Source organism: Lycium barbarum, chromosome 9, assembly GCF_019175385.1.
Source record: "Lycium barbarum isolate Lr01 chromosome 9, ASM1917538v2, whole genome shotgun sequence".
Lineage (NCBI taxonomy): Eukaryota > Viridiplantae > Streptophyta > Magnoliopsida > Solanales > Solanaceae > Lycium > Lycium barbarum.
Window position 1 is genome coordinate 10,899,852 of NC_083345.1, and position 144,179 is coordinate 11,044,030.

Consider the following 144,179-nt stretch of genomic DNA (forward strand, 5'->3'; position numbering starts at 1 on the left):
AAATATTCAAGTTTCGGAGTCTCGAAGTATGATTAATATATGACTAAAGTACGTAAAAAAATGTGAAAATGTAAAAAAAAAAATACTTTAAATACTGCGTTAAAGGTACTATTGTACCATATATATTTTTTCTAGGGTATTTTAATTCAAATCCTTTTTTATTTGGTCATTTTGGTTCCGCACTCCCTAAACGATCAAATCAATTTATATGCATCCTCTCCAATAATGTAAAATATGCTTCAAAATAATTGAAAAGTCCAAACATATCTCTACGTGACTTTTACCTATTGGCCAAATCAAACCAATATTTACATGTATGATAGAAAAAGACTATTTGGAGGCCATATTTGAGAACAAAATTAACGGTGGGTTAGAATAAAAAGAGCTTCAAATAATTAATTGTTAATTACAAATACAAATTACATGATTAAATAAATTAGGCCCATTTATTTGTATTAATATTAAGACATTTGAATCTGAATATACATCTGAATGATTAAGATGTCTCTAGATCTGTACATTGAATGATTAAAATTGTTTCTTTTTTCAACATCTGAATAGTTTTTTTTTAATTTTATTTTAAACATAATAAATATATAATTCAAATAAAAAAGTTATTGAATAATAGAAAAAAATATAAACTTAACAAAATAATTGTTTGATAAAAAAATAACATATTTATGTTCGCTATTAATGGTGAAGATGGTTTTGTAGTCATGGTGGTGATGGTTGATATTAGTGACAAGTAATGGTGGTTATGATAGTTGTCATGGTGGAGGTGATTAGGGTTGTAGTGATTGGCCCAATGGTGGTGGTTGGTAATGGTGATAGTTGTAATGGTGGAGTTGGTTGATATTAGTAGTTGAAGATTTTAGTGGTGGTGACTTAAAAATGTCGGGTGGTTGCCGAAGGTGTTGATGTTAGTTGACGGTAGTGCTAGTTGTGATGGTGGAGGTAGTTGGTAGTAGCATTAACCGCAGTGATGGTAGTGGCTGATAGTGATGGCGGAGGTGGCGATGGCGGTGACAGTGAATATAGTTATAATGATAGAGGTGGTAGGTGGGGTAACAACTGAAAGTAGTGATTGACAATCTTGATGCTTGCAAGTGGCAGTTGTGATAGCAGAGGTGGTTGGTGATGGTGGTTGGAGGTGACGATTGGCGATGGTGGTGGCAGTTGTGATGGCAGAGATGGTTAATGGTGGTGGTTAATGGTTGTGGATAGTGGTGATGAAAATTATCCATAGAAAATTACCTCATAATGATATTAAGGCGTTGTTCAAGATCTTAATAATTAAGACCCCAATTCAGATCAAATAAGTGTTTTAAATCTTAATGTAAACAAATGCACTTGGTCTAAATCATTTAGCCTCAAACCTCCCTTAAGTGCAAACAAATAAGGCTTTAATGTCTTTTACTCTTTCACAATTTAAATGTTTTAATTTGACTATGACTCGCTTTATTGAGAATATATGACTGTCATATGTCCAAATAATTAAGTGCTAATTGAAAATACTAATTACAATGACTAACATATTTATTGGTTTATGAAATGTCTTATTTAGATTTTATTTATTACTCTCTCTGTTTCAACTTGTTTGTTTGGTTTTGACATGGTACAGAGTTTAAAAAAGTAAATAATGAATCTCGTGGTCTTAAACTAAAGATATACAGAATCAAGGGGTGTTCAAACGAGACCGAAAAACCGATCCGAACCGATAAACCAAGTCAAACTGATTTAATAAACCGAAAACCGGCTCGGTTTGATTTGGTTTGGTTTTAGATTTTTAAAAACCGATAACATTTGGTTTGGTTTGGTGTTACCCATAAAAAAAAACTGAACTAAACTGAACCGAACCGATAAATATGTACATATTTAAAATATTATATATATTTATATATGTTAATTAAACTTTATCTATTTTTTAACTTCTTCATAATTTAGGACCATTCCAAGAGAAAAGTCATGTTCCCCAAGCCCATTTACGTTTAAAGTAAAATAAAAATTACTTTTTTATTTTATTTAATGCCTACTTAGTGGGTGTTATTTTATTGAACTAAATAATACGACTTACAAAGCAAAAGAAAAGCAGAAAACGTAAAGTACACCAAATGAAATGAAAAGCCACTTTCCTAATCTGCACTTTCCTATTCCTCTTCTACACCACTGAATAGTTAACATAAATATTTTTTTCCCTCGTTAGATTTTTAGTTCCCTCCTCTTATTTCCTCCCAAACCCTACCTCTATTCTGCTCTCACAATAACAATTAAGTACAAGAAGCTTTAATCCCTGTAAGTCTGTAACTTTTTCTTCCCTTTTCTTTTTTGGTTACTTTTTGTATGTTCCCTACTCTTGTTTGTGTAATTATTTTTGAGTCTTTGAAGTTTTACTTGAAGAATTGCTTCTCTAGTCTTTCATCTTGTATGTGTTTTTTATTTTATTTCTCTGTTATTTTAGATTTTCTCCACTGATTTAGGTTTTTTCTGTTATTTTAGATTTTCTCCACTGATTTAGGTTTTTTCTGTTGATTTAGTTTTTATCTAATGATTTTGGATTTCTCTATTTATTTAGATTTTTGGATACTTTTTTTCACAACTACTCAAAAAGAGGTGGAGCCAGTGGAGGTAACCAACAAAGTATCTCCAACTATTTTGCTGGAACCTGAGCTTGACGATGATAAGACTCGTGATATTACTCCCAATCATGCTAAAAAGCGGAAACAAACAACTCTTTGCGACCCTGATCGTAGCCTTGTGAGTAGTGACAGGAGAACATCCGGCGTTTGGAAACACTATTCTGAATATCTTGATAAATGGGGTAAGAAAAGGGCGAAATGTAACTACTGTACTAGTAACTTTGCTTCTGAAAGTACGAATGGGACCTCAACGCTATGGAGACATTTAAATGAGTTTTGTCCTAATTCCCCTCTTAGAATTATTGACAGAAATCAATCAAGAATCAAGGTAGTTAAAAAAGGGGAACAAGCATATAGTACATGTATTGTAGAAAAGGTTGTGATTAACATCAATGAGATTAGGAGAGTCATTGCTGAGTCTATCATTATTGACGAACAACCTTTTAAAGTTGTTGAAGGGGAAGGTTTTAGGAGATTAATGGCAGTTGCTTTGCCTAATTTTCAATTACCTTCTCGCTTGACTGTTGCTAGACAATGTTTGAAAATATATCAAGAGGAGAAACAAAAGCTTAAAAAGCTTATTCATAATCAACGTGTATGTGTTACTAGTGATACGTGGACATCACTTCAAAATCTAACTTATATGGTTGTCACTGCCCATTGGATCGATGATAAGTGGAATCTGAAAAAGAAAATTCTCAACTTTTTCCAAACATCAGATCATAAGGGTGAGACAATTGCTAAGGGGATTGAGGCGTGCTTATTTGATTGGGAAACTTGAGATAGTTGAAAAAGGTAAATTTACACATTTAACTCTTTATGAATATGTCTTTTATGTTTTAAAAAGTTTTAGCACCTACTTTGTTAAACTTTTTTTTTTTTTTTCAGAATATGCTGGCACAACCTTGAGCATTGATTAGTTTGGATGTTGCAATTGAAATTCGTAGTGCAACTGTTTTGCTCTTTATTTTTGAAGTCATTTCCTTCGTGGACCGTAGGAGTTGAACAATCCACCAACTTATGGATTTATTTTGCTGATATCTTGCCCTTTTTAGCGCTTATCATTTTAGCTTATATACTTTACAAGAACATCAGACATAGTTCTAGTCAGGACATATTCAAGTTTGTTATTATTGGAACCATATTTGCTTCTTCTCTTATAGCTCTAGCTTGGGCTTTAGATGGTAACTTATTTAGCTTATAAACTTTTCTTCTGTCCTCACTATCTTTGAACGAGTTCAGGTATCTTTGAAGATTAATGGCAGTTGCTTTGAAATTCTATTGATTTGCAGTATGAAGGTAGTGTATATTTGACATGAGCCTGGATGGAGCGACATGGGTAATGATAAGGATTCATATATCCGATCCCAACATATGAAAATAACAAGTGCAAGTTTGTAAATAAGTTTGTCAATTTTTTTGCATTATAAAATATATTATTACAACCCGGAAAAACCAAACCAAACCGATAAAATCGACAAAACCGATAAAACTGAAACCGATAGAATTTATACTATAATGGTTTGGTTTGGTTTGAATATTAAAAAAAAAACGCCTTAATTGTTTTGGTTTGGTTTTAGCCAAAAACCGAGTCAAACCGGACCATGAACACCTCTAACAGAATGTATCAAATCATTTAATCTTGTGGTCTTAAACATGTCACGTGAAAAGTTGGAATCAAAGAGTTGCCAAAAAGGGAAAAAGCCACTTTCTTAAACGGACTAAAAAAATAAGACAAACAAATTAAAACAGGGAGAGGGTAATTATTTTATAAGAAATCATACTTATTGCGAACAAACTTAATTATTTGGTATTCACATCTGAATTGGAAACGATGTTACTATTATATATAAGGGAGAACAAAAGGACTTTTGTAGTCCTCACAAAACTTTCCCAAAAAATATTAAACTTTTCAATTAATTACTTTTAGGTCCTAATCTTATTTTTTAAAGTCAAATTTATTTTTTGTTCTTATGGTCTACCTTTTAAAAGTTGTCGAACATTCTGCCTTATTTACCTGTTTTCTATCAGGTATCCGGTACCCATTGGAGCTCGCCTAATCCAGATTCGTGTAGCATAGGGCCCAATCGGGGGAGCGCTCTCTACCAAGAATTTTTTCATACCCAGACTCGGCCCCGAAACTCTTAGTTAAGAGAGGAACAACCCCATCTGCTGCACTTTATTTCCCCTGTTGCTTTCTTCTATTGATCTTATCTATTAACCTAAAAAATAGTCATTTCTTCGCTAGATATTCTTGTTGCTCTTTGTTTTCTTCGTTTTCATTTGTTGCTTATTATAGATTTTTACATGTAAGCATTTCTTTTACTTAATATTTATACTTTAATGAGCTCATATGTGTTTACCAAGATTAGTACAAAAATGATTTTCAGATAGTTTTAAAAATTATTAAATGATGCCATATAATGTTAAAATAAAGACAATATTATCAGTTAAGATCGAGTTATAATATTATCAGTTAAGATTGGGTTGTCTTTAAAATCTCTTGTTTGGTTAACTAAAATTAATCTTTTAAACACAAAATGAGTTTGAAGTAGGGCATAATTAGAGTGTCAGCTACCGATTTGATCGGATTCGGTAGCACTTTGGTCCAAATTTTGTATTTGTCTTAAAAGTTCATTAAATATGTACAAATTATTAATTGAGAACTAAATAACTTAAAAAATTAGAATTCGAAACTCATATATTTCAAATTATGGCTCCGCATTAATTTGAAGTAAATAATTGCATCAAAATGAAGGTTAAACTATTAAAAGAGTGAAATGAAAGTTTTGCTTTTATATATTGAAAATATATTATTCGAAGTTTAATTATTACCAACATAAATTATATTTCCTTAATTAAAATATTACTTTTTATATTTAAAGTTGGGCCTGGATTTAGCACGGGCCTGATGAAACTAGTAGTAAATTATATGTATGCAAATTCACATATTTAATGAGAGAGAGAAAAAAAATCATTCCAAAACTACCACACACATTTTCAAAAGAATATAATAATTTTAACGTATACACATTGTACACCATAAAAGTGTACACGGGAGCTTACAGATTTTGCCTAAGATAACTGACGAGATAAATATATAGTAGAATAATCAAGTGGGTAACCATTGAAAACAAATGCGTCAAAAGAAAAAAGTTGAATAGATCGACAACCCTTTCATTTAGGTATTGAACTAAGACTTAATCTGATTAAGCACCTGAATATATAACAACATATTTCTATTTCAGAGTCAAAATTTCATAAAAGTTTATGCACATGTTCTTAGACATCCATTACGCAAATAAGTTAACCACTTAAAGTATGCCATGTATTTTAATTATGCATATAAACCTTAATGGTTAGTAAAACCTCAAGCTTGTTTTAATTGATGTTGATGTGTTTAACTAGAGGATGAAACATATTTTATGTGATTAATTTATTTACGTAATGGGCGCCTGAGAATATACACATAAAGTTTTTAAATTATAAGTCTGAAGTGCCTAATAAAATTAAATCATTACGTTTATATTAGCAATATATGCTCGTGCGATGCACGGGCTGAACGTGTTTATTCGTTTTAATTATCCAGTTTTTAAGGTTTGTATTTTGTAAATAATTTTTAAAAATTTGTCATTGTCATGACACAGAAAGTTGTTCATCAATGTGAAAAAGAAAACTAGTAAAAAGGTGAGGGAAAATTAATATTTTGATCTAAGATTTTTTCTTTAAATTCTTTAATATCTCATATATATACCGACAAGTTAATATCCATCTCAATTAATTAACTGTTCAGATCCAAACATAAGAATCATTGTGTTGTATATATGAATTGTTTAAAAGCAAAACTAATAAAATATTTTTATTAAATTAATTAAAAAATATGTTAATAAGGGGTAAATTAGTTACATTATAATTTTTTTATATTAAAAATTATAGATAAAAAGAATTGTTACAGAGAAATCAAAATTAGAAAGATATATGCTATATTGTAAATCACCAAATTAATTCTTAAATAACATGAAAAGTCAAAAGTAATTGTCTACGCTAACATATCAAGAGAAAGAAATTTTTCTTCTTTTTATTTTACCCTTCACATTAATTGTTGATTTTCAAATCATTTTCTTAGGCTACTGAGACTATACTACACTAATAAATATAGATATTATGATAAAATATATACTTCATTTATTAATTCTTAAAGAACGTGAAAAGTCAAAAGTGAACAAGTAAAAGTGTATGGAGGAAATAAATATGTCGGAGAATTGTTCGTCCTCTCTTGACGTTTAAAGTATAGAGAAAGAAGAAAAACGGGAATAAAAATCGCTCCCTTTATTAGAGAGAGTAGGAATATGGTAGTAAAATACATCTTTTATTTATAATTTTTTAAGGGTCATGTAAAATCAAAAGTGGACAAGTAATATGGGACGAAGGGAGTATATATTTTACCATAATATTCATATTTATTGGTGTATAATGTCAATAGCCTTGAAAAATGATTTGAAAATGAGTAATTAATGTGAAGGGCAAAATTAATAATAAGAAGAAAAATCAACGTGGACAGTAAAAGTGCACGGACAGTGTATACATGTATGTATACATAAGAAGACAACAAATATTCAGTACTATGACATATGTCCATATGGAATTAAAAAGTAGTTGGTTAAAATGTATAATTTATTGCCCACGTGGAATTAAAAGTAGTTGGTTGAAGTGTACAATTTATATAGCTCTTGGTACAAATATTCATTGCGTGTGCAATATGTAAAGCTTGTGGTACAAGCATTTTATGTTGTGTTCGTCAATTCACCACACTTATATATAATAGAAATATGCTCAAATAGAACAAATCATAATTTAAATGTTTAAATAAAATACAACACATCATGTATTGTAAATCACATTGCTTAAAATTGCAAAGTTTCTTGAATTCGTCTGATTTACCAAATCCAATGAATAGCGCAACTTTTTCTTAGATCATGAAATTGAACCAAATAGAGACGAACATAGAGAGCTGGTCTAGTAAATACATTAATATGTGGACATTTATTTAAATTGTTTATTAAAGATAAATTCAAGATTTAAAAACAAAAGAATTTATCATTATATATAAGCAAATTTAAAATTTAATTTTAATAAATTTAACCTTTAAATTTTTATTATTGAACTCAAATAAAATTTTGACTAGTATTTATTATGTCATTTGATAAGAAATTTGTAACTTGTAACATGGCTTGTCTAATATCTAAATATTCAAATTCTAGTTAAAGGTAAATCGATCTAATCTGATCTAGTTACGTAAAATGATTCGATTAAAGAGTCTATTATTTTTTTTTCTTTTTTCTTTTTATTTTTTGGGCTTAAATAACTAGTAAATTGAGATAAAGCAAATAACATTTCTAGTTGAACACAAAACAATGTAGGACAACAAAAGAAAGACTTGGATTAAAAAAAGCAAGTAATTTATATATCATAGAAGATTTTACACATTAGTTCCAGTCATACTTTTTGGAGTAAGATCCAATAGAATTATCACTTGAAAAGTAAAATCCATCATCATGTACTTTCCAAAAACAATCATAATGATTTGTAACTATATCTGTTCTCTTGCAATCATTAGAAATTCTACGGTTGATAACATCAAAAAATTGTTGTTTCGAGCCCCAGTAATAGTGACAATAGAAACGAGTTTCACCCACAATACTCCAATGAAATGAAAAATGAAAATCGTCACCCACCTTAAGGGTTTTGACTCCAAGATCATTATCTTTCGACTGACAGCGAAGAAATAAAGGAACGTCGTTATTTGAGAAGTCATCGATGACATGAATTGTATATCCAGCAGTAAGTGCAGAATTCGTCGTTTGAACGAGAATGGTTAATATGACAAGTGAAAATACAATAAATTTGGTCATGGTAAAATTCTTATAGGTTTGTCTACTGAATCACGGCATGTTTTCAACTAGTTTTTATCATTATATATAGTTGAAATAGACCGTAGTAAGAGGTTAAAAAGTAATATTTATTAAATGATTTTTGCTAATTTAAGATGTGGACTTGATTAATATAGTTGGAATAGACCACACTAAGAAGTTGAAATAAAAAGATTTATTAAATGATTTTTGCTAATTTAAAATGTGGATTTGCTTAATAGACCATAGTAAGAGGTTGTGAAAGAAATATTTATTAGTAAATGATTTTGGCTCATTTAAAATGTGGACTTGCTTAATTAATAGACATAATACATGATATTATGATATTGCTGTTATCTCTATTAATAGTTTACCTTGTCAAAATATAATGGAAAAAAGTTGGAATTTACATTATTTTCTTAATCTTTGAGTAAATACTACATAACTAGATTGAAATTTTATTGACCTAACACTTGTTGGCATTGTTGCAGGATCGAAACCAATCCCTGCATCTTTTTTATTTCCTTCATGAAACTCGTAATAATGATGAATTTTCCCTCATAAATATTAAATACGTAAGTCATAACTATGATATATATATATATATATATATATATATATATATATATATATATATTATTTTTTTTTATTTTTTTTTATTTTTTTTTTTGTTTAACTAATACTTCCTCCGTTTCAATTTATGTGGTACCATTTGACTACGCCCACAGATTTAAAGAAAGGAAGAAATACTTTTGTAATTTGTGATCCAAAACAAGTCTTATATAAATGTGTGACTGTAAATCATCTCATAAAGTTAAATTGTTACTAAATATAGAAAATGACATTCTTTTTGGAGCAGATCAAAAAAAAGTATGCTACATAAATTGGGGTAAATTGGGGTAGAAATAGTTGCAATTCATATCATTGTAATACATCATGATGGAGTTCTCGACATTACCTGGTACGAGTTGGACAAATTTTAATTTTTCCTATGTAGAATTTGAATTTTAATAATACCACCTTGAATATATAAATAAGATTATTTAAATCTTAATTAGAGTTAATTACTGTGAGCTTAATCCCAAAAAAGGTATATAATCTTAATTAGAGTTAATTACTGTGAGAATTGCAAAAATTAAACAAAGTATTTTGGAGGGTGCAAAAGATGAAAAACGATGAAGTCATAATTTAAACGGTGTGAGCTAGTTAAGAGTGAGTTCTAAAATGTATACTTAACTAACTTCATATATATTATTTATTTTTCACACGCACGCGCGCACACACACATATATAAGATTTGATCCAGAACCATTGAATTTTACTGATCCCGTGAACCATTGTTAGGTCTGCTATTGAAAATTAAGAAAAGATGACAACAACAAGACAAGAGAAACTGTATTTATTCATCTCAATTTTAAATAAAAATATACAACAACACAGTGTAATCTTACAAGTGGGGTCTGCGAAGGGTAGGATGTACACATGCCTTATCTCTACATTTACAGGATAGAGAGGCTATTTCCGGTAGATTCTCGACTCAAAAAAGAAAAAGATAAGATCAATAGAAAATATTCAAAATCAGAAGGTAAACATTGACACAAACCATCGATAATATGAGGCACAATTTCAAATAAAAACATGAACACCCTAATTTTTAATTCCATTCGTAGTTGCTTTTAAAATCAGTAAAAATCATCTTCAGCCATAGTTTCACAAAAAATATCAAACTTTTGATGTTTCAAGGCCTGCCAAAAACATTGAAATGAAATGACAATGATATTGCCACATGCAACTCTAGATCATTGTCTTTAGATTTACAATGTTATTGTAATAGGAAATAACCACTATCAAATTTAGTGATAGTTCAAATTTACTTTTGAAGAATTCGATGTTTTTTGTATTTGTCCTTCATTAATCTTTTAACCCATAAAAGCCTTATATTGTCAATTTCATCTCATATTTGCTACTCCCTCTAACAGTTGTTCAATTTGGCTCTCTCATTTGTCATGATGCAGCCACGTAGGTAAATAAAAGATTCAAACTTACCCCTAAACTATCAAATTGATTTATATGTATCCTTTGCAATAATTGTAAAGTTTTCTCCGAAATAATCGAAATGTCCAAATGTATCTCTATGTGGCTTTTGCCTTATCGGCCAAATCAAACCAATATTTCTGCGTACGATAGAAAAAGGATATTTGGAGGGCGTATTTGAGAACAAAATTAACGGTGGATTAGCATAAAAGTAACTTCAAAAAATTAAGTGGTAATTATGAATGTTAATTATATGATTAGCCTAATTAGTGTATTTACTCTTTCCTAATTTAACTATCACTAGCTTTATTGGCAATATCTGATATGTCCAAATAATTTAAGTGCTTGTTGCCCGCAGCAATAGTACTACCCAAAAAGGATTAAAAAGTACTCTATAGCTAAGGAAAAGACAGGGATATTTTCATAGATGATTCCAAAAGTAAATAGTACAGCCCTTATATCATACTCAGCTCACAACAAGCCAAAAAGACTGTAACTAACTCTTACCCAGTGTCCAATATAAATGTGACAGTTGGTGGACTAAAGTGCAAATAGTAAATAAAAAACTTTGAGACTAAACTGTATTTCTGGAAATATAAATATGCAGACCTAACTAACTTAACTAACTTCTTCCTCTCTTATTATTTTGCATCAATCCTTCCCCCGTCGAGGAACAAATAGAGGGAACCTCACCAACAGAGCTTGATAATCCTCCCAAGTTGCTTGATCTTCATTCAATTGATCCCAATGCACCAAAACTTGGGAGACATCCTTATTCCCTTTTTGGATCAATCTCCTATCCAAAATCTTTAAGGGTTGGGGGCAGAAGGGGCTTGAGAGGTCAACAACAGATGGATGTGAAATGCTATCAGGTAGCTTATGGCTTGCCTTAAGCTGGGACACATTGAATGTAGGATGAAGCATTAATGAAGCAGGCAGAGCCAACCTAAAAGCCACATTTCCTGTCTTCTTCAAAACTTGGTAAGGTCCATAGTACTTTGCAGATAATTTGGTGAAGTGATGACCAGACATTGTCACTTGTCTATAGGGTTGGATCTTTAAGTAAACCCAATCTTCTTCATTGAACTTTCTATCTGACCTGTGTTTGTTGGCTTGAGCCATCATCCTTTGTTGAGCCCTTGTAAGATAAAGCTGAAGCAGTTGTAATTTGAATTCTCTTGTAAGAAGCCTTCTGTCCACTTCATCCACACCAGATTCACCAGCAATGTAAGGTAGATGTATGGGTGGGGGCTGTCCATACAAGGCCTCATGAAGGGTTGTTTTGATTGAAGCGTGAAAGGTAGTGTAGTACCACTATTTTGCAGAAGCTAAGTACAAAAACCAATCCTTTTGAGAATCAGAATAAAAACACCTTAAGTATGTTTCCAAGCATCTGTTTACCACTTCAGTCTGCTGATCTGATTGAGGGTGATAGACAGTTGAAGTATTCAGTGTGACTCCCATCATAAAATAACTCTTGCCACATCTTACTAGTGAAAATTGGATCCCTATCACTGGTTATATCTTCAGGTGCCCCATGAAGTTTGTAAATGTGATCCATGAACATCTTGGCAATATCCTTAGCAGTATAAGGATGAGATAGACCAATAAAATGAGCATATTTGGTCAATCTATCCACCACCACCCACATGACAGATTTACCTTTTTAATTTAGGCAACCCTTCAATGAAATTCATACTTATGTTTCCCCAAGCTAATGATGGTACCTCCAAAGGCTGTAGTAATCCTGGATAAGGGGCATTATCATACTTATGCCTTCGACATATGTCACAATTCTTGACATATTGTTAGATCTGTTCTCTCATACCCTTCTGATAAAACAATGCAGCCACTTTCTTATAGGTATTATCCATGCCTGAATGGCCTCCAATGGGTGAATCATGCCACATTTGTATGATATTCTGCCTAAGTTGTACATTAGATCAAATAACCAGCCTACCATTATTTCTCAATTGCTCATGCATGAAGGGATTCCCTTCATTTAGCATGTTCTATCCTTCAACTTCTAAATGAGTTTTTGTGAGCCAGCATCTTGCTCCTAACTCTTAAAGATCATATCCAGCAATTTTGTCCTAATAATAGACAGTGTTAGGGTAACAAATTCCACCGTTGGCATTCTTGACAAAGAATCAATTGCCTTGTTTTTTTTTACCCTTCTTATACTCAATAATAAGGTCATACTGCATCAGCTTTGCTATCCACTTCAATTGTGCACATGTATGTAATTTCTATTCCAAAAGGAACTTTAATGCCTTTTGATCAGTTTTGACTACAAATGGTCTTCCCACCAGGTATTGTGACCACTTATTCACAGCCATGACTAGAGCTAAAAGCTCTTTGTCATACACTGAAAAAGCTTGGTGTTGAATGGACAAACCTTTACTGAGAAATGCTATTGGATGGCCATGTTGCATGAGTACAACTTCAATTCCAAGGTTGCAAGCATTTGTTTCTACCATAAAGGGAAACTTGAGATCTGGTAGAATTAGGACAGGTGTTGAAGTTAAGGCTCCCTTCAGCTTACAGAAAGCTTGCCTAGCCTTTTCACTCCAAATGAAGTTGTCTTTCTTCAACATCTCAGTTAATGCCTTGCTAATGATCCCATAAGTTTTGGATGAACCTTTTGTAATACCCAGCCAATCCCAAAAATTCTCTCAATTGCTTGATTGAGACAAGTTCTGGCCACCTTTACACAACTTCAATTTTCTTGGGATCTATGGCCGCTCCATCAGCTGATATATAATGCCCAAGATACTCCACTTTTGAGGCAGCAAAAACACATTTGCTTTTCTTAGCCAACAAATGATTATGCCCCAATAGTTCACAGGTAATTCTGAGATGTTTCAAGTGATCCTCCAAGCATTTACTATAAATCAAGATATCATCAAAGAAAACAAGTATGAATTTTCTGAGATACTCTTGAAATATGTGGTTCATTAAGCTTTGAAAACTAGAGGGTGCATTGGTTAGCCCAAATGGAATTACCAAATACTCATAGTGTCCAGAATGAGTTTTAAATGCAGTTTTGGGAACATTTGTATCCTTCATCCTTATTTGGTGATATCCTGCCCTCAAGTCTATTTTGGAGTATATCTGGGAACCTCCTAACTCATCCAAGAGTTCTTTAATAATTGGAATTGGGAACTTGTCTTTGAAATTGACTTTATTCAAGGCTCTATAGTCCACCCATAGCCTCCGTGAACCATCTTTTTTTCCAACAAGAACCACAGGAGATGCACAGGGACTGCAGCTATGCTGAATGATTCCCTGATCCAGCATTTTCTTGATCATCTGCTCAATCACATCCTTCTGGATTGGAGAGTCTCTATATGGTCTGGCATTAACTGGTTGACTTCTTTCCATCAATAGGATATGATGATCAAAAACTCCCCTAGAAGGAGGGAGTTGCTTGGGTTCACCAAATAGTACAGAATACTCACTTAGAAAATTAAGTACCTCAACTAGTTCCTCTTCTTCAATCTTGGCTGATTCTCCTTCATTAATTAAGGTCCTGTAATTTTCACCTTGATCATAAAGACTTGTGCATTCTCTTCAGACTTTTTGTTTAGAGAAATAGCATTCACTTTCTTGAAACTAGGCTTAATCCCTTGTAGCTTCACCAGCTTTCCTTGGAAGTTAAGCTCCATGGAAAGTTTGCTGAAATTGAACATCATGTCTCCAAGTTTGCACAACTACATAATTCCAAGTACTATGTCACAATTTCCAATAGGAAAAATGTAAAAGTCATCCTGGAAAGTTGTCCCTTGCATCAACCATTGGAACCTTTTGCACACATATTCAGTTGGAATATCTTCTTCTCCACTAGCCACCTGTACAGCTTGAGCATTAATTTTAGCAAGTTTGCACCCCAATCTCTTGGCTGCTTCTACATCTTATGAAATTTTGGGTGGATCCACAATCCACAAAGATGTACAGGGGTTTCTTTTTTGTAAAACCTTTTACTCTTAGTGTCATGTATCCATTGGTCCCATTCAAAGTCTCTAGTGATATAGCACAATTCTCTACAAGCTCAGTGGTTTGTTCCTTTTCATCTGGTGGCATTACCTCATTATCTTCCAACTCTATTGAGAACAAATACCTCTTTGCCTTACACTTATGTCCTGGGACAAACTTCTCATCACAGAAGTAACATAGTCCTGTGCACTTTTTTCATCCATTTCTGCTAGTGTAAGCCTCTTTTTCCTGTTGGTATTGAATGTAGCAGTGGAAGTTCTTTTGTTGTTACCCCCACTGCTTTTTTGTCCCCTTTGAGAACCACTGCTTGCACTTCCTTTAGATGAAAATGACTGTCCAGTACAACTTACTTTAATGGCTTTGCTTTGAGCAGCAAAGTTAGACTTATGAAGTCTAGCTAAATGGTAAGCTTGAGGCAAATTATAAGGATTATCTATCCTCACTGCATCACTGATTTTAGGTTTAAGGTTATTTAGAAAAATGTTGATAGCATATTTCATAGGCAAGTTGATCTTTGTCATCACGCTATCAAAAGCAGACTGGTAATCTTTAACTAATCCGGTATGTTTAACTCTCATGATTTCAGTCATAGGATCTGTATACTCAGCTCCAAATCTATGCGCTAAAACATAAACATAGTCTTCCTAAGTTGGCAAAGGCAAATGGGATCTATCTCTCAAATACCCTTGATGCCCTTCAAAATGTATAGCAACCAGTTTAAGCCTTCGATGGACAGAAATATCTTCTACAGAGAAGAGTTGTTCCACTTTGTATAACCAAGTTCTTAGATCTTCCCCATTGAACTTAGGAAATTCAATTTTAGTATACTTAGTGAAAGCTGGAATAGGCACAGATGCACTGTTATTGTACTGAGTAGGCATGTTTGAAGCTGGTTGGTTCATGTGATATTAGTTAGGACTGGGTTGAAATGAAAGTGATTTATAAGGCACTTGGTGATATATAGGATGTGGAATATGAATGTGATGGCCATACTGTATTGAAGGGTATTGATTTCCTTAAGGATATGGGATTTGAGAAGGTTGCATACCCATAGAAGAGTTCATGTAAGGAGTTTTCTGATAGTGTGGATTTGGACTAAAAGAAATTTGGGGATTTTGGTTATAAGGAATCTGAAAGTTTTGAGGCTGTCCAAAAGAAGTTTGAACATGATGAATAGGCTGTCCAAAAGAAGTTTGAACAGGATGAGTAGATTGTCCAGAAGAAAGTTGAACAGGATGGTTAGGTTGTCTAGAAGAAGGTTGAATCAGATTAATAGGTTGCTCAATACCAAGGAACTGTGTAGCCTGAGTTGTTCTTTGGCTGAGAGGATTAGAGATCTGGATATTTGGACTGTGAGAAGGAGTAAGATTAAAAGGCGTTTGGTTATTTAGATTTTGAGAATGAGCATAGTTAAAGGGAGTTAACATGAAAGGGGATGTTAAGCTGCCAAAAGAAAAAGGAACACCATAAGGTGAATACAGTTCACCAGTTAATGGAGGAAACTCTTTGAGCCTGTTTGGATGGGCTTATGTCTATAAGTCGCAAACAGCTTATAAGCTAAAAAAAATAAGTTGGGGTAGTCTAACTTATTTTTTTGGCTTATAAGCTGTTTTCGACTTATAAGCTGCTTTAGATAAGCTAAGTCAAATGGGCTCAATTATTTTTTGAGCTTATTTTAAGCACAAAATGACGTTAAGCTGGCCAGCCAAACACTCAAAAAAGCTGAAAACATCTTATAAGCAACTTATAAGTCAATCCAAACGGGCTCTTTATCTCTTTCTAGTCTTACTTCCATTGATAGTTTCTTGCAGCTCATGAAAAGCCTGATCTTGGCTTCGAAAATCCTGCTCATGGTTTGCCTCAAACTGATCTTGCCTGATGCTAAAATTTGTCATTTCCATTGACATTCTCTGCATCATAGCAAGCATTTCTTTCATCTTATTCGACATATTCATAGAGCCAAGAAAGATGCTCTGATACCACTGTTGTCAACAGCAATAGTACTATGCAAAAAGGATTAAAAAGTAGTCTTCAGCTAAGGAAAAGAAAGGGATATTTTCATAGATGATTCCAAAAGTAAATAGTATAGCCCTTATATCATACTCAGCTCACAACAAGCCAAAAATACTGTAACTAACTCTTAGCCAATATCCAATATAAATGTGACAACTGGTAGACTAAAGTGCAAATAGTAAATAAACAACTTAGAGAGTAAACCGTATGTCTAGAAATATAAATATGTAGACCTAACTAACTTAACTAACTTCTTCCTTTCTTATTATTTTTCATTAGTGCTAATTGAAAATACTGATTACAATGGCTAACATAATTAGTGGCTTATTCAATAATTTATTTAAAATTTATTTATTAATTGGTATTCATTGCGAAAAAACTTAATTATTTGATATTTACATTTGGAAACAATATAGTAAATCATGTGTATTAAAATTCACATGTTTTAATGAGAGGAAAATCGAGTGGTCCTTAATTCACCAAACTTCTCCCACGTTCATCCGTGCCCCACACCTTGTCAAAAGAATATAATAATTGTACGTACACCTAGTACACTATAAAGTAGGGGGTGGGCGTTCGGTTCTTCGGTTCGATTTTTTCAAACTTCAGTTCGGCTATTTCGGTTTCGGTGTTTTGAAGGTGGACACCGAACACCGAACCAAACTAGTTCGGTTCGGTTTTTTCGGTTTCGGTTTTTTGAAGTTTGGTTTGGTTTCAGTTTTTTCAATTCGATTTTTTTGATATGCATGATGGATCCTCAAGGTGTGCCGGGTCTTAGCTTAGTCCAGTGGATGAACATGCAAAAAAAACAATTGTATGTTTTGCCCTTTCCTATGAACATTGAATCATAAACAAAAATTCAACGACAATAGTGATTGCAAAAATCCACATAATATTCAAGGCCTTTGTGTCCACATTTTGGTACAGAGAGGGAAGAAAAAGAAGATGATGAAACTCAAGAATAATCTGAATGGAATGTGCAGGAGCTAATTTGACCTATGTCTATTAGAAAAAATTAAGGGAACTGGAATGACCCTCCAATTTCAGTAGCACCAGCAGGGGGGTTGATTGCAACCCACAGAAGCGAAATGGTAATGGCGATAATCCAACTAGGAAATTAGGCTCGAGCATGCTCAAAAGGACATAAACCAGTAGCCATTTTTATGTTTGGTAGCACCAAACCAGTAGCCAAAACTGGCTGGATTACTACTAGCAGGTAGCACCAACAACATATAACTTGATCAACCATACATTTAATTAATTGAAAAAGACGCCTTCAAACACACAAAAGGAGATAAAAAGAACATACACTGTATTCTAATTATCTAAAGATTTAGATTACAAAATCAAATGGTGAAGCATCAAAATGAATTTTTTTTCCACCTCATGAATCTTTCACAACCATTACATTCCATAATAAATAAATCTATTAGAAAGATAAGAGAAAAGAATAAGCAAAACTACAAGGTACGGACTTTAAAAACCCATCTGCAAGGACAATGAAGACATTTACTATTAAAAAAAAAGTACGCAAAAATCAGATCTTTTTATCACCAAAATAATCTTTCAAACAAATTCCCATCAAGGGACAGTCAATTCCCAAATAGACACATAAAATGACTAATAGAACTGCAAAATCAAGACATTTCATCATCAAAATGTATCCCCAAATAAAAAGATTGGAAAGACACATAACAGCACTGGCAACACAACAAGATCCAAAACATTTTACAAAACATCATTAAGAAACTAGAAAAAAAAATGAAGCTTTTTCACACATAAGGATTTACACACCAACACCTCGAAATTCACAGCAACTTAGCCATTTTTATGTTGCTGCTCAAATGAACACTAGCAGTTTAGCAGAGAAGGTAGCAACAACATAAAAACTTGTAGCATCCGCAAAAAAGAACCATTAACAGCAGCAAAATTTAAACCAGTAGAACTAACCAGCAGCAACAAACAACGTACAAGACAAAAACGAGCAACACAAACAACATAAGGTTAAAATGAGCAGCAGCCAAATGGCCAAACAACATGAATGTCCTAAATTTTAACTCCAAATACAAAACATAAGCTGTCACACTAAGTGTTAAAATCCATCGTTTTCATATAACAATCATAATTAAGTCCGAAATTCACCAAATTCAAAACATAAGCTTAAAGTTGAAGGCGAATCTGCCTCTCTTCAAGACATCTCTCAATATGCTTCATTAAGAAAGATGGGCCGTTTGCTCTATGACAATAAAGTATTGCACCACATGTCAAGCACCTTGCTTTACACTCTTCTTCATTGTCTTGAACCACCACAAAATGTTCCCAAACTTGTGAGCGAGCTCTAGAAGGCATGGTTGAACTTGAAAATAACAAAAAACAGATAAAACCAAAAGTTAGAATATAACTTTCAAGATAAAAGAACAAAACTACAAAATAAAGTATTAAACTTACCACTAGTAACAAAGAAGCAAATTGCAATCATACATCAACAATGCAAGGATCTCTTCCACTATTTGCCATCTCTAAAGATAATCTAATCAAATATGTCATACAACATAAAAGAGTATATTATTTTTTCACTAAAACACAAAAAAATACAAATCTTACCAAGTTCAAGTTCAAGTTCCTCAAGATGATCCAAACTTTCATCCACACTAATAGATTTAGTCTCTTTCCTAAGCCAATCTTGAACACAAATAAGAGATTGCACACGTTTAGGAGTCAATGAACTTCTAAACGAATCAAGTATACGACCACCGGTACTAAATGCACACTCCGATGCCACACTAGAAATCGGAATAGGCAATACATCACGTGCCAACTCTGAAAGAACAGGAAATCTAGTAGCATTAACTTTCCACCAACCTGAGATACTAAACTCAACGGAGGTTTTACTTAGGGCTGGGCATAAATACCGAAAACCAAAAAACCGAACCGAAACTTTAACAAACCGAACTAGTTTGGTTCGGTGTTTGGTGTCCATCGTCAAAAAACCGAAACCGAAATAGCCGAACCGAAGTTTGATAAAACCGAACCGAAAAACCGAACGTGCATCGAAATTTGATACATTACCCAAAAAAATTAAAATAGTCCAGGCCCATTAAGTTTAAAGCAAAAAAAAACCCAATTGTAATAAGTCCTCTTTTGCATTTGTATCCCTAATTTTCCACTTCAATTGAAAAAAATCAAATATCCTTAACAAAGAAAGGTAACTAGGATGTCTTTTTAGGATTAATGTATGTCCTTTATGTGTTTTCTTAATTATTCTTACGGTATGTATATAACACATGGTAATCCTATGTCATGATTATAGTTTTCTGTTCTTGTGTATCCTTTTTGTTTGATTTTGATTTCAATTTATCAGTTTTATGTTTTATTGCTTTTGAGAATATGAATTAGTGTCAATGGAATCGCTTATAATATTATATTAAAAAAACGAATTGAAAAAACCGAAACCGAACCGAACCGAACTTTAAAAAACCGAAACTGAAAGAACCAAACCGAACTAGTTTGGTTCGGTGTTTGGTGTCCACCTTCAAAAAACCGAACCCGAAATAGCCAAACCGAAGTTTGATAAAATCCAACCGAAAAACCGAACGCCCACCCCTAGTTTTACTTTTATCTATTGGCTCTTGTTCTTCACCAATGTATTTATCCAACTCGGATTTAGCACACCCACTTCCAGAATCTTCCTCTTGTTTCTTCAAGTGAAGCTTAGTTCCAAAGCATTTGATTTCACACTTGAAGAGGACCCAGAACTAGAAGTTACATCAGATGTATCATAAGATGAAGTAGATACAGAAGGAGACGATTGATGATGAGATGCTCTTGAATAATTTTTTAGATACTCTCCAAACAAAGATTTCATATAATCGTATACTCCTTCGCTTACTTTCTTTCCAACTTCCTCCCCAAATAGCTCTTCAAGCGCAAAGCTAACATACACAAACTTATTGCGAGGATCTAATACGAAGAAATAAAAATCATTTTGTTCATCTTTTCAGGATCACCCCAATACTTCCAAAACTTTTCTCTCATCCGCTCAGCCATTTTACTCAAATTAAGATCTTCACTTGTTACACAGACTTTCAAATATACATCAAGCTCACATATATCCTCAAAATGAACATTAGAAGTAACATAATGTGAACCTGAAGCCTTTACCGTGAGCTCGTAAAATCTTTCAAGAAACTTTATCACATTCCTTATATTCACCCAATCATCACATTCAAGCGTACCTGCAACACTTCCATCTTCACAAACATGAGTAGCAAGTTAAGTTTTAAATTGTCATAAAAAAAATCAAACCTATCAAAGGCCTTCTCAAAATTTTGTGCCGTATTCAACATCGCGTAGGTGAAATTCCACCTAGTAGGCACATCTAGAAGTAATGTTTTAGCAAATCCCACTTTTTGAACTTCACAACATTTCTTAAAGCTTCTTGTTCTTACCGAATATTCTCTAACATACCTTACCATTTGCCTAACACGTTTGACAGGAGCATCAATTTCCTTCAAACCTTCTTGCACAATTAGATTAAGTATGTGAGCCATACACCTCACGTGAAGATGCTTACCGTCCGTTATATTAGTTCCCCACATATTTAACTGTTTAGACAATTCTCTAACTGTAACATCATTTGAAGAAGCATTATCAACAGTAACAGTAAATATCTTGTCCAAGTTCCAATGAAGCAAGCAATTACTAATACTCTCTGCCATGTGCTCACCCTTATGACTAGTGACATGGCAAAAATTCAGTATTCTTTTATGCAACTTCCAATCTCTATCAATAAAGTGAGCAGTCAAACACATATAATTAATTTTTTGCAATGATGTCCATGTGTCTGTGGTAAAGCAAACTTTTGAATGTGCTTCTCTAAAAGACTTCTTCAAATTTTGTCTCAGTTCATTGTAACGTTCATAACAATCCCTTGTTATTGTTCTACGGGAAGGAATTTGAAATAGAGATTGGGCTTGACTCATAAACTTCTTGAAGCCTTCCTTTTTCTACAAAGCTAAATGGTAGTTCATCAATAATTATCATCTCAACTAAAGCCGTCCTAATTAATTGTTGATCAAATTCTCAATGCTCCTCTAGCTCATGCTTATCCTTAGATGGAAAATGTATCTTTTTTCTGAGTGGGAGGTTCAATAAGGGATTTATATGCAACGCACCTCCCTAAATGTTGTCTCAATCCCGTTGTCCCATTTGCAGTTGCAGCAGTAAGATCTTTTTTATAATACTTACACTTTGCTCTATCAATACCCTATACAACAACCTTCTCATAATGATCCCAAACAACATATCTAGATTACATTTCTTTTCTTTTCTTTGTTACCTGGGTGTCAACTGAGTAATCATTGCTATCAGTATCATCTGTATGAGGTATGCTATCAGTTGAATCAGCAACACTTAATTTAGTTTCATCCGCTATCTACGAAAATTAAAGAGAAAATATAAGGCGAAAATATAAGGCATTGTAGGCCAGCACGTTAAAAACCAAAAGCTCAATGAAAAATAACACCACAACCACCAGGTATGATAAAACTCTTTTTCTTTTTTCCATATACATAGAGATCAAATAACTACCCATTTAATTACAGCAAATTCACAACCACCAGATAATTATCATGTTACAACAATCAAAACAGTAGCAAGAAACTCACATCAACAAGATAATAACACAAAACAGTGAAACACCATAAATTCACCATAGACGACATAACAAGCAAAACAAAAGATACCAAAAAGCACCATAAATTCACAACTAAAAGAGCAAAATAATAACGACTCAATTGACAACAAGCAGAGACTTAAATATAACTTGCTAATACATCAAAACCAAAACACAACAGCACAACAAGAAAGAGCAGATGAAGTCGACCTCGAACTAGATGAAGTCGATTAGGAGAAGTGTGAGAGAGAGAGAAGTCGCTGCCAGAAATGAGGACTGATGATTAGGAGAAGTGAGAGAGAGAGAAATACTTACTCTGTTACCGTAAGTGAGAGGATTAGAAGACGAAGTCGTCGCCGGAACTCGGAAGAAATCGCCGCTGTGAAGTGTGAAGTTTGAACTCTCTGAAGTCTGAAAATTAGGGATACGTTCATACAAAAGACTGAAAGAGGGCTTGGGGTTTTTTTTTTGTTTTTTGGGTGGGGCTTAAATTTAATGGGCATAGGCCTGGACTATTTAATATATTTTGGCTAATATATAAAATTTCGATTTAAACCGAACACTAAACCCCGAACACCGAACCGAACACTGAAATTTCTGAAAATTGAAACCGAAAACCCGAATTAATTCGGTTTGATCCGATTTTTTGGTTTTCGATATTTATGTCCAGCCCTACTGTAAAGTGTACACGGGAGTTTACGGTTTTAACCTAAAATAACTAACAAAATATAGTACTATAGATGAATAATCAAGTGCAAAATCATCAAAAGCAAATACGTCAAAAGAAAAAGTCTGAATATGTGGACAACTTGTTAAACTTCAAAGTAAATTTCATCTATATATTTGAACTATCATTTATTCCAATTGAGCACCTGAATATATAATAATATGTTCTTATTAAATATTTTTGAATCAAAATTTTGAAAAAGGTTATGCGCGTGTTTTCAAATGCCCATTACGTAGATAAATTTACCACTTAAAATATGTCACATCTTTTAATTATACATATTAAACTCAATAAACTATAAAACCTCAGGCTTGTTCTAATAAATATTGATGTGTATAATTAAGGGAGTAGTCATATTTTATGTGATTAACTTAGTTACGTAATGGAAGCTTGAGAACACGCGCGTAAACTTTTCCACCATATGAGCCGAAAGTGTCTAATAGGAACACGTTATTATGTGTTCACGTTTTCAATAGGAACATGTCATAGTTTGAATGTCTAAATAAAATTTCAGCACATATTTTTAGCCAAGAAAAATAAAAAGCATTTTTTTTTAAATTTCGAGATTCAAACGATTTTTTACCACCTTTTCATATGTTTTAAAATATCTTGAATTGTTAATTATTGTGACATGTAATATTTACCTAGTTTCCAAACATGTAAATCTCATTTCAATTTTTTTTAAAAAAATTATATCTACACACTCAAAACATAAAGGTTTGACTCTCGAGATCTGAACGGTGCGGTATAAATTGGGACAGATAGAGCGATAATGTTACTATAATATGATATGTTATATTATACTCCCTATATCTCAATTTACGTAATACACTTTACTTTTTAATCTGTCCCAACAAGAATAATACTTTATATTTAGAAATAATTTAACTTGAAATTTTCTTTTTACCTTTAATGAAATAATTTATAGCCGCAGAAATATTTATGAATTATTTTAGACTAAAGTTTCGAACGTCATTTCTATCTTACACTCCATGTCTAGTCAAACTATATCACATAAATTAGGACAAAAGAGCTAGTATATATAAATTATTACTCCCTCTGTCTCAATTTATGCGACACCGTTTTCTTTTTGATCTGTGCCTAAAAGAATATCACATTTCTTCTATATTTAGAAACAATTTAAATTTATGAGATAATTTATAATCAGATATTTATATAAGACTTATTTTGAACCACACGTATCAAAAGTTTTAATTTATTTCTTAAATTTCGTGCACATTCATCATCAAAGTATATCAGATAAACTAGCTTGCTCTTTTACAACCGACTCCCTCGCAAGCAAAACCCAAACCCACCGCCCGCCCAAGCCTATAAACCAACTCTATCTCCCTTTTCATTTTTCATTAATCAAAAATCCAAAACCCTTCCTTTGAGAAATTATTAGTTCAAGATTCTTGATTTTCTAGACACCCTTCTGCTGATATTTTCCAATGACAGAAGCTACAATCTGTGAGTTTTATCACAAAAACAACCCAAAAATTATCACCAGTAGTACTGAAGATGGGTTGCCCTCTTATGGTGATGAAGATGATAAAGGTGAAATCTTTCAAGATGGGTTTGCTGAGAAAATGAAGAAAAAACAGGGAATTTGTGAAACGGGTCAGTTTAAAGATCCATTAGTTGTTGTCGGGTCAGAAGATGGGTTGTCTGGATTGAGCTTTTTTAGTAATGAAGATGATAAAAATGGAATCTTTGAAGATGGGTTTGGTGAGAAAATGAAGGAGAAGAAGAAAAAACATAGTATTTGTGAAACGGGTCGGTTTAAAGATCCATTAGTTGTTGTCGGGTCAGAAGATGGGTTATCTGGATTGAACTTTTTTAGTGATGAAGATGATAAAAATGGAATCTTTGAAGATGGGTTTGGTGAGAAAATGAAGAAAAAACAGGGAATTTGTGAAACGGGTCAGTTTAGAGATCCACTAGTTGTTTTCGGGTCAGAATATGGGTTGCCCTTTTCTATTGATGAAGATGATAAAGGTGGAATCTTGGAAAATGGGTTTGCTGAGAAAGTGAAGGAGAAGAAACAGAGAATTCTTGAAACGGGTCAGGTTAGAGATCCACTAGTTGTTTTCGGGTCAGATATTATGTTGTTGATTTTGAGTTGTCTTGACGCACGCAGCGTGGCACTGTCTCTACTTGTTTCTCCTGAATGGCGTGCTGTTGCTTCTTCTGATAAAATTTGGAGCTCCAAGGTTTGAACTTTAATCCTCAAAATTCATTTTGGCAAATTTGTTTCATTTCATGTCAATACTTGTATAATTGTTTGTTTTTAAGATGGGTTAAGAGCTCTATAAAACTAGAAATTCTGCTTTGTTATATGATTTTGTTGGGAAATTTTTCCTCAGTTGCAAATTTGTTATGATTTGTGCCCTATGGAGTGTACATGGTATAAAGTTGTTCTTATCATTTACTAGTTTTTTCAAATTGATGTAGTAAAGTGTGAACTTTTGCTATGTTGTAATTTTAGAGTAGCTAACAATTGGATTATTGTTGGGTTCAATTTTTGGTTGCAGGTCCTCCCAGGCCAGTTCTAGTTGGTTTGTTGGGAAGATGATAAATTGTTGAAGATCTATTGTCTCTTATGTTTCTTGCTCTTAATTGATTTACCAGGTACTGGAACATAATTTCTCCAAGGACTATTCTTAAAATTGAATCTTCTTTTTCAATGTCTGTCTACTTAAGCGGTGGTGGTAGGGATACCCAGGGGCAGATGCAGTAAGAGGCCGGGGTGTTCGGGCGAACACCCCGGACAAAAAATTACAGTGTATATTTAGGGTAAATTTTTTGTGTTCATGTACATATATTAACTTTTGAACACCCTGAACATATATTACAGTTTCTATTTAGGTCTAGTTATTTTTCCGAACACCCTGAGTATCCGCCACTGGGGATACCTTGGCAACCTATACTTGTGGGTTGTGCAGGGTGCACTGTGCACTAGTCTAGGTGAGAGCAGGTTGATCCGGACACTGTTAATGAAAAACAAAATGAAAAAAGAATCATGACTGGGATATAGTATGCTATTTAACCCATGAATCTGAAATCTTCTCATAGAAAATCAGGAGAGGTTAATCCTTCTACCTAATAGTGAGGGAAGTGAGATCTTATGCTAGTCACTGACATTCTATTTCGATGCATCAGTGGTTAGTGCCAATGCTCAATACTCCACCTTGTTGTCCTCTCAAGTCAGAAGATAAGATGACACATAGCTCTTCTCTAGATGACATGAATTTTACAGTTTGCATGTGGGTTTCTACTCTTCTTTTGGGGAGTTCGGTTGCCTGAACTAGTTGTAGTACTTCAGTTGTGGGTTTTAACTAGCGCAGCTTTGCTTCTTGGTATTGTTTCCCATTGCCTTGAGAGTCATGCTTTCAGAATACTGACTGAACATGAAATCTTAGTTTGGAGAGTTTCCATTTGAGAAGTGAAAAAGATATGTTTGAGGAAGAATTAGCACATCGTTTCTTGGAGCCATCAACAGTTCCAGAAAAGTGATATAAGCTTTGCTCAGTATTTGTTGTTTCCTTCACTAGATGTTAATAATTCAGAGTTCATCTTTTGTAAATTGATGTTATCGTCTGCCATCTGCTCTTAGGAAGTAAACAACTGTAAAAACTAAGTAAGAATAAACGAAGTCATGTTCTGCATTTAATTACAAACTCATAGCAGATGAATGATCTTTATATTTTATCTCTTTGTAGTGTGAAGAATTGTGGCATGGCAAAGCACATTTACCTCGGGTAGCAAAAGAGAATGGATTGTCTAAGTTGGCTGCTTACTCATTGTCCGTTATGGATGGTAAAAGGGTGAGTATTATCACACTTTATTTAGCACTTGCATATACAAAATCATTTACTTAATTCTTTGTATCTTTTGATTCGTCTGATGCTGCTGCTACTTTTTCATATATTATTTATATAGAAGCGAGTAAGAAAGGAGGATTTGTGTGATCATGCGTGGGAGTTTCATTTCACCGAGGTATGAGCTGAAGTGCCTTTTTCATATTTATCCTTTCTAAGTCTAACCTGGATTTACTTACTAATTTGAAGTCCATGTCTAGGCATTATCCACCCATAAAAATCATGCATGCTGCAGCTCGCACCAAATTGAGTTAGTAGAACTTGTACGTGCTTGAGAACACTTAAATCAGTTCGATGGAGTTTAAACGTCCAAAATTTTTTGGGGGATCGGTCACTCTGCGTAGCTTTGCAAGTTGTCTGTAAGAATGCAAAATGTCTACCTTCTTTCTTATTCATTACGTTCCACCTTTTGTTTTCATGAATATTTACTGCTTTTATTGATGTCACTGGTTAGTTTCATAGAACTTCTGCCAACTTGAAGCGGTTTGCTTGGTTTTGTATCCTGTAAGCTGCTTCCTTTCTCTAGTTTCCAGTCATAGGATAAGGACATAAACATAATCCTTGTATGAAATGCAACCTATATTTTCTGACAGTGACTCTTCAGGCAGCTCCTGAGTATTGGCGAATGCTCGATCCGTACTGGAATGGAACAGGCCCTCCCCTGCGCCGTTATTTCCTTCCAGATGGAAGTCAGACTGCAGAACCACGTGACAAAATATGGGGTGGTCATGAATCTTGCTTCTCCATAGTAACTAGCTTGCTTGCAGATGGGAAAATGAGACAACACTATGTGAGGATTAACCGTTGGCCCCCGATGTATGTGACAAGGAAGGAAGATTGGAGCTGGGAGATCTCTAACAACCTTTGTACCTACAGGAGCATCCCAGATGCTGATAAAGAAGATGGGACAGGACCTTTCTTTCTACTTTACGAATGCAGTAAACTTTACGAATGCAGTATGTAGTGTGCGATTATTTGAAGCCAAACTATGGAAATGCTTGCTTTGTTTTCTGTAATTTCGATCGAGTTTGTGTTTCTAGATGCATTTTGGAACAATCCAAGGCTTTGAATGGAAGATTACCAGTCCTTTTGTAATGTCTCTGTTTTGGGATCTGTAAACCACATTTTCTTGATATTTAAGTCTTCCAAGTTCTAATTCTTTCTACTTTCTAGAACTGTTCATGACCTTGGGGCCAGCTTAGCGTAATTGTGTTCATGGATAAATTAGATCTGACTACATGTAGTACCCAATGAGCTGAATCTGAAATGAGAAAAAACAAAAGAAAAGGAGAAAATTGGGTAGCAAAGAGCTTGGTAAAAAGAGCCAATGTGCCACGTTTGAATAAGAATGTCAAAAAAATTAATGTATTTGTATAGGAAAAGAACCTGTGTCTTGTGTTTTTAGTTCAGGTCCATCTAACAACGTGTTTACATCCAATCACATCGATTAATTATAAAAATGTATGTGTAAGACGCTTGTCATGTTATCGTTGGTTTGATAGAAATACCGGATGTTGATAAGCTTTTTCCAGTCAGAAAGTTTGCCTAATATTTCGTTCTGACCTATTAAGAATTCACTTTATCAAGTGGCCTTGACTGGGTGTTTATATCGTAGAGTTCTGTTTGGTGATATTGCCATTATCAATAACGGTCTTTATTTATACCCTTAAAACTGGGTAGCTAGTGGTCTCTTTAGTTTGGATTATCAAAAAACAATTTAATTATGTAAAAAGGATATTGGGAACTTAGTCGACTCCATTAATCTTTTTGTTCTTTGTTTGAACAAAAAATTCATCTTTCTTTGTGTTAGTTGAGGTTATTTGCCTCAGATTTCATCACAGGGGTTGCAGAACAAATGTTTTAGTAGGCATAAGGTGTAAAGCAAGATTTCACCTGTGGTATGGCATAGCTTTAAGCCTTATGCTCCATGAGATTATGTAAATTAATCTTACAGCAGTTTACTTTTAAAAAAATGAAAAAGAATTTAAAAAAAATTAAAGCAATAGTAATTAGGAAAACAATCTCTAGTGTAGGTCAATACAACAACAACAACAACAACCCAGTGAAATCCCACATCGTGGGGTCTGGAGAGGGTAAAGTGTACGCAGACCTTACTCCTACCAAGGTAGGACTGCTGTTTCCGAAAGACTCTCAGCTCAATAAAAGCATAAAAAGAAGTCAGATAAGGTTAAGAGAATCAAAGCGACATGAAATGAAATAATGCAAGCGAAATAATGCAAGCGACACAGATAACACAGGATAATCAAAGCACAGGAAATAACAGATGATAGCAAAAATCTGAGCAGAAGAAATTATATTGCGATAATGCGACTACTAATAAGAACGGAAAACGAGACTATCTACTAGCCTTCTACCCTAATTTGGGTCCTCCAAACCCTCCTATTTAAGGTCATGTCCTCGGTAAGCTGTAATTGCACCATGTCGTGTCTAATTACCTCTCCCCAATACTTCTTCGGCCACCCCTACCTCGTCTGAAACCATCCATGGCCAACCTCTCACTTCCAAGCCAGCCTCCTGGGGTGCTTCACTGAACTTACACTCCAAGTACTCTGTCTTGGTCCTACTCAGCTTAAACCCTTTAGACTCCAGAGTATGTCTCCACCTCTCCAGCTTAGCGTTAACTCCGCTACGAGTCTCGTCGATCAGGACTATGTCGTCCGCGAACAACATACACCATGGCACCTCACCTTGAATTTGCCGTGTCAATTCATCCATCACCAAGGCAAATAAAAACGGACTAAGAGCTGATCCTTGATGCAATCCCATCACAACTGGAAAGTGCTCTGAGTCTCCTCCTACTGTCCTTACCCTGATTTTGGCTCCCTCATACATGTCCTTGACTCTAGTGTAGGTCAATATTTATCAGAAACATCTAACAATAACCACTGCTAAATTCGGCTTCTCCCAGTGTTTGAGGCAACTACTGAAGAAAAAAAATTGCTTGAGGGAACTGGAAAAGCTGCTTTCAGGTAAAGAAAGGGTGCTGCTATCAAGGATGTAATTGAAAAATAAAACTTTCAAAATATAGAAGATGATAGAATATTGGAGACAAGATTATTCAGTAAAATGATCTGAACCAACTATTAGAGAAAATGAAACTTGCATTGTCTCTTACAATCCGAAACTCCTATGCAGATAGGAGGGAGAATGCTAACCGCGCTAAAGCAAATCCTTTAACATCATTCTAAACATTTGCACAGATTTTGCAGATACATCTTTATTCCAATTAGGAAAGAAATCCAAAGGAAAGTATGTGCTCAGCTACACTGAAACCAAGCAGTTGTCGTGCTGCACGTCCTGGAAGATTACCAGCATCTTACCAGACATCAGGACGAAGCTCTCCAGTTGCTGGAGGCATCCATTTTCCAGAGTTGTAAACACTTTCACCAACTTTCCAACCGGGAACGTCCTTCATGATTCTCGCCTCTTCTTCAAGATACTTCTTCCACTCTTTAACAAATCTGAATAAGCAAAAAAACAACAGCATAAATAAACAGTTCAGACTACAATAAATAAACAGGAGCATGGAATACAAACAAATTCAAGTGGGCTCACCTTTCATCCTCTTCAGCTTGAAGCATGGGCAGGATAGCCCTTCGGGCAGCATATTTTTCTTCCTTTATCACCCTACATAATGCAAATATTATCAGAACTTTTTCTACAGAAGTTTGAGGATGCCAATGATTTCGGAACCATGGAAGTGTCAACCAGTGCACATCTTTCAAAACATAAGAAGGGAGTTTTAGGAATGTCCTAGTTCAAACAGCTTTTCCAAGTTCCTCCAAGAACCCCGATATCAGAAACTCTGGCTCCTAATTATTCAGAGCAATTAATTAATCATCCCATGAACTTCTAAATTGGTCACGGAAAATGGACCCTGAACCTAACTCAACTCAAAAAACTAGTTTGTTAGAACAGGGATGTCCAGAACCATGTAACGAACACTACCCCCCCCCCCTACCCCCCACCCCCCACCCCACCCCAAAAACCAAAAAAAAAAAAAGCCTAGAAATAAATATTTGGAATATGGATATATCAATGATGCATTTGGCTCTGATATCATTATTTAAAATGAACCTTGGAAGTTGGAACTAACTCAATTGAAAAGTTAGCTCATGAATGGAAAATTATCCACGATTATATAAAGAGACGACCCATACCCTCAACCAATGTCTGCATAAGGTGAGAAGTGATAAAGAAAATATGAAGAGATTAGAGCACAGACCCCCAATCAATGTGGGACAACACAACACGCTCCATCGGGAGCATAGATAAAATAAAATGGGGGTTCAACAATAGGTAACTAAACAAAAGGATAAATTTGGCTCTAAATGCCATGTTGAATTTGTGACCATCTTATCTCAAAACTTAAATTGTTAAAGTGAAGATATTTTTATTTATTTATATTAGGCTTTAACACAAGAAATTGATAGTTAATGCAAATAAACAATACCCACGGTCCCACAGCAGTACCACTTCATCCTTTTATCATGATAGTAACTAGCTTAAACACACAAGTTTTACATATAGAGCAAAAGCTGGCAACACAACATAGATTTTAAAGCATGTACAAGGTATGACATTCATCATGATTTTTAATTAATCACCAACATCCCTTTGATGGAAATATCACAAATTATGATGACACCAGCTAAAGCCACCTCCATAGATCCAATCGGTACTTTTGGTTAACCGGAGGTGTGAATATCCTCGCTGATTATTATTCCTAGGAAAAATTTCTCCCAGCGGGTCATTCTAAGTTCTTGTTTATGGATATGTCCAAACTATACGTGATCTCCAGATAAAAAAGATAGCATGATAAATCCCAAATAAATTTCATGACTCCTCCAAATATAAAAGGAAAAACGATAAATCCTCTTGGAGACACCAAAAAAGACCACACCAGAGAGAATAACACTCTTAAGTGAAACTCAGCAGCATTGCTTCCTATATTAAAGATCCCGAGTCACCCACTCTACCAGTTTAGCTACTAAGAATGCTGCAAGAACTTTGGCTCTACCAAAGCACATATACGGCTTACCATTGACTTCAGAACTAAAGCCTGAACAGTACCCTTTACCTAATATAGCCAAAAGCTGTATGATTGATCTCCTTAAGGATTTTATAATGCTAATCTTCTTCGCATAATTCCAATTTATTCAGGGTTTGTCCTAGTCAAAATATAAGTGTTAAATCAGAGAAGTAAGATTTCAGTGCCTAGGAGGTCATTTTACATGGAAATGATATTCCCTAGGTTGCTCATCCCATTCAGGATATTCCACAATTTTAGTGTCTTTAAAAGGAGGATGACATGTCTACTGCTGGCTATTCTTGCTACATAGACACAAACAGACGACGAAGGATTTAAATACAAGCATAGTCCCCTACAAGGGAAAAAAATAGAGTTGAAGACAGTAAATGGAGAAAACTTAGCTCTTGAAAATTGATCGTAGCTAAAAGCTAAGTTTAACACTGGAAGTATGACGTTATCCTAAGAGATTATCTTTTGCATTTGAAGGAGATTAAGATCATTAATTTACTAATTTCATTCTCACAGTCTCAAAAGAAAAAGGGGGAGCATATAAGAAGATTCACAAGTACAGTACTATGGCTATTGGTCAATGGCAGCAGACTCCTTCCAGGACAATCACTACAGTTAAAGATTTGCAAACTGGTGATACAAAAACACTAGGTGCTTACTTCCCATCTGACCTTTTTTTTTTTTTTTTGATCATGTAAAAGTATTTTCATTCATACACATTGCCACAACGGCTGTGTACAAAGGGTATACCAAAAGATCAAGATTCTACAAACTATGATTCTCTACAAACTCCACCCAATCCACTATACAACTAGGAACTTTCTATTTACACTAAAGTAAATAAGAGAGCAGAGACTACTTACTCCTCAACTGAGAAAAACTCAATTCTACTCCTTCAAAAGCTCTCCTATTTCTCTAATTCCATATGACCCACATTAGCCTTGGTGGATAGAGTTACCCGGTACCTGTTAATGGTGGGAATCCCATGGAACCAGTAGAGGTACTCGCAAGCTAGCCCGAACACCACGGTTATCAAAAAAAGAAGATTTGCAAACTGGTGACACCTACCCCCTCCTACCAAAAAAAGTAGACAGACAAAATCTAAGCAGGTGAAAGAAAGTTGGCATTTTTTAGGAGTCTTTGTTTTCTATTATTCTGGGGACCTAACAATAATCATAATCACTGAGTTTCACAGACCTTGGGCACTGAGCAGTCGCTGTGTATCACTCAAGGAAGTCATAAATTGTGCTAGAGAAGAGTTTACTTGCTTGGCTATGACTTATCCAATTCTAGCATCAAACTCTTCTCTGAGATTGATCTATGCCTCTATGGTGGCACTGTGTTTTGAGTGTTCACCCCTACTACTAGTCTCTTCTTCAATGTCTGAGTTAGCATTCTACATGAGTGAGAAAAACTTTCAGGTTGGGCATGAGAATTCATTTAAGCTCTGGCATTGGACATTGGATTCTTGATGACGACTGTCCAGTCTTTCAAGTCATCAAATTTAAAGGCTTAATCATCTCCATGGGATAAATCTTGATGGTGTAGTCCAATGAATTATAAGAAAGAGATAACTAATGAAGAAAACTTCTAAACTTTCAAGTCATTAAATTTAAAGGCTTTATCATCTCCATGGGATAAATCTTGATGGTGTAGTCCAACGAATTATAAGAAAGAGATAACTAATGAAGAAAACTTCTATTAGGATTATACATTCCCAACATCTCCATCCAAAGGTCCGATGGGCAATATCACATGATCACAGTTCACCACAGCATCAAGACAGTTCGCTATTGGCTAGATCTTAAAATAATATCCTACTCTTTTTCTTCTTCTTTTTTCCTACATCGAAGAAATGTCCTGTGGGCTTCCATCCCGACTATGGTTGGCCAACAGGTTTGAAACCCCAGGGATTATGGGTCCCTATCCCTCTCCTGTCTACCCTCCGACCAACTTTAATATCCTGCTAATTAAACCCCCTCCAAACCCACATTTTCAAGGAAATTTATCATTTAAAAAGACAATTGATCAGATTCCTGACTACCCACAACTGAAAAGGGCCATATGCAATACCTCAACGGCTTTCCATTAGCAGAGGAATCTTCATTGAAATTCATATCTATAAGATCTACAGTCACTGCGCTCCAGGACAATTGCTGGGGTCTATATGCCAGAGAAGACCCCAATCTAGCAAGTAGTTAAGCATGTAGTGTATTTAGTTCGATGATGTAGTATTGCTTACCAAATAAAAATGCGTTAACCGGTAACCCATCTCATGCATCTTTTAAAGCACTTGAATGTGTTAAGGTAATAATACATTATTCTGTTGAACTTAACCCAAACAACAGAAGTTCTGATATCCAGAATGCCCCTTCCAATTGGAGCAAACTTTTTTCTGCCTACAGTGAAGGATCCCGATTTCTAAGATCATTGGGAGTATGAGAGACAATCACAGCCAACTAGTAGCTTTTATATGGTATCAGAAAACCAGCAAACCATAAAACATTCTGGTTTTCCTCTAATGGAAGCAGTTCTGCTGAGAACTTTCTATGAAAGGAAAGTCCCTAGGTGCAAAGAAGCAGCTTTTTTAAGTGGCAGACACTTGCTTCAAGTTACCAATGTTTGATTATCCATGATGAACAAAAATCTTAAAAGTTATCACATCGTAGTTTTGTTGAATTTAATGGAAAGTAATAAACCAAGACCGATTTGTAATAACACGCAAAAGTAGCCTACTCAAACTGTACTTTTTCATGGAAGCATCACATTTCTGTTGGAAGTGTACACCCCCACCAGAGATCAACGGCCTTGCTCATAGACTGGTTTCAAGTCTACCATTTTCCATTCTTAAATTCAAAAACTCGACCTTATTTCAACAGCATCAGCACACGTTTAAGCCTTCTATTTAACCTATTCACTTATCAATTCAGATAAAGTGTTAAATTTCACTACCTTCATCAAATAAACTTAAAGGAAAAGAACAAGAAGCTCGAATTCTTAATCAGCTTAAATCAACCAATACACACATATCCGGTAACATTTGTAGGGTTTTCTAAATATCACAATCAGCTATCAATGCACATTGTCCAAAAAGCAACAAAAAAAGAACCAACTTTTACACAAACAACAAAAATTAAGACATGCCCAGATGGTTTTATTTTCACAAACTAAAAGAATTAGATTCATACCTACGCTTCTTATTTCCTATGCCAACTTGGTACAAACTAAAGGACTTTCAAACTAAAGGACTTTCAACAGCATCAGCACATGTTTAAACCTTCTATTTAATCTATTCACTTACCAATATAGACAAAGTGTCAAATTTCACTACCTTCATCAAAGAACTAGAAGGAAAAGCAAAAAAAATCAACCAATGAAGACAAATTCAAGAACATTTTAGGGTTTTCTAAAAAACACAATGAGCTATCAAAAAAAAGTAACCAACTTTCACTTAAACTGCAAAAATCAAGACATACCCAGATCAAATCAAGCCAAAATAAACATACTCAAATGCTCTTTTTTCCACAAATTTAAAAAAAAAAAAATTGTGGCATACCCAGATGAAGAAAATAAGCATACCCAAATGTTTCATTTTCAAAAACTAAAAAAAAAAAAAGGATTCATACCTACGTTTCTTGTTTCCTATGCCAACTTGGTACATACCCCAAGAGAAAGCACCAAAAGCAGTAAGGAAAATGGCTAAAGCACTTGGACCAGTATTAGGGATCCTACGAGCAAATCTGACAGGTGCAAAACCACCAGGTGGTGGACCGTCTTGCAATAATGGCATGTCTTTTACACTAGCCATTCCAGCTTTCTTCCTTATCAATGACTCTGTCATTTTTTGGTTTTCGATACACTCTGTTTCACACTGATGGGAATTCGAAGAACAATGCGATGTGGATTTAAATGGCTTGAGAGAAAAAGAAGAGACGGTGGTTACTGTGGGGTTCGGGTGGGGGATATTGACCAATGGGAATTTGACACGTTAGCTTGACCCTGCGGGTGATATTGTGAATTTTTACCCATAGCCCATACTTCGTGTATTAACCATCTTTTTATACACTTTATACAAGATTGATACATTATGTATAATGTAGGGATCTTAGTTACTCAGTTGGTTAACTATCTGAACTTTCAACTTGTTGGTGAGGAGTCGATTATAAATTTTTTACCATAAAAGAATTTCGCCTTTCTTTATTTTACAATTATGGATTAAGATCACAAAATTAAAAGGTAATTTGCTACATTATATATATCTTTGGTTTAAGACCAAAAGATTAAAAAATCTTCATACTTTTTTAAATTTTATGACAAATCTAAACCATACAAACAAATTTAAAACGGAGAGAATAGTAGTTTGTGCATACGAAATTATCTAAAAATATTTTTTGAAAATATTATAGCAACAACAAACTCAGTGTACTTGCACAAATGGGGTCTGGGAAGAATAGTGTGTATGCATATCTTACCTACCTTGAGAAGATAGAGAGGTTGTTTCTGATAGACCCTCGGCTTAAAAAGGATGAAAAAGAGACAGTAGCCATAAGCAGAAATAAACAACAATAACAACATACTCAGCGTAATCCACAAGTAGGGTATATGGAAGGTAGGATGTACGCAAATCTTACCTCTATCTTTGCGGGATAGAGAGACTATTTTTATATCAACCCTCAGCTCAAAAGAAACATAGTTAATATAAGATTGCACGAAAAGTAAGACAACAAAATATCAAGATATATACAGGACAAATGCAGCAACACATAATAATACACACATAAAGATAATGATCTACGCGATACCAAAAGAAAACTACTAAGAAAAGGGGAAGATGAGATGGAAAGGTTAGCCCCCCCCCCCCCCACCCCACCCACCCACCTCTCTCACACACATCACGACAAAACTCAACTACCTACTAACCTTCTATCCTAATCACAGACATCAAAATCTTCCTATCTAAGGTCATGTCCTCAGTCAGCTGAAGCTGTGCCATATCCTGTCTAATCATCTCCCCTAGTTCTTCTTCGGCCTAAGGACCTCTTCTAACCCCTGCGACCGCCAATCTCTCACACCTCTTAACCGACGCATCCTCACGCCTCCTCTTCACGCGGTCGAACCATCTCAGTCTCGATTCTCTCATCTCGAGTCTCAATTCTTTCCTCATCCTCATCTTGACCGCCCTCTCCCAGACTTTCATATTGTGGCTTAATTAGCAACTTGATACCCCTATAGTTATTGTAATTCTGAATATGCTCTTGTTTTTGTACAATGTGATCATTGTACTTCACGTCCAATCATTTGGCATCTTAGCTGTCCTAACTATGACATTAAATAACCCAGTCAGCCACTCAATTCCTGCCTCCCTGCGCTTTTCCAAAAGTCTACCAGGCTACTGAAACAACATATAGTAATAGAAATATAAGAATAAGATAATACAAGAATGAAAACTGAGTACTAATACTCTGAGAATGGACAAAAAATGCGCCAGACTATCTACTATCCTTCTACCCTAATTCTCGAAGCTACACCATCTTCATATCAAGGGTCATGACCTCTGTGGGGTGTAGTTGAAAAAATTAGCTAAACACCTGTTTTTCTTTATCTATAAACTAATTGAGAGAAATCTTTGCTACATGTAGTTTTAAATTCGGTATGGAATGCCCAATGATATATTGTGGCCAATTTATTTATTTGGTCTGTTTTAAGAATAACACTGTGGAGAAAGGAAGCCAACTACGAGAAACAATATGATGTATTTAGAAAAATTCAATTTCAAGTTTGTTAAATTGAAAGGGAGGTCCACTACAAAATTCGAAGGTCCTTAAAACGATTTACCTTCTTTTTCCATTTAAACTTTCATTTATAAATTGACGAAAACTGTAACCAACTTTTAAGTTTACAAGCTTGGAGAGGAGTTATTATCTTTAATAAAATAGTATAAAGAGCTAGCATTTTAGAGGGCTGCTGAGGGCAGGCTCCTTAAATTTATTGCTCCTATCAACCAAAATAAGAAAAAAAAAAAAAAAAAAAAAGAAGCAAAATAGGAGAAAAGGCCATAAATAGTCCCTTATTTATGGGAGTAGATCTAAAATGGTCCCTTAACTATACACTTACCAGTTTTAGTCCTTTAACTATTCAAAAACTTATCAAATTTGGTCTCCGTCTATTTTTTATACAAACAGCGTACAAATCCATAAACCTCTATGAGATTAATGTTAAACCATTCCTCAAACCTGTCTCTCTCTCTCTCCCTCCTTTTTTTCCCTCAAACCGTCGGTTTTTTTTTTTTTTTAAATTAAAGAATGAAATGTAGGAACTTGGAATAGAACCCGGGTATGTTCCTTGGCATTAAAGGGCTTTACCACCAGACCACTGATATTCTTTGTTCATATACTTACATTGATTTAATTTATATTATTTTTTCGCCTAAAAATCGACAGAGTTCGACGGTTTTTTTTATAAAAAGATTAAAAAAAAAAAAACGACGGACTCCATCGATTTATTTTAGAAAATAATATAAAAAATAATTATATTTTTTCGCGCATTTTTGCGCAAAAAATAACCGACACAGTCCATCGTTTTTTGCCAATTTTTTAGTAGTGTTTGAGAAGAATGATTATAGAAATTGTGTGCCTGAGTTTGTCTTTTCGAATTTTAGAGACTCGAGAGCGACACCAGTGTCAAAATTTTTTTTTTTTAACAAGAGGAACTTGAGGAAAAAGAAGCGGGGGGAGAGAGAGGTTTGAGGAATGGTTTAACATTAATCTCACGGAGGTTTATGGGTTTGTACGATGTTTGTATAAAAAATAGACGAAGATCAAATTTGATAAGTTTTTAAATAGTTAAAAGATTAAAACCGGTAAGTATATAATTAAGGAACCATTTTACACCAACTCCTATAGTTAAAGGACTATTTATGGCATTCTCTCAGCAAAATAGTGTATCTTTTTATATCAATTTTCTTTTTGGTTGTAATTTATGCTTTCCATTTTACTTTTCTCTTTTTATTAGTACTTTTTATCAGCTTTTCTTGACTTTTCAGATTACTAATCTTTTTACGGAAAAGGGCCTAAAATACCCTTGAACTATTGAAAATGGAGCAAAAATACCCCCATCCACCTTTCAGCCCCAAATATCCTTACCATCCACCTATTGGGTCTAAATTACCCCTATTGCTAACAGAATATTCTGGTCAAACACGTGGCATTTTTTTATTGGTTGGCTTATAAAATTAATTAAACTAATTGACCAGATAACCCAAGTGCCCCCCACCCCCCTACCCCACCCCGACACCCCCCCCCCGTGAATTTTTTTTTTTTGAAAAAAAATTTGACATTTTTTTTGCACCCCACCCCGCAACCTACCCCTCCCCCGCACCCCTACCCCCGACGCAAAAAAAATTAATATTTTTGAAAAAAAAAGTTTTGACGTTTTTTTTGGGTTTTTTTTAGCTGGGAGGGGAGGGGGCGTAGGGGGAGGGTGCGGGGTGGAAAAAAAGTCAACTTGTGTCTTTTAGATTTTTGGGGGTGCGGGGGAGGTGTAGGGTGCGGGGTGGGGTGCAAAAAAAATATTGTAGACTAAACTTGTGCCTTTTAGATTTTTGGTTGAAAATATACCATGTTTTTTAGGGTGAGATATATATATATTTTTTTTGGTAACTCAATTACATTAGACATTTTAATTTATCAAGACATTTCACAATATTTGTGCTTTTTACTAGAAAGTTGAGAAGCGTAACAATATTTTTTTTGCACCCCACCCCGCACCCTCCCCCTCCCCCCACCCCCCAAACCCCGCACCCTACGCCCCCTCCCCTCCCAGCTAAAAAAATCCAAAAAAAAACGTCAAAACTTTTTTTTTCAAAAATATTAATTGTTTTTTGCGTGGGGGGTAGGGGTGCGGGGGAGGGGTAGGGTGCGGGGTGGGGTGCAAAAAAAAATGTCAACTTTTGTTTCAAAAAAAAAAAAATTCACGGGGGGGGAGGGGGGTCGGGTCGGGGGGTGGGGGGCACTATCTGGTCAATATTGCAAAAGTTAATTAGTTTAATTAATTTTATAAGTCAACCAATAGAAAAGTGACACGTGTTTAATGAAAAGATTCTGTTAGTGATAAGGGTATTTTAGACCCAATAGGTGATGATAAGGGTATTTTAGATCCAATATGTGGATGATAAAGGTATTTGGGGGTGAAAGGTGGATGGAGGATATTTTTGCTCAATTTTCAATAGGTCGAGGCTAGTTTAGGCCCTTTTCCGATCTTTTTATGAACTATTAACTGAAGATGATTCAATAGCAGTTTCATATACTGTCACTATGTTAAACTCTTTTTATTTAAAGAATAAAAAGAGTTTAAACCCTCTTTCATATAAACTTTTATTTACAGGATTTATTGTTTTTAAGAATTTGAGATAAAACCCTAAAACCCTAGAAGGTCCTTCTTCTAGACCCTTCTCTTTCCATCTCTCAATATAATAACACCTTTGATACAATGTATTCATTCCACTTCTCTCGTTGCCCTTCACTTCTTCTTCTCTCTTAGCAGCATTTTTCATTAGCAAAATGTATCGTTTTGCAGCAAATCTTGCTTCCAAAGCCAGGTAGTATTCATATTTTATAACTTGGGTTTTTCTGTTAGAAAAATGTAATCTTTATTACTTTTACGAAATACCCATTTTCTTGTTTTTCGTTTTTTGTGTTAGAAAAATGTAATCTTTATTACTTTTAAGAAATACCAATTTTCTTGTTTTTTTTTTTTTTTTTTTGTGTTAGAAAAATGTAATCTTTATTACTTTTAACAAATACCCATTTTCTTGTTTTGTACAGAGTGGCAAGAACCAACACCCGACAAGTGAGTAATATTTTGCAAGATATATTTGTTTTTTTTTGTATAGATCAAGAAGAGCTGTATTTTGGATTGTCTGTTTATAAATGGTTTTTGTTGCAGATTGGTGGAAGGTTAAATTGGAGCAGAAATTATGCTGCAAAGGATATTAGATTTGGTGTTGAAGCTCGAGCTGCAATGCTTCAAGGTATTGAAGAACTTGCTGATGCTGTTAAAGTCACTATGGGTCCAAAGGTGAAATTTTTTCTCAACTCCATTAGTGAATATACTATGTTTGTTCTGTTTTATGTGGCATTATTGCTATGTGACTTATAGTACTTGTTATGTAGATTCCAGATATGTAAAGTTACTGAATTGTCCAAAAGTTGAATTGTTTTGACCCTTGAAGGGAATACTTGTTGCTCAAGATTGTAGCAGAACTCATTTTTTTATCAACCCCATTAGTGAATACACTCTGTTTATTACATAGATTGTTCATATGTTTATATGTAAACAATGTTTAGTATAGAATATTGTGACTTATAGTACTTGTTATGTTATGTAGTTTCCAGATATGTATAGTTCAATTGTTTTAACCCTTGGAGGGAATACCAGTTCTTCAAGATTGTTGCGAAACGCATGCTAAGGATCTGAATTTTGGTGAAATAGTCTTGTTTTTAGCAAATTATAGGCATTTAATTCTTCATGTGTACATTTATGTTGATCTATGGGTTATGATGAGACTGTGTTGTCTTTCCTTTGACTCGGTCATTTGTTGGATCTATGCATCAATTCATACAAAAAATGCAACAATATCAGAGACACAACCTCTTAATTCTGTGAAAATGGAAAACACGAAAGCAGTTATCTAGGCATGTCATTAGATTAGATCAAACCGTAACACAGTGAAAGTACTCATTGTTCTCAGGAGTTCATCATGTTTCTTTTGTGTATGTAACTTGCATCTACTTGATGCCTTCCTAATACAACATCTTATTTCATCAAAAAAACCACACAGTGAAAGTACTCATTGGGGGCATACGCAACCTAAATGGTATTGTGGAGTGATTTGTCCCAACTGAAAATTATGTGAAGATTTTGATAAGCTTCGCTCTCTGGTTGGCCAAACTTCCAATGTTTCGGGCAAACTCGTTCCCATGAAGCAAAAGTGAAATTAGTTGCCTTGTTTTCTTATTACTCCTTGCTTCTGCTACTTGAGCTGGGAGAACACTGAGGCAGCAACACTTTCTTTGCTGACATAATTCTAGGAGTTTAGAATGTTATTCATTATCGCCGTGTCTTCTAGGTTTCTGGTGGTAACATAATCATCATCATCGGTGACAATTGACATTAAATGCTTATGTTGTAGGGACGTAATGTGGTGATTGAACAAAGTTGGGGTGCACCTAAAGTAACAAAAGATGGTGTCACTGTTGCAAAAAGTGTTGAATTCAAGGACAAGATAAAAAATGTTGGTGCTAGCCTTGTAAAACAGGTTGCCAATGCCACAAATGATGTTGCTGGTGATGGTAAGTCTTTAGAAGTCCAATATTGCTTATACATTGTTGAAACAAATTTATGAATTTCCAGCCTAATTTAACGGCTGGTTCTGTCTTTTCTATTTTCAGGCACCACTTGTGCAACAGTCCTCACTCGAGCAATATTTGCTGAAGGATGCAAGTCGGTGGCAGCTGGTATGAATGCAATGGATCTTAGACGGGGTATTACCATGGCTGTAGATTCTGTTGTAACAAACCTGAAAAGCAGAGCACGGATGATCAGCACATCTGAGGAAATTGCACAGGTATCTTGCCAGTTTTAAAACTGTGAAGAGGAACTCAGGGAAGAGATACTAGTAGAAGAGAAAAAGGCAGAAACTAAAAAAATCCCGGGAAAGAAAGATCTAATTATATACTGAAGAGTTCAATTGTAACTTCTGCTTTGCTTAGTGATGCACTTTTTCCCGTAAGATTTTGATATTGTAACTCTTTGATAGGTTGGGACTATCTCTGCAAATGGAGAAAGAGAAATTGGTGAGCTAATTGCAAAGGCTATGGAGAGAGTAGGCAAGGAGGGAGTCATCACTATTCAAGTAAGTAATTCTATTGGCTATCTATGTATGTGAAGATTGTATGAGTCTTTTGGTCACTATGGTCCTAACTTACCTATATGAGCTTTAAAATGTGTGTCCAAACTTAGGTAGCTTCTGATTTCGATATGCTCTTGGGATGTGGTTGGAGTAGATGATATGTTTGCTGACTTTTACTAGTTGAGATCTATTTGAGTTGCTAAATAGGAGAATTTGGGTTAGAAATCGAGCATGTGGAATTTTGATAAATTATTGTTGCTCAGTAATGAAAAACATCTTGTCATAGTCCAATTTGTATTCATTTGGTGTACATTTTGGCTTAAGATGTGTAGCTAACTCATTTCTATCATCACACAGGATGGGAAGACATTGTTCAACGAGTTGGAAGTTGTCGAAGGGATGAAGCTGGATAGGGGTTACATATCACCATACTTCATCACAAATCAGAAGAATCAGAAATGTGTATGTCTTTGGTTTTTCTAATCTTAGTTAAGCTCTCACAAGATTTCTGTGCCAACATTCTTTCTTGTTTAAACTCACTATTCTTCTGATATGTCTGGCAGGAACTGGATGACCCACTAATTCTTATTCATGAGAAAAAGATCTCAAGCGTTAATGCTGTTGTGAAAGCATTAGAGTTGGCTTTGAAGGTAATCCTCTTTCTGAGATTATCAGTTTGGTTTCCATGAGATTGGCCATGTAGCTGTCTGTCTTACTATTACTTCATGCATGCAGAGACAAAGGCCCCTCTTAATTGTGGCTGAAGATGTGGACAGTGAAGCACTTGCCACTCTTATTTTGAACAAGCTTCGTGCTGGAATCAAGGTATGTTTCTGATGTATTTGCTTTTCTGTTTGTTGTTTAACTTCTTCTCAGTTTGGTGTTTACGTATTGTCTGTAAATGTTTACAGGTTTGCGCCATCAAAGCACCAGGCTTTGGTGAAAACAGGAAAGCTAATTTGCAAGATCTTGCTATTTTAACTGGAGGCCAAGTGAGAACTGTTCTACTGTGCTCATTATAAGATAGTTACTGTTTGTCTTACCGATACCTAACCAACTTCTCTTACTCCTGTGTGTGGTAGGTCGTTACAGAAGAGCTTGGACTGAACATTGAAAACATGGACTTTGAGATGCTGGGAACATGTAAAAAGGTATTTTTTCTGCGCCATTTGCCTGTAGTAGGTTCTCCTTTTGTATATCTGTTCTTTTGAATGTGTAAGTGCGTGAGAAAATTGTGCATAATGTGATTTCTGTTTGGCGTTTCTAGTTAGTCTACTCATGCATTCATTTTTCTAGGTGGCTGTCTCCAAGGACGATACTGTCATTCTTGATGGTGCTGGTGAGAAGAAGTCCATAGAGGAACGATGTGAACAGGTTTTATCTTGCTTCCTTTTACACCCATATCTGTACAAGAACTGCGTTTCAGCATGGGGTGTTGAGCATATACTCATGCTCTTTGTATTTGCAGATTAGATCAACCATTGAGCTGAGCACATCTGACTATGACAAGGAGAAGTTGCAGGAAAGACTAGCTAAGATTTCAGGGGGCGTCGCTGTGTTAAAGGTATGCCTTTTGTTTGCAACTTGTGTGAATCAGTACTACAAGAACAACTCTGGACTTTTTCTTTATAAGTGGAAAGAGCTGCAACTGCTAGTTCAATCAACATGCCATTGTACAATGTATGTTAATTTTTGCTGGATTGATTTTTAGATTGGAGGAGCTAGTGAAGCTGAGGTTGGTGAAAAGAAAGATAGAGTCACTGATGCTTTGAATGCTACAAAGGCTGCCGTGGAGGAAGGAATTGTTCCAGGTCATTACTCTTCCGTGTCTCATATTCCCTTGCTAACTGGGAATACCTAAATAGTTGGAGATACGTAATGTTGTTTTTTTTTCTTTGCAGGTGGTGGCGTTGCTCTTCTTTACGCAGCAAAAGAGTTGGATAAATTAACAACATCCAACTTTGACCAGAAGATTGGTGTACAAATCATTCAGAATGCTCTGAAGGTTTGCTATGCTCTTTTAACTCTTGTTAATTAGTCTAAAATATAACCCCTCAGAAATAGAGTAAATCACAAACTTATGCCATGGTTTAACTCATGATTGCAGACACCAGTACATACAATAGCCTCTAATGCAGGAGTAGAGGGTGCTGTCATTGTTGGTAAACTGTTGGAGCAAGAAAACCCTGATCTTGGATATGACGCGGCCAAGGGTGAATACGTAGACATGGTAAAGGCAGGAATCATCGATCCACTGAAAGTGATTAGGACAGCTTTGGTCGATGCTGCCAGGTTAGCCTATAACACACTTTCTGTTTTCTTGTTCTTTCTTCATAGACATTGGCCTCTCACATTCTTGCTAACTTCCCTTCGATATTGTGTTCCATGCAGCGTCTCGTCTCTCTTGACCACAACTGAAGCAGTTGTCGTCGAGCTTCCTAAGGACGAGAAGGAAGCTCCAGCAATGGGCGGCGGCATGGGAGGCATGGGTGGCATGGACTACTAATTGGAAAAGCCAAGAACAGTAATTGCAGCTGCTTGACACAATTGTTTAGAAAAGGAAAATAAATTTAGGTTGCTGCCCATTTTGATTTGATGAGTCTTAATGAGGGGAAAACACCAATTGTACCCATAGTAATTGAGACCATTGTGAATTCATGTTTTTGTAGGTTGAGATTTGTAGTTTTTTCAGCTTTTTGATTGACAAGTTAGTGCGATAGGTCCATTTCAGTCTTACACTCTTGTTTTGGTGACTTCTCTGGTTAAAACTATTATCTTGAGGGGATGAAATTTATACCTCTGGCAGCAATTTATGTATACTTTTGACTAATGTTAGTTGTTCTTGTGTTTTTAGAAAAATATAGGATAGTAATTGATTACTACTTTAGAGTTGGAAAAATCCTAATTTATGTGATGCATACAACTTTCATCTTCAAAACCTTGACTTAGAAAAAGGCATCCTGCTGTTTTAAGGTTTGTTCGATATTGCTTATTCGATATTGTAATACATTTAATTAGAGGAAATCTGAAATTATGATGGATATTGGAAGGCCACGGAAAGGTAGACAAAAATTGTCAGGTAATTTTATTATTTTATGTTTGGTAAAAGTGGATCCTAATGTACATACTGTCTTGACTAAGTATGACGTTAAACATTTGGAGATCGATTAAATGTAAATAAGCTACCCGTTTCACACTTGATATTAATTAGTCACTTATATGGGAATATTCTAAGAACTTAATTATAATTATAATTGTTTTTGTTTTTGTCACAGTATATTTCAAGTATAATTAGAATATTGCCTTTTAATTACTGCAAGTTATTTAAGTTCCCATGTAACAAAATCATGTAGTCATTCTATTGCTATATTAGAATTTGAAGGTCTTTATGGATTTAACTTATGTATAATTTAAAAAAGTTTGTACAATTAATTAATGAATTAACTTGTTGTAGCAAGTTATATGTCATGTGTCATTGTGTTTTAAAGCAGGCCTCATAATATAAAAAGTTCGTCCACACTTTCTTTGTATTGAAGTTAAACTCTTCTTAATCAGAGAATTCGTTCACGCTTCGCGCAGTTTAATAAATATATTAAATTTAATCTTATTATAAATCTATCCAGATAAAAAAATATTTTAATAAAATTTACATACATATAGGAAATAGTTCAATATATTTAATCAAGTCTCAAATTCACAAATATATAATTTTTTTAGAATTTGAGCTCAATGAATTGTGTTCGTTGTCAAAATTTATTTGTAAGAAGAAAAAAAAATTAAGGAAATTTGTACTTTTGTGTGGTGGAGGGTGCATTTGTGATTTTAATATGTGATTCTTAGTTTTAATTATGCGTTTGATTTTTATCCTTTCTCTAAACAGTAATAAAACTTTTAATTTTTCAAATTCTTAAATAAGTAAATATGAATGCAAAGAAAGACTACGCAACAACCATTGAATTATGTTCCAGTCAGTACTTTTTTCTGTTATGTTCCTTTAAAATTATTTCTTTTACTTGTCATCTTTTCCTTGCCTTTTCAATTCCCTAATCTCTCTTACATATTTTCGTTCCTTTTTCTTCATATACATACCTTATAGTTCCTCTATAATTTTTTTCTTGTTTCTTTCCTTTTTCTTTCCTGCTATTGCTCTTTCAATTTTTCCTTAGTATTTTTAATCTTTTAGAATTATTATGAGAAAAAAATTAAAGAGTCATTTGATCTAATTATCATTGTTACTATATATTCACCATAATCAGAAGCGTATCTAGCCATGTCGACAGGAGTGTAATTGAACCCCTAAATTTCGACGCGGAGCATAAATTTATGTGCAAATATTATTAAATTATAATAAGTAGTAGATATGAACACATAACTTTAAAAATATAACGGGTTCAATTTTGAAAGCAAATTGAATAATGGAATACAAACGGGTGTTCAATTTTTTTCAGTTAACAGTGATTTTGAGAGGTTTTATAATATGTTGAAAGCAAGAGAATGAGAGAAGAAAAAACTAAAAAAGAGGAAAAAAAAAGATATATACCTTTCTTGGCCTATGAGATGTGCCACGTCACTATCTTAATGCCTAGTTTTATATTTTATATAAATGTATTTCTATAGTATTTTGTGTTTATATGATAATTTATAATTTCAAGAAGACGAAATATAGTAAAGTCCAAACAATCAACGCAAAAAAAAATTAGAAAGTAGGCTATTCATTCATAAGTAATAAATCATTTTAACACCAAAGAAATTATCACATGTTCTTCAAATTTACAGTTCTACATAATTATCACGACATATTTTTAAAATTATTTATTCTAAAGATACAATAGTTAGAAAAGCATATAATCTTAATATCAATTGACAAATCACCTTTTCCATTCCAATTTCTAAATGCTCATATTACCTACAAGTCTTGTTGTACTTCGATTCCATGACACAACCTGCACAGTGGATAGCTAAAAAAAAATCATAAGATATTTGTTTCAACCATAGTGTGGCAACATCAACTTTAATTTACAAAACTTGTTGGGGAGCCTTCCAAACTATTTCTCACATGTCTAGTAGTAGATGCTCAATCACTCATAGGCACATCTCTATGAGTGCCAACATAGACGGACAAAGCAAGTTACTCCTTTCAAAATGTATTGAGCAATGCAACAATTCCACACCGCAAAATAGACTTAACAATTCACTTGTGAAACGGATTTAAGAATATCTTAAATTCAAAAATAAAATAATCCAAATCCAACAAATTCACATGCCGATCGACCTGCAAAATATAACAAACTTAAATTCAATAAAATATGAAAATAACTAAAAAGAAACACCAGAAAATTAACAATCACATTTAATATTCTAGTTTTCAGTAATTCAATTAGGAAAAACCTCAAACAAAGATCAACAATAGAACATTTCCAACTAAAATTAATGAAAATTTGAAACAAAAATAGAAAAGAGTAATAGCAATTAATATTCTAACGGTAAGTATATCTAGTTGGAAAAGATGTCAAATAAATATATCTAAAATCAAGAAAGTAGAAAAGAAGAAAACAAATTGTAGATTAAGAAGGTTGGAATCTTTTTGAAAGAAAAGCGAAGAATGGAAAAAGGAGAGAGGATTATAGGAGAAGAAGTAGATTTTTGTGTTTCCAGATTAATCTCCCATTAATAGCTATCATTTACTACATATGTTTATTGCCTCCACAAATGCTTCAGTTCTTAGGTAACGTCGACTACTGTCTAGTACATGACTCTTCATTTTTTGTCATTTATTTACTATAATTGTTTATTGTTTATTGTCTTTACATGAGCTATTAAATATGGAGTAGTCAATGGAAAAATATGGAAAAATGTCAAAAAAATGAGATAAAAGATAAATAGGAATGGTGGCCATAGAGAGATGCCACATCACCTTATTTATGCCTAGCTTTATATTATATATAGATTTCTTACATTTTTTTTGCACGGATTGCCCTTCTTTTGGGTTGGTCTTTAAATTTGTTGTCTTTAAATTATGCCCCTCATATTGCTGGTCTTTAATTTTTGCCCTTCGCATTGCAACACTGAGCGTTCACGCAGAAATCATGAGGTTCTGAGTTCGAACCTCCGCTCAAGCATAAATTAAAAAAGAAAACTGCAAGGCGAGGTTTGGGTCGCGTGTATGCCGGACCCGGCATAAACTTATGAAGGAATTACCAAAGTTATGCCGGACCCGGCATACTTATGCCTTATGGGCAGACTTGGCATAAGTATGCCGGGTCCGGCATAACTTTGGTAATTCCTTCATAAGTTTATGCCGGGTCCGGCATAACTTTGAGATCTCATGTCAAGTTTTTACAGATTGTTAGTGACATCAAAATGCTCTATTAAAATTCAAGTGGTTTTTGTGTCAATGTGGCCTAAAGACTTTCTTTGCTACATTTCCTGTATTGGATATATTATAACTGCTCTTGTTAATATATTATGGGGTAGTGTTAGAAAAGAGTAGTTGTCGTGATTTTGTTCCATTATATCTAAGCCTAGTTTTTCATGAGTATTAACACTATGATAATTGTTGACAGCATTTGCATGACGATGAGTGGAAGAGGCCACACACAAAGTTTTTACCATGAAGCCTTTTAGTTCTGTAAAAATATTGGAAGGAGGACAATGAAATTCTTCCTAGGTACCCTCATCCGGTGGAGGCATACTTTTAATGGGCAAACTTTTATGCCGGACCAGGCATAAACTTGTGAAGGAATTACTAAAGTTATGCCGGACCCGATATACTTATGCCAAGTCTGCCCATAAGGCATAAGTATGCCGGGTTCAGCATAACTTTGGTAATTCCTTCACAAGTGTATGCCGGTGGGGGCATAGCGAATTTAAACTCTGCCTTGCGATTTTTTTTTTAAAATTTTGACTGTGTGGGGGTTCGAACCTGGAACCCATGGGGTTTAGCCGAAGGGCAAAATTTAAAGATTTCAAATATGAGGGGTAAAATTTAAAGACCACCCCAAAAGAAGGGCAATTCTGCGAATTGCCCGATTTCTTATATATAAGATGCCAAACTCAAGAAAGTTGAACATTTTCTTGGCATGGATTATTCACAAATCAAGGCTATATTCTTGCTTGCTTTCCACAAGCAAAAGGGAATTTTTTTACTGGACCAAGATGCCATGTTTATGTATGGATTGATTACCTCCCAAATAACTCTCCTATACTATAGGTTCATTGTGCATCTAAAAATGATAATATAGGGTTCCATAATCTTGTTCCAGAAACTAATACGTATCAATTGGTCATTTCATGCCAGTATGTGGTTGAAAACTATGTTTTTCTGTGATTTCTGGTGGAACTCCAAACAAAAAACTTTTGAGGTATTCAATGATCTCCAATACATTTGTCAAGGATACTGGTCAATCATATATTCCACACCTTACGACTGTTTGTGAATGGGTCGTGAAGGAAGATGGTATTTATCTGACCAACGATAAAGGTGTACGTTACAAATATGTCAATTGGTGAAAGACTCATGTGTAATAGACGTTTATGATAAAAAAAAAAAAAGTGATTCATTGTTCAATTTTGTTGATTTTTCAGCATAATGAGCTATTTTGTGCATGTATTGACACTAGAATTTGATTAATTTTGAGTGGTTGCAAGTGTCACTAAGATTCAAGATTTTAATTTCATGAAATTTTTTAACAAAAGTTTTTGCGGCATGAAGTACTAAAAAAAAAAAAACCATTGGGCTATATTTTATACATTTATTTAACAAATAAAAAGGTCAAATACATCAAAGCTCATTTTATTCTTCCTCCGACCACCTCCACCCCTTTCTTCTTCTTTAGAAATGGAAAGTCCCGTAAATTTTGAACGTTTAAGTTGAATTCTTATCCTAAAAAAGATTGATGGAGGCATTGATTTATGTTAAAGAATATAGGTCTCTACAAAAGCAATGCAATGCAATTCTTGATTTTTTTACCCTGCATTAAACGTTAATAATCAATTATAGATTTAAAATCCAGCTAGTTTAATTGTGTTTCCAAATGTGTAAAACTTGTTTCTTTTTAAGCTGATTCTAAAATTTGCAACAAAATAAAGTGTCTCACAAGGACTAGAGAGAAACATATCGTTAAGTTCGTAGATGGCAGTCTTAGGTATTATTTGTAGAAAGTACATTACTCTAATCCATATTCCACACGATCTTGTCGTCATCACGAGTCAAACAAGGGTGAAAACATACTCACACCTAGTATTTAAATCAAACTACTGTATTCATGGTCATAAATATGGTGAAAATTTACATCAATTAACCATAGTTAGGCATAAGACACATGTCAGGATATCATTTCGTGTAAACACCAGATGCAGATAAATATTTACCGTCAAACAAGTAATGGATGATCTCAATATCTATTTTCTTTCCAAGACTGAAAAATTGGAAATATATGAACTAATTACCATTGTGTTGATGATATATACTTATAGATAAGATTGTAATGCATTGATAAAAAATTCTCCTAATCACAACTTATATAATTGGAAAATACATAAAGTTTTTTTTTTTTCCTTTTATATGACCAGGCATGATTATATAGAAGTATAACCAAAATTGAACAATACTTTCTAGGAACCCTATGCCACCTTGGAGGCATGTCCATAATATTGCTCCAAAAATGGGGTTTTTTTGTTCAACTGTGTTCTTTTGTCATTTTTGGTGGATCACTAAGGAAAATGCTCATTCAATGCAACTGCCTGTAATTGGACTGTGAAGGAAGCTGACAGTTATTTAACTAATGGAAACAATGTAGGTTACAAATATGCTATTTGGCGAGAGACAGTAAGTTTGTGCATTCTCTCTTGTGATAGTAGTTCATAATAATCTAGGGATAGATATAGCTATAAATTATGTGTATATTTGTTGAAAAAGTATAACGGAAGGCAAGTAGAGGGGCAAATATGACCCTTTTCCGTTTAAAAACCCTACTGAGTAAAGCTTTTGGCTCTGATATCATTGGTTATGCTTCACTAGAATCCTCTTTTTGTTCTCGGCCTAAGCAAAATCTGTTACATTGACAAGCATTTGTTACCAAAAAGGAAAGATAAGATCTTTTATTATGATTAAGGAACATTTTTTTTGTCATAATTTATGGGAGATTTTATCTATTTCAGAGTCACAAGTTGTTTAGACACACAATGACATTATTTATCAGAATAACAGAAAAAGTTATGAAATCATATAACTTTTCTTTCTTATTCAAGTTGAGCCTGGAATGTAATTACATCGCGACAATAGAAGATATATAACAAGTATCCTTAACGAAAAGCTTTTACCTAATGAATCAAACAATAGACATCAGCGGTGTCAAAAAAAATCACCAATACTCACCATTAATCTTTGAGCTTTTAAGTACTTTCATCCAAAAATTAGAATGCTGCTTGGGTGACTTGTTAATAATGGATGGCTACAGCCTACACATAACAAAAGAACAAAAACAGTATCTACATAAATTTATTCCAGTGCGAAAACATCTACATCAGTATACTGGGTTATTTTCTTCTACTTCTATCATCTGCCTCTCCGCTTCTTTTGCGTTCCTGCACAATCCGCACAAAACCATTTTCCCTTGGGCTGTTCTTTGAGACCAACGCAGCCGTAGTGGAACCACTCTATTTTGCACTGTTAAAGGGAATGATCAAATTTTTAGCAAATGTTCAATCTAATCAAGTTTAAGGAGATAATTGAAAAAACCATAGCTGAGTACATACATTAGGATTGTCGCAAGCAACCATTTCACCATAGCTAACTTGATTGCAGAAACAGTATGTTGGTTCGTTTGGATCAACAGGCAGATCCAAATCCATTCCACTTGGTGTTGCTGCTACTGCTGCAGTAGCTGTAGCTGCTGCTGCTGCTGTAGCAAGACGTGTTCTGCAGAAGAAATTATTCCCCTTAACACAAGTAGAGTCTATACTACGCAAGGACAGATATATACATTCACACGAGAGATTATCATTCAGGCCACACACAAAAAGAACCACAGTGGCCAAGAAATGTGGGAACTTTGGAAAACTAACACCAAAGAGTGAATTAAGCTGGTTCAGTGCCCAATGGAAGCCATTTTGTCCAAACTAATGCATCAAACTATCTTCTGCTTACACTTCATAAATCTGCATCTTTTAGAATGTTTTCCTTTCTAGTTTCTGTAGTAAAAGACCCGATATGATTTTTGTATCAATTTGCTACAATGTGAATACTGCTTTTCCAACTAATTCTCACACTTTGTAGAAACCCAGTAAATAAATAAAAAACCTGGGTACGCCTTTGGGTGCAACACACAAGACATAGCAGTTTGTGATTCGGCTGTAGTGAGATTTGAGAGGGGATTCGCTGGTTTGCGAAAGATGTATTTATTACAGGTCAAAAGGAGGGAAAAACTACGGATTAAGAGCACATTGTCAAGTATCACAACTTATTACATGTCCGCCATGCATGCATTGGCTGCAGTTACTAGAAAGTTTGAGAGACTACAAAGAAACCTTTTACGGGCCACAAGTGAAAAGGATAAAATGCTTGTTTAGTAAATTACACGAAGACTACATTTCCGATAAAGAATCGTAACCTAGGGTAAAAGATTTGGGGGCAAAGGTACAAGGAAAAATAACATGCATACCTCATTATTTACGTTATTGTTTTGCTAATTGTGAAAAAAGAGAAAATACAAAAGAAAAGAGCACTTCACTTGAATCTTTGTAAGTAGAATATTTTTCACTTAGTCAGCTGAGAGGACGTTACAAGCCCAAAGAAATGGACAAAGGAAAGCGGCAGGGTTACGGAGTCTTGGGGTAGAAGATCCTCGAGTTTTCAACAAGGCCCAATTGATATTCGGGATTGAGGAGCATGCTTCATGGAGAAGGTGATAGCAGAAAACTATGGAATTGTTGAAAAGGGACGGAATACTAAGAATATCACACTTCCTTTTGAATGTGGACTTTGGATATTATAAAAGGATGGGAAGATTCCATTAGCAACATAACCTTCAGGGTAAAGGATGAAAGCAAACCAACTTTGGAGTCACAAGTGATGCCTAGCTGACGTTAAGACTCACATCCCCGAATATTTGCAATATCTCGAGCAGAAGGAGATGATAGTACAAGATTCAAAAGTTACAAGAGGGAGAAGTACATAGGAATATAAGGGTCAGGAAGAACCAAAAGGACTAAGAAGTAGTTTGAATTCCCAAGGCACCAAAAAGGGGTTTGTCTTCTTACTGCCCTAGCAGCAAGGAACAATATTAGCTTCATATGCGAGATTTTGAGATGGTTCAGACTGCCATGGGCTATGCAAGGCACAGTGATGGAGGCGGTCTCCAGCTAAAAATTTAGAAGAAGGAGAAGTCGAAGAGTACGGGATGTTGGCTCATTAGCACTCATGCGAATGTGGAAGGAAAGAAATAGGAGAACTTTGGATGGATAGAGAATAGCTATGTAATGTTTGAGTAATAGCTTCTCATTTCTAGTATCTTTTTGGTGCACCTATGAAGTTCCAGCTTGTATAAATGATTGGCTGCTGATAAGTCACATTTACATGTGTATTTATGCCTTTTCTCATGCTTGAATTATTGAGTTTTAAGTATTATATGAAGTAATTCCTCACATATTTGTGTTGTTTTGATGATAGATATATATTGAAGGAGATAAGGAGGAAATATACACGAGTCAAACCAAAAAAAAGATGCAAGCATTGAAGAAAAATTGGTTGAAGTACAACTGGAAATAAAACAGCCCCGACCGTTGCAGCGGTCAAGTTTTGATCACTGTGACGCTCCTTCAGAACTTCTTAAACAGTCCCGACCGTAGCAGCGGTGGAGCTTTGGCCGCTGCGACGGCATGACCCTAAGTGCAAATTTTCAGCTTTTTAATTATTAGGGTTGAGAGGGATATAAAAAGGGACTATTGAGGGACGGCTAGGGGGAGGCCCCACATTGTCAAACACAACTTTTGGGAGAAAAAAGGAGAGAAAAGAAGATCAAACTCAAGATTTTCAAGAAGGATATAAGATATTTAGAGTTACTTCTAAACCTTCTTCTTCTCTTAATCTTGTGTTATGAACATGATGACTCTTAAATTTTCTATGATTGATTTTACTCCGTTTATGGAGTAACTTTCTCGTAGTTGAGTTTTGATGAAACCTAGGGTTTGATTAGTGATTAATTTACCTTTTCATCTCATGTGTTTATGTGATCCTTAAGGAGTTTATTGATTTATTAATCGCAAGAGATATCTCAATTTCTCCACTAATTTGATTGCGTAAATGATGTTCTTTTGTTGAATATTGATTCCATTCGAGAGAAGGGATTAGTACTTAGAACTGTCACATAAATATTTGAAAGAAGTCTATATTTTTCTATCTATAGGAAATCTTTAAACACTACTTTCGCATCTTTATACATATTTTTCTTTCTATTAATTGTATAACCGAAAGGAGTACAGTCATTAGAAAGGATAAGAGGAATTGAATGTATTCACGAGAAGTATTCATACTTTAACTAGGGTTGATGAAAGGTATTGAAATCTCTAGTTATTCTACAGGTGAATTTTTGACTCATTTATCTCCCTGAGTTATAGACATTTGTTCTAATTGTGTTGACTATTAAGTCATTATTAATTTTAAAGATCATCTTTCCAAAACTATCGGATTTCTCATATAGTAATAAAACAATACTAATTAGCATATTAGAAAATAGAAACCCAATCCTCGTGGGATCGACATTAGCTATACTATCTTTGACTAGCGAGGGCTTCACTTTATAGGTGTGTTTTGCGCTCGTCAGTTGCCGTACTTAGAAAGTCATATTAAGTTGTAGATTCTCTACTTTTTGATGCTGCTAGTACAAACAACACCATACCCGGTGTAATCCCACAAGTAGGGTGTGAGGAGGGTAGGATGTATGCAGACCTTAATCCTACCTTTGTGGGGTAGAGAGGTTGTTCCTGATAGACCCTCGGCTTGGTACTGCTAGTACACGAGAGATTATACCATGTTAATAAAATTATTTACCTGATAAAAGAAGTCGAGGGTTCCTTATATAAGAGTTTGGGTTACATGAAATTAAAAAAAAAAAAGGCAAACAAGGAAAGTATAAACTATGGTAAGTTTTCTAAATAAGGAGGTTCACATTGAGGCATCTTTTCTAAATACCATAATTCCTAATTATATCACAACCGTTTAGAATATCTCATTCCATTAATAGATATATTCTAAATATAAGACCAACAATCTCTTGACTTTCAACATGTCTCCTCAAACTCAAGGTGATAAAACAAATCAAAACTGGAAAATCAAGTCAAGTATACCAGACGAAGTTACGGTTGAAGGAATTGTGGTCCGAACAGTATCATCAAATAAAGTCCTCAATGAAAACAAAGCTAGAATTCGTTTCTCCAAAAAGTTGCTGGTAATAGCACGCCAAAAGATGCTTCTTGCAGCATACACAGAAAGGAATGTATTTTCATTAATCAAAGAGGTCTGATGACACAAGACATCATCAGTTTAGCTTAAATTGGCAGCTGAAGGTCTTGGTCACTACCCAGTGTAATCCCACAATAGTGGGGTCTGGGGAGGGTAAGATGTACGCAGCCTTACCCCTACCTGGGTAGGGAGGCTGTTTCCGATTGACCCTCGGCAACCCTCCTCCTTTATCCGGGCTTGGGACCGGCAATGTGAGCGAGCTCACACAGGCAGCTTAAATTGGCAGCTGAAGAGTAACCAAAAATGTGATCAAACAATGATGAAAAATTGCATGTTCGAGGGAGACTCAATATCTAAAATCTAATAACAAGGGAAAAAAGGAGAGACGAGATCTCCCGGTGCAATTGGAATCGAATATTCATATGCGGGCCTCAGTACACAAACTCTGGTACCATGAGAGAAAGAAGAGAAGAATATCTCTACGACAGTGAGTGAAAATTCAATCTTCAAAGGAGGAACTCAATACTCATTCACTTATGCAATTAATAAAATATGAAAAGGAGTTTTGAGGAATATTTTTGCTTGAAAAATTGTTGGAGGAATGGGTAGAATAGTGGTCTTGAGAGATGGTGCCACCAAAAAGACGCATGTAGTCATCAGGAAAAAAAAACAAGAATATCAAACTTATGAAAAGAAGAAAAAGCTTTGGCAAAGCAGGCATCATAATCCGGGTGGCGCCCGCCAGTAGGCCGATGTTACATTGGTCTTTACCAATGTCGTAGAGGCTCTGATACCATATGACAACAAAATAAAAGCTCCTTATAAGGAGTCTAGGTTACACGAAAAAGAAAAATTTAAGCTGAAAAAATAAGGAAAGTTGCAGATAAAGCAAGTTCCCTAAGAAAAGAATGTTAGGTGGTTACTATGATGAGCTTTATATTTCATTAGGTGATTATTCAGAACAATACTTCAGGAAAACGATATAGCACTTACTTCTTACGCCCTCCCTTGCCCTCACCAGACCTTCCAGATTTGACATTGTTTTCAACAGTGGTAGCAGGAGTTCCAGTAACAACAGCAATATCCCGTTCTGCATAAAAGAGAATCCATTAAGTGAAGTTGTTCTATAGAGAATGAGTAAATTTGGCCACTGTTCTTGGTGAAAAGATGAGGAAGCTGATACAGACATACCTCTCCGGAGCTCTTCGTCAAACTTCTTCAAGTACTGATCGAGCTGCTGAATATGAGCGTCTACCTGTTGCAAGAGTTTTCTTACTGATTGCCATCAAGAGTTGATTAATGATAATCAATAAATCCTACTACTCTTACCACACCTCAATTCCAAACCACGCAATGATCACTTCATTTGAAAAAGAATAAAAACAATAGTGCATACCAGAAGTGAAGCACTATGTGTATAAGCAGTCATTTACTCCTTTTCATTGTATCAGTTTGTATTTATGCCGGATACTCATTCATTTAAGACCTGAAAATCTTGTCTTATGGCATATCTTGGAGCATAGTTTCAAAGAAGTTTAGATCTAAGAAATAGTCTTGTAAGGGATTCAGCAACCAAAACTAAGTTCATGCCTGGGTGCTCAGATAAAAGCTTAATAGATGCTCCTTTGATAATAACCTTTGGAATTCATACAACTTAGATTTGGGACATGATTTATGATCACAATCACGATCATTTTTGTGTGTTCTTAAGATCTCAAAATCGGAAAAATTGCTTTCTTAATTACTACTCAGAATGACTGTTGGTTAATGCCGTAATATTCTCTTAGACAAAACTTCATTCTACAGGTCAAAAAAAAGAACAATCTTTTTTTTCAGAGATTAACATACTCGTAAACCATTTCTATATTCTATTAATAAAGCATCAAGTGAATAAGACTAAGTAATTTCACCACTTAATCATCCTTGTCCAAAACTTAAAAGGAAGCTAATAATAGGAGAAACAGTTTCTTTGATGTAGAAAGAAGATACGGTTCCCAAAATACTTACCAGATCATATGCCTGGGCAGCTAATGCAACTTTCTCATCAGCAATCCTGATTGCATGCTTTTGCTCATCCAATGCATCATCAGAGAATTTGATTAGTGAAGAGTCTGGTGTCACATTACCAGCCTTAATACGCTGTATCATATCCTCTATTTCTTTCTCACAACGCTGTTCATTTTGCCTCTGGACTCCTGTTCAGAAAAGAGGGAAAAAACACTTTGTTGGTAACAGTGCCACAATAGGCAATGAAAAAATAGCATACACCACTAACCTACTATGCTTGTGTCTACCAATACAGCAATGTTAATAATACTGAGAATCTTACAAAATCATCCTATTTTCCTTTCTCCAATAAGGAGTATATTTATCATCATCATTTTTTTGCGTTCGCAGAACATGGGCCCATATGACTAATCGCTGAGCCAGTTGAATTCTGGCAATCAGAAGATCAAAACATTACTGTTTTATTCGGCAATTTAGCAGGATATAACAGTGAAGCTTCTACCACACTATGCGATTGCAGTAGTAGACATTGCATTACATATAGTGCAATTGGACTCCATGAAGATCGATTATACACTCCAATAAGCTGCCTATCAGCATGTGCGAAAGATGGCACCTTATTCCACTTAAATACATAATGTATACTTAACAAAGCACATAGCAATGGAAAGTCAGAAAGCAACTAACTTGCATAAGAGAACCTTAATAGTCCAATAATATATAAAATTTGGAATATAAGTAATACCTTGCAAACTTTTATCTAAATCGCGCAGTAAGGCATACTTCCTCCGTAAATGGTTCGGAAGAGCTTCTATATCTGAGACAATGTCATCAATGTAGCAACTTGTTAGAAATCAAAACAGAACTACACATAGGAACTAATTCCTATATAATAAATCAAGCATCACTCTTGCACAGACAATACTGAAAATCATGCTCGAAGCTAGAATAGTGTTGTCAAAGGCTTGCTTGAGGCGTACGTAAACCTCGAACCTGGGTGCAGAATAAGTTCAGTGTTTCGCATCGTTTAAGCAGCGTTCCAATTCAGGGACCAAAACAGTAAAGTGTGCATCTTATTTCTAATGGATTGCACTAAACAATAACTATTTCACTTAATCATAATATTTTTTTCAATAAATATTTATTCTTGAATTAATTTTCAAGTTCTAGAATTTTCTCCATTGTGCCTTTCGTCATTGACGCCAGCCCTATATTTGCGCTATAGTCATAACCTCCAACAGACCTTAGTTTTTTTTTTTTTCTGCTTTTTGCTTTTGATATCACTGAACTATAACAAGTACATACCTTGTAAGCATATATGCTAAAGATTTTCAAGATAAAGCAGCAGAAGAGAGTTAGTAAGCTAACTAAAATTTATCAATCCAAATTATTGTTCTTATGTACACATTAAATTAGAAAATGTTAAATTTCGGAACACGGCGGAAACTACCACCTCACTAAAAATAGATGGTCCAAAATAATTGTCATTTTAGAAAATCAAAATATAATTAACAATTAGTTTTCACCTTTACCCTTACTCAATAATAAATGTATTGAAAAGGAATAAATAAGGATAGTTTAATCAAATTGCCTTTTAGTTAATATTTTCTTAAAAGACGTGTAGACAAAAAAAAAACATGACAAGTAAAATGGACCGGAAGGAGTAAATAGAAACCTATGAATTATTTATAAAACTACACAGCATCCTTTGGATTGTTATGAATTTTACCCCAATTTTAGGCTGTTGAATTCGAAACCAAAATTGCACTTATATTTATTAATCTATAAAACAGAAATTGGAACAGATAACAATTATAAAAAAGTACCAGCATAAAAAATTAAAAAAAAAAATTGAGACTTACTGGCTTGAAATTCTTCAATGAATGACATTTTCCCCAAAATATATTAATTATTAATTTGTTAATTGTATGAGATTAATCTTCCCGCCAGTGGAGGAGTTGTTGATTTTGAGTTTCAAACCCTAATATAGGATCCGATTTGAATTAACCCGACGAGATTTATACCCCTAAAGTTTGTGATAATTTAACTTTAGTCCTCCTTAGACTTAGGGAATTTGTAAATCCGCCCCCTACGGAATTTTTATTTGCAAGTGAAAACAATGTTCCTTTTTAAAATTGGGCATTAATCCCTTGCAGGATTGGAATTTAAAGAAATATTAACAGATATCCTTTAATTGGAAACTTGGCATTTTTCCTCACTTAGTCCTCTTAGCTACCAAGTAATTTTTCCTAATGTATCACCACAAAAGGATGTGGTGCAGTAGATGAGCTACTCCTCTCTTATTCAGAGTCTCGAGTTCGAGCACTGGGCGTGAAAAAAATTCTTGATAGTCAGTCTTTCCTCCAGAAACGAGCCCTAAGCGCATGCGGCATGAATCTAAATTTAATCGGGCTCCAATACGGGTTTCGAAAATTAGATGGAAAATTAAAAAAGAGAATTATACTAATGTATCCATTCTTTTAAATTTTGTCATTTTTTATATTATGTCGTTGTACTAACACAAAGGAAAAAACTATCAATTTATTAATTGTAAAACCTCTTCTCACAACAAAATTAAATCCCACCTTTAAGTATGATGTGTTAAGTGTTAAAGCAAGGAAATAAGTGAACAAATTTTTTTACAATTGAAATAGAAGAAAATAATTCGGTAAAAAATTGTATGTTATTTTAGATAATAATGTTTTTTAGTAGAAATAAATTTATAAAGCTTACACAGTCAATTGACTCAGTGTAAACATCACCCTTCCACAATGAAAGCAATTTTTTTAATAAATAATAGATATACTTTTTTACCATAAAAAAATTATGGATATATTTATATGACTTAGACTTGGACATGGATTGGGTTGGACCTTTAAATAAGTTTAATTTTCAAAATTTTGCTTTTCATTAATGAAACAAAACATTGTTAAGATATAGTAGGGTCAGGATATTCCCGTCCTTCGAACCGAACATGAGGGTCTCCCCTCCCTGGCTGTCTGCATAGGAATATCCACAAACTACTTCCTCTAATGTCTTCTCTTTACCACATCATGGGAGTTTATAGGATATTTACTTTCATTTAAAATGTAAGTTTAAATTTGGACTCTACACACACACACACACACATATATATATATATTTCCATGAAATCATATTAATGTTGTAAAAATGCTTGGATTCAATTTTATAAATTCCGTTCTTTTTTGAGAAGTGACTAAAAAATAGGTTTGTTGTATCCTGAAATAATTTGTCTCTACTTTCAATAGTGTGCTGTTAAAGAAAGTAAATTTCATGCCTCAAAATTTTTCTTATCACTTTGTAGTATTTGATTTTTTGAAAATTTAGGTATTGTTTTTCAAAATCTTGTGAAAGGAGCTGAGGGTCCTCTTTCACTCTTTTACATAACACTTGCATAATGCCTATATTATTCCAGCTAAACTTCAAACAAATCCATTTCACTTGCTCCCAAAAATAAGTACTGACTCAGTCTAAAAGACACAACTAAAACCAATTATATCATACATAACAACTTATCATTACTAAGATCTTATCAATATGTACTAAAAGAACAAAAATAGCAGTTCAAATCATTTTTATGATTATCATTGTCGGTGTTATTGTAAAAAGTAGCATCAAACAAAAACAGAAATTAAACAACATTTGGAAAGGGTAAGTTAGAAGACATTTAAACATATATCATAGTTGTGCACATGGCAAGAATGGATTTGAACTGTGACACCTACTAGCTAATGATAATATTTAATCCCAAATATTTTTAATTAGGGTAAAGAGAAAAGAAAATATCATTTCCATACACATTTTGTCTTGTGGATTAACTAATAGTATATTTATATTTTAAAATTTGAATATTGTTTTATTGGAGGGAGAGACAGAACTAGAATTTTGAGTTACGAATTCTACATTTTGAACAATCAGCATATTGGGTTTTAGATAAATTATTTATACATATTTTATGTGAACATTTTTACCATAAAACCCCCGTAACATAATATATATATACAAATGAACTGCAAACTAGTTCTTAGTAGATAATGTTACATTTGACCTCATCGATTACATAAGAATAACTAAATGAGCTTACATGGTTCTGGTTTATTTCACTTACAGTCCTAAGATTTCGGGTGGAAAACTGAATTTATTTCACGTGATACGACACCAATTAAGCCTGCATGTGAAAGATAATGTTAAAGATATAGTTAAGTAAATTAAAAATATGGTGTAGCTTAAATCAATATAAGCCATGAAAATCATTAAGAGGGACGGGAACCAAAGCTCTAATGAAATGGGATAACACTCTTGTCCCAATGTCTTGCACTTCGTTCTTTATCATGGTTAAGCACATGAAGCTAGTTAGCTAGCTAGCTAATGATGATTTACTTAATGCATAACTAATCAACAGCAATATATGAAAATTAGTAGCCTCGAGCACTGCTCCCTCTGTCCAACGGTTACTAATAATATAATTATAATTCCCCTCAGACGCGTAATTAACATGGACCCCGTTCTTTCCATTAAGAAAGTAGTTTAACTTTTATATACATAAATATAAGAAATTTTTATACTGAAAATTGATAATTTCTGACGGATTTCTTCGAAATTTAGCTTGTCAGTAACGTTTCCGATCGTTTTCACGTCCATAAAAATATCGATTTTTTGATAGTGGTTATCATATAATTTTTACATGTCCTAACAATTAACCTGTTTTATTATTAAAACTCAAAAAGAAAACTTGCATGCCTGTCATAGGTATAGGGTCAACCTGTTTGCACTAACCTATTTGTCATCTTCTGTTCGTCTTGCATGGCACAAAGTCTTTAAAAACAATCAAAATGTCTGCTTTTACAATCCCAGATCCCTCTTTCTTCCTATTCACTCTACTTTTTTCCTTTTGACTAGAAATTTCAAGAATAAGATTAATTGGGGAACGTCTTATGAATTAGCGGTGTATAAAAATGATAAGGGATAAAGAAAAGTACTTTAAGTTTTCTTTTTTCCCTGATTTGGTGTTGAACATCCTGAACACTTTAAAGGACAAATGTAAACACGGTTAAATCAAACATAGGCCATCGCATACACTGCATGCGGAGTATTCTATTTAATTTATAAATTTTATTGGACAGGCAACAACAACAACATACCCATTGACCAGTGTAATCTCACAAGTGGAGTCTGGGAGGTTAGAGCGTACGTAGATCTTACCCCTATCTTGGAATTGCGATAATTGAACTCACACGTATTGTGTGATAGATTCAGTTGACGTATCCAAAAAGTTAAAGACATTGTTGGTTGTGATTAAGTTCGGAGTGTGGGTTCTAAAATGTTTAATCTCCTTCTATCTATACTTACTTTTCGTACACATATATAAGATTCAATTCCGAATAACTATATTTTGTGCAAATACATTGTTGAATCCACTGAACTGCCATCGATACCGTTAGGCTATACACAATGGTTTACTATGGTCTATGGAGTATTATACATGCATTAGGTACAATTTTACTTTTAGGTATATCAACCTAAATCCTAGTATAGTATGATAAAAAGAATGGAGTTACATACAAGACACTTATAGGCAAAATGTTTGAGTAGAGTTGACAACGGGAATATATAAGACAGTTTACCTGTTGCAACACTTAAAATATAACAAAAAATATATGTTATAGCATATAAATTTTACATAGTCCGCGTATATAAATTATATTCAGAAAGACCTCCTAATTGCCAATGTAGTGAAAAAAACTATAGAGATGAAAAGATCAGGAGTCCGGCACCAAAATGGCTTGTTTTTGGAGCTAATAGACAAAAATAGGGTGCATTTTTTTAATACCAAAATGGGTATTTCGTTGGTCATCCAACGAAATACCCAAACAAATATTGTTCTGGTCCGGATAGTGTAGCGAAATGCAACAATTTTTTTTTTTTTTTTGCATTTCATTTACATTCCAACGAAATAGGATTTTTTTTTATATTTCGTTTATATTCCAACGAAATACGATTTTTTTTTTGTATTTCGTTTATATAAAAACGAAATAGGAAAATAATTTTTTTTTTTTTTGTATTTCGTTCATATACCAACGAAATGTGACAAACGAAAAACCCCTTTTTTTTTTTTTAACCGTTTTCTGCCCTCATGCATCCCTTCCGCACCCTATAAATATCATACAGAATAAAAGTTACTTTTTAATGCGACACTTAAACCACAGCGATGTGGAGAGCAGAAAACGGTAAAAAAAAAAAACAAAAAAAAAGAAGGGGTTTTTCGTTTGTCACATTTCGTTGGTATATGAACGAAATAAAAAAAAATATATTTTCCTATTTCGTTTTTATATAAACGAAATACAAAAAAAATAAAATAAAATTATCCTATTTCGTTGGTATATGAATGAAATACAAAAAAAAAATATTTTCTTATTTCGTTTTTATATAAAAGAAAATAAAATAAAAATTATTTTCCTATTTCTTTTTTATATAAATGAAATAAAAAAAAATTATTATCCTATTTCATTTTTATATAAACGAAATACAAAAACAAAAAAAAAAATTCCTATTTCGTTTTTATATAAACGAAATATGCAAAAAAAAAAAAAAAATTGTTGCATTTCGCTACAAGTGTAGCGAAATGCAACAATATCCGGACCGGAATAGTATTTGTTTGGGTATTTCGTTGGATGGCCCACGAAATACCCATTTTGGTATAAAAAAAAATGCACCCTATTTTTATGTATTAGCTCCAAAAACAAGTCATTTTGGCGCCGGACTCGAAAGATCAGCAAGTATAGCAAGAAGTTCTTCTCCATTGGAAGAACATTAGAGAAGGAGATACTTCTAGGTAATAGGATGTGAAATAAATGATACTCAATATATTCAACATTGCTAGCAAAATATTATATTATGTATACTCCATATTTTAAATAGAATATATAATTCCAGCACCTATTCACTCCTATAGTTATAGTCAGGGTACTCTGCATGTGAAAAGTTGGTAGTTGTTATTCATGCTTGAATTATTTAATACAAAGCTCTCTTCTTTATAAAATAAAAACAATCATTCTCAATTGCATTTTTATAATAGTATAAAATTATAAAGAGCCTCATTCTCTCTCACATGCTTTAGAGTGTGTTGCTTACTTGCACTTAAGTCTTTAACTCTCCAGGCTCCAGCTTCAAGAAAAGAAAAGGTTAGTATTTACTTTTTTACTTTGACAGCTTTAAGTAAATGTTTCTTATATTATAATCATTCTCTATTGCTAGTTCTTAAGATGCTTTCTTGTGTGTTTATTTGGCCAAATATATAGGCTTAGTTGCTTGTGTGTTTTGAACAAGCTTACAAGTTTAACCAATTAACTTCTTGCTGCAAAGTCCAATTCTAGTGAAACAATGCAGGTACCTTTTGGCTATAGTGGAATTATTCTTTGTCTAATTTGGCATGAAACCCAACAAGTTAATTATTCTTGGTAGTTACTAGTTGGTAAACAGAAAGAAAACAATTGTTTATCTAGAACTCTTCGTTTTAGCTTATTTTGTTTTCAGTATTGTGAGGATCCATGAAAAATTGGCTAGTTTTACACTGTTCGTCAGCCTACCACCCTCTTTCTTTATCCGAGTGTGGGACACCAGCAATGTGAGCAAGCTCACACAAGCAGAGTTAGGAAAAGTAAATTTTCTCCTTCACAAGTTATGCATATTTAGTTTCTGAAAAGCCTAAGCAATTTGAGTGTTTGACTATAATTGTTGTCCTATGTTGTGCAAGTTATCCAATTTTTACAAATCACAATGTGATTCTTTTATGAAGAATAAGAAATGCATACTAAAAAGATTTTGGCTTTACTTCTAACAGGGGAAGGGTGCCACTGCTTTAAAGGTTGAGGCAAGATGATAGAAGACAAGATAGATGACAATGAGGTAGATCAATTGGAAGAATTCCCTGTAGCATTACAACAGAAGAATATGGAATATTCAATTAAAAGCAAGAGGTCATTGCGAGCTCGTTATTCCTATGGCATTATATTCTTGATCATAAATCTTATAGCTTGGTTCGTCCGTGATTATGGAGATAGGGCTCTTACTCTGCTTCAATGTAAGTCCAAAATTCTTACTGTTCCACATTGTTGACATTGCAATCTTTTTGTCAAGAGGAACAGATTGCATTCAACCGCATTAGCTAGCATTTATTTGGCAAAACTTTCTGCATCTCCTAGCTACTACAGAATGTTGCATGCTAGGCAAATGAAGTAAGCAGGAGATTCCATCACATAGAGGTCAATTCCCATTCTCAACTCATGACCAATATGGCCTGCGGGTGGACGATCAGGGCATGGCCATAACGGTCTTTTATGACATGATCAATAATTCAATTCACTTCCAACTAGACTTACGACTCATTTCCATCACGCATATGACTTAGATTCTGATTTCTCTACAACTGTTTCTAATGATTTCACCGTTACTTGAAAACTACTATATATACTTACCATACTAAACTAGTTAGCGAAATTACCATTTAACTTCTTCTGGTAACTCTAGCACGGACATTGATTTCCTTCCAATTCTCTCTGCAGATTCAAAAGCCTGTGGAAATGCAGGAAGTGCATGTTCTCATACGATGGGGGTTCTTCGCGTGAGTTTAGGTTGCTTTGTATCCTTTTTCTTAAAGTGATACTCCTTTGATTAAAAATAGTATGCTTCTGTTGCTGGACTATGGCCTGATTGCTCACATTGGGATTTCTTCAATGTGATTTGAAACAATTTTCAGAAAGTCGTTCAGTACATATGATTTAATGGTACCATCTTATTTGACAAATAAATGAGAGAAATCTTTTACTCTTGCATCCTTGACATACATTATTAGATTTTCTTTTTAGTAATGTTCCTCACAACATGTTTCACAAGCAAGTTATATGACGTCCGCAATGTATGGCATTCTGGCTGGTGGAGTTTAAAGTTTGTCATGTTGATAACTTTTATGGTGATTCCATTTTTCATCCCCTCAGATTACATCCAGTTATATGGTAAGCTTCTCGAGAGTTAATGCAAGAAAAAAATCTCGAAATTGAACGCTTAAGCTTTCTGATCAAAGCATTTCATTTTAGCTTCATCTGAATTTTTTCATTAAATGCAACTTCCATCTTACTTTTCTCTATAGAATATCTGATTATATTTAGTCACTCATGAAATACCAAAAGTAAACGGGAATCACTATCTTTTCTGCAGGTGAATTTGCTCGAGTGGGCGCAGGGTAATATTCACACCATTTTATGTCTCTTCTAACTTAGATGTTCATAAACAATAGATTATCCTAAGTTTATTTTCCAAATGAGGCATTTGGTGCGCAACCAAAATTTTTTCGTCCTATCTGAACTTAAAAGTAGACATTTGAATGGGATGACTACTATAAAGGTCTGCAAAAATAGTGGCTCAAATTTTTCGAACTGGCCTTATATATATCCCGTAGTGCTAATGTTCTGTTTATGTTTGCATAATCTGAAGCACTTTACAGTTGATACTGGTTTTGTTATGTATTCGCAGAGTCTTTCTTGTCCTCCAGCTAATAAGTGTGATCGAGTTCATCACGTGGTGGAATAACTATTGGATGCCTGATGAAAGAAAGAAGCAAAGGTTTATCATTTTCAGCCTTATTTATATTTTTCCATAGCAAGTGGGCCTTTATAGTCAATCGTCTCAGGGTCTTACTTCTAAGAATTCCTTGCCTGGTGGTATTAGAAAAGTTTCATAGACGGGATGCTATGTGTTCATGCTGTCACGTGTAGGACAAAGATCATTCAACCTGAGCATCATTCCTTACAGCTTGTATAATTCTTCTTTTCATCTTCTGCAATACGTGTACAATTTAAGTAGGTGAACTATCTTAAAAATGAAGTAAATACATCTTAAAGTATTAATTAAATAACTTTATCTTCTGATACTCTTCAATATGGCTTACTTACATTATGTATTTTTTGTAAAAACAGCTGCTCCCTTGGCTTATTCATGTCGACAATATGTTACATCGCTTCCATTTGTGGAATTATGGTGATGTATGTGCTTTATGCCTCCAAAACATCATGCATTCTGAACATATTCTTTATCTCCTGGACTGCAATTTTGCTGCTGGTAATGATGGCCGTATCCTTACACTCTAAGGTAAGTTTTTACAACGAACTAGTTTTCCTTGGGATGTTTGTGCTGTAGTAAAAGAGTTTATACCTCTGAAACCCCAACTATGCTAAATAAATGTAATAATTTCCATGATGGACTTATTTTTCACTATGCTTAAATGCTTTTCTGATGTTTGATCGTCCCATATACTTGATCATCTTTATGATAGCTAACACTGAAAATCCCTTTCTACTAACAAGTGGACATGTTATTAATACATGTTTGGCTTATTTACAGGTAAATAGGGGACTTTTATCTTCAGGGATTATGGCTTCTTATGTTGTCTTTCTCTGTTGGAGTGCTATTCGAAGGTCAGAAACGTTGCTGTTTTGCTTTTGAGTTCCCCCGTTCCTCTTAATTTTTTGTTTAGGCTGTCTATTTTGCACTCGATATCCCCAACGAATGCATGTAAGATGGAAATGAATAGAAAAAGCTTTTCAGAAATTTCAGATTAAATAGTGTGTGAAAATATGCTTTAAACTTACAATTCCTGCCCCTTAACAATGCAGTTTTTTGGTTCTTACTTAAGTGATGAAGTCTATTTGATTACACTTTGTTTTCAGTGAGCCTGCCACTCAGAAATGCAGCCCTCAGCAACAAAACAGTGGGCATGGTGGTTGGACTACTGTAGTTGTAAGGGCCCTTTCTTCTTGTTTTCCTTACACCTAATAATATTTATCAAACTTCTTCATCTAAATTTGTTCATGTAAATGTCATCATCTTCAGTAGCTGGCTAGCGATACTTAGCAGCGACGATAAGGAATTTTAAGAGGATATCAAAGGCAAATCTACTTCTTGTTCCTTTTGTGGCTGTTATAGTTCTGTTCATGAAGTGGATCTTTAAATAGCATCAATTGTGGAATTTTCTGAATGAATAGTGAAACTAGATATACAGTTGTAGACTAGAATATCCATTAAAATGTAGGAAAGAGTGAGCCTTATCCAATGAAGTAAGTAAGTGAGGCTATAATGTTTGATTGCCATGAAACACTATAAATAAAGCATTGGGAAACCAAGAGAACAAAGTAAACATATAGTAGCCTATTGAAGAATAAGTCATGTATTTGAGGCAATTTATGTTTGCACAAGCATGCATCATACTTCCATTTCTCGCTGAGGACAGAGATAAGGTGTTTAATCAGCTCGATTGTCTGTAATTTTACATGTTTGACTAGTTCATCATTATTCTTTTCCCGGTTAATTATAGGGTTTCTTGATTGGTATATGTGCCATCGTCATGGCAACGTTCTCAACTGGCATTGATTCGCAAACATTTCAGGTAAGCTTATACCCCTTCAGATGTCCTTTTATACTCATTGTGGCACTTCCCTTGCGACTGTGAGATTTAGAGGAAAAGTTGGATTTATGTTAGGCTGCAAAATCCAATTAACTCAGTGGTAAAGAATCGAAACTAGATTTTGCCAAATGAAATTGCATGATAGAACTCATTAGCCCCTAACAGACAGGCAGAATGCGCAAAATCCCAAATCATCTTTTTTTGTGTATTTTTTTCCTTTTTTGCTGAGACATGACTACATCTTTCTTCGTGTTATTAGTTTCGCAAGGATAAAGTTCAATCAGACGATGATGTTCCCTATAAGTATGGTTTCTTCCACCTAGTGTTCTCCTTAGGAGCAATGTACTTTGCTATGCTATTCATCAGTTGGAATCTAGATGGTTTGCCTAGAAAGTAAGTATATCAGTAATATTCTTATATACCAGAATATAACATTGAACTTGTGCTATACCAACATTAATTTGATTCAATTTTCTTGTTTGAACAGATGGAGTATTGATGTTGGATGGGCTAGTACATGGGTGAAGATAGTCAATGAGTGGTTTGCTGCTACAATCTATTGTAAGTCAATGTACCCTGCATTCATTTTTCAATAGATGATAACAAAATTTTCTGTTTCCAGGGCAATTGATCAACTGATTGTTAAATGATGTTTTCATTAGATTTTGATAAACATGTATAATTTCCTCTCCACTTGAAAAGAAAAAGAAAGAACAAACTTGTTATGCTTTCAAGGTTTGGAAGTCTGCTATAGATGTGCCCTTTGGGGGAAAAAGTAGGGTCAATTTCATGAATGGTCATCCAACGTTTGCTTTTTTCATCAAAGTCATAAAACTAACTTTTGTTAGGCAAGTAGGTTGTCGCAGGTATAAATTTGTCATGTTAGCAACTCAACATACAGTCTTAGAAAACGCAAATAGTTTGTCACTTGCATAAATTTGTCACATAAGTATAGCAACTCATTTTACATAATATTCATGTGGCACCACTTAGAAACAAAAAAAAAATAAAAAAATTCCAACGTCTTTCACTATGTGGCACATCATGGAGATAAAACTTTTTTCTTTAAAGTTTTATCAAATCGATATTATATAACGCGAGTTGTTGAGGCGGCAGCGCACTTGTGTTTCATGGACATGATTTTGGTATTTTCTAGTGCTTTTAAAGTACTTGTATGTTGTACTCTTTGTTGTTCAAAATTGAAAATTTGATGACCATCCATGAAATTAACCCGGAAAAATTATATAAAATTCATGTATGTCTAACATTATTAACCTCTTATGAATACAGTGTGGAAATTGATATTGCCAGTAGTGAGACAGACAAAAGTGATGGATCATGAAGAGCCAGAACAGGAAATGGATAACTCAACTTCAGTGTGATTTTTGCTGCTAAATAATTAGAGTTGCAGCCAAAAGGTGGTAAAAAGGGGAAAATTAGCAACCAATGGATGACAAAATTTGCAAGATTTCATTGGTTGATAAATGGTTATTTCATGTTACAAATAAAAATGGTTTTTAAGACTCAAAAAAGCCACTTATCACCCTTCAATTACCCATTCTACCACTTGTTTTGTATCATGTGTATGTCCTTTTTAAGATGTACTTTTAGGCCTTGTAGATTCTTATTACCATGGGGAAGTTGAAGAAGAAATCAAATCCCCTATATTTTTTGTTTGTTTTAATCTTGCAGCAAGTTGTTGATTTAGAGAGCTTTCAATTAAGGAGTTGGCAGAATATCTCTAAATGTAGTAATGGGAAGTTTATAATATTCAAAACGGAAAAGGGCCAAATATACACCCCTGTACTATTGAAGGGCCAAATATACCCCTCGTTATACTTTGGGTCTAAATAAACCCTTACTGTTATACTTTGGGCACAAATATACCCCTCCACTATTAAAGTTGTCCACTTTGGACATCCTATCCTACGTGGCAATAATATTTGATGAGATGGACGCCACGTGGCATTGCCACCTCTACACCCCTAACCCATTTTATTTTTTCATCTTCCACCACTAAAATTTCCACCCCTCCACCACCATTATCGCCATATAGTTAGAGCTCTAGATTATTTATTTTTATCCATTTTGGCTAATAGAAAACTATAACAAGATGGTGATACTGATGCTTGATGTTTGTAGCAAACCTATACTACAACAAATTGGAATAAACACACAGATAACAATAGTTAAATCTTCTTGATCTCACAGAACCCCTAAAAGATTTCCAGAATGATAAACTTACCACCTTTGTTAGAACTATGATAAATAATCAAGGGAACTTAGTGAAAATTGCATTTTTGTAATAAAGGATGACCATAATCAACTTATTTGTCCCAGAGTGGCTTGTACTTCTCATTACCAACACAACTCCCTTTTCTATCAATTTGGAATCGACATTCTTGTAACCAAAACCTAAGACATGCCATGATGGAATCAAAGCCTTTGTCAGTCCATAGAAGGTCAGAGAGATGGAAATTTTAGTGGTGGAAGATGGGAGGAATAAAATGGGTTAGGGGCGATCTGGTGGAAATGCCACGTGGCATCCACCTCATCAAATATCATTGCCACGTAGGGTAGGATATCCAAGGTGAACAACTTTAACGGTGGAAGGGTATATTTGTGCCCAAAGTATAACGATAAGGGTATATTTGGACCCAAAGTATAACGAGGGGTATATTTGGCCCTTTTCCGTATTCAAAATTTAACCTTCATTAACAAGTAGAATCGGAACTTATATACACCGTGTAAAAGTATTTTTACACATCAAATCACCTAAAAGATTATTAATTACAGGAAACTACGCGCTCACAATAAGAGATATTAGTTATGCAAAATGAGGCATACGATTACGACTTGCTACAACAAGTTAAATTATATTGGTACTGTAAAAATACTTTAGGAGAGGAAAAAAATAATACTCATCTCAACCTGACTGCTTGTATAATTTTTTGTCGCTTAGTTGGATCACCTTAGACAATTAACAAAACAGAAAATTCATGACAATAGGTGATAAATTGTTTTAACTGTACTGGCAATTCAATTTTATTCAGTTCACAGACAATAAGATCGGTCAAAATCACGCATATACTGTTAATCATGGATTTTGGGTAGGATTTGCAGTAGGTTGTAACTTGTAAATCTATTTATTTATTTTCGGATATACAATTAGAAATTTAAAATGGGTGTAAAGGTGATATGCTACTTATTATATAAAATTCTATCTGTCAAAAAAGGATGGTAAAATAAACTTAGTTTGAGTTTGAACATCAATATTTTAAGTAATTGCTTTAAATTAAAAGTTATATCTTAAAAATTACAAAAATATTATAAATCACAGAGCATTCAGTTTAAACTATTTGAAAATTTGTAATGAACAAAGAAAATGGTTGACATCTTAAATAGTAATGGTATCAATTTCAAAATTTTTATTCCTTGATTGGACCAACTTAACCGGTAATTTCTCACAAGTTACTTTGAATTAACAATCTAACAAAGAGCTAAAATAGTGATTTTTTGTTTCAATTACAAACGACACGCTTTTCCTGCTCCCTCCTTACATCCACTGACGCTTTTGTTAGCCGCATAAGCAGACTTCTATTGCTACTTGCTAGATAATAATAAAACCAAAGTACTTAAAGTGAATTATCCAGCAATTGCAAAAAAGAAAAAAGAGGAAGCTAAAAATGGCAAAAGTGAGAACTAAGATGGATTAGGTTTTACAAGTGGGCTACTATTATCATTATCTTCTCTATAATGGACCAGTCTACAACTAATACTACTAGCTTTTTACTAATAATTTTGCCTTTCCACTTAGGTATACATATTTAAAGAAACTATAAGGGTAAATAGATATGACATAAAAGAAAAGAAACCTTCAAAATCAAATAAAGAGAGACGCAAAGGAATTTATTTGTGTAGTGATAAAGGGTGTTCAAATGTCACTTTAGGTTACAATTTTGAAACTCACCTATGCTGTTCTAACATTATTTTTTGATCCCTTTATATACTTCCTGATTCCTTCACTGGATTTAAGTTATATCCAGTTATCCATTCACAGAATAAACAATTTATGCACCAATCTGTTCAATTTAACAATTGACAAGTTATTACTAATTTTTTTCAAGTTACCATATCGAGCTTGCTCTATAAAACTTCTTGTCGTAGGTCTACTTATAGGTTGATGGTGTAAAACACTTTAAAGTTTCAGTGCACAGAGATTGAACTCAAATATAGAAAAAAGGAGACTAGATGTTACGACCTGTTAAGAGTTGTAATTACTGTCAATAGCTTTCCCCTTTGTGTGTGTGTGTGTATATATATATATATATTGTCATATATAAACAAATTTGCATACCATGTTTGCATATATAATATTTACAAAACTTTGTAAGGTTCTGTTGTACTTGCTACACTAAGGAAACTCCAACAGCACCATTTTTGAGTCTCACAACAAATCCACCTTTTTTCCCATTACATTCACATCTCTATATAAACTACCAATCTTGTTCTCATTTGCATACTCAATCAAGAACAAAACATCTCAATCCAAACCCAAGAAGCAAAAGAAAGGAAAAAAGAGAAGCAAAATCTCCAAAATGTTCATCAAATTTGCAATCCTATTGGTACTTGTATCCGTCAACTTTGCACCCTTTGTAGCTGCAATTGATCATGTAACACCACAAGAACCAATTCTTGAATTGTACATGCACGATATTCTTGGAGGAAATAATCCAACAGCTCGGCCAATAACTGGTTTACTAGGCAACATTTATAGCGGACAAATTCCATTTGCCGTACCACTTGGTTTTCAACCTCCAGAAGATGGTATTGCAATTCCTAATGCTAATGGTGCAATACCAACATTCAATATCAATGGTGTTCCACTAGGGACAGGGCTAGCAGGTACAACATTTGCAGGTGGAAATAACAACAATAATAATGGACAGACTGTGAATACACAATTAGGCCCTGATGGCTTAGGGCTCAGTTTCGGAACAATCACAGTCATCGATGACTACCTGACTTCGTCCCCTGCATTAGGTACTACAGACACGTAATTTCTTACCCTCGCGTCTTTTTTTAAACTAGCTTTAGCGTTTAAACATTTCTTTTATGTGTCGCTTTAATATCTGAGTTTTGATTTCAACTCGAGGAAACTGAAAAGCGCAAAAATAGTACATATTTTTAATGGGATTTTAACATTTTTGGCCAGCTGTCTAAAAAAAGTTTCACCCCTCTAGCCATAATAGGTTGTAGTTATTGTCGGTGTATATTCAAACTATAAGAAGTGTATCATCACTATACTCACGGTGTTTAATGATTATACCGGTTAAAATTTGTGAAAACATAAAGACAATGGTTATTTTCTGTTGTAGGCTTTGTTGGGTTGTTGTGTAGTGTAAAAATCTCTTTTTAAATAAGTGGTTCACTGCACTAGGATTTTAAGTTCTTGTTTTATTAACTCTTGTCATCATTTGTTTTCGAAGGAAATTCAAAACATTCAAAAATATGTTTTTTTTATCTAATCTAATACAAATACAATCCTTGAACTTTAGGCCCGGAATATTTGCACCATATGGCCTTTCTTGGAGCCACTCTTTAAATTCTATCCTCACATTAGCTTAGTGGGAGAAATTTCGCCTTCAAAAGTAGTTAGATGAATCTTTCTTTTCACGGACAAATTTAGCCCACTAGATTGACGGGGGACAAAACTTAAACTGCAGCCTCAAAAAAGGCCATTTGCGCAAATATCCCTTTAGGCTTTATGATAAAAATATTGAGTGAATTTTACATTTTTTTTACAGGTACACAAAATCTTGGAAAAGCACAAGGAGTATATGTTGCAAGTTCAGCAGATGGAAGTACTCAAATGATGGCATTTACAGCTATGTTTGAAGGAGGGGAATATGGTGACAGTCTTAACTTTTTTGGAGTTTTTAAAATTGGAAGCACAATGTCAAGGATTTCAGTTACTGGAGGAACTGGTAAATTTAAAAATGCATGCGGATTTGCTGAAATTCGTTCACTAATACCAGCTGGTCAACGTGTTACTGATGGTGCAGAGACATTGTTAAGGATCACTGTTCATCTTACTTACTGAATGTTTGTTTTAATTATGTTTGTTATATCACTAAAAAAGAATGTAAAAGATTGTGGATTGTTTTCGTGTGATGATTATAAATATCAGCTCTGATTTGTGTTACATGTCTGTTCATATTTACTGACAATTCTTGTGTCCATCTTTCCCTAATTCTACTTCTACGGATACTAGTTTTTTGGTTTCCCACCTAGTGTTCGGTACCTGTATTGGGGCCCGACTTAATCCGGATTCGCGTAGGAAAGTTTCACATTGGGAGGTAAATTGCTCCCTAACAAAGACCACTCCCTACCTACTTCTAGTACTAGTACTGCTACATTATTATGAATAGAGCCCTGAAGTTAAAAAGCTTATGCTAAAGCAACATAAAAGCATGGCATGCGATACAATTAAGGACCCTTTCAGTTATAAAATATGCATAAAGCAAGAACAATATGACAGTAAAACGTTTCACAATTTCGTCGCTTACAAGCAGATATCTGTTTCTTAAGATGGGTAAAAAAAATCAAGGCTATTATTGAAGACTGTAAGTATTTGTTGGAAACCGCTAAGGCTACTAATATACACAAATTGAGGGAGGTGAACAAATGTGCAGACTTTCTGGCAAATGAAAGCCATAAACATGAAGAAGGTTTGATTGTTTGGGAAGTTGCACTTAAGGAAATGGAGTTTTTTCTCCTGGCGGATTCAAGTCACGTTGCTTATGAAAGATTTTAAGTAATTTGTTGTATTTTCCAATGTAACTTTAGACTTCTCAAACATTGTAGCAAGTTGAATTTTCAGAAAATCTCAAAATGAAGATTATCTTCAATGAATTAGATGTCAAAGACAATATCTTAAGACAATTCATAATACAATAAGACGGAAATGAAACATGTTAAAACACCAAAAGTCCAAAAGAATCATCAAATGCAACACAAGAAGAATACACAAGTACTAGCTAGCATTTTACCATTCTTGCAGCTATCACCATATCAGCTCGGGCGTATTTACAGTACTGTCAAGATCAGGTGAAACGAGGCTCTCAGCATAGACAGTTGCTGCTCCAACACCATTATCGTCCATGTCATGAATCTCCACGCGTTTGTAATCATCTTTTTTTGCATCATACACCATAACATGCGATCCATCGTGCAACAACACTTCGTTGCTGTCTAATACACACAATGGTGAAATACGAGGCCCTATCCCCGTTGTATAAGGAAGGGAAACTGATTTAGTCCAAGACCCTTTCGCGTTATATTCCTTCATTACCCATACATCCAATTTAACTTTGTAATAGTCACAAAATAAACCAAGGCAATCCCCTAATTTGCCTAATGCCCAATTCAAAATCCCAGGTTCGAAATCAGTTGAATCTCCTAATGGCCTTGAAGTGGAACCATTACATTTACCAGGATCATAATTAGGCAATGATAAATTCCCAAATTTCTCATTTTCCAAATTAAGTGAAACTATATCCCAAAAAGTACTAACTCCATCATTATGTGCCACTGCCCAATGAAGAGATCCATTCACAAACACAGCTGAATCAAGGGAAAAAAGTGCATCACCATATTTTTTCATCCTTCTCCAAGAATTAGACTTTAAACTATAAATCTTGAGATTGGCACCATACACATAGTGAATACCGTAAACCCCATTAATTTCAACCACTTTATAATCATCATTAGACTCATCATAACCAAATCCATAAGTAACATCACACCTTGAATACTCATTACCAGAAGAAGGCAATTTCTTGGTATTTCTAGTAGATGGATTCCACAAAAACAAGTTATTATTGTACATGCCAATGCAAATCAAGAACAATCCATTACAAAGACTAACACCAGCTATTATATTAGATGGATTCCAAGGGAAATTTAGTTCATTAACACAAGAAATGGATTTTTCATGCAGTTCAGAATAAAGGGGGCAAGAATATAGAGTATGAGGAAGATACATGGAGAGTAAAAGGAGTTTTTTGTGTGAGAATTTGTTGTTTCTTGATGATATCTTTAAATGGGATTTAGCAAAATGAGAGCTTGAAATTAAAGAAAGCCATGATTTTGAAACACACTTGAACTTGAGGAGTGATTTGACTGGTAATCTTGAAAGAATCTCTATGATGATTTCTAGTGGAAAAATTACAATCTGCGTTTGATCTTTGGAAATGGAGTTTTTCATCTCATTTGTTGTAGCCGTGAATGGATTTAGAATTTGAAGAATGCTCTCAAGTTGACTTATACATGAAAATGCCAAACTGACAACGAAGTTCTCCTTTTCAATATTCCAATGGTCAACTGTTACAGGAGCAAAATTGATTCCCACTCTTTAAGCATATTCTTGTGATTTGTTGTTATTCTATGGCCAAACACATCACAACATCACAAACACATGTGCTCGTCTACTTCTTTGACTTGAGTGTGCCTAAAGTGATCCTTGTTCCATTTAAACACTTCAGGTGGGTCATTCCTATTCCACTTACACACTTTTTGCACCGTTATCGGAGCAAAACCAACACCAGTCGTCTCCTACGTGGATTAAGTGGCCAATTAAATTGTGTCAGCTCATTTAAATTATGCCAACTCATTTTAATTATAAATTCACTAATTTGTAAATTCGTGGAGTTTTAACCATTAAAAATTGAGGCTTCTGGGTTGGTTGGATGTGCAATGAGGTGGCGCCCCCTTGGGTGTTAGTTTTGCTTCGATAACGGAGCAAAAAGTATCTAAGTGGAATAGGAATGATCCACCTGAAGTATTTAAATGGAACAAGGGTCACTTTAGGTGCTCAAATGAAAGAAGTGGACGACCACAGGTGTCTATGATGGGTTTGACCTTATTCTAAATCTCACCATCCAAGTTTAGAACTTTTTAATTAATTTCCCCTTTGTCTGTTTGGCAATTTATATTTCTTTCAATATTTTTTTCCCAATCACTAACTAGGAGGTTGATGAAAAGTTCACATCTTGGAATAACCATGATTTAGTTTTATATGAGGTTTGTACCAACTCAATAATGACATTTCACCGATAAGGGTTGTGGACTTGTGGTAGAGTGATAAATACTTTTTCATTCTTAATTAGATCTCTCCTTTGAGTCGAACTCTCGTATGAAGTCACCCTTGTTAGAAAGCACTTTATTCTTAATATAGGATTTTTCCGGTGCGAATCCGAATTTTGGAGAGACCCCAAAACAAGTACCGAATCTGAATGGAAAATTAAAAACAAAAACATTTCTGTTTTTGAATTTATAAATATATGGATATTCTAGAAACTCTTATACTCCTGCCGCCCATTCACTTCCTAAATTTGAATAAGCTATGAATCAAATCAATCACCAAACGACAGACATATAGAGCAGTGCCACTTTGACTGACAAAACCAAATAAAACAACAATAACACAACATTCTCACATACAATAACCAGATTCCCACTTCAAGAATCTGTAAATCACAAGAAAAAATGCACCACCACCACCCTCCCCCACATCACATCACTAGAACAAGAATCTCAACACCCTTTTATCATTCTTGCCATAATATCTTCTCACTTTTGTTATTCTTTCCTTCTCCTTCACTCCTTATTCTTTTCCTGGGTGTTTTTAGACTTTGAGCTTGTCTTGATACATGTTCTCACATATACTCTTATCACTAAATTATAATTAATTAATACATATTCTCGCTCTAAATTTTTATAGAAAAGACATTTCATCAACAAAGATTGAGGTATAGTGGTGAATATTGTAATAACACATATATTTTTTAAGGCTTAATTGGTAATTTAAATAAAAGAAGGAAATAAAAAGAAAAAGAAAAATAGAAAAGAAAGAATGTAGCCAAGCCCAAAAAGGAAAAGGAAAAGAAAAAAAAAAGACTTTAAAAAGTCTGATGGCTAACGTGAAACACTACAATCTAAAGGAACCAAAAAAAAAAGGACGAGCAAACAGAGGGAGAGAAAACCAGCAGGAAAAAAAAAAGAGGGAGAAAAAGAGAAGAAAGGAGAGGAGAAAAATAAGAACTTTCACCCCAAATCATCAAGGTAATTACTCTAGTCCTTTATTTAAGTTTATTACATAATTATGGGTAAATTTTTATGATGAAACCATGGGAATATTTTGAGGAATTGAGAAAGTTCAGCCCTAGGGTTCTTCAACCTAAATCATTGATTTGGAAGGGCAAATAGTGTCGGATTTTAAACTTCTATATATCGTTGGAATCCTCTCGTTAAGGCCTTCCTGAAAATCGATGTCTTGTCGGGTTTTGAACACATTGACCAGAGGGCGTTTTCGTCCTTTAAAATTTGACTTTAACCGTTTAAGCCTCTAAAAATATAGAAGTGGTTTACCCTAAGGGTTTTGACCATTCTAAATTCGTTTTTGTGTAGTTTGAGGCAATCCGGAGACTCGAGAACTCAATTTTGATTTATTGGGAAGTGTGCTTGAATTGTAAATTTGAGGTAAGTGAGACTTTAAGCTTTGGGTATTTGCTTTTCAAAATTCGTTTTAAAAATATGTTTTGTCTGCCTGGTCCATGTGTTGGGGCGAGCGTGTGCTTGGCAGAATCGGTGGTCCTTAAGGCCAACCGCATATACTTTATTTTCAAATAATCCAAAACTCTCTATGTGATATAGCTGTGAGCCATGATATTGGGGCATTGTGTATGCTTCGTGACATATTTGGCACATTGTGTATGTTGCTGTGGATTCATAGTGTTGACTAATTTTTTAACTGCCACTTATGATGGTTCGTAGTGTAAATTGTGTTGAGATATATAATATATTTGATAAACAGCGGTTTGGACCTTGGTTGCTATTATATAATGATATATTCATGTGCATAATATTTTTGTGCTTGTTGTGTGTTTGTATTTTCTAACACTTGTTCCGGGGGTAGTTGAAGTGGCGAGTCGAGGATCTTACTGGGTTATATTTATGTATAACTCACTCCTTACCTGCATGTCCATGCAGATACTGTCGTTGAGAGCCTCGTTGAGAACGAGGCTGGTAATTGAAGAATTCGTGAGTGGATTCTGTTGTTGAGATGAGCCACCGCATTGTTCGTAGAGGCAGTCATTTCAGCTTTATCTAGTTTATTTCTAGTTATTTCTTTTATTTTGGGTTTACATGCCCGACACTCAAACTCATGTAACTCTGTTAGATGCTCCATGGTCTTAGCGTGGGATGTGGGCTGGAGATTCTTTTTATCTTAGCGTTGTTTGGTTTTCATAAATCGATTATGGATTTGGTTGCGACTATTTCGCATTTTTATCATTAATAACGTTGTTGGACCTGCACTTATTTTCTTTTAGTGCTTTTGTAAATGATTAAGAGTATGATATATGGTTCGCCTGGCGGGTGGTGTTTGCTGGATACCAATCACGTCTAGCGGGTATTTTGGGACGTGACAAATATTCCTTCATTTTTAATTAAATGTCTATCTCTTGTCCGATTCGACCTTTGGTATAAATCACCTTTGTCAGAAAACACTTTACCTCCAATGTAGGACTTCCCGACGGGAATTTAAATTTATTCGGACCCCAATATAAGTATTGGATATCGAGTGAAAAAGAAAAAGAAGACATTTCTATTTCGAAAAAGGGTCAAATATACCATCGAAAAAGGGCTAAATATACCCCTCGTTATATTTTGGGTCCAAATATACCCCTGCCGTTATACAATTGGTTCAAATATACCGTTACACCACTAACCCATTTTACCCCTCTCCTCTATTTGTTCTTCCATCGCTACATTTTCCCCCCTCCACATAGTTGCCGTCTCTCGCCGCCGATACTGACCGATCGTCGGACGTCGAGCACCCAAAATAATTACCCGTTTCTCTATTTTTTAATCCAAGCTCTGAGTCCCTCTCTCTATAAATAAATATTTTAGATATACATGTCAAGTCAAGCAGTATGTAATGTGCAAATTTGACTCAGAGAGTATGTCTTATAGAGGATTTATTAAAAGGGCAAAGGTGTAAATATACCCCTCAACTTTGCGATTTAGAGCAGATATACCCTTCATTATAAAAGTGGTGTATATATACCCCTACCATTACAAAATGGTACAAATATACCCCTGCCGTTACAATATGGTGCAAATATACCCTTTTCGCTGATGGGATTTAAAAAAAAAATATTTAGGTTATTTTTTAATTAAAAAAAATGCCACGTGACTTTAAAAAAAAGTCTAGCCATTTTTGTTTGTAGACATACTTTTCTAAAGCCACATAGTAATTTTTTTTTCTGGTGGGTCGGGTCTGGTTCATTTTAAAAAATGGGTAGACTTTTTTTTTAAAGTTACGGAGATATTTTTTAAAATGAACTAGACCCGAGCCACTAGAAAAAAATTTACTATGTGGCTTTAGAAAAGTATGTCTACTAAAAAAAATGGTTAGACTTTTTTTTAAAGTCACGTGACATTTTTTTTAATTAAAAAATAACCTAAAATGATTTTTTTTTAATCTCGTCAACGAAAAGGGTATATTTGCACTATTTTGTAACGGCAGGGGTATATTTTTACCATTTTATAACGGCAGGGGTATATATACACCACTTTTGTAACGAGTATCTGCTTTAAATCACAAAGTTGAGGGGTATATTTGCACCTTTGCCCTTATTAAAATTTAGGGTTGGATTATTATAAGTGATATGAAAATTGGTGCTTGTCTTGATGCATGTTCTCACATATACTCTTATCACTAAATTGTAATAAATTAATACATATTCTCGCTCTAAATTTTTATAGAAAAGGCATTTCATCGACAAGGATTGAGGTATAGTGGTGAATATTTCTTTATTCTTAATTAAATGTCTATGTCTTGTCCGATTCGACTCTCGGTATGAAATCACCTTTGTTATAAAACACTTTACCTTTCAATGTAGGACTTTCTGACGCGAATTCAAATTTATTCGGACCCTAATATAAGTACAGTCGGACCTCTCTATAATAGTATCCGTATATAACAACACCTTTTTATCGAAGCCAAATTTTTTCGGAACTGATTTTTTATATTATATTTTACTTCTCTATGGCAATATTTTACCTATAACGATAACATTTTATCTATAACAACAACAACCAACTTTATAACCGTACACTCTTTGTAAAATTACTCTCCATATAACAACAAACTTCTTTTTTTGGTAGTATAATAATTACCCATCTTTATAAAAATAGAATATCCATGATTACCAATAATAAGTGTGGAGATTTTGACCAAATATTTGATTCTTTAATATACTATTTATTACAAAATATATCATTTGAATATATATATTTTCATCATTAAAAAATTTCCTTCATTATACAAAGTGTGATTAAGCTTAAAATTTGATAATTAAAAATAAAAAATTAAATTTTTACTCATCTTTTTTGCCTACGACAGCCAAATATTATCTAAATGCCAATGATGTTACTATTTTCTATACCAACCAAAAAATTTAAGACCCAATAATGTTGTTATAGAGAGGGCTTTACTTATTGGATATCGGGTGGAAAAGAAAAAGAAGACATTTCTATTTTTTTTAATTTGTATAAATATTGATATTCTTGAAACACTTTACTATAATCGTGCCGCCCATTCACTTCCTAAATTTGAATAAGCAATGTATAAGATCAATCACCAAATCACAGACATATAAAACAGTGTCACTTATGACTGACAACACCAAAAAAAAAAAAAAAACTGGACACAACATAATAATAACCAGATTTGATTTCAAGAATCTGTAAATCCCAACAAAATGCACCACCACCACCCTCAACCACCATCCACCACCAAAACAAGAATCTCAACACCCTTTATCATTCTTGCCATAACTATCTTCTCACTTCTCCTTATTCTTTCCTTTTCCTTCACTTCTACCCCACTACCACGCCACCCCAACCACCCCCACCCTTCCCTTTTTCCAAATCATCAACCCCATCGTCTCCTTTTTCATCACAACCCCACTAACCCAAATGACCAAAATACCCTCTTACCCACCCCCCCATCCATAGCTTACCTCATATCTGGATCCAGTAAAGACACTGCAAGAATCATACGTTTGCTCTTTGCAGTATACCATCCAAGAAACCAATATCTTCTTCATCTTGATAAAAAAGCTTCTCAATATGAAAGGGACAATCTTGCACTTTATGTTCAATCTGTGCCACTTTTTAAAGCTGCCCAAAATGTTAATTTTATTGGTAAAGCTGATTTTGTTTATCCTATTGGTTCTTCTGGTTTGTCTGCTACTCTTCATGGAGCTTCCATTCTTCTAAGAGTTTCTGATCATTGGGATTGGTTTATTAATCTTAATGCTGCTGATTATCCACTTGTTACTCAAGATGGTATGGATTTTGTGTAAAGATTTGATCTTTTTTGAGAAAGTATGTGTAAAGAATTAGTCTTTTTTGAGTAGTATGTGTAAAGATTTGATCTTTTTTTGAGAAACTATGTGCAAAGATTTAATCTTTCTTGAGAAAGTATGTGCAAAGATTTAATCTTTCTTGAGAAAGTATGTGCAAAGATTTAATCTTTTTTGAGAAGTATGTGTAAAAACTTAGTCTTTTTTGAGAAAGTATGTGTAAAGATTTTTTTTTTTTTTTTTTTTGAGAAAGTATGTGTAAAGATTTAATCTTTTTGGCTTTTCTACTGGATTAAGTGTCTGCTGATTTTCCAATTGTTATTCAAGACTCTATATGCATATTGAATAATGTTAGAGATGTGCTCTGTTTACTGTTTAATGTAAAGATTTAATCTTTTTTTGAGAAGTATGTGTAAAGATTTAGTCTTTTTTGGCGTTTGGTATCTTTACTTATCTGCTGATCTCTGTGAACTGTTTTTAACTAGATTTAGTGTCTGCTGATTATCCAATTGTTACTCAAGGCTCTATATGCATATTGGATAAGGTTAAAGATGTGTTCTGTTTATTGTTTTTTGAGTAACTGGAGTATGCTTCTATTGAATTTTTAGTTTATGTAGGAGCTGATTTTTAGTGGGGTTAGGATCCTAATTATATTTTGCTAAAGATGGAATATTTTTAGGATGTTCATTTATTTGATTGTGAGTATACTTTGTGGTAAGGAGTTATCCAGTCATCATACTAGTATTTCCATGTAATCAGTGTAGTTCTAGGAGAAGTTCTTTTGCATAGATGGTATGAATTATGTGTAAAGATTTTGATTCTTTTTTGAGGAAGCATGTGTAAAGATATAGTCTTTTTTGAGAAAGTATGTGTAAAGATTTAATCTTTTTTGAGAAAGTATGCGTAAAGATTTAATCTTTTTGCCCTTTTTGCTGGATTTAGTGTCTGCTGATTATCCAATTGTTATTCAAGACGCTATTTGCATATTGGATAATCTTAAAGATGCGTTCCTTTTAGTGTTTGTTGAGTAACTGGAGTATGCTTCTATTAGATTTTTAGTTTATGCAGGAACTTATTTTTAGTGAGTTTAGGATCTAACTATATTTTGCTAAAGATGGAATGTTTGTTGAATGTACATTTATTTGAAAGTGAGTACACTTTGTGGGAAGTATTTCCATGTAATGCAGTGTGGTTCTAGGAGAAGTTCTTTTGCATAATTACTGTTCCTAGCAAAAATGTGTCATTGTGGAACAGATATATTGGGACCTTTGACCTAAGCTTTGCGGTCCAAATTGTATCCTTTTATTGTACAAGAAGCAAAGTTTTGTCTGCATTAAAATCAAATTAAACAAGAAAGTCTCTTATCCTGGGTGATTTTAGTTTGTCTTGGCTCTCTTCGTTGACAAATTCCAAAGGGAAAAATTATTAGGATATTTAAGTAGTTATTTTTAGCTTTCTAGTTATCTTTAACTCAGGAAATTTTTCTCTTTTTAACTTATAAAAATGACAAAAGAAATTGTTCTCCATTTTGATCAGGGTTTTATTAAATTATACTGATTTATGACCTAAAGAAGCTCAGCGCTACTGAATAGTCAATCGCAAACTTGTCCCAGTTCCGCAAACCGGAGTAATTATTATGTCAGAAAGTTGGTTCGTTACCTGTTTTCCTACTCCCCCTACCCTCAATCCAACCCAACATTATCTTCTATGTGTTTCTAGGAGAGTTCAACGACAATTAACTTGAGCTTTTCCCCCCTTTGCTGGTGGAAAATGAATTACTTGAGATAGTTCATTGGCATTTGGATTGGTTATTTCTGCGATGTAAGCTGCTACTTTTTCTTGACTTTGGTATTGATGGATGTTAAATTCTGCTGTTGCACATGGACCAATGATTTTCCTTTTCGACTAGCGTTTGTCACTTCAATACAGGCATTAAAATTATATTCAATGGATCTAATTATGTCATTAGACTCATTTCTCACTACAACTCGCTTTCACTTAGGTAATGACTGATGAGCTATCTTATGCTATTTGCTGTTGATTTTCAGATCTTCTACACATTCTGTCATATATGCCTAAGGATCTTAATTTTGTCAACCACACAAGCTACATAGGGTGGAGAGAGTATGGTCATATCCTTTTCTTATTATAAGTTTCTATCTGTTCTGTTTAAGCATATATGCACATGGATTGAGGCAAGTGTTTATATGACTATATTGGATGTTCCAGGTCACGGAAGTTAAAACCAATAGTTGTTGATCCTGGGCTATATCTTGCAGAGGAAGATGAAGTATTTTATGCAACTCAGAAAAGGGAACTGCCTGATGCTTATCAATTATTCTCAGGTCAGACGCTGGTGACTGTTTTTCTGCATTATGAATGACGAATGAATGAATATACCTGTCTTATTTAATACCCTTGAATGATTGATTGAAAAAATAGTCTTGATATGAAGTGGACAACTATAACACTGAGTCAAAAGCTTTGCTCCTATAAAAAGAAAAGAGTAAAAAATAGAGTGGAAAACAAAGATTATAAAAGTAACTGTGGAGATGCAACTAGAGAATTTTGGTAACGGTGCATTTTTTCAGGTCATTTGGTGATCAAACAGTTGTCTTAGTCTCTTAGAATTTAGCAACAGCAAGCAAACCACCTTGTTTCCACAAGGCTTTCTGTGTACTGAGCACTTTTGCATTTCTCTCTAGTCAATATCACCAAAAGGTATCCAATGAAGCAGATGACCAAAACTTTTGAAGTAGTTAAGAGGGTATAACTTTGTTTCAAGTGTTTGGTTAGAAAGCACAAGCATCTAAGTGCCCCTAAATGTCCATCCTTCTCCAAGACATGCAGAAAATGCGATGGTCATGACTCTAGCCATTTTAGCTACATTGTACACATAGAATATCGACTTTAGTTTGGAATCAAAATCTTTCTGTCTATGAATCTACAACACGTCACCCATGTTCCAAGTGTCTATTATTTTAGCCTTGACCTTGAAAAGCCCCATTTTTTTTTGTAACCTTTTTAGATAAGTGACAATAAGAGCAAGGTGGGGCTCTTTCAAATGTATTTTGTGTTTAAAACTTCAAACAATTCTTTCAAATATTGAGGTGTTTCTGGATACTTTTAAAAAAAAAACACAGATTCAAATAAGGGAATAGGCATGGAGGTGTGAAAATGAAATGATTGCTGAAGTAATAATAGAAATGATTGACATAAAACCTGAGGAAACAGCAAAAAAGTATTTATTTAAGATACACATGCACTACTTCTGAGTTATGACTGCATTTATTAGTTGGGCAATTGAAGAACAAAATGATGCAGAGAGAGATTAATCGTGAAATATATTGCATGTACTTCACCTTTCTTACCCTTCTTTCTTGGAAACACCCTTTCCACCATTACTTGTCTTCTGGTAGAGACCCTTTATCATCCTTGCAAGTCCATTTAGCCCTTCACTGCTACTTAATGGCCAAAGTTACTACAACAATCACAACCATCTGTACTGATATCTGCTTCCTAACATTATCCTTTGGTATTAGTTGAAAATCTACTTGAATTTACTCTTACTTCAGCAATGAAAAAACTTAATTCCTCGACCTTAACTTCTTCCATTCCAAGCTTCGTTTCCCCTGGTCAAATTTTCCCTTGGTTGCTGATATTTCCTCCTGAGGAGGTGAGAGGATATTTACCTTTTATCTTATATAGCTCATGGATCTTAACTTCCATAAAATTAGTTATAGTGATCTGCTGATATGGCTGATCCAAAACTGATCTCATCAGCCTGCCGTGGTATCATGGCATTAAGTGGGTGGTGGAGATTCAGCTGTTTCAGGGAGAGGTCAAAGAAAGGTGTTAGGACCTCCTAGTTTCTTAGTGTAAGTATTTTCTTTAGTTGGTAATAGGCAGACTCTTCTCTTACAGAATTTAAGTGACCTTTTCATCAGCCAAAGGTGGAGGTGGGAAAAGACAGTCTTGAATTTTTATGAAAATATTTTGTTTAGATTTGGTAGAAAACACGAGCAGCATAAGAGTAGCATTAGCTCAACTTGTAGTGTTCTAACAAGGCGTGAGCACTGATGAGTGCATTACCGAGAGAAAACATCTTAATTTCTTTAAAAAAGAACAGCAAAAGGCGAACCTATTTTGCAAGTGTATTCCCTGGAAAGTGTCTACAATCTTTTCCACCCGTGAAAGGACCAAGTTTTTGTTTGCATAAAAGGCTTGTCCTCTCCTCTTTACGACTTCAGATATTGTGTTGGTATTCATGAAACAATCTCTTGGTCCATCATCCATGCCTTTCTAAGACAAATTTCCATTTTCTGGTGTTAGTAAAACAAGTTCCTACTTATGCATTCAGTTTCCTTCACCTCTCCTGTTGGGTGAAAGAAGGATGATAAGTAAATGGGAAAGCTCAGAGTATCAGACAAACAATATTCATCGAAGTATCTGTCCCCTTGAGTAGACAAACCTTAAAGTGTTTATTAGTGTGCTCAACGAGTGATACTGATACATCTAACCAAAATTACTACTCTATTGAACGTATATGTCTGTGATAGATTTGAAATAAAGCAAACTTGGCAAAATAACTAAAGTTGTGAGATTTAGTACCTCTGACACCGTTGTTAGCCACCTTTGTTAATTATTACTCCCTCGCCAATTTATGTGTCATACTTCCCTATTTTGTCTGTCCCAACAAGAATGTCTTACTTATTTAGAAACAACTTAATTTTAAAGTTCCCATTTTACCCTGAATGAGATGATCTATAGCTAAGCAAATATCTATGGTTTGTGTTAGACCACGAGTTTCAAGGCTTCCTTTTTTCTTAAACTGCATGCTCTGTCACATAAATTGGGACAAAGGGAGTAATATGTATTGTCCTTCATGATTTAGACAATTGCGAGCAAATTGCTGATAGGAAACTGTAGCTGGAGCTCAAAGACATGTCTACCTGCTACTGCAGTTCTATATTTCACGAATTACTTTCTGGCTATGTATTATCCCTATTGTGTTGCTGGTTTGATATGAGTTCAAATTATTTAATTCTAATACTAACAAACTTTTCCGCCTGGTTCCAGGTTCTTCATCTACTATTTTGAGTCGGAAGTTCATCGAGTTCTGCATCTTAGGCACAGATAACCTTCCCAGGACTCTGCTAATGTACTTGTCAAACTCACCATCCTCAGCGTCTGTTTACTTCCCTACCATCCTGTGCAATTCGCGGAAATTCAATAGAACTACAATTAACCACAACATGAAATATGCTTCATTTAACTCTAAACAAGAGGCCCGTCTGCTCAATTCCAATGACTTCAATGACCTGGTGATGAGTGGAGCAGCATTTGCCGCACCATTCAAGGCAAACGATCCGATTCTTGACCAGATCGACCGTCAACTTCTCCACCACGAGCACAATAAACCGGTGCCTGGTGGTTGGTGTTTAGGTGACAATGAAACTGAGAAATGTACTCACTGGGGAGATGCTGAAGTTCTAAGACCAGGTCCAGGATCAAAGAGGCTGGAAAAAAGTTTTGTTCGGATTTTCATTAATGGTACATTTCGTTCTACTCGATGTGTCTACGAATAGAGCTTTCTCAAGATGAGAACATACAGAAGAGAAACAGTCGAATTTTTTTCTTTTTGCCTGAGACTCGAAAAGTTCACACGAGCAAAAATATACAGCAGACCAAGTGCCTCATGTAGTTATTTGAATTTTGATAGAGAGCTGAGTGTTGTATATTGAGTTTTTTTAAGGTGAGGTTGTATATTGGACTGGCTAGCTACTACTGAGGCAATGGAAATCATTTCACACAAATTTCTTCACATCATAGAATGGAAGCCTTTGCCTTGTTATAGAACATCTATGTTATCTAGTTTCTTCACACACTTTTCAAATGATTTTATTGCATAGCCATGCTTTAGAATGCATGCACGGTCCGTTGGCTTGGACCTCAGATTTTATAAGATCATTTAAACAGGGTGATATGACCAAAGAAGATTCATTAATTAATAGTCACACTTTTCAAATGATTACTTGTTTGATTGCATAGCCATGTTTTAGAATGCATGCACGGTCCGTTAGCTTGGACCTCAAATTTTATAAGATCATTTAAACAGGGTGATATGATCAAAGAAGATTCATTAATTAATAGTCACAAGATTTCAGACAGTCTTGAGCACCCAAAGGTGTGGGTTAGCGCTTTAGCGGTAAATAAAGAGGGTGAAAATCATGGGGCCAATTTCAAGTTTTAACGCAAAAAATGTTATATAACTTCTTCCCATATGCCTATGCCTTGGCATGTAGAATTATTCGTTACATGTATTTATGAGACGTATTAGATAACCAGTGGAATAGCCGAGGTGTGAGCAAACAGACCTAGGCCAAGTGTTGCACCTTTCACCCTCTCACCGAATCCAACATCACTAAATAAGAGAGGGTGTACTGATTGAATTTGGATGGAGTGATGGAGAGTTTAACAACAAAAAGTAGATAGAAAAAATAGTGTCAAATTATCTGAATTTGAAGGTGGAAAATTATGCCACATATCTTGTCAAATGAGACATGGTACATAGCCGGTGGAATAGTTGAGGTACATGCAAACAGGCCTAGGCCAGGTGTTGCACCTTTCACCCTCTCATCTAATCCAACTTCAGTAAATAAGAGAGAGTGTGCTGATTGAATTTGGATGGAGTTATGAAGAGTTTAACAACAAAAAGCAAGGGCATTCTTAGGAAGGTTGCTAAGTAAATCGGGTGGTAAAGTTTGACAAGAATGCTTTCTACCCTTCTTTGGAGCCATCATACTGTCAACAAGACCCTGTAAAAATAGAATACAAAGATGAGAATCTCCAGACCATCTGCTGTTCACGTTGTCAAATAACATGCCACAATTGTTAAAAGGGTGTGTTCTAATTGAGATCACTCATCCATCACCTCTGAATATCCAAAATTGCATTCATTACAGCAAGATTGCCTTCCGGAGGGATATTCACATTTGTAAAATTACAAGGACAGAAATGAGAATCCCACTACCATTTGCTTCTACTAAGCTTATCAACAGACATTGATAGCTGCACAATAAGGAGACAAAATAGTCCAATAATTGGTCAATTTAACTTAGAAAACTACTGTTTCACAGCTTAAGCTAGATTTGACATCAAACTAGTAGCCTAAATAAGGGATAAATTTCATGAATAGTCACTTAACTATCAACTTTTTTTCACCAAAATCACTTAACTATATTTTCTAACACAAAAGTCACATAGCTATCATTTTTTCCCACTCAAGTCAATTATGTTTTCTAACACAAAAAGTCACATAACTATCACTTTTTTCACTAAAGTCACATAACTATGTTTTCTAACATAAAAGTCAAACCTATTGAAAAATTCAACTTCCGATTGGTAATATTTTTTATTTTATTTTTAATCTAATAGATACAAACTCAATTAAAAAAAATCGACCCGATCCAAAAATCATATGCACATATAAAATGCCAAAGGGTGAATAAATTTAAAAAACAACTATCACAAGGTTATTTTTTCCAATGCAAATAATAATAACTATTACTCCGTATAATTCAATTTCCCACTATCCAACAACATGTAATACTTTTCAGAATACATTGGAAAAAAGGGCCAATAAAATTCACACATTTTTTGCTTGAGAGCCCTAGGGAGAAGGATCGTATATTTGGAGAAGGATCATATATTTGGTGAAGGATTGGTTTTGTGTCTTTAATATTTTAATATTTGCATGAATTTTGGATCGGGTCGATTCTTTTTAATTGAGTTTGCATCTATTAGATTCAAAATTTAAAAAAAATAAAAATATTGCCCATTGGAACTTGAATTTTTCTGTAGGTGCAATTTTTGTGTTAATAAGCTAAAAGTTTTGTAACTTTTGTGTTAGAAAATATAGTTAAGTGACTTTGGTGGAAAAAAGTGATATTTATGTGACTTTTGTGATAGAAACATAGTTAAGTGACTTTGGTTGGTGTGTGTGTTGGGAGGGGGGGGGGGGGGGGGGGTATGATAGTTAAGTGATGAAATTAGGGGGAAAAACGTAAGTAGACAAAAATATAAAAATCCTATGTATAAGAAAACCTCCCATGTTCCTACCTTTTTGTTAGTAATATCTTTCAAATTGGTTACATCTAATTTCAATATCATAACTTCTTCATCCCTATTAAATGCACATAAAAGGTAAACAAAACATTAATATATATAAAAATTGTATGATACATAATATTTTAAGCATATGCACTCTTGTAGCTCTTTTGATTATATAAATATCATATAAGTAATATTTTAAAACTAAATTTCTATCAGAAAAAACTTATATAAATATTTATCAATTCTTCTGTAATTGCTTTTTATATCTTATATACATTTAATTATACCTTGTATAAGTTTTTGTTATATATTGTTTACATTTTATTAAACCTTGTATACAATTCATATACCACATATACTTTTATTATACCTTGCATAATAAATTTTATATACCTCGTATAATTTTGTTATGCATTTTATTAAACCTAGTATACAGTTCAAATGCCACGTATACTTTTATTATATCTTGTGTGATAAATTTTTGTACCTCGTATAATTTTATGTGCTCCAAATAATATTTATATATGCAGTATACATAATTTAATAATTCTCTTTCGAATCTATTGTGAATTTGCTAGATATATTATTTTTTAATAAATATGTTTTTTTTAAAGATTTTGTAATAGTTATTTTAATATAACTCAATCTATTTTTTTATAACCTTAACCTCGCCCAAATTTTTGAAAACTCTCAACCGCCAGTAGGAAAAATAGAAATGAATAAGAAGATGAAGTAGCAGTTGAGGGGTGTATAAGAAAGAGAATTGATAAAGATAGATATTTATCTGTTGAAGAAGAGAGAATAATGATATAATAGATATGGGTTTATTCCTCAAAGAAGGGAGATAAATGATACTCCCTCCGTTTTAATTTATGTGAACATATTTTCTTTTTAATTCGTGCAAAAAAGAATGACCCCTTTCCATATTTGGAAATAATTTACTTTTATACAATGATTTATAGCCACACAAAATATATGTGTTTCATTTTACACTACAAGTTCAAAAGTCTTCTTTTTTTTCTTAAATTCCGTGCTCATTTAAATGGGTTCACATAAATTGAATGACAGAAATTCTACCTGTGCCCATGCAAATTCTACCTTAAGGCCCAAATAGGCAAAATTTGCATGGGCAGATTTACAAAATTCTGACTTGTGAATTTTTTTTTTTTACTAAGCTGGGGTTCGAACTCACAACCTCAGAGTGTTAGGCGAGGGGCAAAACGTAAAAACCATCCCAAATGAAAGGCAATCCATGCAAAAAAAAAGTTATTGAATCCCTAGGGATTCTTTTTGGTATAATATTTTTCTAAATATACCATAAAGGTATAAAAGCTTTTAATTTTTAAGAACTTTAAAAGTTGTGCTATTTATGTGCTTAACTCTAAAAATTTGAATTATGCTGCAATTTTCTCATGAAATTACCCCCTAAATAAGCTTTAGCAGATTCTTCCAGCAGTTTCATAATCCTAAACCTGCCTGAAATTATAAACAAAATGAAAACTGATTGAAAAGACTCCTCTTTCTCCATTTAGGATCTCTGAATTGCAGCAAGAATCCCTTCCATCAATACTTCATGAATCTAGCTATTGTTAAGATTTATTATTCTACTTAAAAGAAGAACAGAACAAGAGCCACGTTTTCTTTTGCTGTATAAGCTTTATCAACTGAAATCTACAGCTACAAGACAAGGAGAAGAAACTCTTTTTTTGTTTTTTTAAAATTGCAAAATTATTCAATATTTTGCAACTTTAACTCACAGAATCAGCATTTTATTAGGAGTATAAATGCAACATTTATTGCATTGACGATTTCCAAATATAATGGAGCTAAAGAGTTGAAAGAGTTCAGACCCCACTACTTTGATTAGTAGTATATATTATATAAAAAATAGTAGCCAAATTGAAGGCCAACATATCTTTTAATTAAAGAGAGAGAGAGAGGGGGGGGGGGGGTGGTTGTTATTTGAAGCTTACCAAGACTAAAAGATATAGAGATGTTGGAAGGAATGAAATATCCTTATGCTTTGAGCGAGAAAAGGACCAAAATCAAACATTATGTTTGGGTTTGGATCAAAATCATACATATTCTTTCACATGGAGCACTAATAATACATTATGTTTGCATAAGTGGTGCACTTTTAGTCAAGCTTCCAAATATTTTTTTAGAAATTTAACGGAAAAGAACAAAAATGCCCCTGAACTTTTAGAAATGGTATAAAAATACCCTTTATTCATCTATTTTGCTAAAACTACCCCTCAATTCAACTTTTTGGCTCATTTATTCCCCTTGCCTAACGGACAACACTAATTTTTTTTTAAAAAAAATATTTAAATTGCACATGACATTTTATTACTGAAAAATTGATTTATTTTTTTAAAAAGAAATCTGAAAAATCGTTATTTGTAGAATAGGAAAAATAATTTTTCAACACCCGTTTCTTTAAAAAAGAAATGTAGTAAGCCTTTTATATATATATAAAAAAAAAACAGAATTGGATTTTCATTAAAACATGTGGAATTTTTTTAAATTTGGAAAACTTTTTTTTAACGGGTGGAAACCCCATTTTTTTTTGGAAAATTCAATTTTTAAATCTGAAAAACTGATTGTTTTTTTAAGTAAAATGTGCAAAACTAATACTCCATAATTTTCTTCTAGATTTAAAAAAATATAGTTTTCTGTTTTTTTTTTTAAACACAGTTTTTCCATAAAAAAATTTAATTTTTTCAGATTTTTATAAAAATCCAGTTTTTCACATTTTGAAAAGAAAAAAAATTAGTGTTGTTCGTTAGTCAAGGTTTTACTCGTTAAAAAAAGTTTTCCAAATTTAAAAAAATTCCACATGTTTTAATGAAAATCCAATTCTGTTTTTTTTTTCATATATATAAAAGGCTTACTACATTTGTTTTTTAAAGAAACGGATGTTGAAAAATTATTTTTCCTTATTCTACAAATAATGATTTTTCAGATTTCTTTTAAAAAAATAAACAATTTTTCAGTAATAAAATGTCCTGTGCAACTTAAATATTTAAAAAAAAAAAAATTAGTGTTGTCCGTTAGTCAAGGGGAGTAAATGAGCCAAAAAGTTGAATTGAGTGGTAGTTTTAGCAAAATAGATGAATAAAGGGTATTTTTATACCTTTTCTAAAAGTTCAGGGGCATTTTTGTTCTTTTCCGTTAAATTTCTAAGAAAATATTTGGGAGTTTGACTAAAAGTGCACCACTTATGCAAACATAATGTACTATTAGTGCTCCATGTGAAAGAATACGTATGATTTTGATCCAAATCCAAACATAATGTATGATTTTGATCTTTTTCTCTGCTTTGAGCAGTTATTTTTAGATTGAGGGGTTGACCATTTTGGATTCTAAGTCTTTGGAAAATGGTGTGGAGAGAGTGATTATAATGGTGATAATTTGTGCCCTGATGAACAGCAAACAAGGAAAGAGGTTTTATGTTCTATTGACTTGAAAAATGACAAAAATGGTCCCTTATGTTGAGGATGGCTTCAAAGTAGTTCCTTAAACCAAAAGTCATGCCACCTTATACGTCGTGAAACTCACCTAAATTAGTATGAACTTAACAGTCTTCGTCCTTTAAGTTTATCAAAAGTTAATACTTTTAGTCTCTGCAAATATTTTTACCGAACTCTGTCCATTTGATTTAGAAATGAATATATGCGGTACAAGGTAGGAGCGCCACAGAGGAGGATAAGATGCGTGAAGTGAGACTAAGATGGTTTAGGTATGTGCAAAGGAGATGTATGGATGATCCAGTGTGGAGATGTGAGAGGTTGGCTATGGACGGTTTCAGGGTTGAGGCAAGCCGAAAAAAATATTAGGGAGAGGTGATTGGACACGTCATGGCGCAGCTCCAGCTTGCCGAGGTTATGGAGGACGCAGATTAGGGTAGAAGGTTAGCAGGTAGTTGAGCGTTGTCCCGCTTATCCTTTGATATTAGTAGTCGTAGTATCACTCTTGTAGTTTCTTGTCAATCGATTTTTGCTAGTACCGGATGTTTCTTGTACTTCGATTATCGTATTGATTTGTGGTAGTTATTGTTTTATCATGCTCTTTATAGTAGTTTGACATGGCTTATTCCCTTTCGTCATTTCCTTTTTGATACTACTTTAAATTACTTGTCCTTATGCCGAGGATCTACCGGAAACAACCTCTCTACCTTTCAAGGTAGGTCTGTACCCTTCTTTGATAATATGCTTGTCTGTACAGCCTCTTGTAAAGGCAACCGCACGAGAATACCGTCAAGGGCATTCTTAGGAAGGTTGCTGAGTAAATCGGGTGGTAAAGTTTGACAAGAGTGATTTTTGCCCTTCTTTGGAGGCATCATAGAGCAAAATTTGCCTGTAAATATTTTATAAACAAGAATACGAAGATAAGACTATCTGGACCGAACTGCTTGTCAGATAACATGCCACGAATGTAAAAATGTGCATAAAGGGTGTGTTCTAACTGAGATCATTCATCCATCACCTCTGACTATCCAAGAACTGCATTCCTTATTGCAACATTGCCTTCCGGAGGAATATTCAGATTTGTAAAATTACAAGAACAGAAACGAGAATCCCATTACCAATTTGCTATTAAGCTTATCAACAGACATTGTATTGCGGTAATATCTTTATATTATTTGATATTATTTGGTAGCATATTTGTAGGGAGATAATTACCATATATTAGTTAGTTTCCTTGTTTCACTAATTACCATATATTAGTTAGTTTCCTTGTTTCACTAGGATCTTAGTTTCCTTGTTTCACTAGGGTTCAAGATTGTATCCTATATATATTCTCTCTTGGTGAATGAATGGAATAAATCAAGATTGTGTAGTTTCTACATGGTATCAGGCCACACGTTTTTTTCTTCTCTTCATCGAAAATTTCCATGGCCGGTGACGCCGTACCTCCTCCACCACCACCCAAAATTGAGTCTAATTCTCCCTATTTTCTCGGTCCTCAAGACCGACCCAGAGACTATATCACGCCTACTCGTTTCAAGGGCGCATCAAATAATGCTGCCGTCGGTCAGCACTTTACTTCCGATCAATGGAAGGCTATTACAGAATTTTTTGGTAATGCTACAATTCCCGAAAATCGCTTGAATGGTAAGTTTGATGTTTTTTCTTGGATTATTGACACTGGTGCTACTCATCATGTTACCGGTGAGAAATCTTGGTTGTTTGATGTCCATACTGTTGATTGTCCTATTGGTTTGCCTAATGGTGAAAAGGTGTTTGCTTCTTTGGAAGGTTCTGTTCGACTGTCAGATAAAATCACCTTACATCATGTCCTTTATGTGCCTTATTTACGTTGCAACTTACTCTCCGTCCCCCAACTTACTGATAATTTACATACTATTGTCTCTTTTAATTCTTACATGTGTGCTATTCATGACCCACTGAAGGAGCTGATTGGAACGGGAGTTAGGAGGGACGGACTATACTATTTTAACAAACCGGACGGACTATACTATTTTAGCAAACCGGGCGTGGTGCAACATGTGTCTACTGTCGTGGCAATGTTCGCATTGGAATTGCGGCATCGACGATTGGGGCATCCTTCCGAAAAAGTAGTTAAGTTGCTTCCTCATGGCAGTAGTGATAAGAGTAGTTTAGCAAAGGATTGTGAAGTGTGTTTACGTGCTAAGCATCCTAGAGACAAATTTCCTTTAAGTGATAATAATGCATCTAGAATATTTGAGAAAATACATTGTGATTTGTGGGGCCCATATCGCCATGTTTCGTCGTGTGGAGCTCGTTATTTTTTAACAATTGTTGATGATTTTTCCCGAGCTGTTTGGATTTACTTGTTGGTTGATAAAATAGAAGTGTTTCCGATGTTTATGGCTTTTGTTGCTATGGTTGATCGACAATTTAATCAAACAATTAAAGTTGTACAAAGTGATAATGGTACAGAATTTAATTGTTTGATCGATTATTTTTTCGCCACTGGTATTTTGTTTCAAACCTCTTGTGTGGGTACTCCGCAACAGAATGGGAGGGTAGAGAGGAAGCATAAACATGTGTTGAATGTTGCGAGGGCTCTCAGATTTCAGGCCAATTTGCCTATTTTTTTCTGGGGTGAATGTGTTCTTGCTACATCTCATCTCATAAATCGTACCCCCACACCCAAATAGGAAAATAAAACACCTTTTGAATTTTTTTTCAATAAACCTCCTTCTTTTGATGCTATTCGTACTTTTGGGTGTTTGTGCTTTGCTCATAATAAAAAAACTCAGGGTGACAAATTTGCTAGTCGGAGCAGAAAGTGTTTGTTTGTGGGATATCCATTTGGTAAGAAGGGGTGACGGTTGTTTGATCTTGATACGAAGGAATTTTTTGTCTCTCGTGATGTAAAGTTTGTGGAGGATGTGTTTCCTTTTGCTTGTCCGGAAGATGTTAATATTTTGTCTAGTTTTTTTGATGAGGGTGCTGAAATTGATCGTGATTTTATGGTGTACAGGGATGAATTAGGGGGCGAAGTTGATAGTTCGGAGGCTGCCGAGTAGCAGCCGCAAACCACTGCCCAACCAGCGCCTGCTGGCGGCCAGGCCGAGCTGCAGCCAGCGGCCACTGTCCAGCCCACTGGGAACCCAGCGCCAGCTGGCAGCGAGGCTGAGCGGTTGCCAACAGCCACTGCATAGCCCGCTGGGAACCCAGCGCCCGCTGACAGCGAGAGGGGGCAGCAACATTATACCCCAGTCACGAATGTGGAAGGTGGCTTGGGGCGTGATTTTCGGGATAAATTTCCCTCTGTTGTGCTTCGTGATTATGTGACACACTCAGTTTTTGCTAATAATCCGTCCCCTACAACTCCTGTTTACAATCAATCCTCAGGTACTCCCTATCCTTTGGCATACTATATTAATTGTGACAATTTTTCTGTAAATTATCGTAAGTTTCTTGCAGCTATTATTTCGAGTAAGGATCCTAAGACCTTCAAAGAAGCCATGAAACACGAAGGTTGGAGACATTCAATGAAAGAAAAGATACGTACATTGGAAGACAATGGTACATGGACTTTGGAACATCTTCCTCCGGGTAAGAAAGCACTTGGTAATCAGTGGGTGTACAAGACCAAGATTTTGTCAAATGGAGATGTGGAACGGCTCAAATCGCGTTTGGTTGTGTTGGGAAATCATCAACAAGCGGGGATTGACTACAACGAAACTTTTGCTCCGGTCGCCAAGATGACTACTTTTCTAGCCTTCCTAGCCATTGCAGCATCCAAAAATTGGGAACTTCACCAAATGGATGTTCATAATGTCTTTTTACATGGTGACCTTGATGAGGAGGTGTATATGAAGCTCCCTCCCGGGTTTGAAAGTCCAGATCCTACGTTGGTGTGTCGTTTGCGCAAATCGCTGTATGGGTTGAAACAGGCCCCTAGATGTTGGTTTGCAAAATTGGTGACTGCTTTGAAAGGGTACGGTTTCCTTCAATCTTATTCTGATTATTCTCTTTTTACATTTACTAGAGGGAATATTCAGATTAATATCTTGGTTTATGTTGATGATTTTATTATTTCTAGGAATGATTCCGCTGCACTTACAACTTTCAAAGCCTATTTGAGTGATTGCTTCAAAATGAAAGACCTTGAGTCTCTCAAATATTTTTTGGGTATTGAAGTAGCTCGTAGTTCATCAGGGTTGTTTTTGTGTCAACGCAAGTATACTCTTGATATTATCTCTGAAGCAGGATTGTTAGGTGCAAAGCCAAGTGGGTTTCCTATTGAGCAAAATCATAAACTTGGCCTTGCAAATGGAGATTTGTTGTCGGATCCGGAGGTCTACCGTAGATTAGTCGGGCGTTTGATTTATTTGGGGGTCACTCGACCGGACTTGGCATATTCTGTTCATATTTTGTCTCAATTCATGCAAGAACCCCGGATTGAACATTGGGAAGCGGTCTTACGAGTGGACCGTTATTTGAAAGGCACACCAGGACATGGTATTTTGTTACGTGCCGACAGTGAGTTGACTTTGCAAGGATGGTATGATTCTGATTGGGCGGCTTGTCCGCTTACTCGTCGTTCGTTGACAGGTTGGCTAGTATTTCTAGGTCAATCTCCCATCTCTTGGAAGACAAATAAGCAGCACACAGTTTCTAGATCTTCTGCAGAGGCTGAATATAGGTCCATGGCTGCGGTCACTTGTGAGTTGAAGTGGCTGAAAGGTCTGTTGTTGAGTTTAGGTATACAACATCCCAAGGCGATCAAATTGTTTTGTGATAGTCAGTCCGCTTTGCACATCGCAAAAAATCCGGTTTTCCATGAACGAACAAAGCACATTGAGGTAGATTGTCACTTTGTTCGTGATGCAATTAATGAAGGTTTGATTTCTCCGTCACACGTTTCAACATCTTCACAATTGGCAGACATTTTTACCAAAGCTCTCGGCAAAACTCAGTTTGACTTCTTGCTTTCCAAGTTGCGCATTTTTGATTCCCATGCTCCAACTTGAGGGGGGGGGGGGGGTGTTGCGGTAATATCTTTATATTATTTGATATTATTTGGTAGCATATTTGTAGGGAGATAATTACCATATATTAGTTAGTTTTCTTGTTTCATTAATTACCATATATTAGTTAGTTTTCTTGTTTCACTAGGATCTTAGTTTCCTTGTTTCATTAGGGTTCAAGATTGTATCCTATATATATTCTCTCTTGGTGAATGAATGGAATATGTTAAGATTGTGTAATTTCTACACATTGAGATCTGCAGAATAAGGAGAAAAGAGATAGTCCAATAATGGTCAGTTTAACTTAGAAAATCAGTGGCGGATCTAAGATTTTCACTCGGGGTATTCGAAAAAAATAACAAAAGCTAACTATAAAAAAATAATATTGTCAATGGGAATTTAACCTAGGACACATGATAATTTTGAACATGTTGGACCGCTTGAGCTAACCTTTTGCATTTATTAGGGTGTTCAAAAGTTAATATATGTACATAAACATAGAAAATTTATAAATCTGCCCCCGTAGAAAACTACCGTTTCACAGCTTAGGCTAGATTTGACATCAAACTAGTTGCCTAAATAAGCTTTAGTAGATTTTTCCAGCAGTTTTCATAATCCTAAGTTTGCCTGAAATTATAAACACAACGGACACTGATTTGAAATGACTCATCTTTCTCCATTTAGGATCCTTAAATTGCAGCAAGAATCCCTTCCACGACTCTACCTACTGTTAAGATTTATTATTCCACAAGGAAAATCAAAAGAAGAATAGAACAAGAGCCACATTTTTCTTTTGCTGTATAAGCTTTATCAACTGACGTCTACAGCTACAAGACAAGGAGAAAAACTATTATTCAATAGTTTACAACTTTAGCTCACAAAATCAGCATTCTGTTAGGAGTATAAATGCAACATTTATTGCATTGACGATTCTCAAATATAATGGAGCTAAAGAGTTCAGACTTACTAGTTTGACTAGTAGTATAGTAGCCAAACCGATGCCAGAAATATGGAAGCTATTTATCAGCAAATTTGTTGGCAGAAACCAGTTGGCATTAAAGAAAGACAGACGCGCTGATAACAAATGAGCCATTGGACTCCAGGAGAAGACAAATGACTATTGATAAAATTGGACATAGAGAAGACATACAATAATGTAAACTGAGTTTTTATGAATTTTTTGGTAGATATCGGTTTTGGAAACAAATGGAGAAATTTGGTCAAGTTTTGCACATCCGTTTTCCTGGGGTCTAAGGCAAGGTTAAACCCTTTCTCCTTTCCTTTCTATTTTAGTTATAGAGGCCAAGGATCAATCACATCTCCTATATGCATATGATACTCTTATTATGTGGAAAACAAACGGAATTTTGTCTCCGTTCGAATGTAACTGCCAAACAAATACTTGGGGATTTAAACATGAGGTACCAGATAATTCTATCAATCAAGCTTTGGATAGATGGGAAGACAGGCCTAGTGTTTCTTTGTCTCTGTTGGAATTTGAACCTGAAAAATAATGGTTCTCATCCCACTTCATTGACTACTATGTCACACCTTGGGTGTAGACTTTAAGGCGCCCGGAGAGCACCGTCATACAAAAAATGTACTAATGAACAGAGTTTTATTGTATTTTTCATTTTTAACTGCACATCCTTAGCACCCCCTAGGTGCTATAGATGATAAATTTCTTTACTACTCATCAAAAACTTCATTTCCTATGTCGCTCGGACTCTCCGAAAAATGTTGTTGGGTGCGTGTCAGAACATTTAAACCTATTATTTCCAACCTTTTATGTGAAATATTTTATGAAACAAAGACAATTTAAAGTTATTTCATTTATTGGTGTCTTGGACTCAGGCATGGTGGAGATTAGTGAACACTTATTTGTAGCAAATAGATTTACTGAGTTAACATGTTTAGTGAAAGTAGCATAGGAGTGAAAAAAAATCCTTAAAACCATAAACAGAGTTATTTTCTTCTACTTTTTTTTTTTAATCAAATAATATCATCCATATTTTTTATTTAAAAAATAAAAGGAGGGAGATTTGAAGCTTAACAAGAATTAAGATTAGAGATGTTGGAAGGAATGAAATACCCTTATGCTTTGAGCAGTAATTTTTAGATTGAGAGATTCACCATTTTGGGATTGAACTCTTTGGAAAATGGTGAAGAGTGATTAAAATGGTGACAGTTTGTGCCCAAGCTGTGATGAAAAACAAACAAGGAAACAGGCGAGAGAATGATCAAAATGGTCCTTAATGTACGGAGTTGGACTATTTTAGTCCTTCGTATATGTCACGTACCAGGGATGATCCTTGATATATCGAAAAGTGATTATTTTAGTTTTTTATATATATCACGTAATCAAAATAATTTTTAATGTATGAGAAAGTGATTATTTTAGTCCTTTATATATACTATATATATAATCAAAATAGTCCTTAATGTATGAAAAAAGTGATCATTTTAGTCCTAAACCTTAAAAGTAACGGTAAAAAGTCTGTTCCGTAAAGTCTAACCAGCAACTACAGTGAACTGTATAAAAACATACAAAATAGGAGTAAAACCTTTCGGTCCTAACTAAATCGTATATGATGAGAAGAGAAGTCAACTTTTGTTACCTTAATGGAAACTCTTTCACTATAGTAATTGTTTTTGCCTTTGAAAACATAATCCAACCGTGCCTCTTGCTACAAGAACGAAACTATGTTATAAGAAGGCAAGAAAAACGCACACACCATTGTTGCCGACACACGTATCCAATTAAATATGATCACACATGACTGGCTAAACTTAACCCCCACATGAGTGCCTAATTAAACTTAACAAATTCTTTAACTTAAACTTTTACTTTTAAAGTTTAGGACTAAAATTCAATTACATGATATATGTATATGACAGACTAAAAAGATCACTCTCTACAGATGTCAAATTAACGTCTTAAACTCGTATCCAATTAAATATGATCACATAAAATGAGATGAAAGGAATTTCTCCTCTTTTAAACTAACACATTTTCAGGCTCACTTTTTTTCTTTTGGAAAATCTACAGAAAGCTTGACTTAAAGTTTAAAACTCTACTTATGACACAATGATAGTCCTAAATTTTAAGTGCATGACAATTTATTTCAAAGCTTAGGAACAGAAAAACAGTATTAACTTCTTGTCTCTTTTAATGATAACTGATAGAACTTATTACAACAGAAAGAACAGAAATCTTGATTCTTTCACATACTCATACAAAACTTGTACAACAATCATGGTAAGGCATCAATTGTCAGTAAAATTTTCTGATGGGGGCCATAGGATTGCTTGCCTAAGGACCACTAATATAGTTTCTTCTACTTATCCTACAGTACAAGAATGAGGTGCATTATGCCATAAATGAACATGTTACTGATCTATGGTACATCAGGAATTTCCTGCCATCTACTACTAGCGTTTTCTGGAGTATCTACCCGGTCTTTATAGGCGTCTTAGAACTTCTCAATTTTGTCTTCTCTTCTATGAAACTTGGTTAAAAGACTCCAAAGAAAGTGGCAACAGAAAATATTAGAAATAGGACTCCACCCAAGTAGCCAACCTGTCGTAGAACCAAGATGAAGATGCTTAGAATTCAAAATACAATTGTTTTGAGCAGATATTTTGTTTAAAAGCTCTGGCTTACCAGTTTCTCCGAAATGTAATTGGCAAGAAACCCGCCTCCTAGTATTGCAAGAGATGTAGCAACCAGGTGTCCGGCAATGGCACCACTTGCCACGCCCCATGGAGACTGCAAAATAGAGATTTTGGAAATGAATTTTGTGGAAAGATACGAAAACATAACGTCAGCATTGAATTTCATAGAAATGGTACCTGAGCTGCTCCAAGCGCTATTGTAGCAAGCATTGATCGATCACCCCATTCCTAGGAAGCAAAGGACGCATTTAGATTCCTAACTTGAATATTACAACAGGTCAATATTCTTCAGCAACAGGATATAGCTACATAAAATTTTCTAGACTTCAATGTTGTGAACGAACCCACAGGAACTACTTCTAGTCTTCCATCTCTCGCTCAAAGAAACTTATATGAAGATTATTAATATACCCAGCAGGTATACAATGATACAAATGGCTTGATTTTAGTAAATTAATGTTGCAGTATGGAAAGTTTGCACTCTATATTTGTTTCTTGGTATCTCGAATATCACCAGTTCTGCAATCAAGGGTGAATCCAGGATTTGAACTTTATGGGTTCGGATTCGAAATTCACCACATCTCATTTGTTTTACTAGGTTCGAAATCCATTATTTGTACTCATTTTGTGGATTTTTTAAACATATATATAGACTTTGAGCTAAAGCTAGTGATTTTGGATAAACCCATAACTTCTACTCTCCTGATTTGAAAAATAAAGCAGAAAATAAACAATGTTGCAACCAGAAGAAGATACTTACAGCGAAAAATACAAGGCTAAAAGACTTCCACAAAATCTCAAGTGGATTTGTGAGCCGTTTCGATGCCTGAAATAGACATCTATACAATCGTTAGAAAATGCAAGTGATGCAAATATGGAGACAGGAAAGAGAAAGAAGTCATTCGCACAAATACAAGTTCTAACGTCAAAAGCATTTGGAAGCACAGAATACTCAGAGAATAAAACAGCATTTAAGAGTGGCGTTCAGCAGATTGTCCACCTTTTCCTTCACAAGCTCCTCAGCTTCTGCAAATTCATCAAGTTCCTGACTACCCTTTTCACCAGTCTCAACATCATTGCTTGGAAGGTCCCATGCATCTTTAATTGATTTGAGCCCAAAAAAGAACAAGAGAGCAACAGCAGCATATTCTCCAATAGGCAAGGCTGTTATGAAAAACAATTAGGAATTTTAAATGAATATAAAGCAAATATCAAGAAGGAGAACTACAAACAAACAAAAGATGGTACGTGGCAATTTAGGGTCTGCATCCCAAAACAGTGAAGGAGGCTGTTTCTAGCTGGTAAGGGAAGAAAATAAAGGAGCTCGAGTCAGCTTGGATAACATACCAGCGTGCATTTTCTGGATGTTAGGAGGAAACTTCAAATTCTTTGAGGGAAATGCAATCGAGTATGAAATATAGGTTATTGCAAGCTCTGGATTTTTTGTCTAACTTGAGTGGTTGTGGTGGGCAAAACGGTTTGGTGTCAGTTTGCATGTGCATGAGAAGGTGCAATAGGAGAGACAAACTATAAAGATAACAGTAGACACTGTAGTCTATACATCAGAAGAGACATTATTATTTTTTTTTTTTTTTTTTTTGATAACTGTGGTGTCCGGACCAGCTTGCGCTCACCTCGACTAATTCCACGAGGCACCCGCAACCTCCCACCAGCAAAGATATCAGGTAACTCTATCCACCAAGGCTTGGATAGATGGGAAGAAATCACCTAGTGGTTTTGCCTCCGCGGGAATTGAACTTGAGACCTCATGGTTCTCAACCCACTTCATTGACCATTAGGCCACACCGGAAGAGACATTATCATGCAGTTAGAGTAGGAAGCACTATATGACCCGAACTTGCCGAGAGAATGTTAAGTCATAATATCCAATGCATCGGCATACTTGATCAGCCAGTCATGATGTACCCAAACAAGACTTACAGCTTATCAGTAAGCTTTCTGAGCATATTTAGCATTTACTTTCCGAGAACACGGGTCCAATTTAGGATAAATATGCTTCAACAAAAGGAAATGCTAAGAAGGATGTGCCAATGCATAAAGATCTCAAGGAGCCAATCAGAAGACCAATAATAAAAGCAAATAACTGTCCCCAAGGTCTAACTTACTTGTTTGAAACTGAGCAGGTACTGAATGAAAGATTCGTCCTATTATGACAGAGAAGACTGTCATAAGTGAAAGAGCGCCCATCGATCCCAAAAGGACCTGGTCAATTGATTCAATTGAAGATCGATCAAGTATTGAATACAACAAAAGTGACTACAGAATTACATTTCCATATCACAATATGCAAGACATACTAACACTGAATAGCATTTATACAATATCAATATTCAATTTACAAACTTGTGTGCGCGCTGACTATATTAAGCCACATTTTTATATTTCAACAAGTTTCTGTATTTCTATATTTCAAACTTACTTTCAATTTAGGCTAGATTATAACTCCTAAATTCTTATAAGTTGAGGGAAAATAGATTGCATCCTTTTCAGTTTGATCAGCAGTTCTACAAACAGATCCTGAAACCACCAAATGGTTGTAGTCTAGGATCCTTATCCTCAAAATTTTGGCAGTAATGGTACCTATAAGGAAAGAATGCTCCAAGATACAAAAAAAGAAAGTTTTAGGTATGGAACCTTCAAGTGGATTGCTTCCAAGATACACCTAAGTTCAGTCGCAATTATTCACATTTATTCTCTTAAAACTTTAATATCCTTAGGGTCAATACCCTTAGGGTCAATACTTGACGTTGTATTGGCTCGTCCGCTGTTATCTAAGCATGAAGAATAGTTGACCTTGAGTAAATGTACGGTATACTTGTTTAGAATTTCTCAGATCAATCTGGAGCTAATTTCATGTTTGCCTTTCCAGTAACCACTTTTTTATTTATTTATTTTTTACAGAATCAATTTTGATGATTATGGTTCACCAGGTCTTACACAATGGACTAGGGAAAATAAAGCATAAGGACCCACTCAAAATTAAACCATATGTTCTCCGTACACAAATTTCTTCTTTAATTCAGAAGTCAATGTAGGCAATTAAAAATTATAATAGATCAAATGATTTAGTTATTGGGAAAGCAAGAGTGATCATTTACTGAGTGCCGGAACAATCCTTCATAGAAGATTTTGATATATAAAAGAATGAATTAAGATGTTTTCCTCAGGGAGCAGAATCCCCATCCCCCATGTCCCCCATTTTGCCCAAAAGAGAAAGGAAAAGAATGATTTAGTTATTGGGAAAGCAATTGATTATTTTTTTGATCAATAATGAGACTGCAATTGATAAGTCAATCAATTCTGAGATAATTTAATCAATCAATACTAAACATTTGAGATTCACTCGGAGGCTGAAATGTCATGTTGTTCTAAAGACAACTTAAATGTTGTCCCAAGAGTTTTCCCTCATTATCGGGGCAAAGATGAATGGAAAAGGTCGTTAGCATCTTAGAAGAAGAATAACTATCATGTTTATTGGACGTACACTGTGAATAGGGTTATCTACTTGAATTTAAGATACGGGGGAGTTATACTGATATTGACTTACAAACCTACATGAACGCATCATACTTAAAGATCTTCTCTAAGTCTCCTTCTTGGTTTATGCCACTGGAAGTTACTCTAGCTCTGTCATTCCTGGCACATCTTAAAATGACTAATTCCGGGGGAAGGAGTCTCTTTTTTCCCTGAGCATGTTCCAAAATGATGGAAGAAGATGCTTGTTAGAAATTCAACAGACCTCTACCATTCCTTGAACGTATAAAATGCTCCTTCATATTATTAGTTTAATAATGCCTTCAAAAGAATGTGAAACGGAAATAGAAAGAACAATAATGTCTAAGCTTCTCCAGGACTGTGGTATTCTCCTACTTCATCCTTGGTAAAGTTGGGGGCAGTTAGCGACAGAATACCAAAGCATATCCCATAAATAAAATTGCCCATAGAATGGAAACAATACCATTGTGGAGTCAGCATTGGGAAAAGAAGAAAATATAAGCACTTTAGCACGTTGAACTTGGACGTGCCAAAACCCTATTTAGTGAGGCAGTCCCAAAGCAAGAAAGTTGAAATTCCATAAATGAAAAACGGATAATAAAGGTTAAGTAAAGGACAAGGAAGGCAAAAGTTCATACCAGTATTCTCTTATATTGCATGGCCAAGAGAGCAGCAATGAAAAATGTCTGTTGAATTGCATATGAAAGAGAGGACTAGTTAGATTTTTTTAATACAACAAGTTATCTCAAAACTAGGACAGGACAAAAGCAGAGCCCAGACTTAATAACTCAATCAATTAGCAGAGAATACATTCATATCAGTGGACTCATGTACAGGCCTGCAGGGTCAAAAGGTTCATTCTGAAAGCATCAAAATTTTCAATAGAAGACACAAATGAAAGAAACTTTTCTTTATTGATGCATAGATGCTTAGCCATGATTATGTGTTACACAATTTCTTTTGGTCGCTATGTGATAAATTGTCATAGCCAGGTCTAAGATCACTCATACTATCCCTATTGGAAAAATATATGAAAAGGGAAAAATCCAACAGAAATGAAAGGGAAAAAAAAGTCAGAAGTTCAGGAAAAGGAAATAAATATAGCATATTCTGCCTATCTCTCCATTTACCTTGTCTCCAATCTCAGACACAAATATCAACGAGAATGCAGCAGTGAACCCTGACTTTGAAAAAGCTGCAACGAGTGATGAAGGTCCACCTTTCGTGAAGGTAATCAGTGAAAATATTAAAGCACATCCACATAGCACAAGTGCTATAGAGAGAGGATAAGGAATTTGACTTGGGAGTGCCTCACTGCCATTCATTAAAGGTCAGCATACATAAGTTTCAGATATTGTGAAAGTTCCCATTTAGTTAATTGCTGTCAAAATAAAACCTATTTCCTCATTTTAAGAATTGCATGAAGATTGAAAAAACTCAAAAGACATTATGTTCAACAAATAAAAGACTAGGATTCTATAACTTAATACATGATGTAACATCCCATAAACATTGCTAAAGCTAGAATCAGACTCATTTCACTTCTTAGCTGGCCCCCCTTTTAAAACTTCTCATTGAATTCCACCTCTCTATGGGATCAGCTTCCCCCTCTTCAATCTTTTGGTGTGGAAGATCTCCAATGCACCCCCAACCCCTGCTGCTTTTTGAAAAGATAAATATGATTGCAGTGTGGACCTTTTCTTTTCATTCTTTGAAGTGAAAGAATCGTAATCGCAAATGTAATTGTAATTCCACTGAGGGTTGTAGTCATTATAGATGCTCCTTTTTCATTCATGCTTTTTTTCCCCGTAGTTTTATTATGTAACCAAAAGAACTCCCTAAACATAGGCCACTTGCCGAAAAATAGAGGTATTTTTGGACGTTGATAGATGATATACTTTTGATCAAGCGGCATTAAGGTGATATACTTGTCATATCGAGCAATTTGAATGTGCAATTTTATGTTGTTTGACTAATCAGAGAACACTGGTACTGTGCTTTTTTCCTTGACACCAAATTGCTAGCATTCCAAGACAAGTTCATTCACATCAAATTAGTTCATCCCCCGCAAACTTTCACAAGCCATTAAACTTTATCATCCTATATATATATATATATATATATATATATATATATAATCTTGGTGTCCAGGCCAGCTTGCACGTACCTCGACTAATTCCAATCATCTTTGAAATGTGTGGTTTAACAGGATCAAATACTTAAACATGGCACTTTTGGTAAATCCAACCATTGGCACGATAATATGTGCCCCACAAACCAAATACACTCTTACTCTTAGCACCCTTTACAAAAGATTTACCTGTTTATCATCCTCTACCCATATACTTGTTACCTAACAACATGCTCTTAACACAGAAAAGAAATTTAAAGCATCTAACAAACCTTTCACGATTTATTTGTGGATGGAAATTCTCGTTATTTAATTGCCAAGTTATATAGCTTACATCTTCGATGAACCATCAGTCGATGGCTGATTAACTGAAACATTTTGGCTTTCATTTCCTTGACTTTCTTCGAAACTTCCAGATCCAACACCAACATTAGATGCATATGGAATAATTCTGCTATGCCTTTGGCGCAACTTAGGCAGCCCTGTACATCTTACTAGAAGTAACAAAAGCATGAGTCAGTAACGAAATAGAGCAAGAAGATGTAGCAAATCGGGAAGGGAAAAAGAAAAGAATCTAATTCTAATAGGAATATTAAAATGTGATGATCACAGTCTCAGAAATTATCTTGGTGGGATTAAGAAAGTTTATCTGATAGAAACGAGGCATCTCACATCTAATATTAAGCGAATTCGTTTACTAGCTTAAGGCGTCTTTCATTCTATAATTGGAATCACTTAAAGGGTTGAAGTAATATAGAGTTCAAAGGCCCTCATCTATGTAGCATTTAGTAGCAATTGGCAGGTGTCATAATGTCAAAATCACCTTGAGCCATAAATCTATCTGATACACTAATACTCCCCCTCTTTCCTGAATTAGTTCACCTAGCCACCATTAGTCAATCTACATTGTCTTTGACCATGATTTGTTCATAACATTTTTCTAACTGAATACATGATAAAGCAACAAATCCAACTGCATAGCAGTCAAACTAAATTGACCAAACAAGCACGAAACTGGACTAATTTAAAATTGGCCACCTTCCCCAAACCAAAAGAGGAACACCAGAACATAGAGGAGGATCCTGGATTTAAAGTTTATGGATTCCTATAGTGATCTCAAGTTAGATATTTTTTAGATACCTTAATATATATGCAGGTTTGAGTAAAAGCTAATGGTTCGCGTGAACCCGTAATTAACCCTCTAGATCCGTCCCTGCCAGAGAAGGCCTAAAGCTTCTAGTTTTTATGCAGATTCATTGAGTATTTTTGTTTACTCCCTCCGCCCCATAATAAGTGTCACCTTAGCCAAAAAAAGGATGTCCCATAATAAGTGTCACCTTAGGAAATCAAGACATAAATTGGCTAGTTTTTTCCAACTCTATCCTTAGACAAAAACTGACAAGTTAAGTAACATCTAAATGATGACTGGAAAAGCCACATAGTAACTTGATATTGTTGGATTCCCAATGTCAAAAGGATTACTACTTGTGCATGCTCTTTATCAAGAGGAAAAAGTAATTTATTTGTATTATTTAGTAAACTTCACATTGCATTATCAGTTTCTTAATATTCGTGTTTTTGGCTAAGGTGACACTTATTATGGGACGAAGGGAATATTTGCTAACAGTGTTTGTCCATGCCAGCTTGCGCACACCCTGAACTATTCCACCAGGTACCTACTACCACCCACTAGCACAACTATTGAGTAACTCTGCCTACCAAAACTTATGCAGATGGAAGAAAATCACCTAGCATTTTATCGTCTCTACTAGGATTTGAACCTCGTCTCCCATAATTTTCATCCACGCATTAACCACTAGGCGACACCCATGGTTGTTCATTGAATTTTATTCTCTCTTTTTTTCATGTATGACGGTTGTAACCTCACTTCTATGCCACACACACTGAAGCTAAACCACTATGACTAGCCCAAATAAGATCATATTATCTCAATTAAAATCCAAAATAGCTACCACCAAAGGATGTGGTGCAGCGGATGGGGTTGCTCCTCCCTTAAACAGAGGTCTCAGTTTCGAGTTCGGGTATGGAAAAATCCTTGGTAGGGAGTGCTTCCCTCCCAATGGGGCCCTACACGGCGTGAATACTGATATAGTCTGATCCAATGCTGGTACTGGACACCGGGTGGGAAACCCAAAAAAAAAAAAAAAAAAAAAAAAAAACCAAAATAGCAACACCCAACTGGAGCACTAAGCTACCATCCAACTCATCAATCAGCATACTGTTTCATTTAAAAATATGCCAAATTTCTCATAACTTCAAATGGGGCATCTCTAAATTCACTTTACTACTAGCATACACACAAATCAATTAATCAAATCAAATTCTTGGACTCAAAACTGAAAATGGTATTCAGAAACTTACATAAAGATGAATATGCAGATGAACTAGGCAAAATTGTCCTTATGGGTATTGATGGTTTGCTAGGCAAAGAATCCACCACATTCAAAAATGAAATCTTTCTTTTCCCATAACTTGATGCTATAGAATTAGATGCCTGAAGAGCTAAGCCCTGCATTTTTCTTAACTCTACTCACACAAAAAAAATGTTTTTTTTTTTACTATAAATTCATCTGTAAATTGAGATTTTCTTGTACACTTCACAAAAGTAGTTATTGTAACCAAAATTTTGCAAACAAAGAGATGATTAAGAGTGTGTAGTCTTGGGATTTTGTGGATGCCACGTGCCATTAGGGATCTTTTGAGATAAACTGATCAAGTTCCCTACGACGCCGTTTTAGAGTTGTGGGCTTGGCCTGGATTATTATTAGCCCAAGCCTAACGAGAGTTGTGCTGGTCTTTAATTTTTGTCAGGTAATTTGCAGGATTGGCCTTCGCCGGGGGTGGTCTTTAATTTTTGTCCCTCAAATTGGTGGTCTTTAATTTTTGCCGTCTACCTTTACAAATTCTGCCTTAAGGCAAGATTTTGCAGAAATTTTGCAGAATTTGCAAAGGCAGAGGCTAAAAATTAAAGACCACCAATTTGAGGCCAAAACTTAAAGACCACCAATTTGAAGGACAAAAGTTAAAGACGACCCCAAATGAAGGTCAATCCACCCAAAATATGATATCCGCGCAAAAAAAGATTTTTGTCCCACATAACAAACAACTTTTTTAGCGGACATAAGTTTATATTTTCACATCATAATATCCCACAAACTACGTCTGATGCCCTTGAAGAACTTATGCGCCGCCAGGCATAAGTTCGATTGCTAAGGGCAAAAATTGTTAGGCAAAACGTGCAATTTCTTCTAGTTCCTCGGAATTATAGGAGTCAGTTCAGACACTAGAGTTATCTTTGTACTCTTGTTGTTCAAATTTATGTGAAGGTGTTTGACGTAGAAATAGTGTTCACTGATCACTTGTCCACCATATCTGTGAAAAATAGTCACTACAGAGTTTCAAATCTAAGTGAATATTTTCCAATTACTGGGTTGAAAAGTGTCTGTTTTTAAATTTTATTTGTCATTGACTGAGCATGGAGTTTACGAGAAAATGAAATATTTTTGAATAATAGTTTTAAATCTGGATAAAATTTGTGGGGCTATAGACATATATTATTAAGGATACTATGTTATATTAAACTGTTTTTATAGTAATATGCGATTTTTTTAATAGACTATAAAGAAACAACATCATATAAAATGAAATAGAGGGAGTACAACTTTGTAAAAATAACCTCACTAACCAAAAAAGAGTAGGACACTGCATAGTGTGTTTGACATTATTTTAAATTTTGAAGCTCAAATGGTCATTTGATCAATAATGTTCATGTTGTTAATCACTCAAGTTTACCAAGTCATGACAATATTAAATCCCCACACCATTTTAACAATTTCTTAAGCATGTTACATGCTGTAATACGTTTGATATATCATCAAACACAGTATGTGAGAAGGACAAGAATCATGCACAAAGGATTGCATTATTTATCAAGAATATTGCTTCAAAGGGTATCTTCAAATTCTTTTCCTATTCTGGAGTTGGAACCCTCAAATGCACCGGCTTGTAGGTGTCACACCACGATAATTGAATGTTTTAAAAAAGCATTATTTAAACTTATATCAAATTATGTTGAAGAAAGTTGTCTGGAGAATACCTACAATCTTTTGATATCCAACTTAGTGAAAATGGGAGATGGTGAAAGTAAACTATCCATAAATCAACAAGTTGGGACTAGGTAAAGTCATTATTCACATACACTTACAATAGAATAACATGAAAAATGGCTTTTTGGGTATCTCAAACCTAAAGGTAATAAGGTCGTCGAATGTCTTTGAAAATCACATTGGAGCTCCAATTTCTGAATGGGTTCTTAAATTAGTATTCAGATCTTAACATTTTTGTACACTATCAAATTTATATACTCCTAATATATAGATGTATAAACTTAGCATTTTCTTTCTTCTTTCGTTTACTTGACAGTAGGAGACTTGACTTAGTCACGATTCAAATGTACCCTTCTCGAAAGCTTTTTCTCTCAATTTTTTTTTTCTTAGGTTGAATTGAAAATAAAAAATTTATCCAAGGAAACTTAAACAAGGTCCAGTCCATTTTAACAAAACACCTAAAGAAACAAATCTGTATACTATGTCGGTATATAGTCATATCATGTTAGCATTTTTGTTGCTAAAAACCTAAAGAAGTTACTAAGGAAACCTATATGAGAATTTATTCATTTGTTGGTTAAACTATCATGTCGTGGAACTAATGTTAAGTTGCTTTACCCTTCTGGTCCGTATCGATAAACCGGAGAAAATTCTATACTTTGATTTGTAGAAGAACTAAAGTGACTATGAAGATTGTTGGAACTCCTACATTCTTTTTATTAAAGCCATGGACCTTCTCTTTCTTTTTTCTAATTTTCTTCCATCACATTGGGGATAGGGGTGAATATACCTTGCCTTAAGCATCGTTATGGGACACCGCTTCTTTGATATATACATAATAAGCAGAATGAAAAAATTGGATATAACTATAAAGAATGACATCGTTTGTTATTATATTGATTTATTTATTTGTTCACTACTTCAAATGTTTGCACCGCCTATATTTGCGTAACGTAATTATTTAGGGATCGGGAAGGGTAAGAGAAAGGGGATGAGGAAATTGAACTCACATGGGCAGACTTCTTGTGTGATAGACTCCCAATGATATCGCTAGACTATGAGCCTGTTTGGATGGGCTTAAAATAAGCAGCTTATAAGCCAAAAAAAAATAAGTTGGGGTAGGCTAACTTATTTTTTTTTGGCTTATAAGCTGTTTTCAACTTATAAGCTGTTTTAGATAAGCTAAATCAAACGGGCTCAATTATTTTTCTAGGCTTATTTTATGCACAAAATGACTTTAAGCTGGTCAGGCAAACACTCAAAAAAACTGAAAACAGCTTATAAGCAACTTATAAGTCAATCCAAACAGGCTCTATAAGTCTTGGCGATAAAAACTATGGAAATCTTATTGATTCATAAGCCCATAGGGTGAGATGAAGTCTCAGCTTACATTGAAAGCCTACTTCAATGGAATCAAAAACTTATCAATGTTAAAAAGTCATTGAGGATAAAAAGTTCCCAGGTCATTTAATTCCCTCCCGATAAATATGTTGATTGTTGAATATGAACATTTCTATACTCTCCCATGACCTATCAATTCCAGAATTTCATTGACAATTTATATGGAGAACCATATTCTAAGATGACATGGTATACATTCCCCTTCACAACATTTCAAACCAACACTAATGGGTGCAGCCTTTTCAAATTAAATGCGTTAGTTCGATTACCCAAAAAAGTTAAGACATGATAGTTAATTCACTGCGCTCAATAAGTACCACAAACAGATTTGTATTTTCTTACCAAAGTCGACATAAGTGGTGGAGCACAAAGACGGGTTCGGCCGAACCCACAAGCTTTTATTCAAATCTTATATTTGTCTTAAGAAATTTACGTAATATGTATAAATTAGTAATTTAAAATCCAGTAACTTAAAGGGTTTGAATTCGGAACCCACAAACCTCAATTTCTAGCTCCGCCTCGAACATTGTCCTTGCTATAAACTACAGACAACTCTTGTGAGTAGAGGCAGATCCAGGATTTTAAGGTTTCGGGTGCCACACTATTTAGACTTCGACTTGATCTATTTTGAGCTTCTGCTCGGATTGTTCGTTTTTTGGTTCGGGTTATTCGATTTTTCGGTTCGAGTTACTCAATTTTTGGGTATACATAGACGAATTGATTACCACACGTGATTTGACTTGACTTTTTCTTAACTTCGGTTCGGATCATTCATCTTTTCAATTTATATGGACAAGTCGACTAAACGAAATAATTTAATTTTGAACAAAGCGTAAAACTTCAATAGTATTACATTCTATATCAAAAATATAGTATTCATTTATAATTGTCCTTGACAAATTTTCATATTCTGGAGCTATCTTCTGACTCAAGAATAGATAATTAAAACTAGAATTAGAATTCATTGATGCATTTTTACATAATCAAAACAAAAACTTAGTAAATACTTTGAACTATAAAACAAAATCAAGAATTAATTAAATTTACAAAGTCAATAGTAGCTCATTGAAAGAAAAAATTGTCAGCAGCAAACAAAGCAAACAAATAAAAAGAAAGAAATGAATAAACAAGGAAAAGAAAGAAAAGAAGAAAAGAGGAGAGTAAAATATCCTGTAAATTTTAAATGTAGACAGAGTAGATTTTGAAAAACTTCAATAGTATTACGTTCTATATCAAAAATATATTATTCATTTATAATTGTCCTTGACGAATTTTCATATTCTAGAGCTATTTTCTGACTCAAGAATAGATAATTAAAACTAGAATTAGAATTCATTGATGCATTTTTACATAATCAAAACAAAAACTTAGTAAACACTTTGAACTATAAAACAAAATCAAGAATTAATTAAATTTACAAAGTCAATAGTAGCTCATTGGAGAAAAAAAATTGTCAGCAGCAAACAAATAAAAAGAAAGAAATGAATAAACAAGGAAAAGAAAGAAAAGAAGAAAGTAAAATATCCTGTAAATTTTAAATGTAGACAGAGTAGATTTTGAAAAATACAGTATGTGAGGATCGATCCCATGTGCTGGATGCAGAAAACTCAGACTTTGCCACTGCCACCGGACAACTACTTGCTAATCAGAGTGCCAATTTATGTATTTAGAGCCCATTTGGATTGGCTTATAAGTTGCCTATAAGCTGTTTTCAACTTTTTTGAGTGTTTGGCTGGCTAGCTTAAAGCCATTTTGTGCTTAAAATAAGCCCAAAATAATTAATTGGGCTCGTTTGGCTTAGCTTATCTAAAACAGCTTATAAGCCAAAAAAAATAAGTTAGACTACCCCAATTTTTTTATTTTTTTTTTGGCTTATAAGCTGCTTTTCTTAAGCCCATCCAAACAGGATCTTAGTCACTTTCCTATATTCACACACATATGGAATTTCGATCCAGGTGGGCAGGTGGCATGGCACTCCCTCCACCCTTAGTAGATCCGCTTCTGCAGTTGTAAGTATGATGACAGGTTCGAGCGTCTGTCGTTTGTGCATGATTTAAAATTGAAATTCTTCATCTATAATGTACTTTTAGGTGACAATTTCATTTTTTACATTCCAAACTTAGGCTCCGTTTGGACATGATTTGAGATTAGGTTGATTTGAAATTAGGTTGATTTGAAATTGAAGTTTTGTTTCTCAAGTTGTACTATTTTTTTTCATAAACATGAAAACACCATAAGTTGTGAACTATCAAAACTTCTCCAATTCTAATACAATCTTATCAAATGAGCAAACAATAGTTCATAACAAAATTAATACGCCATTTGAAGTCAATTCTAACAAATACATCTATTTATCGAACTTTAGTTCAATAAGAAGAAAAATTGAACATGAATTGTAGTGTAACTACCCTTTAATGTATTCTTCCCACATGGTACGAACAATCTCTTCACACTCCATTTTGGATTAGATGACCGAGAAGACGAAGGTATGCATTGCTTACTTTGAGTCAAGTTTTACATTTAAAAAAAAATAAAAAATCATGATTTGGTGTCACGCCCCGAACCTAGGCCTGGAAGTAACACGGCACCCGGTGCTTGACTACATGTGACCGACCGAACCAACTGACTGACTGAATCAACATGTGGTATCATAACATACTGAATGCGAAAAATAAACTAACACATGCTGATATACTGAAAGTCTGAATGATACATAATCGAAGGGCGGAAACACTAATATAAGTCTGAAGCATAACTGTAGCCAACATATCTTAACATGAAAAGCCTGCGACTCTGTCTAACTGTTACTCTAGTCTATGAAGCCTCTAATGAAGTACTGAAAACACTGACTGTCTATAAATACTGGCAGACTGTAAAGTAATAATAATGCCCCGAAAGAACTGGGGCTCACCACCTAGCTAGTACGATAATCCTAGCACTCTGAATCGTCAACCTGTAAACCATTACCCGCATCGTGAGATGCAGGCCCTGGGCGAAAAGGACGTCAGTACATTTTAATTGCACTGGTATGTAAAGCAACTGAATGAAAGAATTATAAGTAGGGTGCTCGGGGAAAGGGCAGCCCAAATCAATAAACATGTAATAAGTGCTAAAACTGAACATAAGTACTCCCTGTTCTGAATGAGAAACCACTTGTTTATCTGAGTAAATAATCTGCGGCCTCAGGCCCAATATATATGTGCATAAGTTGCGGCCTCTGGCTCAAGTATACGTATACATAATTGTAGCCTCAGGCCTAAAGATGCATAAACTGCGGCCTCAGGCCCAAATATAGGCGTTCAACATTCAGAGATTTAAAATCAGGAACTGAAAATCATACTGCAATACATGATGCTGAAATACTGAATCTTACTGAGTTACATGATACTGGAATACTGAATCATACTGAGCTACATGATACTGGAATACTGAATCATACTGAGTTACATGATGTTGAACTACTGAATAGAACTAGACTGAGACATGTATTCGTGAATTGATTATGAGAACTGATGCTTTAATTGTTTATAACATATTGAGTATTTTAGATTGAGACTCGTAGGCATGAAACACAAGTCCATATTGATTACGTACTGAGTTCACAACATTCAGAATGAAAGTCATGAATGAATTACGAAACTAGAGAATAGAAGTTTTGCAACTATTCAAGAAACTAAGTTTAACTATATTTCTGAGGCAATTCGTAACGTTGTAAAAAGAAACGTAGCGTAGGGAGAATCATTAACATTCCCACACGTAGAGAGTTAGTCTCATATATCTTAACTTCTTGCTTTTGAATGTAGTACAATGTTCGTCAACCCTTTCAACCTTAATCTATAACAATACAAGTCAAAGGGATTCAATATTAGCAAGTATACTCATGCTTTGGTTATCTACGCATTTTATCAAACACTTGGTGGGCATAAAGCTCCACAACCTTCATTAATGGTGTTTCTTCATCCAATTACCCAACCTCTTGCTTCTAGGTGATTCTACAACCTCAAATACACATAATTAATATCATTCTTCATCACCCATATGATTGCAACAATCCTAAATCAACAATCCAAACCATACAATAGTTCATAGGCTTCTTGCTAACTAACCCATTAACTTATCTCTCAAGAACTTAGAGTCCATAATCACCAATTCAAAGCTATAATCGATTGGAATAGGAAAGTCTTAGATACCTCAATCTCTTCAAAGATTTTGGAGAAGAATCCCAAAAATATGAACTCGAATCCTTGAGAAGGGATTTCTTGAGAACCTTAGGATTGTGGAGTAGATCTTCTTAATAATCCGTATATGGGTCTCTCTATTAATATGATGGAAAATATACTTGGGGCTTGAGGAAGAACTCACCTTAGAAGGATTGGGGACGTTCTAGAGTCTTTTCTCCTCAAAAAATGGGCCAAAAACGAAGTGGAATGAATTATTTTCGAAAATTTCACGATATGTACTTTTATAGCCGAGACGACCTGCGACACAACCTGCGAGACACAGGTGTGACCTGCTGGACGCAGTCCGAACATATATGGTGATAGCAAGACGTGATTTTTGGTGCTCAACTTGTGAAACGCTGGTTGCGCCACAGACAGAACCTGTGAAACGCAGTCAACGCCACATCCTATCGCTGGTTAGTAAAACGGTCATAATTTTTTATTCACATGTCCGTTTGAGCTGCATAATATACCGTTGGAAAGGTATTTCACAGATCTACAACTTTAATGTTTTACGTTTTCTCAAGTAATCAACAGATTTTCACTAAATTGGGATGGAACATAGAACTTCCATAAACTTAGCCGATTCTATCGAATCTTTAGCACCTTACTATTAGACATCTTGCGATGATCATATCTCCTTGCTCCGATCTCCGATTGGCCTGATCCTTATATGATTGGAAAGATATTTCTACGTACTACAACTATCATCTAGAGACATATTTCAAATTCCCAACTAATCAAGGGGTCATGGGTGCCCGAAGTAGGCCTGTCAACTATTTTTGCAAAACGATCAAACCTTATAAAATTTCCGTTAAAACTCTAACGATACGAGTCTAACCTTGGTTCTAGGATATGCGGTGTAACATTTGGAATCCCAAATCCTAATTTTTGGAGAATTTGGGATTTGAAATCATGATATGAAGTACGTTGAAGTTGAATTTTAGTGCAAACTTCATAAACAAACGCTGATTTGAAATCAAAATATGAAATCATGATTCCAAATCACACGACCTTACTTAAATTGTGTCGTAACATGTGTTTATACGTCGATCTTTTTAACTATTTTTTCCAACCGAAAGCTTCATCTACTAATTCTTTAGGGACATTATATGTCCAAAGTGTATACGGTAAAAACCGGTTATGAGGCAAACCCGTGGAACGAGGAACTGGCGGAAGGAAGGAATGAGAATGTGCCGGATACTATTCGCCCTTGACCGGGGTAACGCTTGGACCGAAGCTAAGCGAGGGACACCGACTGATCTGCCTTCTTCTAAGCGAGGGACACCGACTGATCTGCCTTCTTCATCATTGAAACGGCCAAGTCCGGTGACCCGAGCATTCGTGACCGTTGGTCCGTATAGCTGTTGGCCTGCATAGTCGTTGGTCCGTGTGGCCGTTGCATAGCGTCCTGTCATGGTCAACTACCCACCATGCGTGTGTCAGACGGCGCCGTCAGTCTAATCCCACCAAATCTGTTCAGAGCTGTCCTTATTACTATTATTTTATTAATTCACATTATATGAAACCCATGGAGGTCACGCTATAAATAGAGCACATCCCCCTCCTTTGTAAGGGTTGACTCCTTTACTTTCCAAGAACATTTATAATAAGAGGGCTCATATATAAGATCTCTTTCTCTCAATATCTGATCCGGCCAAGGCCATTTGTCTCCATTTATATTGTATTTCTTCCATCAAGTGTTCAACATAGCTTCAAAACGTTCATGTCCATAGCAAATTAAGCAAACTACCGTTATTAGCCGTTTTATTACCAAATACTCACACACTTATTTTCCGCTATCAAATATACATCAAGATCCAAGCACATATCCTATACCCGCGTACAAATTTAATTGATTATCCGAATTCGGGGTAAACAGTTTGGCGCCCACCGTGGGGCTAGGATAATAGTGGTCTTTGATCTTGATCTCTATCTTACCCATCAAAATCAGAAACATCTACTGTTCGTCTCTGAAAAAACGGACCAAATGGCTAACAGTGGGCAATCTGGTCACGTCAACAACAACGGGATCGTGGCCGAAAATGAAGGCAGCGGGCCACGAGGATTGCCAAGCCCCACTGACCCTTTAAATACTAACAATTCCATTACTTTGTCCGGGACACAAGTCCGGAAAGAACCGGATACCCCGAATGATAATATTGACTTGCGTTTAATTTTTGAAATGTTGTAGGAACAGAGAGCGGCGATTGCCAAACAGGGAATCGCAATAGCCCAGTTGCAAAACGGAAGAGATAAAACGACCCCGGAAAAGGCGAAAGGTGTTTCTGAACCCAGAAGAGATGATGCACGGATGGTTGAAAGCAATGGCTCCGGAGCTGGTTCATCCACCGAGGTTCTGAGAATGCTCGAAACATTGGCGAAGCGGGTGGACTCGACCGAAAAAAGGGTGGAGACATACAACTCTCAGGTGGATCAAATCCCGGGGGCTCCGCCTATTTTAAAAGGGCTGGATTCAAAGAGGTACATCCAAAGGCCTTTTCCTCCGAGTGCGGCTCCGAAATTGATCCTGAAAAGGTTCAAAATGCCGGATATCCAAAAATATGACGGTACAACGGACCCTTACGAACACGTGACCTCATACGCCTGTGCTATAAAAGGCAATGATATGGAAGAGGATGAAATCGAATCTGTGTTGCTGAAAAAGTTCGGGGAAACTCTGTCAAAAGGAGCATTGACTTGGTACGATCATCTGCCTGAGCATTCAATCACGTCTTTCGAAATTCTCGTCGATGCCTTCATAAAAGCACACGCCGGAGCCAAAAAGGTGCAAGCTCGAAAGACGGATATTTTCCGTATAGCCCAAAGAGACGAGGAGTTATTGCGTGAATTTGTCAACCGGTTCCAAAGGGAGCGAATGGAGCTCCCCCTGGTTCCGGAGGAATGGGCCGCACAAGCTTTCACAAAGGGGCTCAATGTTCGGAGCTCGACGGCTTCGTTCAAATTAAAGGAAAGCTTGCTGGAATACGAGGCTGTGACCTGGGCGGATGTCCATAACCGATACGAGTCAAAAATTCGGATAGAGGATGACCAACTCGAGCTTCCCCCGGGGCCCATAAAAATGAACAAAAGTTCGGAGAGATCACGAAAGAATTACGAACCGGAGGCCGAACCATCGAGGGAAAGGTATCGGCCATACTCTCGAAAACCAAGCTTCAGGTCGGAAAAATCAAGGGATGGCCCGAGTCATTTCTCCGCGCGGGGGTGATAAACGGGCCGAGTCCCCGGTTCAGGTATACCACCGAGGAGTCAAACGAGGAGGCCACGACTGTGAAACTCGATCTCACGGATGAACTTCGTGAAAACGCGTTGGTTCGTATTGCAGCCCAGAAGCAAGAATGGAAAGGTACTACAATCGGAGAGCCAATTTTTGACATTTCTAAGTTGGGGACTTGGTGCTTCGGAAAGTTACCTTGAGCACCAAGAATCCCAACGGAGGAAAACTGGGTCCGAACTGGGAAAGACCGTACAAGATAACCGAGGTAACGGGCAAAGGATCGTATCAGCTGGAATCCGTGGACGGGCAGCGATTGTGCAACAACTGGAATGTGGCTCATTTGAAGGGATGTTACTGCTAAGGGTTTTGTCCCAAAATGGGTTTTTCGACAAGGTTTTTAATGAGGCAACAAGTACAACGTGTTACTTAACAAAGATAAGGACAGACGCCCGGGAACTCGGGGTCACGGCCTACGAGTAGGGGCTTGATAGCGCTCTCCTGATCTTGCAGCTCGGATAAGCACTAGGAGACTTATACCCACATCGAGGTTTACCCCGGTTAATGGAAAACGGAGGAGCTCAACAAATTAAGACCGGACCTTCTGCATTAGGTCTCAGTGTAAGGACCAAACGATCAAAATGAATCGTGTCCCCCCAATATTTGCTATGGCAAAATCAAGACCGGACCTTCTGCATTAGGTCTCGGTGTAAGGACCAAACGATCAAAATGAATCGTGTCCCCCCAATATTTGCTATGGCAAAATCAAGACCGGACCTTCTGCATTAGGTCTCGGTGTAAGGACCAAACGATCAAAATGAATCGTGTCCCCCCAATATTTGCTACGGCAAAACCAAAACCGGACCTTCTGCATTCGGTGTCGATGAAAAGACCAAACGATCAGAATGAATCGTGTCCAAACAGTATTAGCTACGGCAAAAGCAGAAGGAAACAAAATTCTCGTATCTTGTACAAATACTTGCAATACAAAAATCATCGAAAGTTCGGATAACGATATCTCGGATGTCTTCTTGTTAAAATACTCTACCCCGATAATTGTCGCCGTATTTCGGCATTACTTCATTCGTATACCCTATTCTGGGCACTACGATCGAAATTCGACAAAGGCAACAAGGTCATAGTGAACCGAGCCAAAATCGTTAACCCCTCAAACGGGGACTGTTACATCGAAATTTAGCTAAGGCTGAGATTCAGGTGTCCGAAAAATACCGGCCCTAAAAATACCCATCGTGATTCGGAGACGTCTGAATTCACAAAGCATAAGATAAGTCTCACGGGCAAAAACTCCATCAAATTCTCGGACAAAACATACCGGATGAAGAGAAAAGCCAATATTCAGGCACAGCGCGGAATAATGACTCCGAGTTTGCTTGTCCTTAAATTGGACCGACAACTCGGGCGAAGGTCATAACAGATATTCAAGCAAAAGAATAAAGAAAATCAAGAAAAATGCGTGTTCCATTTATACGAAGGTCTTTACACCGGAAACCCCTACAAAAGCAAAAAAACAAAAGGCTAAGTACAGCCCCTGGTCTATCTGGTATGGCTGGATCCGGAGTGTTCGGACATTGTCCGCTCGGAGTCGTGGGAGTCAGTCTCGAGGGCTCTCTTAGTTTCTTCCTCGACCCTCTTAGCTTCAAGTATCAGGGCCGGAAGATCCGCAAAACCATGCCCGGCTTGCTTAAGGGTGATCCTCCGAGACTTCCACCGTTCATAATACAAGCGATGAACCAAAGGGGATAAACGGTTAAATCAGCAACAAACTTGAGATGGAAGATGATTAGAGGTGACGAAATGAAGAGAGAATAAAATAAAGTGAAGAAAATAAAATGGAGGAAGAATGAAATGAAGGCGTGATTTATCCACTCCCCGTTACTCTGATAGATCGGAGATCCGGGAAGTGTGGGGGCTATCTGTATAAGGTAAAAATCGGTTATGAGGCAAACCCGTGGAACGAGGAACTGGCGGAAGAAAGGAATGAGAATGTGCCGGATACTATTCGCCCTTGACCGGGGTAACGTTTGGACCAGAGCTAAGCGAGAGACACCGACTGATCTGCCTTCTTCGTCATTGAAACGGCCAAGTCCGGTGACCCGAGCATTCGTGACCGTTGGTCCGCATAGCTGTTGGCCTGCATAGCCGTTGGTCCGTGTGGCCGTTGCATGCGAGCCACGCGCCAGTAGCGTCCTGTCATGGTCAACTACCCACCATGCGTGTGTCAGATGGCGCCGTCAGTCTAATCCCACCAAATCCGTTCAGAGCTGTCCTTATTACTATTATTTTATTAATTCACATTGTATGAAACCCATGGAGGTCACACTATAAATAGAGCACAACCCCCTCCTTTGTAAGGGTTGGCTCCTTTACTTTCCAAGAACATTTATAATAAGAGGGCTCATATATAAGATCTCTTTCTCTCAATATTTGATCCGGCCAAGGCCATTTGTCTCCATTTATATTGTATTTCTTCCATCAAGTGTTCAACATAGCTTCAAAACGTTCATGTCCATAGCAAATTAAGCAAACTACCGTTATTAGCCGTTTTATTACCAAATACTCACACACTTATTTTCCGCTATCAAATATACATCAAGATCCAAACACATATCCTATACCCGCGTACAAATTTAATTGATTATTCGAATTCGGGGTAAACACAAAGGAACATACAATATCATGGACAATCCAAAAGGGGAATATTGTTTCCCAGGAAAATTCGTGCAACAAAGAAATTGAAAGCTTAGCTAAGTTATGAGCAACAATATTAAACCTTCTAGGAATATATACAAACACAACATGATCTAGACTTGAGGACATGTTCCAAATATCTTCACAAACAACATCCACATCCCTCGTAACCTTCATAGTTTTCTTTAAGATATCTACTACACCTTTCGCATCAGAAAAGAGAGAAAGTTTTCTTCATCCATTTTGTACCGCTTTTTCCAATGCTTGTCTTATATATTTGGCTGGTTTATATTAGTACTTGACTCGTGTTAAATATTTTTGAGAGTACCAAATAGAGAAAACGTCATATAAATCAAGAGTGAAATAAAACTATTTGTTTTATGAGTGATACAAGATAAATGAATATAGAAATACGTGATGAACGAAAATTGAACTTTAAAAATAAAAAATCTAATTAATTAGAACCACTTATACTCGCTGTCAACAAAGCAAAAGAGGAATGTAGACTTTGTTGTTCTTGTAGCTTCAGCTTTACCGGGGAGAAAAAGTTGTTTACGGTCAAACAACTGTAGAGGCTTATATGATTGCTAATCAACTTAGAAGAAGGGGCAACAATGTACATTAAAAAATTATATCCGTCACCAACCAAGCTCATGACATGTATTGTTACTCAACAAACATCTCTAATTTATCCTTCAAACTACGTCATTATCAAACGTAAAAATACATGTATCATGTGAACTTGTATTGTGCCTTGTAAAATGCTTTACTTTCTTCTCCCATTCCGATAAGAATTTGCCTAAAATATTATATGCACCCTACTTCAGAAGCTCGCCAGCCTAAAAACCTGTCTACCATTCTTTGTGACTTGTCCTCGTCGGCCCACCCTCCTCCTTGATGAGTGTTATAGCAACTAAAAGTTAAAATATCTAATTAATTCAAAAATTCTACTGACTTTTGTGAACAAGAGAAAAATATTACTCCTAAGATCTTTCCTTGACTAACTAATAATTGAGTTGAGGGTCACTAAGTACAAGTGGTTTTCAAGTACTCGAATTCAAATTTAAATATTGAATATCATGAATACAGTTATGCAACGCACATAAAGATGACTTTTTTTTTCAAGGCTCCACGTGACTATCACATGCAAAATGGGAGAGTAGTTGCAGGCATCAAACTACTCACGGAGGTTCAAAAACGTGGTGGGGCCCTGGTGAACATGCAAGTGGACCCCTGCACAGAACATTTTTGAAAATTAATTATTAAGGGACAAAATAGAAGGATTCAAATTGTAAAGTACAAGAAATGAAAAAAGAAAATTAAGAGGAATGTGTAGGAAAATCACAACTTTGACAAGAAATTCTTCATTTTTTTTTTTAGGGTTAATGGTCAAAAACACCTCAAGTATCACCTTTTTTCTTGTTCTTTTTTTAATTTTTTATCTGAACTATTAAGTGTGACAATTTCGAACCTAAACTATCATCAATTACTTAAGGTGTTTTTTGCAAATTAGTTGATGATAATTTAGGTAGAAAAAGTAAACAACTAATAGTTGAGGTGTGTTTTACAAATTAATTGATGATAGTTTAATTAGGTATAAAACTCTCACACCTAATAATTCAATTGAAAACTCAAAAAATAGGTAATACTTGATGTGAGTTTTTGACCATTATCTCTTTCTTTTACATAATTCATAGACACAATAAGTGCGATGAAATTTAGCTCAAAATAGTAGGTTTTATAGTTAAGAGGATAACATCTATCTTATACAATTAGAAGTTACTAGCACCAGATTTTATACTAATCCAAAAAATATATAATACATATCTTTATAGTTAATCAATACATGTTTTTACGTTAACTTATGACTTAATCACAATATTAGTATCATTTGGTGTAAATCATAAGTACGAATAATTTTTTTTTTTTATCTATCTCATAAAGCGCTAATTAGGTTCTTATCTCATTATCAGTAGTTGAAGTCTGAGTTTCTCATATTTTCTCACTATTATAAAGTTGTTTGATTGATTGCATTGGCAAACTGATTCTTACATAAAATAATAATAATAATAACAAATATGTAATTAATTTTACAAGAAAAATAATATACTTATAATAGTGTCTACTTGGTAACTAAAAACTGCATATAAATTGCAATATTTTAGTTGACAATATGAAGCTATCCAAGCATAACTTATGTAATAATTTTATTTATTACGCTATACGGCATGGAATATAACAACTACAACATACCCAGTGTAATCTCACAAAGTGGGATTCGGGAAGCTTAGAGTGTACGCAGACTTTATCTCTACTTTGACAGGTAGAGAGATTGTTTCCGATAGACTCTCGGCTCAAGACGGCATGGAATACGATATAAGAATATTTGAAGTTATTTAACAATATGTAGAGTATTTGAAGACAAATCACGTTTTTAAAGTAAATAATAATCTCTATATATTATTATCTATCGCATTAACGCCACATAACTAATTCTGCATTATAAACCATAATAATTAGTCGTGCATAAACAAAATACCCTCTTCATGTTGCATTCCTACCGGGTAATATTACGATTTTATTGCGCCTCCCTTCTCCAATTTAAAACTCCGTAACTTCAATATCAATTTATTACTCTCTGTTCCAATTTATATGACACCATATAATTTGACACGGAGTTTAAAAAAATAAAGGGAAGACTTTTGAAAGTTGTGGTCCAAATTAATCTTAAATATTTGTGTGGTTATAAATCATTTCAAAAATTTAAATTATTTTTAAATATAAAAGAATAACATATTTTTGGGATAGATTAAAAAGAAAATTATGTCACATTAATTGAGATTGAGGAAGTATAATTCAAACCTTTGAGTCACCCATTTCAAACTTTTTCCGAAAAAAAGAAAGGAAAAAGGAAATTAAAATACTTGTTTTTTTCTTTCAATTAAAATTCCCATATCATGATAATTTGAGGGATCACAAAAATTCACAAGATTATCGCCGCCACGTGCGGTGTCGGGGAGTCAAAGATTTTTCTAAAATGTAAACCAAAACAAAAAATACGTGTCGGTTTATTATTGGCTAAACGACGTGTGATTTGGAGCCTATGGGAACAAAGACACATCGGTGCAATCGCCCGGCCCATTACGTAAGCGGCCCGCATTCTACGAAAAGACATAAATACCCTTGTAATTGGATTTATTAGCAATCATATCCTAACCATGTGAAGACAGGTATTGTTCATGTTCATGCAAACGTTCAGTGTACTTTGATACTTTCATTTGTCATGTAGTGTAGTCATGCATTTGGATTATTGACATTGCTTCTTATATCAATTAAAAAATAACTTTAAATTATTAAGTGATTAATTAATTAAATGATTTCTTTCTTGGGAAATGAATTTGCATGGATGCAATTTTGTTTCATTTAATTTTCCTTAAGATGAAATTAGTCATTGATCTCCTTTCCACATTCTAAACACCTTCTCAAATTTGTATTTTAAAAAAAAAAACAATAATAATCAATGTACAGAAATTAAATCGCATTTGGGATTGTTACATCAATACATATATTATATTCATGCCAAGAAAAATTACATTTCTCTTTGAGTGCTAATGAATAATAAATTAAATATATGAGAATGGTCACAACTTGCTAAAAAGATTTCATTCCTTAAACGTGTTATTCTTGATATATTTACATGAATCCATTTCCTGTCCACAAGTCATGTATATAATATTCAAATTTTGAATTTCAAAAGATCATAATGAACACAAAATTTCCAATATGCAGTTTTTTATGGTAGCTATGCTTATAAATGACAAAATTCCTATCTAAATGAGTCAAAATTCAAAAAGTTGTGCCCATGGAATTTCAAATTTGGAATCATATATAAAAAAATAAAAAAGAAGAAAAATTAGCATTTTCTACTTCAGATTTTTCGCAATGCTCATCCAATTGTCTATTCACATTACTACTATATACAACGGCAAACTTAGGGACTTTTGTAATCCTCACAAGAATTTCCAAATTTTTTTAAAACTTTTTAATTAATTACTTTTAGGTCCTAATCTTATTTATTTGAGTCAAATTTTGTTTTTTTGTTTTTAAGGTCTACTTCAAAAGTTATCGAACCTCCTACCTCATTTTTCATGTTCTTTGGTTTTCTGTTTGGTGCTCGATATCCGCATTTGAGCCCAATTAATCCAGATAATTCGCATCGTATCGCGCCCATTCGGGGAAAGCGCTCCCTCCAAAGATTTTTTCCATATCCATGTTCGAACCCCTAATCCCTAATTAAGGGAAGAGCAGCTTCATCCGCTGCACAAGTTAAATTATGTATTTGTCTTAAAAGTTCATTAACTATGTATAGATTATTTATTTAGAACTAAATAACTTCAGAAAATTAGGATACATAACTTATAAATGTCAAATTCTGGCTCCGCATTTGATTTGAAGTAAATAATTTCATCAAAATGGAAGTTAAAATATTAAAGGAGTGGAATGAAAGTTTTGCTTTCATATATTAAAAATATACTTATATGAAATTTAATTATTACTAACGTAATTACCCACTTGTGGGACTATAATGGGTATATGGTTGTTGTTGTTGTTGTACACTTGTACTAATACAAATTATATTTCTTTAATTAAAATATCTATTTTTATATCTTGAGTTTGGATCCGGGCTTAGCACGGGCCTCACATAACTAGTTTAAGATATAAAGGAAAAGAGGTTTTGTTTTTTTGAATCGCTACAAAATTAGTATTTTGACCTTTATTTAGCATAAATTTTGCAACAAATCTCAATAAATGAAATTCAATCATAATAACTCTGGCTACATCAACATTGAGAATACAAAACTATGAATAACTTCATACCTAAGGAGACATATTTGCTTCTTAACTTTTAATTTAAATATATGAAAATTCTAATAATTTATTCAGGTCAACAGTAATTGAGTGAAAATTAAGGCAAAGTTAATGCTTTTTTCCTTTCATTTGATTTGATATAATAAATGTGATGCATGTGACAAATCAAAATAATTCAAGGTTGAAACAAAATTATATTTATTCAATATTCAAAAGTTAAAACAATAAGATTAACTCGAAATTGTTTTGCTACATAAAATAAAAGTTCAGTCATCAGATAACTCCAACCTCACATAGATTTTTCTTTTCCAACCTTTTTATGCATGTAATAAAAAAACACATGCAGTTTTGAAGACTTCTTTAAAATGGTTATCAAATTGGTCTATCATAATTATACAAAAGTTTTTAGAAGTTAGTTTTAATTTTCTTTATTTGAATATTTGAGTGTATATGAAGGGAGTTAAAAGAACAGTAAAAAAAGAGAAATGCAGTGGTTAAAAACAGTGTAAGTTTACTCGCAAGTATTTACACCAATTCAATCAATGCAATATGTATATCTTCCTTATGCATATTGATCACTTAATCATAATTAAATAATATATATTTTACTTTAATATTATAACTATTTTGGCTAAATTATTTGGTTGGGTGAATTTTCGCCATTGAAAATCTAAACATAAAATGCGGAAAAAAAGAAGCTAAATAGGAGATTGAATTATATGTAATATTTTTCTTGTGTATCTAAGACATGTAACATTTATGATTAATAAATAAAATATTCACTTTAATAATATCTCTATTTATTATTAATGTTTTGTTTTTTATTTTACCCAATATTCATACCTATTTTTGGATTCAGCTAATCCAAATTGCGTCGAGAAATTGACTCAACTAATTCAAATTGTGTCGACATATTGACTCAACTAATTCAAATGTCGTCGAGATATTGACTCAGCTAATTCAAATTTGCATGATAGATTGACGTTGAAGGATAAAATGTTTAACCATTACTACAACAATTACAAGTCCATTTTCTCATTTTGGTCCTTCAGTTATGGGTAAATTCTGAGGTCGGTACTTGTGATATTCAATTAGGCACATCTAACCTTCAATTAATTAAAATGTGTCATTTTAGTCCCTCTGAAAATTTATTATATTTAGACTCTTTTCGAAGTAGACTATCTTTAAATATGGAGCAAATACACAACTTTAATATAACACATGACTAATTAAATAACCGACCAATTAATACTTCAGAAAATCTGTGATAACTCACAAACAAAGACATCAAACGTGCACATTCCAAGTAAAGTAAGGTTAAATTTTCCTAATCAAATATCACAAGGACTAAAATTAAAATTTATCAATAGTCGAGCAACCAAAAGTGCTATTTTCTTCCAAGAACATTTAAACGTTACAAAAAGAAAACTCACAATTTTATTGATAATAATAATAATACTCCTCAAAAAGAGATAAAAAAGAGAAACCATATCTCTCTCTCTCTTTAATTTCTCGCCACCCACCCACCCCACTCAACTATTTATTTATTTTTCCCATTGTTTTTCTTTTTCTCTTTTCTCTCTAAACAAAAGCAAACCAAAACAAAACCCTTGTTTCAGTTTCCTCTTTCTTGTGAACAAACAAACAAACAAACAAAAAAATGAAAATGGAGGCTTTGGACCCAACAAGTGTTGCTGCATGTTTCATGGTTGATGATGATGATGATGACCTTCTCAACTTCTCTTTGGAAGATGAACATGATGATAAAACTTTAACTACTCTTACTAATGACCCCCTTTCTTTTTCTTCTTCTTCTTCAGTTAACCACCCTGTAAGTCCTAAAGTTACACTTCAATACTCTTTGTTTTCTGTTTTTAATCTCTTTTAGTCCTTCTTGAGGCTTTGGTGTGCCACCCCATAGTTTATTTTTGGCCGGAAATGTTGTGACTCGGTTTTTTGGTGAGTTGACTCGAACGAGTTGACCTTGTACGCGTTAAGTAAGCCTGAATAAAAGGTTCATTATGAAAAAAGAGTGGTGGTGAAATTACCCTTTTGACCCTACCCTTGTTAATTTGTTTACCGGGTCGACTAATTTAAATACGCGTTAAAAGGTTTGTTTATGATAACTGTTTTAATTTTTGGGCTAGAACACGAGACGTTTGGAGGTGAAATTACCTTTTTTTGTGTGTTGCATGGTTGAGTCAAAAGAGATGGCTTACTGTATGTCCTTGGAGGGTATTTTGGTAAATTGCTGTGGAAAAGGTGGGCAGTTTTGAAACGGTTGTGGGGGAAAACAAAGTTGGGAGGCGTTAGGAGAAATGATTATTTTTTTGGACTATTTTGCCCTTGAAACCCTAACGTAACATAATCATGTTTAATAAATTAATTTACAAAATTCTTAAGACAATTTGGGGGTATTTTTTAATGAAGGAAATGTAAAGTCTTGGAAATTAAAGTGGGGTTATTTTAGGAATTTTGGAATGTCTAGAACATGCTTTTATGATTGGAGCATTGGCTGTCACTATATGTCTGAGCTGTACAAATAAATGCGCCATATCCGTTTCAACTAGCATTTCACAATGTTGAAATACATTTTTGTCCCTAACATCAATATCTATTTACACCCAATTTGTCAAAGTTGAAATTGTACTAGTCCCCAGTTGGAAATTTTGACTTTTATTTTCTTCCGTGTACTATGTACGATTATTAAGCCTAAGAAAATTACTAGATATTTTCATCCTTTAATATATAAAGAACGGAAAAGGGCCAAAATTACCCCTGAACTTTGGGAAATAGTTCATTCATACCCTTCGTTATACTTTAGGGCCAATTATACCCTTACTGTTATACTATGGAGTCAATTATACCCTTATGTCTAACAGCTGCCACGTGGCATCATCTCAGCCCTTCAAAATTATTTTCCACTCAAATAATTTTTTACCCACTAAAATAACTCAACCCGACCCGATTTTTTTTTTTCAGCCAAAGTGATACGGACCCAACCCATTACCCCTGGGCTGGAAAAAAAAATCGGGTCGGGTTGGGTTATTTTAGTGGGTAAAAAATTATTTGAGGGAAAAATAATTTTGAAGGGCTAGGATGATGCCACGTGGCAGCTGTTAGACATAAGGGTATAATTGACCCCATAGTATAACATTAAGGGTATAATTGACTCTAAAGTATAACGAAGGGTATGGATGAACTATTTCTCAAAGTTCAGGGGTAATTTTGGCCCTTTTCCGTATAAAGGAAACACTAAAGTTTTTATTTTTTGGAATAATATCTTGAAAATTGAACACTTGTTACAGTGAATATTAAAAATAAAAGTTAGAAATAAAATTGTGGAGATTTACAGATTATGATTTTGAAATAATTGGTTTAGTTCCTCACAAAGGTAGGGGTAAGGTTTGCGTAACACCACTTGTGGGATAACACTGGGTATGGTATTGTCGTTATTGTTTGGCTCAGTTGAGGTTATTAACATTCTGCATCTTGCAGGAATGTGTAGAGGAAGAATTGGAATGGCTGTCAAACAAGGATGCATTTCCAGCAATAGAGTTTGGCATACTTTCCGATAACCCGAGCATTGTATTTGGTCACCATAGCCCGGTTTCGGTGCTGGAGAATAGCAGTAGCACCAGCCACAGTGGTGGCAATGGTGTTGCTGCTGGAAACGCGTATATGAGTTGCTGTGGCAACTTGAAAGTCCCGATTAATTACCCTGTTCGTGCACGGAGCAAGAGAAGACGCAGAAGACGAAGAGGCGGGCTTGCTGACATGCCAACCCAGCGTTGTCTGGCGGTGAATCAGCCGAGTTTCAAGAACGTTAAGCAACGTGAGCCATTGCTTTCGTTACCGATGAATTCAGCTAAGAGTGCTGCTAGCATTGGGAGGAGGTGCCAACATTGTGGAGCTGAGAAGACCCCACAATGGCGGGCAGGTCCTCTTGGGCCGAAAACGCTGTGTAATGCTTGTGGGGTCCGCTATAAGTCGGGCAGGCTGTTGCCGGAGTATCGCCCGGCGAATAGCCCTACTTTCTCGGCTTCTGTGCATTCCAATTCGCACCGGAAGGTGTTGGAGATGAGAAAGCATAAGATTGGAGTGGGAGGAATGTTGATTCATGAAGCTTGTGGATATAGGGTAGAACCGTAGTGAGTCATTTGCAGGACATTTTTCTTCTTTTACTATAGTTAGCATAGACTCTAGGGTTTTGTTGTAATGGTCTTGATGGTCAGTGATTTGGTTTGGTTTTTCCATCAAAATCCGCTAGGAATTTTGAACTTAGTGTGTTTTTATTATGCTTTTAAGATAGAAATCCAGAAAGAAGAGCTCCTAACAAAGATTTGGTTGTTTTTTTTAAGTTCCATCTACTTACCTTGTCATTTGCATGGATTGGAAATGATACATTTATCTTGAGAATGATGTTTGTGGTAGTTGCTGGAAATGTTTTAACATTGCAGAAGCTGCTGTTTGCTCAAGATGGAAGTTTTGAAGGTTTAAGTGTTCTAATTGTTTGAGTGGTTTGATCATCTTACTTTGGTTTAACCCTTGATGTAATGAATGTCTTGTAATTTTCTTCTTTTGCCTATGAAGCATTTTGCAATGTATTGTTTATTTGTGAAGAAAAGACGAAGATGGAACTCATATGCAGAGTTCTCATGATATATATAGTGGCTGGTGAACGACTATAGTCTCAGCAGACTTCGTCTTGATTATTGAAGCTGAAGAATTGTTTGCTCAACAAATCTGAAACTCAGATTTGAGGACTATCTTAGTTTTCTTTGTCGTGTTACATTAACTTGTTCGACGAAAAAAGCAGTGAGTTTAAGAGAATGAAGATTTCTTGACTAACTGGCTGGTTGTTCTTGTTCCAAGAAAGTTTTTTTTGTGACTAGCTGATAGTCTGGCTCCTCTTTGTCCTGTGCTTTTAATGCTGTAGGACTATTATATCATGTGTCGAGTTGGAATATAGACACAGACTTTGTCCCTAGCAGTATAATCTATATTACTTTACAAGTTCTGCTAATATGCATGGACATTCTTAATGTCTTGGGAGGCTCACATTGTTAGACAATTGTAGGTATTGTTTCAGATGTATTTTGGTGATAACTACTCTCTACCTCCCACCAATGCCAAGTATCGGTAATTCTATCTACCAATGACAGAAATTATCTAGTGTTTTTTATTCACCCTTTTAATTTGAACCTCGGTCTATCGCGATCTTCTCCACTTCATTGACTGCTTGGCTACACCTTCAAATGTTTTTTGTTTGGACAAGATATGACAACGTCCACCAAATTGGATAGTTTGTATCTGAGTGAAAATCTCCTTCCTTTGTGCAGAAGTTGTCAATTGAAGATATTTGTAAGCTTCAAATTTGTTCATGCTCGGTGCAACTAAGTGTGTGACCAATCAATGGAGTGAGTGAAAACGAGAATCTACAACAGATGAAGGTTCAAATTGCAATAGAGATAACGAGCCTTGGGTGATTTCCTTCCGTTTGCTTAGCTTTGGTGGGCCGAGCTATTCAGTAACTGTGTTGGAGCGAGATAGCAGGTGTAACTATCAAGTAAAATAGTCGAGTTTTTTTTTTTTGGGACAAGGTTTGACAATGTCACCTTTTTTTTAATCTGTTTATTAGCTCACTAGTTAGGTAGAGTAGAAGTGACATTACAAAGTGGTGGTGATATTTTTTTCCTTGCTTTGTGCATTTCAGTGACTTGGATCCTATCCTTTTAATAGTGATCATCACTGGTTTTTCTTTGATCTTGATGGCTTCACATTTGCTTTAAGTCACTTCCTGTACATGACATTGAACTTTTGTTGTTTTCTGCATTTTTAAAGCTTCTTCTTTGTGAATTATATCAATTTTATAGTTCTTTATAGATTAGTCAAAGGCGGCTGCGCACTGATAAATATTTATGAGTGGCTGCCATTTTCTCATGGTGTCACTAATATGTGTGCTGGTTACTAATAATGCACACTAGTTTATGGTTACATATGATGACAATGATTAGTGGTTATAAATTATGTACTTGCTCGACTCAGACTCATGCATAGCTTCAAGGTCAATAACTAATTTCCCAAAGAACTAGTTCATTGGCTTCCATGTATTGCAGAATTAAGTATGTGTTGAATATAATCTATTGTCATCAGAAGAGTTTGGTTTGAATTAAGTTACTATTTTAAGTTGAATATAGCTTATTGTTGTTCGAATAGTTTGCTTTGCAGTCTGTAAGAATATATTATGTGGGAAGTGCAGAGCAGATTCAGAACTCTAGCTATGTTCTTCTGGTTGAGAATATGCTATACGCGAAACCCAAGGGTTGCGATGCAGGCAGCCTACCCTGACACAATCAATGACTAATTTCACAGCTTAAACCTCTGACCTACAGGTCACACAAAAACAATTTTACGACGCTTAGGGTAAGGCTCCCATGCAAATTGATAAAATTGGATAGAGTTTCTCCTATTTCTAGTTCTATTAAATTTTCATTTCTCTAGTAAATCATATAGCATGACAAGCACTTGTTAAAACTAGTCGCAACCATAAGTCCATAACTATCCACAATTTGTAACAAAATAGTTGCCCAAAATACGATAAGGTTAACACGTGCTTTGTTTGATTTCCAATAAAATCCAAGTCTTGCTTAATAACTTTACCCTAAGCAGAGGCAGAGCTTCATCGATTTTTTTTACTAAATGTGTGTATATCGAAAATAAGTAAAAAGAAAATGCTGGGTATAATTATAAAAAACGGAGTTCCAGTCGAATCGCAAGAAAAGCTCAACACTGCTAGCGAAGCTCTACGATAGGGCATATCCATTATTTCCATTATATAGCCAATCACACCGCTCTCTTTCTATCCGGCTGGTATGTAGAATTTGTCATTATAGTTATTTATGCATTCATTCAATTCCTCAAATGTTGATACAGCTTTCGAAAAATTCTATATACGCCACTGCCCCTAAGCGCCGATCACGGCCCTAGAGTGAATATGGAGGCAACTCTCCTAGAATCTGTCTGCTGGGAATCACACTTAGTGGTTATAATAAAAAGCATATTCATAGGCCGGCTCTTGTCGATATACTGGTGTTCATGGTTCGGTTTGGGTTGGTTATTGATTAAAATCATAACCAAATCAATTTAGTCGGTTTTTAAATGTCTAAAACCATAACCAAACCAAATAAAATAATAACCACCGGTTTGGTTATTGTCGGTTTGGTTCGATTTTTCAGTTTATGACTAGCAGCCATGAGACTTATCAGTAAAACATTAAAAAGTTGAAAAAGACATGTCTTTTTTTAGGTTCAAACGATAACTTTTATTTATAATTTAAAGTGAAACATACATCATAAAAACATTTTCACTATTAGTGATAGTGTAGGACTCAAGTTACCCAAAGTTGCTAAACTATTACATATAGAGCTAAAAACTAACTTAGTAGTGGCTGCACCATTTTTGTCGTCTTAATACACATACCTGGAAATAAAGTAGAGCGTAGGAGCTTTTAGTTGTTGTTACAAACATACATATTAATTAAACATAAAGACTACCTAAAATTAAAATGAAAATATATGAAATAAAAAAAATTTGTGTAATGATCCCAAACTTTGGGGCAGTACATGCATTTTGCCTTCAATTCTCCCATTTTATTAAAAAAAAAAACTTTGTGTAATGATCCCAAACTTAAAATGTTTTTCTATCGTTATCTCCAAGGCTAGGGTCTCGATTACAAGGAGTTGTTCTTTTCTACTTTTTAGGAGGATTACCCACGGAAGAAGTATTAGGGCATTACCATGTGCTTGAGTTGCAGCAAATGCTGATGTTACTGAAGTATCTTCTATAGGAACCTCCAAATCTACAACCTCTGTTCTTTTCATATGAAAAATATTATAAATTTAGGACTCATTCAGACAAGCAAAAAGAAAGGTATAAATTCGAAAAAAGAAGAAAAAGAAACAACCTAAAATCAAATGGCTGACAAAGAAAGACTAAAAATTTAAGTTAAAGACATTAGACTCTAATGTGAACTTCTGTTAGCAGGTTTACAATTAACACTTAAAAGAGTTAAAAGACTTAAAGACATGAGGTTGGACATATTCTTAAAAATATGGGCCTTAAACAATCATGTGAAATAAGTAGATCAAAAATCAAATTAATGATTAAAAGGTAAAAAATATTTATAATTATTTATGAAAAACTAATATTATACATATAAATAATTATAAAAATTATGTATATAATTTATCGGTTTGGTTCAGTTATTTATTCGGTTATTTTTTAATAGAACCATAATCAAACCAAATATTATCGGTTTTTAAAATTTAAAACCAAATCAAACCAAACCAAACCAAATGTCAGTTTTTTTATTCGATTTGATTAAATTTTTTATTTAATTTTGATTTTAACCAAAACCGTGAACAACCCTACCCATAAAGGAGATATTCTCTATTGCCAATGTGTGCACAACATTAGTTCCTTGTTTAACCCAATGCCTTTACTTTCATTTCATATGTAGTAATTCAGTAACATGCTAGCTAGCTTTTGTATGTCAAATCATGGTTCAATTCCTTAGCTTTTGTTATCTGCTTCATCTTAAATTAATTTGTTAAGGAAAAAACACTGCTATTTATGTATTTTAGGTTTGCAACATGCTCCTCACGCGTGGGTCTAATCTTTTAGTTTGATCAAACAAATATTTTCATTGATGAGGGGCTGAGACTCAAGTCCAGAATATTTGTGCGTTAAGATACCATATTAAATTGTGTGAATAGTGTTATGACCATTTGTGATAGGGCCTAAGACAATAATACATATATTCCATGACTAGACTAAGGATTTTCTTGCGTGCAATGAATGTATGGGTCTATTCACGTTTGTCCATGTTTTTGGTTTCATTAGAGGTTGCCAAATGCATTTTGAGAGAATAAGTGAGACAGGTGGGACATGTTCACAAAAGAAATATTCACAAACTACCAAATATAATGCAATACAACATGTAGGGCATCATGCGATCTTTGTGAAGATTTTCTTTTAGGTTTTAGTGGTGGTTTCTTTCAAAACAAAACAGGGGACATTTTCTTTCTTTTTTTGTTAAAGTACTTCCTAATTTTCTAATATTAGCATGATTGGTATGGCATAAACTATTGACACAAAACAAAAATACTTTTAATGAAATTACTTGCATATGTTTGAATCCTTTACACTGCTGAAAATATACGTAACCATCACAAATATATTACTACTTTCGATATATAACCAAAAAAATCAGGATTCAAATTTCAACAAGGATAAAAAAGCGTTTCTTCCATTAGTATTAGCTTTGTTGGTTAAAAATTTAGAGTTAACCGATACTTGTGTTTGTAAGAGGTAGTAGGTATTCGATAAAAATAGTTGAAGATTACGGCAACTAATCCGAACACCATTACTATAAGAACTAAACATTATTTTCATACCTTATCTCCTATCTTCCACTGCTACTATATGCCGACGTATTTTTGTTTCCAAAAACACTTAAAAATGATCTGACATACTGTATCAATTTTCGAGGTAGAATACAACAATTATATTTCATCTAAATAGCAATATCACTCATTTGAAAAGACTTAATATGATGGAGGGTAGGGCCTATGGCCCAATAATAATACACTAATGACAAGTCGGATAGAGAACTAATTTCAATTTTGTGCCAGCTCTATTGTTGGCTAGTGAATTGTCTTCCTGAAATCAACGAGAGATTTATTCAATAATATAGAAAGTAGTTTGAATTTTGTGAAGGCTCTTGTACCATCAATAATTAAAGGTTGTCCCTGTATGTTATATGTATAAGCAGAAAATAACTCTAGTAACAATTAAGATATAAGAAAATCTTAAACGGAATATCGTAAATAACAATGAAGGTTAGTGTAAGAAGCTATATTTGAGAAATATCTAAATTATCCATTCCACCCCCCCCCCCCCCCCTCCCCCTCTCTTTTCTCTGCAAACTATATGCTTATTCATACAACTATTGTAAGAAGAATACTAAGATTTTATCCAAGTATTTGACAAAGAAACATGATTAGAACTTAGAAAAAATTTGGGAGAAACGATGAGGACTATGAATATCTAGAGTCACTTCAGTACATAGGAGTAATATTCGAGCCACAAGATGCATCAAGAAATTATCCCCTTTTTATTCTAATGATAAGTATTAAAAAAAGGAAGATGTCATGGTATTGTATTTTTTTTTTCTGTCTTTGGTTGATTTAGTTCATTAATCATTAGTCTACTATTAGTCTTATACCATATTGAAATACTTTGTTAATGATTATAATGAGTTTTGTAACTTTTTTTTTTCCCCGGATAAGTGTAGATATTCGACTGTTTATTTAATCTCTAGTACTTAATTGTGATATTGCTTTAATTTTTTCTTAGAATTTGGTTTTAAAGTTCATTGGAGGATTTTAAAATTTTAATTTCCATCTTTTTTTGTCTCCAAAGACTTAGAGCCTGTTTGGATGGCTTAAAAAAAGTAACTTATAAGCTGAAAACAACTTATAAGCCAAAAAAAAAAAAAAAAAGTTGGGGCCCCATTTTTTTTTTTTTTTTTGGCTTATAAGCTGCTTTTTTTAAGCTAAGACAAACATGCCAACTTATTTTTTTGGGCTTATTTTAAGTAAAAAATGGCTTATAAGCGATTTTCAGAAAGGGAAAAGGACACTGTGTGTCCACTCAGCCAAACTAATTCCACATTTAACCACTGTTTGGGCTTAATCCCACTAGGTGTCCGGTCGGCCCAAATTAATGCTAAGGCTGGCCGGCCCAACAGCCTAGCTCTTAAAAAAAAAAAAAAACTTTTTGTGGCGACTAAGTTGCCACAAAAATATCGCCACTAAAGGGCTGCTACAGCATATATACATATGTTGGAATTATATATACACTTTATATACAAGAATTATACATTTTATATACATATGCTGTAATTAATCTTACATTTATTATACATAAATTATACGTTAATTATACATTTATTATACACATATTATACAATAATGATATGATATTTATTTTTAACATATACAATAGTGATACATATTATATACCACAATGATACGGTTTCTATGATATTTTTTATACGTATGATACACTTTCTATACAAGACTGATATAGTTTATATACACATGCTGGAATTATATATACACTTTTTATACAAAAATGATATATATTATATACAAAAATGATACAATTTTCTATTCTATAATACACATTATATACACAAATGATACATATTATATACAAAAACGATACATACCTTAGTGATTCATATTTTATACAGTTTCTATACATTACAGATAGATATTGATACATATTTTTATACACAAACGATACATATTATATACAAAAATCGCCTCAGAGTTTTTTGGGATATTTCTTACTAAATATACACATATTATACATGTTTTGGGATATTTAACCTTTACTGGCTACTTTTTTAATTGCCACTAAAAAACCTGATTTTTCTGTAGCAGCCGTCGCCACCAAAAGTCTGACTTTTTTTTTTTTTAAAAGCGATGGGGCTGTTGGATCGGCCAGCCTTTAGTGGCGACTTTTTAAATCTTTTGTGGCGACTTTTAGTCGCCACAAAAGGCTTGCGACAGATTTTGGCTACCGGATGGGAATAGTTTATGGGCTAATTTTTTTGTTTGGAAATAGATGGGCCAACGCATGAGATTATTTGTGTCCTTTCCCCTTTCAGAAATTTATAAGCTAAGCCAAACGGGCTCTAGCATTTGGCCATAGATTCCCAATTTTTTTTTTTTGAAAAACTTGACTTGGGTGAAGTTTTTCAAGTTTTGAAAATGTGTTTGGCCATAGTTTTTCAAAACATATTTCACTTTTTGGCACCTTTTCTTGAGTCGGGGATCTATGGGAAACAACCTTCCTACCTCCCAAGATAGGGGTAAGGTCTGCGTACACTCTACCCTCCCTAGACTCCACCATGATAGATATAATATACGGCCCTGCGAGAGTGTATTACTTTAGTAATTCCAACAATTTGTTTGATCGATACAAATTGTGACCCCAATCTCGCAGATATTTCAATTCCAGCGAATGATGATGCCATATCCTCAATCCAATTAATTCTTAACAAATTAGTATTCGCAATTTGTGAGGGTCGTTCTAGCTATATAAGAAATCCTTGATTAATAATAACATAATAAGATAAATAACTTACTTCAGAAATCCCTTATGGAATCGCTTACTATTTCTGAATTTCAAAAAAGAGATAAAAATAACAGGGAATATTATGTGATTTATTAGCATTCGAAATCTTAGTTGGTATTCGAAATATCCGATTCAAATAGACAAAGAGATGGTTGAATAAAAATTTTTTGTTTAAAGTTCCATTTTTTCAGAGGGCAAGGCAATATGAATGTTCTATCATGTTCCATCAATATTCTAAAGGGGTTATACGATATATCCGGTGTGGAAGTAGGCCAACATTTCTATTGGCAAATAGGGGGTTTCCAAGTACATGGCCAAGTACTTATTACTTCTTGGATTGTAATTGTTATCTTATTAGGTTCAGCCACTATAGCTGTTTGGAACCCACAAACCATTCCAACCGGGGGTCAGAATTTCTTCGAATATGTTCTTGAATTCATTCGAGATGTGAGTAAAACTCAAATTGGAGAAGAATATGGGCTCTGGGTTCCTTTTATTGGCACTATGTTTTTATTTATTTTTGTTTCTAATTGGTCGGGAGCTCTTTTACCTTGGAAAATCATACAATTACCTCATGGGGAGTTAGCCGCACCCACGAATGATATAAATACTACTGTTGCTTTGGCTTTACTCACATCAGTGGCATATTTCTATGCGGATCTTACAAAAAAAGGATTAGGTTATTTCGGAAAATATATTCAACCAACCCCAATCCTTTTACCCACTAACATCTTAGAAGATTTCACAAAACCTTTATCACTTAGTTTTCGACTTTTCGGGAATATCTTAGCTGATGAATTAGTAGTTGTTGTTCTTGTTTCTTTAGTACCTTTAGTAGTTCCTATACCTGTCATGCTCCTTGGATTATTTACAAGTGGTCTTTTTTTATAAAATACAAAAGTTTAGAGTAATTTTTAAAAGTTTTGAAAAGGTCAAAATATAGATCTTGGCTCAAGAATAAGTTCGAGCTAGAAATTGAGATTTGGAAATTTATTTTCAAAATCTGTCAAAATTTTATGGCCAAACAAAGTATTCAGTATACATATATTATGCCCTCTACTTAAAGAATGCCTTGAATGCTTCAACTTTGAAATAATCAACCAAAGCCATAAATACGAGCTTCTTCAATGTTCAATGAATGTCACATAAATCCGTTCTGACCTTTCTGAAAAAGAACTCCAACATGCTCAAAATTCCAGCTTGAAATCGGTGAACTCCAACATGCTCAAATTTTTGAAAATAAAGATTCAAATTTACCCCTCATTTTTTTACTATGATATCCT

General features: G+C 34.7%; 10 protein-coding genes and 1 long non-coding RNA gene across 23 annotated transcripts; 7 read left to right on the top strand and 4 right to left on the bottom strand.

Moving 5' to 3' along the window:
• The first annotated feature begins 24,267 nt into the window (after nt 1–24,267).
• Nucleotides 24,268–28,029, top strand: LOC132608734 (uncharacterized). Of its 11 annotated transcripts, none has more exons than XR_009570505.1 (6): nt 24,268–25,202; nt 26,712–26,816; nt 26,932–26,988; nt 27,071–27,229; nt 27,325–27,374; nt 27,479–27,619. XR_009570505.1 is itself a non-coding variant. In XM_060322469.1 (4 exons), exons 1-4 carry the CDS (start codon nt 24,441–24,443, stop codon nt 27,832–27,834), a joined length of 1,284 nt encoding a protein of 427 aa, XP_060178452.1. In that variant the 5' UTR covers nt 24,268–24,440; the 3' UTR covers nt 27,835–28,029. The 11 variants fall into 11 exon arrangements, 1 of the variants encoding a protein (XP_060178452.1); XR_009570502.1 differs by having other exon boundaries at nt 27,464–27,616; XR_009570504.1 differs by having other exon boundaries at nt 27,475–27,616.
• A 1,916-nt stretch (nt 28,030–29,945) lies between these two features.
• Nucleotides 29,946–35,935, bottom strand: LOC132610092 (NADH dehydrogenase [ubiquinone] 1 alpha subcomplex subunit 13-B). The gene is made up of 3 exons (XM_060324351.1): nt 35,559–35,935; nt 30,447–30,518; nt 29,946–30,352 (listed from the first exon to the last, which is right to left on the bottom strand). The coding sequence occupies exons 1-3, from the start codon at nt 35,771–35,773 to the stop codon at nt 30,208–30,210; spliced, it is 432 nt and encodes a 143-aa protein (XP_060180334.1). The 5' UTR covers nt 35,774–35,935; the 3' UTR covers nt 29,946–30,207.
• Nucleotides 35,936–40,339: 4,404 nt separating this feature from the next.
• Nucleotides 40,340–45,671, top strand: LOC132609988 (chaperonin CPN60, mitochondrial). The gene is made up of 17 exons (XM_060324221.1): nt 40,340–40,528; nt 40,755–40,779; nt 40,876–41,007; nt 42,122–42,281; nt 42,381–42,556; nt 42,749–42,844; nt 43,199–43,303; nt 43,405–43,491; nt 43,577–43,666; nt 43,753–43,833; nt 43,924–43,992; nt 44,138–44,215; nt 44,310–44,405; nt 44,553–44,652; nt 44,743–44,846; nt 44,949–45,133; nt 45,233–45,671. Exons 1-17 carry the CDS (start codon nt 40,491–40,493, stop codon nt 45,345–45,347), a joined length of 1,737 nt encoding a protein of 578 aa, XP_060180204.1. The 5' UTR covers nt 40,340–40,490; the 3' UTR covers nt 45,348–45,671.
• Nucleotides 45,672–52,130: 6,459 nt separating this feature from the next.
• On the bottom strand, nt 52,131–60,323 carry LOC132610699 (PHD finger protein ING1). The gene is made up of 7 exons (XM_060325054.1): nt 60,170–60,323; nt 59,053–59,124; nt 58,308–58,495; nt 57,492–57,555; nt 57,294–57,390; nt 52,598–52,760; nt 52,131–52,508 (listed from the first exon to the last, which is right to left on the bottom strand). Exons 1-7 carry the CDS (start codon nt 60,195–60,197, stop codon nt 52,398–52,400), a joined length of 723 nt encoding a protein of 240 aa, XP_060181037.1. The 5' UTR covers nt 60,198–60,323; the 3' UTR covers nt 52,131–52,397.
• A 5,060-nt stretch (nt 60,324–65,383) lies between these two features.
• LOC132610210 (uncharacterized) lies at nt 65,384–71,500 on the top strand. 2 transcript variants are annotated; one of them, XM_060324497.1, is made up of 13 exons: nt 65,384–65,509; nt 66,169–66,408; nt 66,890–66,966; nt 67,180–67,339; nt 67,542–67,566; nt 67,857–67,946; nt 68,300–68,471; nt 68,724–68,797; nt 69,050–69,119; nt 69,694–69,765; nt 70,043–70,176; nt 70,271–70,344; nt 71,074–71,500. In XM_060324497.1, exons 2-13 carry the CDS (start codon nt 66,204–66,206, stop codon nt 71,163–71,165), a joined length of 1,245 nt encoding a protein of 414 aa, XP_060180480.1. In that variant the 5' UTR covers nt 65,384–65,509; nt 66,169–66,203; the 3' UTR covers nt 71,166–71,500. The 2 variants fall into 2 exon arrangements, with proteins under 2 accessions (XP_060180480.1, XP_060180479.1); XM_060324496.1 differs by lacking the exon at nt 65,384–65,509 and adding an exon at nt 65,590–65,714.
• Nucleotides 71,501–73,825: 2,325 nt separating this feature from the next.
• On the top strand, nt 73,826–75,886 carry LOC132610883 (dirigent protein 16-like). The gene is made up of 2 exons (XM_060325284.1): nt 73,826–74,826; nt 75,591–75,886. Exons 1-2 carry the CDS (start codon nt 74,382–74,384, stop codon nt 75,884–75,886), a joined length of 741 nt encoding a protein of 246 aa, XP_060181267.1. The 5' UTR covers nt 73,826–74,381.
• On the bottom strand, nt 75,752–78,338 carry LOC132611626 (F-box/kelch-repeat protein At3g23880-like). The gene is made up of 2 exons (XM_060326029.1): nt 78,277–78,338; nt 75,752–78,197 (listed from the first exon to the last, which is right to left on the bottom strand). Exons 1-2 carry the CDS (start codon nt 78,336–78,338, stop codon nt 76,850–76,852), a joined length of 1,410 nt encoding a protein of 469 aa, XP_060182012.1. The 3' UTR covers nt 75,752–76,849.
• A 1,031-nt stretch (nt 78,339–79,369) lies between these two features.
• LOC132610500 (uncharacterized) lies at nt 79,370–81,155 on the top strand. The gene is made up of 3 exons (XR_009571163.1): nt 79,370–79,908; nt 80,254–80,325; nt 80,836–81,155. It is a non-coding gene; the product is annotated as an uncharacterized LOC132610500 (long non-coding RNA).
• Nucleotides 81,156–83,436: 2,281 nt separating this feature from the next.
• On the top strand, nt 83,437–90,105 carry LOC132610121 (beta-glucuronosyltransferase GlcAT14A-like). 2 transcript variants are annotated; one of them, XM_060324397.1, is made up of 4 exons: nt 83,437–84,201; nt 86,267–86,342; nt 86,448–86,563; nt 89,298–90,105. In XM_060324397.1, the coding sequence occupies exons 1-4, from the start codon at nt 83,613–83,615 to the stop codon at nt 89,804–89,806; spliced, it is 1,290 nt and encodes a 429-aa protein (XP_060180380.1). In that variant the 5' UTR covers nt 83,437–83,612; the 3' UTR covers nt 89,807–90,105. The 2 variants fall into 2 exon arrangements, with proteins under 2 accessions (XP_060180380.1, XP_060180381.1); XM_060324398.1 differs by having other exon boundaries at nt 83,437–84,057.
• A 13,844-nt stretch (nt 90,106–103,949) lies between these two features.
• On the bottom strand, nt 103,950–112,811 carry LOC132610059 (protein PAM71-homolog, chloroplastic). Its single transcript, XM_060324309.1, has 10 exons — nt 112,508–112,811; nt 110,460–110,619; nt 109,125–109,308; nt 108,633–108,680; nt 106,605–106,701; nt 105,479–105,642; nt 105,239–105,304; nt 104,656–104,706; nt 104,468–104,572; nt 103,950–104,383 (listed from the first exon to the last, which is right to left on the bottom strand). The coding sequence occupies exons 1-10, from the start codon at nt 112,659–112,661 to the stop codon at nt 104,318–104,320; spliced, it is 1,095 nt and encodes a 364-aa protein (XP_060180292.1). The 5' UTR covers nt 112,662–112,811; the 3' UTR covers nt 103,950–104,317.
• A 19,394-nt stretch (nt 112,812–132,205) lies between these two features.
• LOC132609215 (GATA transcription factor 1-like) lies at nt 132,206–135,108 on the top strand. Its single transcript, XM_060323091.1, has 2 exons — nt 132,206–132,517; nt 134,185–135,108. Exons 1-2 carry the CDS (start codon nt 132,347–132,349, stop codon nt 134,836–134,838), a joined length of 825 nt encoding a protein of 274 aa, XP_060179074.1. The 5' UTR covers nt 132,206–132,346; the 3' UTR covers nt 134,839–135,108.
• Nucleotides 135,109–144,179: the final 9,071 nt, after the last annotated feature.

Bases quoted from the DNA above. Each gene is read 5' to 3' on its own strand.
- LOC132611626 (XM_060326029.1), bottom strand. From the start codon at position 78,338: ATGACCCACCTGAAGTGTTTAAATGGAACAAGGATCACTTTAGGCACA. The intron at 78,198-78,276 runs GTAGACGAGCAC...ATATGCTTAAAG, and splicing joins GGCACACTCAAGTCAAAGAA to AGTGGGAATCAATTTTGCTC.
- LOC132609988 (XM_060324221.1), top strand. From the start codon at position 40,491: ATGTATCGTTTTGCAGCAAATCTTGCTTCCAAAGCCAG. The intron at 43,834-43,923 runs GTGAGAACTGTT...TGTGTGTGGTAG, and splicing joins CTATTTTAACTGGAGGCCAA to GTCGTTACAGAAGAGCTTGG. The intron at 44,847-44,948 runs GTTTGCTATGCT...TCATGATTGCAG, and splicing joins TCATTCAGAATGCTCTGAAG to ACACCAGTACATACAATAGC.
- LOC132610059 (XM_060324309.1), bottom strand. From the start codon at position 112,661: ATGCAGGGCTTAGCTCTTCAGGCATCTAATTCTATAGCATCAAGTTAT. The intron at 104,707-105,238 runs GTAAGTATCTTC...TTTGCTTCCTAG, and splicing joins TTAGCCTTGTATTTTTCGCT to GAATGGGGTGATCGATCAAT. The intron at 104,573-104,655 runs GTACCATTTCTA...TCTATTTTGCAG, and splicing joins TAGCGCTTGGAGCAGCTCAG to TCTCCATGGGGCGTGGCAAG.
- LOC132610210 (XM_060324497.1), top strand. From the start codon at position 66,204: ATGATAGAAGACAAGATAGATGACAATGAGGTAGATCAATTGGAAGAA. The intron at 67,567-67,856 runs GTAATATTCACA...ATGTATTCGCAG, and splicing joins TTTGCTCGAGTGGGCGCAGG to AGTCTTTCTTGTCCTCCAGC. The intron at 67,947-68,299 runs GTTTATCATTTT...TTGTAAAAACAG, and splicing joins GATGAAAGAAAGAAGCAAAG to CTGCTCCCTTGGCTTATTCA.
- LOC132610121 (XM_060324397.1), top strand. From the start codon at position 83,613: ATGCACCACCACCACCCTCAACCACCATCCACCACCAAAACAAGAATC. The intron at 86,343-86,447 runs GTATGGTCATAT...TGGATGTTCCAG, and splicing joins AGCTACATAGGGTGGAGAGA to GTCACGGAAGTTAAAACCAA. The intron at 86,564-89,297 runs GTCAGACGCTGG...GCCTGGTTCCAG, and splicing joins TGCTTATCAATTATTCTCAG to GTTCTTCATCTACTATTTTG.
- LOC132610883 (XM_060325284.1), top strand. From the start codon at position 74,382: ATGTTCATCAAATTTGCAATCCTATTGGTACTTGTATCCGTCAACTTT. The intron at 74,827-75,590 runs GTACTACAGACA...TTTTTTTTACAG, and splicing joins GACTTCGTCCCCTGCATTAG to GTACACAAAATCTTGGAAAA.
- LOC132610699 (XM_060325054.1), bottom strand. From the start codon at position 60,197: ATGTCATTCATTGAAGAATTTCAAGCCA. The intron at 57,556-58,307 runs GTAAGTATTTTG...CTCTTGCAACAG, and splicing joins CTGCCCAGGCATATGATCTG to GTAGACGCTCATATTCAGCA. The intron at 57,391-57,491 runs GTATGTCTGTAT...TCTTTTATGCAG, and splicing joins TGACGAAGAGCTCCGGAGAG to AACGGGATATTGCTGTTGTT.
- LOC132609215 (XM_060323091.1), top strand. From the start codon at position 132,347: ATGAAAATGGAGGCTTTGGACCCAACAAGTGTTGCTGCATGTTTCATG. The intron at 132,518-134,184 runs GTAAGTCCTAAA...TGCATCTTGCAG, and splicing joins CTTCTTCAGTTAACCACCCT to GAATGTGTAGAGGAAGAATT.
- LOC132610092 (XM_060324351.1), bottom strand. From the start codon at position 35,773: ATGACAGAGTCATTGATAAGGAAGAAAGCTGGAATGGCTAGTGTAAAA. The intron at 30,519-35,558 runs GTATGAATCCTT...TGCATTATGTAG, and splicing joins ATAGGAAACAAGAAACGTAG to GGTGATAAAGGAAGAAAAAT. The intron at 30,353-30,446 runs GTGAGCCCACTT...TTGCTTATTCAG, and splicing joins CAAGCTGAAGAGGATGAAAG to ATTTGTTAAAGAGTGGAAGA.
- LOC132608734 (XM_060322469.1), top strand. From the start codon at position 24,441: ATGACAGAAGCTACAATCTGTGAGTTTTATCACAAAAACAACCCAAAA. The intron at 25,203-26,711 runs GTTTGAACTTTA...ATCTCTTTGTAG, and splicing joins ATAAAATTTGGAGCTCCAAG to TGTGAAGAATTGTGGCATGG. The intron at 26,989-27,474 runs GTATGAGCTGAA...GTGACTCTTCAG, and splicing joins GGGAGTTTCATTTCACCGAG to GCAGCTCCTGAGTATTGGCG.